This window comes from Phyllopteryx taeniolatus, chromosome 1 (genome assembly GCF_024500385.1).
Source record: "Phyllopteryx taeniolatus isolate TA_2022b chromosome 1, UOR_Ptae_1.2, whole genome shotgun sequence".
NCBI lineage: Eukaryota > Metazoa > Chordata > Actinopteri > Syngnathiformes > Syngnathidae > Phyllopteryx > Phyllopteryx taeniolatus.
This window is the reverse complement of record NC_084502.1, coordinates 3,486,709-3,630,887: the sequence shown is the minus strand read 5'-3', so window position 1 is coordinate 3,630,887 and position 144,179 is coordinate 3,486,709. Positions and strand designations below refer to the sequence as shown.

The 144,179-nt window shown below is 42.3% G+C and overlaps 1 protein-coding gene and 1 long non-coding RNA gene across 3 annotated transcripts; one reads left to right on the top strand and one right to left on the bottom strand.

Moving 5' to 3' along the window:
- The first annotated feature begins 63,861 nt into the window (after positions 1-63,861).
- On the top strand, positions 63,862-119,196 carry opn7b (opsin 7, group member b). Of its 2 annotated transcripts, XM_061753769.1 has the most exons (7): positions 63,862-63,950; positions 64,391-64,463; positions 89,669-89,756; positions 90,143-90,305; positions 90,746-90,873; positions 112,285-112,619; positions 114,220-119,196. In XM_061753769.1, the coding sequence occupies exons 3-7, from the start codon at positions 89,669-89,671 to the stop codon at positions 114,715-114,717; spliced, it is 1,212 nt and encodes a 403-aa protein (XP_061609753.1). In that variant the 5' UTR covers positions 63,862-63,950; positions 64,391-64,463; the 3' UTR covers positions 114,718-119,196. The 2 variants fall into 2 exon arrangements, with proteins under 2 accessions (XP_061609753.1, XP_061609667.1); XM_061753683.1 differs by lacking the exon at positions 63,862-63,950 and having other exon boundaries at positions 64,131-64,463.
- Positions 65,150-68,778, bottom strand: LOC133468225 (uncharacterized). Its single transcript, XR_009785432.1, has 3 exons — positions 68,642-68,778; positions 67,951-68,057; positions 65,150-66,940 (listed from the first exon to the last, which is right to left on the bottom strand). It is a non-coding gene; the product is annotated as an uncharacterized LOC133468225 (long non-coding RNA).
- Positions 119,197-144,179: the final 24,983 nt, after the last annotated feature.

Here is a 144,179-nt window from a genome sequence, read left to right as displayed (position 1 = left end):
TCAAACTAACACGAACGCCGCACTGCTAATGCTCGCCGAACAAGTCAACACCCGGTTTGTGAAGCATCATTGTGTGCTCGTGACACTCGGGTCTCGTGGATCAAAGGCATCGATGGACATTTACTTTTTAATTCAGATAAGTTGGCCCACATTTAAGAGAAAATGGAAATTTGTGGTTCTCACCTGCCTCAATTTCCATTTTTTGTCTTTCTCTAACTTATCTGATTCAGTTTTCATGTTTGTGAATCAAGCTGTCTATATTGCTGCAATGAGATGTTAGAAATATATAAAAAGTTCTGAAAAGGGTCAACATTGTTAACATTGTTTTTGCAGAAATTTTATTCATTTTTAAATATAAGTGAGGATAAAGCGGTACAGAAAATGGATGGATGGATGGCTATCAGACAAACAAACTGAAAATATTTTAATTTAATATAGTCTTTAAAATGCAAACACAGTGATAGATACAGTGGCTCCAGAGAAGTGTAAACAAAATTACAAAAGCATCTACATGGATGAGCTGAGTCTGAGTGATGCAAGGTATAAAATTCAAAATTAGGCATTAAACGATGACTTAACGCTGATTTCAGCATAAGCAAAACACTGTGATGACATTGAGAGATTTGCGGAAACATCGTCTATCAATACCTTACAAACGGAGAGGCGCTTAAAGGCTTCAAAATTATTGGCTCGACAGAGCTGTTGTTACTTTAAAACTGGATCACAGTGATACCAGTGAACAGATGGACGTTTCTGATGCAAAATATGCCTAATCATGTGGTCTTACAAAGGGCAAAGGGCACTGATTACATGGCACCAACATTTATACAAGCTACTTTTCCCGAAAAAAAATCTGCGAGGTGTCTGACAAGCGCTTGAATTGAGGCCATCTCTGCCACTTGTACTGTTCTTTTTTCATTTTTATTTAAATTTAAAAAGCCATTGAAAGACTGTCCACATCAAATAGCTTTTCAACTGCTACTCTGAAGGTTTTCAGAAACAACCTATTCATCCTTCAGGCTATAGAGGGTTCACGTGGACCTTGGAAAAATTCTACTTGAATCAGCCTCATTTGAAGCAGAATTTTTCTTGATAGGCAAGTCTGCATTCTTCTCAAACCTTTATTCTTCACTGATGGTGTTGTCAAGGATTGATGCATACTTTACATACTTTTCCCAAAGTGAAAAGTTGAGCAAAACATTGCATTTTTTTCCTTTTTTTTTTAACACTCTTATTGCCATTTTTTTCAGTCCACCTGAGACACGCTTGGGAGTGTTTGTGTGCGCACGTGTGTGTAAAAAGGATGAACTGACAAACGTGAAGAACATGTCGTGAATGTGATGGGGTTAAATTGACCACTCAGCAGCAGCAGCAGGGATAAAGTCGTTAGTGCCAATGAGTGCAATCAATAGCACCCTGTATACACCTGGAGGTTAATGTTTTTTGGGCTAATTATATATTAGTACTCGGATCCTCGTTTACATAAGTCTTGGATGCTTATTGACATTACCAGGCCATCCGTGCACTTTGTAGCTTCTCCGTGCTTTTCTCGTGGTTGAAACCTCCGCATCTCAAGTACTGCTCAATCTTCGCACCTTGAGTCAATTCAATATCTGCAACATTTTTGATGCCAGATCTTGGAAATGTTACGGACTACCTTTGCATTGGGGTGCACATCGATATTTTACACCAGAGTGGTCTGCTTGTTGCTTTTATGTTCAGTTTTTAAATAGAGGTGAGAGGCTGCTTGTCCAGGAGGATGTTCACGGCAACAAATCAGCCTCCCAGAATTTGTGTTTGATAGAGGAGCCACCCTTCCCAACCTTTATTAAGCCACACAGACAGTCACAGACATATTTATTCAGTGTGAATTCTGGTCCTTTTTAGTTGAACACAAAGGGGATCAGTATCACTATAAATTCCCTCTGGTTTCCTCATCAAAATTACTCCATTATGAAAATGTAGCAGAGAAAAATCAACTCTGAAGTCTTATTGTAAGTGGCTAAACATTGGCACACATATCAGGACAATAATAAGTCTCTTAAAATGTTTTTCCTTCATTTTCTAAATTATTTTTCATTGGATGTACATGATTTTGGCATGACCCAAATACTGCTCTGCCAACTACAGTTTGCATAATGAAGTGTTGAAGTGGTGCATTTTGAATGTGGGCCTTTGTTCAGCTGCCAAATTTTAACCTCGGTTAGGCACACAAGAGCGGCAACAATTTAGATAATATCTCTCAGTAGGATGTACAATAGTCTAGTTCTACTACAGTACAGACTGACAACAACTTTAACAATTTTATCCCATTATAAATGTATTAGTGCTGATAAAAAGTATAAACACTCAGGTACTGACAGTAATTCAAGATAAGCAGCATTTGTCATGTTTCCATTTTGGTATCCAGCACCGGTCTAATCTCCCTCGTCCCCCCTGCTTGTGTTGAGCCCTGTAAGTATAGACTACAGGTGTGTGATGTATGTTAATTAAGCAGCCTTTATTCATGATTGTGATGCATCGGCATCGCTAAAGTCAGTGGCCTCTATCTGTAGTGATCAGCTGCAAAACCCACGTGGTTGCCCATAGATAGAGGAGAACAAGTTACTCAACTTATTGTTTGAGAGATTAGCACAACCTCATTTTCTTGCATACAGAAGCACATTTACCATTTCAAACTTTCATTACCGCTAAAATAGAGTTGGACTGTTCTGGGGATCCCGCGACCCCTTGTGAGGATAAGCGGCTCAGATAATGGATGGATTGATGGATGGATGTTCTGGGTATTGCATGTTGAACTTGACTCCCATTAAAATATTGCGTGTGAATAAATAGCATTACTACAACGTAAATAAATTGAGAGATGTGCACGTTTTATCACTGAATGTTTAAAATGTTCTCTGTCAAGCATTTGTATAAAATAATCTTGGGATTGTCATTCTCAACAAATTGTCCTTGAACAAAATCACCAAGAGTGACACAACAGGCAATGAAGAGAAACACAATGTGACGGTGAGTTAGATTTGTTCCTCACGTGAAGGCCATACTGTCAACGTTCCGTCATGGTCACATTCACGGGTGGTGTTATCAAGATTAAGCACTTCTTTTCGGTAACAATAAATCACTACTAGTTTTATGGGGCATAGTACTGTATATACTTTTACAGTGATATGTTGTAACATTAAGTACGCACCCAGTAGTCATGAAAAATCTAACTCTTAATAACCCAGAATGCTGACATTTGACTTCTGAGGTTTGGCCTGAATCTAATGCAGAATGTCATGTTGCTTTATGTGTGCTTTTTTTTTTTTAATGATATGACAACGCACTTAAAAGTGCACTGGTTTTCCATTTTTGTCTGTCCATTTAGAAGTAAGATGATGTTCATGATACAGTAAATGACATTCCATAGACAGAACAGAATTACAAGTAGATGAAATTGTTCCCAGATCCCGGATACAAGCTACTGCCCCCGCGAGCCGACCTCGGATAGGCGGTAGAAAATGGAAATGAAATTGTTCATAAAAGGTTGAAAAATGGCAAAAAAGAAAAACCCACAGTGGTCTAATAACTAGAAACTGATAGAAGTATAACCCCAATTCCAATGAAGTTGGGACGTTGTGTTAAACATAAGCAAAAACAGAATACAATGATTTGCAAATCATGTTCAACCTATATTGAATTGAATACACTACAAAGACAAGATATTTCACCTTCAAACTGATAAACTTTATTGTTTTTAGCAAACTTAGAATTTTATGGCTTGGTTTTTCAGTTTGAACATTAAATATCTTGCCTTTGTAGTGTATTCAATTCAATATAGGTTGAACATGATTTGCAAATCATTGTATTCTGTTTTTATTTATGTTTAACACAACGTCCCAGCTTCATTGGAATTGGGGTTGTAATAATAGACAAAATACAAAAAATGAACTTGTGAAAAATGGGCATTTTTGCGGTCCAACAGAATTCTTTCAAAACTAATGCAACTGACACAGCGCTCTTGACTTACTGAACATTTTGTTGCACTACCTTTTGTGGCAAATCACTAGTTAACTGCGATTGTCATTGCTAAACTGAAGATGAAAGAAGCTACAAGAAATGGCAAAGCAATTAGACGTTTGCGCACATTTTAGGAAGCAATTTAGAAGAGTTTGCCACATCTGTTGGGGAGAAATAACAGACTGTAAATGAAAACCCTTTGCACATACCTTAAACTGGTAGGAATAACAGCAATACAATCAAAGTTGGTAAATTATCTAATCCTGATTCAACTAAGGGGGGAAAAAAGATGGTACTGTGTTGGATTTATCTTACCCAACATTATAAAAAATAGACACAAAAGGAATGAAGACACTGGTTTCTTTTTCTCATGAGGGCGTATGGGAGATTGTTCAGATCACAGCCTCTCAACACGCTCTAAACAATCCCCCCCCTCGCTCCTGTATTTATTTGAAATAGGAGGGATTTACAAATCATAATGTTCTAAGCAATAAGACACAACACAAAATATTTGATAATAAGAGGGTTTTTCCCAGACATAGTATTCTAAATAATAAGACACAACACATAATATTGAACCAACACCTGTCACGACCCAACCACATCCGATCACGTCCTTGGTCCAGGCGCCCTTCCATCGGATGATGCTGAGTCTTCTTTTTGAAGGCGAGACATCTAAAATTGTCCATTATAATAATGCAAGCTAAGCAAATAAATGATGACTTCTACAATTTATCTAACATTTCCCCCCTGTTTATCATGTATTTGCACAAATTCTCATATCATTTTACAGTCACTTCATTTCGATTTTTAACTGTAGAATCATTTTTATGAAACAAATACATTTACACTCAGAGTAAACTTGTCATATATGAATGTTGTAGTTTAAACATCGTAATCATCTGTATCAGGAAACAAATCAGTTAAAGCAAAATCATCATTATCATCATAATCATCATTATCATCATACAGTAATGGATACATCAGCTCCATACGATTTCTCCATGGGGGTTATGGCTGTGGTGATTAATTTACTGATTATCCCGAATGCATGGGATACAACAACATCCACATAATGTCAGAATGGCTGCAAAAACCGCAATTGATATCAATATTGGTGAAATTAGGGTTTTATATTTACCAAAAACGTCCATCCGAGCTGTCCCACAAGGAGTGTTGATTGAGGGTCCGTAGACCATCGATGGCTCTGGTCAAGCTGCCATCTGAAGCAGTATTGTTTGTTCTCCAAACATACCGCAAACACCTCCCTCTCTTGTGAGGAGCATGACGACAGCTATGCGGCCTTGGAACGTCCTTGAGCTGCTCGTGCACAGCTTACAACCCACTCTGAGTCCAATTTCCTAATCTCTGTACATTGAAGTGGATGTAGTTTATCCCATCAACATTTTTATTAATCGTACACCACCAGCATATGAAAGACTCAAATCCTCCTGCAACTTGGTCAGCCAATTTGTATTGATTCGGCACCCCACGAGGAACACCTATGGCGTCGATGTATGTTGGATTATTTTGCCCCTGCCAGGACAAATCTCTTTTTTGTATATGTTCTAGATTGGACAAAAACATTAGTGCCCTTTCCATTAAATCTTGAACAGGCATAGGGTATACTGACACAGGCAATATCAAAGTGATAATAGCGCATAATCTAGATATATCTTTAGGTAATCTATCAAACAGTCTATCATCTCCGCACCACCACCAGATGTCGCTCCGTGACACTGGCACAAAATTTGGTCCGACTTTTAAGATTACTTTACACTGTGTGTCGTTCAGTGGTCCTAATTTTTTCCCTTTACTAATCATGTTTATACAAGTGAAATTATTTGGTGCTACTAAAGTAGAAAACATCGGTTTGTGTTTATCTGCTTCTGTTACGGGATATATAGGATCCCATGATATACACCTTTTAGTTGGTACAGTAGCGTTCATGAATGGAATAATACAATCTTGTGATAATTGTGCCGGAACTATGCGCAACAAAGGCCTGGGACCCATGCAAACTACACAATCTTTTCTCGTTACATTTGCTGCTTGTTCCATCAATAGTAACCAATTGTTATTTTGTCCTGAAACTCCTGTGACAACAAGGAACCAATCATCAGTAGTTATGTTGTTAACCATTAAAATTTGTCCACCTTTATTTGAAGTTTTTAATGGCATTTTTGGTTTAACATGGTTCCCATAACACAATGCTACTTGGAAGTGGGGATTTTTTCCGCCAGTATATGCCCACAAGCTCACTATCAAACACATTGGGTGACATCTAAAATTGTCCATTATAATAATGCAAGCTAAGCAAATAAATGATAACTTCTACAATTTATCTAACATACTGGAATGGTCCCTTTTCTTCAAATTATCAAGAAGGAATTGATCTTGCATTTGGAAGGATGACTCTCATAACCAGCAAGGTTATCTTGAACTCACTCCAGTATTTCACATTTTAAAGCCAAGGTAAATTATTATACGGTACGAAGATGTTTTGAATTGCGCACAGCTTACTTGGACAAAACTAAATGCATTGTAATGCAAATGTGCATAAAGGAGCGCTGAGGGGAGGGGAGGTTCTTGCATAACAAACAGTGCTTTAAAATTCCATCAGATGCTTTCAAGATTGATTAGTGCACACAAGCAATAATTACATTGCCATTTTTTTCCCACACTTCTTGAGGATTTTATGCTTCTGACGAGTTTTTCATGAAGTGGCAATGGACGTGTCTATCACACATCTAAAAAAATAATAATAATAATCTCTGCAAAATGATTTCTTGGGAAAACAAAGGATGAGAAAAAGAAAATGACCACGGATAGATAAAGGCTTGGATTATTGTAAGCATTATAATCAAGACTATTCACTTTGGGATGTCTGGCGATATTGATAGAAGGTGCCAACGCCCACAGTGACCCCCATATGAGTGTTTACTTTCTCTAGTGTGGATCAATGAAGGGGAAGAGTGGAAAGCAATAAAGCTGAGGGTGGGAGGTTAAGGGGGGTCCTTTCTGCTGAGACATGTCCTTGAACGTAAAGAACCGCTGCATTCCACCCAAACAGCAGCCCATACCGCAGCACATACTAATGACGGATACCACTGAGGGTGACACTACATCTCAGTGACACTACATCTTCCATTGCCATGATGCACCTTGAGGTCCACACCACACTCAGCAGCTAGCGCTTTCACTTTTCTAGAATGATGCAACATCTGTGGGAAATTGGTGCTTACAAGGTTCTGAGCCCATCACCCACACTTTAATAAAAATGTATGGAATACGTGTGATCATCCATCCATCCATTTTCTGAGCCGCTTCTCCTCACTAGGGTCGCGGGCGTGCTGGAGCCTATCCCAGCTGTCATCGGGCAGGAGGCGGGGCACACCCTGAACTGGTTGCCAGCCAATCGCAGGGCACATAGAAACTAACAACCATTCGCACTCACAGTCACACCTACGGGCAATTTAGAGTCTCCAATTAATGCATGTTTTTGGGATGTGGGAGGAAACCGGAGTGCCCGGAGAAAACCCACGCAGGCACGGGGAGAACATGCAAACTCCACACAGGCGGGGACGGGGATTGAACCCCGCACCTCAGAACTGTGAGGCTAACGCTCTAACCAGTCGGCCACCGTGCCTACGTGTGATCATTTTTCAGTTAATTGAGGAGCTTTTCTTGCCAGCAGCTGGGAGCAATCGTTATGTGATGTGATGGATTTCAGGAAGGCGATGTACAGTGGAACCCTATTCACAGTGGGTGGAGAAAGGGACAAGTTTGAATAAAAATATTATTTTGTGTCGTGACCAGCCCTACCACCTGGGCTTATGCGGAGACACACCTGTGCAGTCTGGACAGGTGGCAGGGAATAACGCTACCACAGCGTTTTGTTTTACTTTACTCATGTCTTCTGTGAAAAGGCCCCTATCGGAGTGGGGACAGAGCCCTGTACAATCAGGCTAGAAACCAGCTGACAAAAGAAATCAACATTGCCAAGACAAATTATGCAGAAAAGATGGAAAACCAGTTTGCTGCTAACGACTCCGCATCAGTTTGGCGAGGATTACAATCACTAACCAACGACAAGCAATCATCCCCCCAAGCGGAGAACAATAAAGGACTGGCTGATGACTTGAATACTTTCTACTGCATATTTTAAAAGGACACTTTCACACCTCACACCCACCCAACCGCAGCACTGAAGACCACCATCACACCTCTGAATCCCCTTCTGCATTGACCATTCATGAACAGGACGTGAAAGGTGTCTTGAAACACACAAAAAATTCACCAAAACGGCAAGTCGGGAGAGTATGTCCCCCTCCTGCTTGAAAGTCTGTGCGGACCAGCTCGCTCAAACGTTCCACCATCATCCTAGTCCCAAAGAAACCTGCCATCTCTGAATTGAACTGAATGACTACAGGCCTCTTTGCCCTGATATCTGTGGTCATGAAGTCCTTTGAACGCCTCGTGCTGGACCACCTAAAGAGCGTCACAGGACCCCTGTTGGAACCCCTGTAGTTTGCCTATCGCACAAACAGGCCTGTGGATGACGCAGTCAACATGGTACTGCACATCATCCTGGAACACCTTGACGGTGCGGGGACCCACGCGAGGATTCTGCTTGTGGACTTCAGCTCTGCGTTCAACACCATCATCCCCGAACTCCTCTCCTCCAATCTTCTCCAGCTCAGCATCTCGCCTGCCATCTGCCAGTGGATTTACAGCTTCCTGAAGGGCAGGACACAGCAGGCGAGGCTGGGGGACACCACCTCATCTACACGGACTATCAGCACCGGGCCGCCCCAAGGATGTGTCCTCTCACCGCTACTCTTCTCTCCCTACACGAACAACTGCACCTCAACGCACCCTGCTGTCAAAATCCTGAAGTTTGCAGACGACACCACAGTCATCGGCCTCTTCAGAGACGGTGGCGAGTATTCGTATCGACAGGAAGTGGCGCGGCTGGAGCTTTGGTGCGGCCAACAAAACCTGGAGCGGAACACGCTCAAGACTGTAGAGATGATCGTGGACTTCAAGAAGCACCCTTCGCCACAGCTGCCCCTTATGCTGTCCAACTGCCCTGTGTCACCCGTCGAGACCTTCGAGTTCCTGGGAATTACAGTCTCTCAGGACCTGAAGTGGGAGATCAACATCAACTCCATCCTCAGAAAGGCCCACCAGAGAATGTACTACCTGCAGCTTCTGAGGAAGCACATTCTGCCACAGTAGTCATTGAATCATGGTTTGGTGCTGCCACAAAGAAGGACAAAATGAAACTGCAACTGACAGTCAAAACTGCCGAAAAAAATATTGGTACCCACCTACCCACTCTTGAGAACTTGTACGCTGCCAGGACTAAAACCAAGGGCATGCAATCTGCTCTTGGACCCTCCACATCCTGGTCACCACCTATTCCAGCTCCTTCCCTCAGAGAGGGAACAATGCAAACTAAAACCAGCAGACATTCCAACAGCTTCTTGCCTCTTGCCATCAACGTCTTAAACAGTTGACTTAAAATTTCATTGTACAACGTTGTAACCTGCTGCCAATTTTGTTTTGAGATTGTTGTATAAGCATTACCACATTACCAGCTACATTATTCGTGCACTCACTCTTTTATTATGCTGCACTATTTGCAAACTGTTGTTGATTACCACTGGCCACTTATGCGTTTGAGGACTCTCTGCACTGTTTGCACAAGCGTCACTGTACCAGATCATTGCACTATTAGTCACTTTAAATTGCTCTAAATTGATTGAGGACTGCATCATTTGAACCATGCCATTACTGTATATCAGCATCACACACACTAGTGGCACAATTGTTTTTTATGTCCTAAATGTATTTTTTTTTTCATAGTGGCTGTTTACTTTCCCTGGTAACTGATTATATTTTTGTAAAATTAATCCTGTCACTAATTAAATTACTTTTTGGCGGGGAACATAACCAGTAACTATACCTAATTATTTGTTTAAAGTACAGTAATTTACACAACACTGGTAACAGAGCAATCTTGCAATTCTAATGATATTAGTCAAGTGTTGCTGTACAGTACTGCACTTCCTTCAGTATTAATTAAAATCAGTGTGGAGCAGGTTTACTGGCTGGCCCTGACAGTGCAAAGCCTGTCTGCTCCACATCCTAAGCTAGCCCATCTGTGTAAGCAACTGGGACAAGACGGAACGGCGCATCGGCCCTTCGTTACCCCTGGGACACCATGTAACATTTACTGCCCCCAGCTGCTGGACGCACATTAACACAACAACTAAAGTGCATGTGGCAGCATGAGCAATGTAGCTGATGTGTACATGCAGGTGAATACAGAACCGGCAGCATAGGTTATGTTCAGCATAATGTCCACAGATGGCAGAGTGTGGAGAGATGGGACAGATTCCTTGTTTATATATAATTTTAAGCATATGAAATACAATTATTATTAGCCTGACATATTTTTGATTACCCTATTCTCTATTCGCGCAGCACTGACACACATAATCTATGGGATTTGTACAGCGACTCATGCTGAAAATTACAGCAACATTTTGTTAGATCTGACTTCACTGTTTAAAAAAACTGGTGTGAATTTTAGAGTCACTTTTGGTCAAGGATTCATGGTGATGGTGGCAAAAGCGGCGGCACGGTGACCGACTGGTTAGAGCGTCAGCCTCACAGTTCTGAGGAGCTGTGTGGAGTTTGCATGTTCTCCCCGTGCATGCGTAGGTTTTCTCCGGGCACTCCGGTTTCCTCCCACATCCCAAAAACATGCATTAATTGGGGACTCTAACTTGCCCGTAGGTGTGAATGTGAGTTCGAATGTTGTTTGTTTGTATATGCCCTGCGATTGGCTGGCAACCAGTTTAGGGTGTACCCCGCCTCCTCCCCGATGATAGCTGGGATAGGCTCCAGCATGCCCGCGACCCTAGTGAGGATAAGCGGCTCAGAAAATGGATGAATGGATGGATGGATGGTGGCAAAAGCTGGACTCAAATGCAGGGAGGCAGGAGAAGCGAGGCAGGGGAGCTATGTAAATACAAGCAAAACTGAAAAGACAAGTGGGCACACCTGGAAAAGACATATATGGCTGGAGGGAGCCGATTGGTTGACACAAGGAACAGGGCTGAAGAGAACAGGTGTAGATGAAAACTTAACGAGCAGACAAGACAAACATGGGACACAGGAAAACAAGACATAACATGAAACAAAACCATCTTTTTCTAGATGTGCTGCTTCTGCAGCAATGGAAGAGGATAGTCGAATGCAAAGAACCAGACATAATTGTTAGGAAAATGAATTTGGCAAATCTATGTCACAAATACATTCTCCACTCACTGAGCCTGAATTTTATATCTGGTGATTTTGACCAATAATGCTGGTGGTATATCCACTATTATTTCCCAATATTGACCACTTCAGCTACATTTCCTGCATATTACTAAAGCTAAAATTGCATTCACTCATTGCATTTGCATTTGATATTATCATCTGGATGTATTGGCGGTGATTTGAAATCTACAGCATCACTGAAGCCTTTTCACATAAGTGTGCACACACTGATGATGATCATACTATAACCGCAGCTCATTCACACACTAATGACACAGCATGGGAAGCAATTCGAGGCTTCACTATGTGGCTTCAAGACACTTGAAGTCTCCGGAGGATCAAACCAGCAATCTTTTAATTGCGAGACAGCCGCTCAGCCTCTTAAGTCGCGTTGCCACTGCTACATCAAGGCCTTATCTTCCTCTCATGACTCATTCTATGAGTCGATTTCAAAATGAATTGAATGTTGATGGTTGTTTGGATTACCAGGGCCTACATTCTCATTCCTTCAGACACAAAACCTTTAGTGGTACCAACAAGTAGCCCATCGCTTAAACTGGTCTTTGCACTGCACAAAGTAGGCTACCTTAAACCGAAGTGTCTAATTTGTTCAGGAGAAGGTATCGTGTCGAATAATTCACCCGGAACTTTCTCATTGCAAAACTGTCCTAAAGTTTGGACGAGATAATGGCTCATTCTCTTTGTGTGTGGGTGTGTGAGTGTGCGTGCATGCGTGTGCGTGTTTGTGTGTGTGTCACGAGGGCTGATAAGAGTTGCTTGGACGTGTCCTCTGGATGTCACAATACCCTGTGGGAGAAGGTGTCACAGAGGAGGATATCAGGCAGAACGAGGACAGCTCTGTTCTGTGATTGGTGAGGGGGGGCTTTCCCTTCCCACCCTTCTGTTTATTACAATGTCAGAACTGGCAGTGCACATTACTTGCATTAGTGTGTTTGTGTTTGGTATGTTACGGTCATGTTACTGTACTCTGTAGTTTAAATGAAAATACATTCCTTCAGTCACGTTTTATAATATGACCGATATTAATCATGATTACACATGTTTTGCTGGTAAAAACAAACAACCATTATTTGAACAACATCTCACCAAGTTAAATGTTCATTAGTGTTATACAGTGACAACTATTGGAGCATGTAAACATCATTTACGTCATTAACAACATAATTGTTACATGACAAATTGAATTATGGAAGGCTACCCAATTAATTTACTCTAGCTGACACACTTCAAAGCCTCTTATAGTGTTTAAAATAAGCAGACAAACGTTACAGCAAAAAAAAAAAAAAGTCAATAAAGTAAACACTGACTGCAAAAATGTCAAAATAATTAAGACTGACAGAGCTAAGGAGCTTATACATTGTCAGCATTCACAACAACAACAAAATATCTGCTTTACACTAAACAATAGTCACAAAGAGAAAGACATCATTAACATTTTAGTCATATTTACAATGTTTTGTAACTTGTCCACACTCGTCTATAGTGAGCGATCACCACAGGCCAGCATTAGAGTAGGCTAGCAACCAATGTTAGGAAATGTATCTTTAAAATTGCTAAATAAATAGTGAATTCCAGCAGACAGCAAATGAACTTCAATGTCCTTGACTCAACCAGGTGTTAACGTATTATTTTTACACTTTATTAAACTCACCGAGTGCTGTGTACATAGATGACACATGGAGCGTTGTAATGTTGCACCCCGCCTTTCATTGAAGAGAAGCTACTCCGCATGTCAATCTTTTAACCTGAGTTAATGGGTAAGGATTTGGGCGCCCCAGACCTGAAATTTCTAACAAAAACAGACAACAGTGATGAATGAAACAACATTACTTATCATTAATTAAATACTATTTATACTGCGCACCTAAAGTTTCTTTTTAATTATTATTAATATTGACATGGGGCGAGTGTGACTTAGGACCCAAATGCAGCAGACCAGAAAAGTTGGAAAGGATTTTAATAATCAACTTGAGATCAACGGTCAAATCAAAGTGAGCATATAGTTCACTTAAGGGCAGTCAACTTTACACTTTAGTGTCAAGAGGGTCAGGCTTTGAAGATTGGGCGAAGTGATGCAAGACCTTGTAATACAAAGATACCAGGTCAGGAAAGGCTCTCATTTCACTGTTGTCTTTATCACAGATTCACAGAGAGCATAATGAGGAACTCACACTCCTAGCAAAATGCCTAATAGCCACGTGTCATCAACAAGGCCTTAAATAGGGAAGTGTCACTGACTCTGGCACTGGATTGGCTGACAGATTGTCTGGCTAGTAGAACGTGATTGGCTGACAGATTGGCTGTCCAGTAGAACATAATTGGCTGACATGTGACAAGAAATGGAACACTGTCAAATATTTTTATTGTTTTTGTCGTCAAGGAAAGTAACAGCACCCTCTATTGACAAGCCACCCTGGAATGCAAACACGCGCGCACACACACACACATTTTTTGTATATCAACTCCAATTCCAATGAAGTTGGGACGTTGTGTTTAACATAAATAAAAACAGAATACAATGATTTGCAAATAATGTTCAACCTATATTTAATTGAATACACTACAAAGACAATATATTTAATGTTCAAATTGATAAACCAATTTTTTTTTTTAGCAAATAATCATTAAATTAGCATTTTATGGTTGCAACACATTCCAAAAAAGCTGGTACAGGGTCATGTTTACCACTGTGTTACATCACCTTTTCTTTTAACAACATTCAATCTGAAGAGACAACAGGAAGCAGAGCTGGAGGTGTTTGTAATGAAGATTTTGAGGTTTGCTCTCAGAGTGACCAGGTTGGATAAAATTAGAAATGAGCTCATCAGAGGGACAGCCAAGGTTCGATGTTTTGGAGACAAAGTTAGAGAGAGCAGACTTCGATGGTTTGGACATATCCAGAGGAGAAATAGTGAGTATGTTGGTAGAAGGATGATGAGGATGGAGCTGCCAGGCAAGAGAGGAAGACCAAAGAGAAGGTTGATTGATGTTGTGAGGGAAGACATGAGGGCAGTTGGTGTTCGAGAGGAGGATGCAGGAGATAGGCTTACATGGAAAAGGATGACGCGCTGTGGCGACTCCTAAAGGGACAAGCCGAAAGGAAAAGAAGAAGAAGAAGAAACGTTTGGGAACTGAGGACACTAATTTTTGAATCTTTGTAGGTGGAATTCTTTCCCATTCTTCCTAGATGTACAGCTTCAGCTGTTCAACAGTCCGGGGTCTCCGTTGTCGTATTTTACGCTTCATAATGCGCCACACATTTTCAATGGGAGACAGGTCTGGACTGCAGGCAGGCCAGTCTAGTACCCGCACTCTTTCACTACGAAGCCACACTGTTGTAACACGTGCAGAATGTGGTTTGGCATTGTCTATTCATAAGCAGGGGCAACCATGAAAAAGACGTTAGATGTCAGCATATGTTTCTCCAAAACCTTACCTTGTACCTTTCAGCATTAATCGTGCCTTCACAGATGTGTAAGTTCCCTATGCCATTGGCAATAACACAACCCCATACCATCACAGATGCTGGCTTTTGAACTTTGCGTCCATAACAGTCCGGATGGTTCTTTTCCTCTGGCCCGGAGGACACGACGTCCACAATTTCCAAAAACAATTTGAAATGTGGACTCGTCGGACCACAGAACACTTTTCCACTCTGCATCAGTCCATCTTAGAAGAGCTTGGGCCCAGAGAAGCCGGCGGCATTTCTGGGTGTTGTTGATAAATGGCTTGTGCTTTGCATAGTAGAGTTTCAAGTTGCACTTACGGATGTAGCGCCGAACTGACATTACTGACATTGTTTTTTCTGAAATGTTCCTGAGCCCACGTGATGATATCCTTTACACATTGATGTCGGTTTTTGATGGAGTGCCGCCTGAGGGATCGAAGGTCACGAGCATTCAATGTTGGTTTTCGGCCATGCCGCTTACATGCAGTGATTTCTCCAGATTCTCTCAACCGTTTGATGATATTATGGACCGTAGATGATGAAATCCTAAATTCCTTGCAATTGTACGTTGAGGAACATTGTCCTTAAACTGTTCGACTATTTTCTCACACACTTGTTCACAAAGAGGTGAACCTCGCCCCATCTTTGCTTGTGAATGACCAAGCAATTCAGGGAAGCTCCTTTTATACCCAATCATGGTACCCACCTGTTCCCAATTAGCCTGTTACCTGTGGGATGTTCCAAACAGGTGTTTGATGAGCATTTCTCAACTTTCCCAGTCTTTTTTGTCACCTGTCCCAGTTTTTTTAGAACGTGTTGCAGCCATAACATTCTAAGTTAATTATTATTTGCTCAGTTTGAACATTAAATGTCTTGTTTTATTAAAATATAAGGGTAGTGTTACATTTTATAAAAAGACAACTGTCCAATGTTTTAAAATTTTTAATGACTTATTAGCTCCATGTTTGCGGAACCTCCTGGTTGGTGATGAAGCGTGACAGTCACGCTATGCTACACAAATGAAACACCGAGCAAAGTATGGCAAATCTGTTGGTCCCGGTGGTCGTCTAGGATCGACTGCCACCGCTGACTGCTCCTCCACCAATCGATGCTAAAAGCAAGAGCGCCACCTATTTTCGCTCAGCCAATTACTTATTTTATTTTTTTAATTATTTGCACCAAAGCCTCGAAAAGAAGCACAGAGTGAGAAAAGTGAACGATATTGTAGAGCGTTGTTGTTGAGTCATGAGCGTGTTTGTGTTATTGGATGCTCCTACTTAAACGTGTTAGATGCCGGTCGACTATTTCTCATTTCTCCACAGCAGTCCAGCCAGCGACTCGTAATACAGCACACAGGGACATCCCTAATAAGATTTTAACAATGAGGCCACCACAGTTATTTAAATCTATTTTGAGCTTTAAAGGTTTACAAATGTTTGATATACTGTTATTGGAGCCATCGTAAAAATCTATAGTCAATTTCAAGTTTTCATTTTGTGCTTCATTTAAAAAAGTTTCAATTGAATACTAATAGATGACTCATAACATTTGGTATCTATGCTTAGTTAGTTGTGCTTTCAGATGGTCATATAGCACAGGTAACTGCTGTGACGGCGCTGTGTTGAGATTAAGTTGAGTCAAACAAGTAGCGCATGGAGCAACAGCTTTTTTAGATGTCGTTGTTGTCCTAACGTTTTCATCTTATTTGTGTAACTTTTGTCTGAACAGGAAGAAAGGGGTAATAGACTGTTTTAAATTTTGACATGAAGTCAGAAACTTCATGCCCTGCAGATGAAGTAGCAAAGAAAGGTTCATTGCCACCACAATTGTTATTTGTCAGAATTATGCCAGAATAAACACATTTTGTTGTCTGCTCTTGACCTCTGAGCTTTATGGCACGATAGTTTATACATTTTTATTCCCTACACCTTCCTACAATAATTATCCTTGTGATACATTTCTGAAGCAAACCAAACATGAAAGAAAGCAGCGTGTGAATCTTAGCCCATCACCAAGCTCCCCTACTTTCATCTCCTCCGCCCCTTACCCCTGATAAAGGACGAGTGATTTTCACCTGCCCACTTGCTACTATAAGAAATCCCCTCAATGCTGTGTTCAAAGACTTTAGAGAGGGAGAAAAATATATAGATAATCTACATAGAACAGGAATGGGTATAAAAACGACCAAGCAAAGAACATGTTAAGCAATCTCTGAAATGTTTCTCCGAATGTAGTTTTCCTCTGATGCTATTTTTTTAATTTAATTTTCTAATTGGTCAGTGCGCTCCTTTTGAAGAATATCCAAGGTTGCCCTTTGCAAGTCCAGGGAAAACGATGGATCAAAATGTCTGTTAGTTCTCTCAAGGATAAAAACGGAATTCATCAATACAAGTGTGAATAATTCTCTTCAATTGGCTTCAAGTGGGATTTGAATAAGTCTATTGAAGCAAGTGCTTTCTTTCACCGAGAGAGACTGCAGTAAAGCCAAAACTTCAAAGTTGATCCAGCTTTCAAATGACACGACACAGCACTCTGAAGCGAAATCTCCCAAAGACATGCTGCAAAGTTTATGTTGTCTGAAAAAAAGTTCAATTTCAAGATCTTTTCAATTACAGTACTGTTTGCACGCTTTGTAAGCCACACTGGACACTGTTTCCAATTCAAGGAAGGCAACGCTTTGTGGCCTGAGTCAATATTTCATTTCACACACAAAAAAAAAAAAAAAAAAGTTGAGATTTACCATTGAACATCATAATCTTTGTATTACGTAGATGTAATGCTGTTAGAAATGCGCATTGGTCAAGTTTACGCACTTTTTTATTTGTAAAGTAACACCAAACAGACAATGTACATGCAAAAATATGCGAGCTTGCTGACATGGTGGACAATGACAACATGGAGATTTCTTGGCTAATGTTTGCATTTAATGAGCACACAGGGGTGCTTCACTTAGCGACAGGATTCAATGAGCAAGCTGACTGTGTACTGTTTAACAAATATATTTCGAATATAGGAAAGTTTTTCTTTTTTTTTTTTTTTTTTTTACGAATTGATATTTCACTATGACAAGGTGGACATGTTCGGCTCATCAAACTACATAGAAAATGAGATGAAAATTACAAAACATTGTTTGATATGATCAAAAAATGGCATTTACATGGTCAAAATGACTTGTTTTATCAAATAATGTGTTGTGGCCAATAAACCATGGAAAAACATTTTGATTTGATATCATTTAAACACTTTCTATCCACACTGTAGTTAACAGAGCATTGTGTGGGACATGCCAAAATCATGTACATCCAATGAAAAAACTGAATAAAATGAAGGAAACACATTTTAAGAGACTAATCACTACTGTTATGTGTGCAAATGTTTAGCCACTTATAGCTAGACCTCAATTTCATTATTTTGCTACATGGACACCAAAGGTACATTCGTGACATTGACCCCTCTGTGCCATGTCTTAGTTTTTCTCTTAACTTTTGTTGGGATGCAAATACATTACAATATGAAAATACTTTTCGAGTGTGCCTCCCCGTAAGCTACAGCAGATTGATGGCAATAAAGAAAATACTTTTTTTAAACCTAAAGCTATTTAGTAGGGGTGGGAAGGCCCCTGAGAAGGGAAACTAAATGGCAAATTGATTTATTTGCAGTGACCCCCTATGATGACGACAAACTATGGACTCAGTTTTCCCTTACCCGGACGCGGGTCACCGGGGTCTCCCTCTGGAGCCAGGCCTGGAGTTGGGGCTCGAAGGTGAGCGCCTGGTGGCCGGGCCTGCACCCATAGGGCCTGGCCGGGCACAGCCCGAAAGGGGAACGTGGGTCCCCCTTCCCATGGGCTCACCGCCTGTGGGAGAGGCCATAGGGGTCGGGTGCAGTGCGAGCTGGGCGGTGGCCAAAGGCAGGGACCATGGCGATTCGATCCCCAGCTACAGAAGCTGGCTCTCGGGACATGGAATGTCACCTCTCTGGCAGGGAAGGAGCCCGAGCTGGTGTGTGAGGTTGAGAAGTTCCGACAAGATATCGTCGGACTCGCCTCCACTCACAGCTTGGGCTCTGGTACCAGTCCTCTCGAGAGGGGTTGGACTTTCTTCCACTCTGGAGTTGCCCACGGTGAGAGGCGCCGAGCAGTTGTGGGTAGACTTATGCTTGGCGCCTGTATGTTGGGGTTCACCCCGGTGGACGAGAGGGTAGCCTCCCTCCGCCTTCGGGTGTGGGGACGGGTCCTGACTGTTGTTTGTGTCTATGCACCAAACAGCAGTTCAGAGTACTCACTCTTTTTGGAGTCCTTGGAGGGGGTACTGGAGATCGCTCCCGTAGGGGATGCCAATGTCTGCCGTAGTACTTCAATGCTCACGTGGGCAATGACAGTGAGACCTGGAAGGGCGTGATTGGGAGGAACGGCCCCCCGATCAGAACCCGAGCGGTGTTCTGTTATTGGACTTCTCTGCTCATCATGGATTGTCCATAATGAACACCATTTTCAAGCATAAGGGTGTCCACATGTGCACTTGGCACCAGGACACCCTAGGTCGCAGTTCGATGATCGACTTTGTGGTCGTGTCATCAGACTTGACACTTTGACACTCGTGTGAGGGGCGACGGTGTCAACTGATCACCACCTAGTGGTGAGTTGGCTCTGATGGTGGGGGAAGATGCCGGTCCGACATGGCAGGCCCAAACGTATTGTGAGGGTCTGCCTGGAACGTCTGGCAGAATCCCCTGTTAGAAGGAGTTTCAACTCCCACCTCCTACAGAACTTTGCTCATGTTCTGGGTGAGGCGGGGGACATCGAGTCCGAGTGGACCATGTTCCGCACCTCCATTGCTGTGGCGGCCGACCGGAGGTGGTCGGTGCCTGTCGTGGAGCCAATCCCCAAACCCGTTGGTGGACACCGACGGTGAGGGATGCCGTCAAGCTGAAGGAGTCCTATCGGGCCTTTTTGGCCTGTGGGACTCCTGAGGCAGCTGATGGGTACTGGCTGGCCAAGTGGAATGCAGCATTGAATTGGTGGTTGCTGAAGCAAAAACTCAGTATGGTATGGGAGGAGTTTGGTGAGGCCATGGAGAAAGACTTCCAGACGGCTTCGAGGAAATTCTGGTCCACCATCCGGCGTCTCAGGAGGGGGAAGCAGTGCACCATCAACAATGTGTATAGTGGGGATGGGGTGCTGCTGACCTTGACTCAGGACTTTGTGAGTCGGTGGGGAGAATACTTCGAAAACCTCCTCAATTCCACCGACACGCCTTCCCATGAGGAAGCAGAGTCTGGGTTCTCTGAGGCGGGCTCTCCTATCTCTGGGGTTGAGGTCACCAAGGTGGTTAAAAAGCTCCTCGGTAGCAAGGCCCCAGGGGTGGATGAGATTCACCTGAAGTTCCTAAAGGCTCTGGATGTTGTGGTGCTTTCCTGGTTGACACGCCTCTGCAACATTGCGTGGACATCGGGGACAGTGCCTCTGGATTGGCAGACTTGGTGGTGGTCCCCCTTTTTAAGACGGGGGGCCGTAGGGTGTGTTCCAACTACAGGGGGATCACACTCCTCAGCCTCCCTGGTAAGGTCTATTCAGGGGTGCTGGAGAGGAGGGTCCGTCGGGAAGTCGTATCTCAGATTCAGGAGGAGCAGTGTGGTTTTCGTCCTGGCCGTGAAACAGTGGACCTGCTCTGCACCTTCGGCAGTGTCCTCGAGGGTGCATGGGAGTTCGCCCAACCAGTCTACATGTGTTTTGTGGACTTGGAGAAGGCGTGTACCTCGTGGAGTCCTGTGGGATGTGCTTCAGGAGTATGGGGTACGAACCCCCTGATACGGGCTTTTGGTCCCTGTATGACTGGAGTCAGAGTCCGCATATCTTTCAGCAAATCGGACTCGTTCTGGTGAGGTTTGGACTCCACCATGGCTGCCCTTTGTCACCGATTCTTTTCATAACTTTTATGGGCAGAATTTCTAGGCGCAGGGGTCTGGTTTAATGGCCTCATTATTGCATATCTGCTTTTTGCAGATGATGTTGTTCTGTTGGCTTCATTGAGCCGTGATCTCCAACTCTCACAGGAGCAGTTCGCAGCTGAGTGTGAAGCGGCTGGGATGAGAATCGGCACCTCCAAATCTGCAACCATGGTCCTCAGTTGGAAAAGGGTGGCGTGCCCTATCCGGGTCGGGGATGAGATACTGCCCCAAGTGGAGGAGTTCAAGTATCTTGGGGTCTTTTTCACGAGTGAGGGTAGAATGGAACGGGAGATCGACAGGCGGATCGGTGCAGCGTCTGCAGTGATGCGGACATTGTATTTGTCTGTTGTGGTAAAGAAGGAGCTAAGCCAAAAGGCGAAGGTCTCAATTTACCGGTCGATCTACGTTCCTACCCTCACCTATGGTCACGAGCTGTGGGTCGATCGGAAGAACAAGATCCCGGATACAAGCAGCCGAAATGAGTTTCCTCCGCAGGGTGTCCGGGTTCTCCCTTAGAGATAAGGTGAGAAGCTCGGTCATCCGGGAAGATCTCAGAGTAGAGCCGCTGCTCCTCCACATCCACATTGAGAGGAGTCAGATGAGGTGGCTGGGGAATCTGATTCGGAAACCTCCTGGACACATATATATATATCTATATCTATATATATCTATCTATATATATATATATATATATATATATATATATATATATATATATATATATATATATATATATATATATATATATATATATATATATATATGTATATATATATATATATATATATATATATATATATATATATATATATATATATATATATATATATATATATATATATATATATATATATATATATATATATATATATATATATATATATTTTCCCCCCCTTTATATAAAATGGCGCCACCGTGGCCGACAGGTTAGAGCATCAGCCTCACAGTTCTGAGGACCCGGGTTCAATCCCTGGCCCCGCCTGTGTGGAGTTTGCATGTTCTCCCCGTGCCTGCGTGGGTTTTCTCCGGGCACTCCGGTTTCCTCCCACATCCCAAAAACATGCATTAATTGGAGACTCAAAAATTGCACATAGGTGTGACTGTGAGTGCGAATGGTTGTTTGCTTGTATGTGCCCTGCGATTGGCTGGCAACCAGTTCAGGGTGTACCCCGCCTCCTGCCCGATGACAGCTGGGATAGGCTCCAGCACGCCCGTGACCCTAGTGAGGAGAAGCGGCTCAGAAAATGGATGGATGGATATATATAAAATAAATTGACATCTGACCAAAGGTGTGTAGACTTTTGATATCCATAGCAGGATGAAACAAAGAGTAAAAGAGCTACTAATGTTGCTGGTCTAAACAAAACATATGCCAAATTCATATTTCAGTTGTTCATGCCTGGTCAATTCACCAAGGCTAAAATTTGAGCTCTTACATCCTTACCAGTTCATCATTGTAACTGTAAATCTTGATCGCCATCTCAGCTTCACCTCTACCATGATCTTGTCCTCTTCTATCATCTTACTCGCCTTCCTCTTGTCCTCTTAGCTCTTTTATCGTCAGTGTTTTCATGTTTTTCTTCCTTTCTTTTGTGTTGTTTCTGAAATCGCATCTTGTCTAAATACTTCCATCTCTCTCTCCTCATTTGAATGTCTTCCCTTCAGGGCCGCTGCTCACTTGAAACCAATCGGGGCTGCTTACTGTGCTCAGTTAATTGCTCGCTTGGCTCACTCCCCACAGCCTCGATGTTTCCAGTGGTGTGAGCGGGATGGAGTTGTTCACGGTTCAGCTGAATGGCTTAAACGTTTTGTCACATGTAAAATAAAAGACTTGCTTATGGATTTTCTGCAAACGGGATCAGATCAAGATGAAAGTTGGTGTGAAATTACGGCTCTTTTACCTTTGTACTTTCTCCTCAGCGAGAGCATCCCTGAGACTTGTCATCACATGCTGCATGAGTGGGACAGAAAATGCTGGCTTTTAAAAAATAAATAAATAAATAATCTCTCCTCCTGCAAACAAGCACATCCTGCCTAAAAAACAAATGCTTGGACCAGCACAATCTTTTACAATGTCCCCCAACAATGGAATGGCCATGAAGCAATAAACCCGTGAAAATCCCTGACTTGTACAAGCTGTACCTTTAACGCAAGCGACACTAACTACAGGACTATGACTTTTTCCGGAATCATCTTATAAGTGAACCATTCATCCATCCATTTTCTTGTACCGCTTATCCTAACTAGGGTCGCAGGCTGCTGGAGCCTATCCCAGCCATCTTCGGGCGAGAGGCGGGGTACACCTTGAAATGGTCGCCAGCCAATCGCAGGGCACATCGAAACAAACAACCACTTGCGCTCACATTCACACCTAAGGGCAATTCAGAGTTTCCAATCAACCTACCATGCACCTGTTTTTGGGATGTGGGAGGAAACCGGAGCGCCCTGAGAAAACCCACGCAGGCATGGGGAGAACATAGGAGGGACTGGGATTTGAACCCCCGGTCCCCAGAACTGTGAGGCAGATGTGCTAACGTGTCGCCCACTGTGCCGCCTTAAGTGAACCAAGTTTGTAAAATGCAGAGTGGTTTCACTGCACATAGTGTAAAAATAAACCCAAAACTACGAGTCTTAAGAAAGTTTTAAACGGATGATATCCTGACTTGTATTCCAAGTACAACTTTGCTCCTGTTAGATGAATACAAATGAAGGTGAAAGAAAGGTCCACAGAAGCATTTTCTATCCATGCATTTAACCTATCAAACCTTATAGCTTCGGTTTGAGTCGCTCAGTTGACTGACTATTGCTGTGCATCTCCAGTGGGGTTCACTGCACTGATTCCATTTTGTACTGTGTGTGTGTGTATATGTGATTACCATAAGCCTGTTATAATCACAAGCGCACACAAGAGATGGTAACTGCAAGATGTAACCTGTATTTACTTTTCTTCCATATCACCAAATGTAAATTTGAGCAACAGCAAGAAATTGGGTGTTATCAGATTATATTATTTGCATAAATAATATCATTCCTCCGATACATCCCATTCATGTCACACTACAACAGTTGAGCTGTGAGACCGCCTTGAATCTGATTCTTTGGATGATTTCAAACCTTGTCCAGGGTCCCATAATCCATTTGGGGTTGTTACATCGGCAATCAACGGTCTTAACAGCCTCCGAGTGGTTATGGAATCTTTACTATGTCATAATGGAAGGAAAGGGCCAATTTGTTTTACTGTGCTTGGGTACATTTGTACACCTGTACCTATGCATAGTCTCTTAAATGTACAGCTGATACAAATAATGCAGCAGGACCGTATTGGTAAGAGTACTATATTTAAATGGGGGATCTATGTAAGAAGCATTTGACACAATCCAAGAATGGTTTGTGTACATTTTGGCGCCTGGCAGTGAATAGCCTCCCAGCACAGACTGCCTGACAGGATTCTTCTGGGGTTGCGGCTGATAACCATGCACACAGAATTAGTATGCAGGCTCAGTGTGAAGGAGTAAACAGGATGGACAAATTATAGCAAAGCAAATGTGAGAGTCAAATGCAGATATTCCACAGGTGATGGTGATAGAGAAAAGGTCGACACTTTATATTGAAAAAGTTCAAAAAGATGAAGCTTGTTAACAACAAATGCAATACATTAATACTCTTTTCATATATTAATACATTTTGTAGATTATATTACAGCATTATTGCTCCGTGGTCTAGTTTTACTATTTTGTATACATTTTGTGTTGCATGTTATGATTGATGACGTATACGGCCGCATGCTTCAATTTCAACACTTTGAAAGGCTGCTAAAAATGCTTCATTACTCCCGCACAGGCATTATGCAGCAGCTACTGCTTTCCTTTCACCTGGGAAACTGCATCCCTTTTCCATTGAGTGACCTCCCGTTTGAAGTTAAGGTTCCAAGTAAGACTGATACGTGGTTGAAATACCATGTTTCATTCGAGACTACAGATGCCCTAGGCCTAATTGAATAACGTGCACCTTTAATTAACACCATCCACTTCTGTACTCAAATGTTCACTGAAGTCACATTCATAAAATGGCTCCCTGTTCTTGCATAGGCATCTCTTTAAAGGTTGGGAAATCATTTTCATCTTTGTTGAATAAGTTGTATAGGTTTCTCCCATATAAAGGTTTATATATTGTACAAAGAATCGATGCTACGGTACGTTAAGCACAGAGCAAACATTCTGGTTTACCGATATAAATTGTGCCCACTGAATACGTACACGGGTATGCACTATATATACAGAAGATACATTATGGTACTGTATATTATATCGTGGATAGAATTTGAAGTGATGTTGTGTCTAATACATCCTTGAGTATTAAAAATATTTCTCAGAATGATACAGTAACAAACTACAATCCCAATAATAGACATTGAATAAAATCACACTAAAAAGAAAAATTTTCATCAAAGGGGAAATATCAAGCCTACTGCACACTGAGTCTATGTCCTATGTCGCGCAGTGTGCACGGTTCAGTAAGTGGTTTGCATGAGTAGCCGACGGTCGGTCGCTAGTTTCCGCAATTCGCCGCTATTGCACGGCGTAGCAATGTCGCAGATGTAACAGCCAATCAGAATCATCCTTATTTGCCAAGTATGTCAAAAACACACAAGAAATTTGTCTCCGGTAGTTGGAACTGCTCTAGTATGACAAGAGACAGCCATTTTGACAAGAAATATAGTATGGAGAGTCACTCAGCAATAAAAGGTTACCGATAATGTGGTAATGCTGATAAAACAATCTCAGGACAAAATTGGCAGCATGTTACAATGGAATTGTAAGTTAACTGTTTAGGAAGTTACTGGCAAGAGGGAAGAAGCTGTTGGAATGTCTGCTAGTTTTAGTTTGCATTGCTCGATAGCGCCTACCTGAGTAAAGGAGCTGGAAGGGGTGGTGACCAGGATCTGGATGGTCCAAGAGGATTTTGCATGCTCTTGTCTTAGTTCTCAAGGGTCGGTAGGGGGGTACCGACAATCTGTTGAGCATCTTTGATTGTCCGTTGCAGTCGGAGTTTGTGCCTTTTTGTGGCAGCACTAAATCAGACTGCGATGGATGAACATAGGACTGATTCGATGACTGCTGTGTAGAACTGCCTCAACAGCTCCTGTGGCAGGCCGTACTTCCTCAGAAGCCGCAGGAAGTACATCCTCAGCTGGGCCATTTTAAGGATGGAGTTGATGTTGGTCTCACACTTCAGGTCCTGAGAGTCTTTAATTCCCAGGAACTTTAAGGTATCAACATTTGACACAAGGCAGTTGGACAGCGTGAGGGGCAGCTGGGGCAAAGGATGCTTCCTTAAGTCCGCGATCATCTCTACGGTCTTGAGCGTGTTCAGCTCCACGTTGTGTCATCCGCACCACAGCTCCAGCTGCTCCACTTCCTGTCTATATACAGACTCATCACCACCGTCCGTCTCTGATGAGGCCAATGACTCTGATTCTGGTGTTTTCTGCAAACCTCAAGAGTTTGAAAGCCGGATGCGTTGAGGTGCAGTCATTCGTGTAGAGAGTGAAGAGCAGCGGAGAGAGGACATATTCTTGGGGCGCCCCGGTGCTGATGGTGCGTGCGGATGACGTGGTGTCCACGAGCCTCCCCTGCTGCGTCCTGCTCGTCAGGAAGCTTTAAATCCACCGGCTGATGGCAGGCGAAACACTGAGCTAGAGAAGCTTGGAGGAGAGGAGTTCAGGGATGATGGTGTTGAACGGAAAGCTGAAGTCCACGAACAGGATCCTCGTGTAGGTCCCCCTGCTTTTGAAGTGTTCTAGGATGAAGTCCAGTCCCATGTTGACTGCATCATCCACAGACCTATTTGCTCGGTGGATAAACTGCAGGGGGTCACCAGGGCTTCAGTGACGCTATTGAGGTGGTATAGCACGAGGCGTCCAAAGGACTTCATGACCACAGATGTCAGGACGACAGGCCTGTAGTCATCCAGATTGCAGGTTTCTTGGGGAATGGGATGATGGTAGAGCATTTGAACAGGGATGGTACTTCATACAGTTCCAAATATCTATTGAAGATCAGTGTGAAGACTGGAGCGAGCTGGTACACGCAGATTTTGAGGCAAGATGGAGACTCAAGGTCTGGGCCAGCCGCTTTGTTGATCTTTTGTTGTTTGAAGATACGTCTCACATCCTGTTCATGGATGGTCAACGCAGAAGTCAGAGGTGCGATGGTGGATGGTGGTGCTGCTGGGGTGGGTATGTAGTGTGAAAGTGTCCTTTTCAAATCTGCAATAGAAGGTTTTCTAGTCGTCAGCCAGTCCTTCATTGTTTTCTGCTTGGGGGGATGCACGCTTGTGGTTTAGCAACTGTAATCCTCGCCAGAATTAGAGTCGTTGGAAGTAAACTGTTGTTCCATCTTTTCTGCATAATTTCTGCAGCCGTGGTCCAATGGTTAAGATCATCGCCTGCCACTGTGGGGGACCTAGTCAACACCCTGACTGGACCATTCTCCAACATCCCCCCGACTCACAGCTGTGGTGTCCTTGAGCAAGACACTGATACCCCAAAATGCTCCCTGGGCGCTTCAGCTCCCCCTGCTCCAGTGTGTTCCACTAACATGTGTGTGTGTTCACTGTGATGGGTAAAATGCGGAAAACAAATTTCGTGTGCATGCATGCATGTTTGTGACAATAAAGGTGATTCTTCTTCTTCTTAATTTCTCTTTGCGATGTTAATTTCTTTTGTCATATCCATGAAGCGCAGGGGGCCGGAATGTCCGAAGTCTTTACTTGTCTTTGTGAGAAGATAAACCTCGTCTATTTTGTTGGGTAGAGAACGTAGATTTACGAGGTGAATTGACGGGAGCGGCATTCGGAATCCTCTCTTCAGGAGCTTGACCTGCACTCCGTCTCGCTTCCCTCTGTGGCGTCGCCTTCGCCCCCTCCATGCGCCATAAACCGCGGCCGCTCCACCAGTGAGTAACACAGAGAAAATGCAAAAATGCACGAGCTTTCACAATCACAAAAAATACATTTACGGGTTTTAAGATTCAGTGAGACTTAGCTAGCTGCCGGCATACAGTATACAGTGGGATAGGATCTGGGCCTGAGCACGAATAATAAAAGTTTCTGGATAATTCACGGCCATTATAATTGCACTGATAAAAATACATATATATATATATATATATATATATATATATATATATATATATATATATATATATATATAAATATATATATATATATATTGTTTTTTTTGTTTTTTTTAAGCCGAAAAGATTATTGAATAAGCGGTGAAAAAACATCAATAAGCGTTTAAGGGGTTGGTGTGTGTCCCCCACACAAAAAAATAATGAACAAAAACAATTTTTTTTTTAATTAGAAAAAAACATAGAATTTTTTTTTAAAAAACATCAATAGGTGAATCCGAGGATGCCGGACCGTGGATTCACTATGGCAAGAAATATGCCATAAAAATATGTCTATAATGTCTCTAGCATTCATTTGGCAGCAGTCTGTGCTCTCTGTGTTCTTTAATCAGGTCTGTGTTATCCCCCTTGACTGAAGTGTTTCTTTAAGACTGATGAATACTAGATCATCTAATACGATACCTAATCCAGGAACATTGTAACTTGAAAATGTGTAAGAGTTGAGGTCAAGATGAAGCACTTGATCTATCACAGTGACCATATCATAATGATGCTTTTAATCTCGGTGCAGGATAAAACATGTCGATCAATATTTATCATGTGCTGGCTCATATCTTGTGATTCTATTCACCGTCGGTGACTGCCACATAAATTCATTACTGGTGGCAATGAATGCGAGATGAGGAATAATGATGCACGTCTCTTGTGCAACACCATGACAAATAACATCATCAACGCAACAGCAAATAATTCAGTTAATGATGAAATAATGTTCCATTCTCTCATTTCTTGTTTTGTTTCACACTTTCGTGGCATTATAGAGTGAAAAGCAGTGAATGACATGATTATGGATGAAGGCACTCTTTTCAAATTGAATGTAGTGTTGATTAAACATCTGAAATATTAACAAATGAGCAAGAAAAATTACAATAGCACTTTGCCAACATGTAAAACACCTTTCCCCAAAATGTAAAGCAGAACATTTTTAGGTGTGTGATAATATATCTATGTACCTGATGGGATTTTTTAAAATGTAATTTAATTAATTTTTTTTTTTGGGGGGGTGAGTTTGGCCTGTAGTGCAGAGGAATAAATGTACATTAACAAGGGCCCGATGAGGGATTTGTTCTGAAACCTGCCTCGACTGCTGTGTTCTATGGACCATGATATTGAAAATCTTCATTATTTCAGTTTCTTCTCTTGACCTTAAAGGATATGACCTAATTGTTAATTTTCTGTAGGTTTTTTAATAATGTTGCTATGACAATGAAGGAACATTATGAAATGAGATGTTCAAATCCTGGAATCAATGCTGGATTTTAACAAAGCCCCCAAAAGCCCCTTGAGCTAGATGTGCTGTTCTATAATAGTCAATTTGAAAGGGATTGACTAGATTTTAACATGTATACAACTGTAATTATCCCCATTCAAAGTAAGGTTGGTGATGTATTAAATGGCTCAATTCTTTACTTTGTTGCAGATAGTTCAGTCTATGAGTGGCGCCCACCCCACCTCGTGAGGTCACGCTGGTCCTGTGACCTCTCCACTGAGCAAGAAGGCCATAGTGTGTGAGGAACACATTCATCAAATCTTTCACCCTGACCTGCAGTCAGCTGGCTCACCGTTGCATTTTTCCTTTCTTCAATTCATTTATATCACTGACACCCACACACGCTTGAACTCCCAAGCATGAACCCACGTGCCACCTCTAAGCATGGCTAGACAATCTGCGTGAGGCCATCTGAGAGAGAATGAAGGGCAGGCACGTGGAGTTGAGGATGCCTAAAAATACGATGAACAAATGGTAAAACTTGACATTAAGGACAAGGCTAATGCTTTAGCACAACAAGCACCTCGCCATTTTCTGTCTGGCTGTGATATGACAGACAGGAGCACTGCATCAAAAGACACAGCCTCCTCAAGTCGTATCGCTGTCTGAAGTGACAGATGCTGCCATACTCAGGCCACAAATCCAAGGTAAACAAAGAAAAAAGTTGAAACTAGACAAACAATTTCTGTCCTGATAGCACTTCTTTGGCTAATCAATGCAAACAAGCTGCTTTCTATGGAGGGCTGCAGGGGCAATGGAGACATTAAAAATCATATTTAAAGTGTGCAACACCAGCATGTTGTTGTAAATTACAGATGTCTTCCATCCATCCATCCATTTTCTTTCTACTTTTCAGTCCCGTTCGGCTGTTAGGTTAAGCAGAATGGAAAATCTGTATCCCTTTTATGCCGAAACAGTTTTACTGTGTCACAGTGGAGTTTTTAAGCTTCCGCTGTGGTATTATAATTGAGGTTTATTGAGAATCAGACTTGATCAGTCGAACAGAACAAAGTTTCGAGAAGGGAGAAAGAAAGAAAGACAAAAGACAAAGCAGTAATTGTGTAAACTGGATGAGTGAAGTAAATCATTACATTATCAAGAACAATGAAACGTTAAATATGAGTGTTGTGTGGGGCTGTAATGCTACACCCTGTGAGGGAAGGACAGAACAAGATAGAACAGGACAAGGAGAGGAGAAGAAGCATGCAGGACCAGGATCGTGAACCCGGCTGTACAACTGAAGTGTGGTGGCATTAATTATGTAAATTATAAAAGTGTACAGGACGAGAGTATAAGTGAGGGGATACGGAAGCGATTTGCATATTCATGAGTTATTTGTTGCACTAAGAGGTGTGTGCCTGCGGATGGATACATGCAAGTGAATTGATACCATTTTACATGCACAAAGACTGACAGAAGTGTCCTATAATTGCTGTGGCCGCAACGCAGCGGCTGAGGACCCCACCCAATCAATCGAGGGGCAGGATCAGGCCCAGGGGTCCACCCGAGAGCAGCCCGGCGGACGGGACACGTCCCACACCGAGGGACCCAGGGCAGTTCGCCGGCCCCACCGAGGCGCCGCGACAACCGGCCACCCAGCGGGGGCCGCAGGGACCCAATGCCACCCCACCAGCCAACCACCCCACCCCACTCACCGCCCCACATGCATCCCCCGCAGCCCCTCCCCCTCCACCCCCAGGAGAGCCAGACGCCCCCCCCCCCCCCCCCACCCCCCCCAACCCACAGGGCCCGCGATGCAGCCAGTCCCCTCCCACCCCGAGGGCGGGAGAGTATCCCTTGTTTGTTGGAAAGGAGGGCGGATAGGGGCACATGACAAGGGAACGATAAGGGGGTGGGGTAACCCAAGGAGCAGGTCTGGGCCATGAGAGGTCAGCCCCAACACCAAGCAGTCATCTCATTCTATGATGAGATTTAGCTACTGATTGATGTTAATAGCTTGTTTGTTTTTCCAGTTTAATAGAATTGTTTTATTAGCGGTAGCTAATGCGACAAGTAATGATTGTGAATATTTATTAGGGAGGTCTATTATGCTTAAGTCGCCAAGTATGCACAATCTTGGGGAAAGTGGAATCCTGCAGTTTAAAATACACGAGAGTTTTTGTATAACCGAAGACCAAAACCATTGAATTGGTGTACATTTCCATATAGCATGAAAATAGGTGTCTGGGGTATTTTTGGTGCATTGCACGCATATATTAGATGGAGAGAAGCCCATTTTATGCATAGTGTACTGAGTAAAGTGTGTTCTATGAAGCACTTTATATTGTATATGTCATGAACGGAACAGAGGATAGGACCCAAAAATGCACAACTCCACTACAAATCAGAATCAGAATCAGAATCATCTTTATTTGCCAGTACTTTATATTGTATAAGCTGTAGATTTTTGTTTTTTGTCATTCTAAACGTATTGTTGCAAATCTGTATCCAGTAGCTACGGTACGCAGACATGGAGAGGTCATCTTCCCAGTTGGGGATTGGTAAGTGCATTGATTTAGTACATGCAATTAAGTTATAAACTTTTGAGAGATTTCTTTTACTTTGCGGGAGAAGCTTCATTATTTGCTTGACAAACTCCGGCAGTTTGAGGGTGCTCTGGAATGTTGGTATTCCTTTTTTTCAGAATCAGAACCAGAATCATCTTTATTTGCCAAGTATGTCCAAAAAACACACAAGGAATTTGTTTTCGGTAGTTGGAGCCGCTCTAGTACGACAACAGACAAACAGACTTTTGAGACATAAAAACATTGACAAAAAACAGTCACTGAGCAATAAAGGGTTAATAGTTATCTGGTAATGCAGCATTTTATTGCTGCTTTTAATTTATTGTATTGGAGAAAGTTTCCGGCTGTTATTTGCAATTCTTGGAACAATTCATCACGTGTCCTAAAAACATTATTATTAAATAGTTGTTGTAGGTGGTTAATTGAATGTTGTTCCCATGTACTAAAATGAAGGGGTATATTATTAATTTCCAAATCTTGATTATGCCAGATTGGGGAGCGCATACTGGGAGCTAATTGAGATCCTGTCGATTCTAAACTTTGCCACCAAGCCGTTAAGGTGGATGCGATTATTGAAATATTTATGGCATTTAAGACTAGTAGAAATAAATGGGAGTTTTGGTAGTTTGATGTTGTTGCAGTCTGTTTGTTCCAATTCTAGCCAAGAGTCACACTCCTCACTGTGGTGCAACCATTTGATGAGGTATTGTAATTGGTTAGCTAAATGCAGCCCTATGGGGGGCACAAGTCAGTGCAAACTGTAGGCCGGTCCCAAGCCCGGATAAATGCAGAGGGTTGCGTCAGGAAGGGCATCCGGCTTAAAACCTTGCCAAACAAATATGAGCGTTCATCCAAAGAATTCCATACCGGATCGGTCGTGGCCCGGGTTAACAACGTCCGCCACCGGCGCCGTCAACCTGCAGGGCGCTGTTGGAAATTCAGCTACTGTGGGTCGAAGTCAAAGAAGAAGAAGAAGAGGTGGAAAGCGGGTTCTTTGGCAGAAAGAGAAGAGGAAAACACAGAGCCTAGAACTGAATGTGGGGACTTTGAATGTTGGGACTATGACAGGAAAATCTCGGGAGTTGGTTGACATGATGATTAGGAGAAAGGTTGATATATTGTGTGTCCAGGAGACCAGGTGGAAAGGCAGTAAGGCTAGAAGTTTAGGGGCAGGGTTTAAATTATTTTACCATGGTGTAGATGGGAAGAGAAATGGAGTCGGGGTTATTTTAAAAGAAGAGTTGGCTAAGAATGTCTTGGAGGTGAAAAGAGTATCAGATCGAGTGATGAGGCTGAAATTTGAAATTGAGGGTGTTATGTGTAATGTGATTAGTGGCTATGCCCCACAGGTAGGATGTGACCTAGAGGTGAAAGAGAAATTCTGGAAGGAGCTAGATGATGTAGTTCTGAGCATCCCAGACAGAGAGAGAGTCGTAATTGGTGCAGATTGTAATGGACATGTTGGTGAAGGTAATAGGGGTGATGAAGAAGTGATGGGTAAGTACGGCATCCAGGAAAGGAACTTGGAGGGACAGATGGTGGTAGACTTTGCAACAAGGATGCAAATGGCTGTAGTGAACACTTTTTTCCAGAAGAGGCACGAACATAGGGTGACCTACAAGAGCGGAGGTAGAAGCACACAGGTGGATTACATCTTGTGCAGACGATGTAATCTGAAGGAGGTTACCAACTGTAAGGTAGTGGTAGGGGAGAGTGTGGCTAGACAGCATAGGATGGTGGTGTGTAAAATGACTCTGGTGGTGGGGAGGAAAATTAGGAAGACAAAGGCAGAGAAGAGAACCATGTGGTGGAAGCTGAGACAGGACGAGTGTTGTGCAGCTTTTCGGGAAGAGGTGATACAGGCTCTCGGTGGACGGGAAGAGCTTCCAGAAGACTGGACCACTGCAGCCAAGGTGATCAGAGAAGCAGGCAGGAGAGTACTTGGTGTATCTTCTGGCAGGAAAGGAGAGAAGGAGACTTGGTGGTGGAACCTCACAGTACAGGAAATCATACAAGGAAAACGGTTAGCTAAGAAGAAGTGGGACACTGAGAGGACCGAGGAGAGGCGAAAGGAATACATTGAGATGCGACACAGGGCAAAGGTAGAGGTGGCAAAGGCAAAACAAGAGGCATATGATGACATGTATGGCAGGTTGGACACTAAAGAAGGAGAAAAGGATTTATACAGGCTGGCCAGACAGAGGGATAGAGATGGGAAGGATGTGCAGCAGGTTAGGGTGATTAAGGATAGAGATGGAAATATGTTGACTGGTGCCAGCAGTGTGCTAGGTAGATGGAAAGAATACTTCGAGGAGTTGATGAATGAGGAAAATGATAGAGAAGGGAGAGTAGAAGAGGCAAGTGTGGTGGACCAGGAAGTGGCAATGATTAGTAAGGGGGAAGTTAGAAAGGCATTAAAGAGAATGAAAAATGGAAAGGCAGTTGGTCCTGATGACATTCCTGTGGAGGTATGGAAGCATCTAGGAGAGGTGGCTGTGGAGTTTTTGACCAGCTTGTTCAATAGAATTCTAGTGCGTGAGAAGATGCCTGAGGAATGGAGGAAAAGTGTACTGGTGCCCATTTTTAAGAACAAAGGTGATGTGCAGAGCTGTGGCAACTATAGAGGAATAAAGTTGATGAGCCACACAATGAAGTTATGGGAAAGAGTAGTGGAGGCTAGACTCAGGACAGAAGTGAGTATTTGCGAGCAACAGTATGGTTTCATGCCTAGAAAGAGTACCACAGATGCATTATTTGCCTTGAGGATGTTGATGGAAAAGTACAGAGAAGGTCAGAAGGAGCTACATTGTGTCTTTGTAGATCTAGAGAAAGCCTATGACAGAGTACCCAGAGAGGAACTGTGGTACTGCATGCGGAAGTCTGGAGTGGCAGAGAAGTATGTTAGAATAATACAGGACATGTACGAGGGCAGCAGAACAGCGGTGAGGTGTGCTGTCGGTGTGACAGAAGAATTTAAGGTGGACGTGGGACTGCATTAGGGATCAGCCCTGAGCCCCTTCCTTTTTGCAGTGGTGATGGATAGGCTGACAGATGAGGTTAGACTGGAATCCCCGTGGACCATGATGTTTGCAGATGACATTGTGATCTGCAGTGAAAGCAGGGAGCAGCTGGAGGAACAGTTAGAAAGATGGAGGCATGCACTGGAAAGAAGAGGAATGAAGATTAGCCGAAGTAAAACAGAATATATGTGCATGAATGAGAGGGGTGGTGGGGGAAGAATGAGGCTACAGGGAGAAGAGATGGCAAGGGTAGAGGACTTTAAATACTTGGGGTCAACCGTCCAGAGCAATGGTGAGTGTGGTCAGGAAGTGAAGAAACGGGTCCAAGCAGGTTGGAACGGGTGGAGGAAGGTGTCAGGTGTGTTATGTGACAGAAGAGTCTCTGCTAGGATGAAGGGCAAAGTTTATAAAACAGTGGTGAGGCCAGCCATGATGTATGGATTAGAGACACTGGGACTGAAGAGAAAACAGGAAGCAGAGCTGGAGGTGGCGGAAATGAAGATGTTGAGGTTCGCTCTCGGAGTGACCAGGTTGGATAAAATTAGAAATGAGCTCATCAGAGGGACAGCCAAGGTTCGATGTTTTGGAGACAAAGTTAGAGAGAGCAGACTTCAATGGTTTGGACACGTCCAGAGGAGAGAGAGTAAGTATATTGGTAGAAGGATGATGAGGATGGAGCTGCCAGGCAAGAGAGCTAGAGGAAGACCAAAGAGAAGGTTGATGGATGTCGTGAGGGAAGACATGATGGCAGTTGGTGTTCGAGAGGAGGATGCAGGAGATAGGCTCTCATGGAAAAGGATGACACGCTGTGGCGACCCCTAACGGGACAAGCCGAAAGGAAAAGAAGATTGTAATTGGTTAGCTAAATAATAATTTAAAGTTGGGAGCATTTAGCCCTCCCTCCTGTTTACTTTTCTGAAGAGTGGATAGACTGATTCTATTTTTCTTATTTTTTGAATAAAAATGTATTACAGCAGAATCTAAGGTTTGAAACCATTTAAATGTGGTCTTAAATGGAATCATTGAAAATAAATAATTTATTTGAGGTAAGGTTTTCATTTTTATTGTAGCCAGTAATGAGTAGGCAAGTTATTCCAGCGTCTTAAATCAGATGAGATTTTTTACAGAAGTGGTGTGTAATTTAGATTGGTTAGCTCTGTGAGTTTTGACAAAATATTGACACCTAAGTACTTAATGTTTCCTACAGGCATAGGGTACTCTGGGATTTGATCTGCAGGAGTCCATGAGCTTGCTGTTATTGGGAGTATTTTTGATGGTGTCCAGTTAATAGAGTAGTCTGATAGTTGTGAAAATGTTTTAATGAGATTGAATAGTGCCTGAAGAGAATACTTGGGTTCCTGTAAGTAAAGAAGAATATCATCAGGATATAGATTGATTTTGTGTTCTGTCATGAGTGAGCAGATACCTTTAATATTAGCATTCTGATGTATAGCGGCAGCAAGAGGTTCGATAAATATTGCAAATAGAATTGGAGAGAGTGGACATCCATGTCTGGTTCCTCTTTGTAATGTAAAACTTTGTGAAGCGATCGTATTTGTGGTGACTGTCGCTTTCGGCGAATTGTATAATGTTGCTATCCAATGTATAAATGAATCTCCAAAGCCAAATTTGCGAAGTACTGCAAACAGGAAAGCCCAGTTAACTTTATCGAAAGCTTTGTCTGCGTCAAGTGACATGATGATTGCGTTTAGATTTTTACGCTGTGACATGCTTATTAAATTCAACAGATGTCTGATATTATTTGTGTAACTTCTACCTTTAATGATGCCTGTCTGGTCATAGTGGATTATCGACGGAAGTACCTTTTCAAGTCTCGTTGCGTGGGCTTTCGAGATAATCTTGACAGCTACATTAATCAGTGATAAGGGCCGATAATTCGCCGAGAGAGTGGGGTCTTAACCTGGCTTTAGTAATAACTTAATTGAAGCTGTGTTCATATGCCTACTAATTCTACCTTTATCCTTTATCTTATTGACTGTTCTGAAAAATAGAGGCGCAAGTATTGGCCAAAAATGTTTAATGAATTCAACAGGGATTCCATCCGGACCAGGCGCCCGTCTCGGTTGCATATTTCTTTATGCGTTATGTAATTCTGTGATGGTTAAAGGAACCTGAAGACTGTCTTTAATTTGTATATTTAATTGAGGGATGTTTAGATCCTTAATAAAAGTTTCAATTTCTTTTTGATCTGGGTTGTTCGAAGATGCGAATAAGATGCAATAAAAATTGTAAAAAATTTCATTTATTTCTAACGGTGACTGTGTACAATTGCCGTTTGAATCTTGAATGGCTGTAATTAATGACTTTCTTTATTGCGCTGAAGTTGGTTCGCAAGGAATTTTCCCGATTTATTATTGTAAACAAAGTTAGTGTATCTTAACTGTTCTTTTTGATAAGATAACGTCTAACTGATGTTATGCCTTTTGAAGTTGGTTTCTAAGTCTATCTATTGCATATTCTTCTGTGAGGTGTTTAATTTTTTCCTCAATTCCAATTCCAATTTTCCAATTTTTGTTCTTGTTTTTTCTTATACGAAGAAGATGATATGATTTGACCTCTCAAAACAGCTTTACTGGTTTCCCACAACAGAGATGGGGATATGGTTGGTGAGTCGTTGAATTTCAGAAACTCATTCCATTCCTTCCTCACGAAAGAATCAAAATCTGGGTCCTTCAATAGGGACTTGTTGAAGCGCCATGTTGATGGGGGTCCCAAATTTGTTTATATTTTTAGATTGAGAGAAATCGGTGCGTGGTCGCTGATGATGATTGGATGTATTTTGGGAGTAATTCTTTGAGCCGCCGAATTGTTTGAAAGAAAGAAATCTATTCTTGAGAAAGAGCGGTGTACTAATGAGAAAAATGTGTATTCTCTTTTTGTACGGTTTTTCAGCCTCCATATGTCAACGAGACCAAAGTCATGCATATACTGCTCTAGTTTATTGGAGCATTGTGGCTGATTACTATTTTTGAGATTTGAGCACTCTATTATGGGATTTAGTGTACGGTTAAAATCACCTTCCATAATAATTGTAGAAGTGGCTGACAAGTTTAACAAGTGTGAAAAGAGCATGTGAAAAACGGCGGGATAATCTTTATTTGGAGCGTATACATTGACAATTGTATAAAGCTTGTTAAATATTGTAGCTTGTATAATTAGATATCGGCCTTCTGGCTCATCCATCCATTTTCTACCACTTATCCGAGGTTGGGTCGTGGGGCAGTAGCTTTAGCAGGGACGCCCAGACTTCCCTTTCCCCAGCCACTTCATCCAGCTCTTCTGTGGATCCTGAGGCATTCACAGGCCAGCCGAGAGACGTAGTCTCGCCAGCGAGTCCTGGGTCGTCTCCGGGGTCTCCTCCGGGTGGGACATGCCCGGAACACCTCAACAGGGATGCGTCCGGCAGGCATCCGAATCAGATGCTCCAGCCACCTCATCTGGCTCCTTTCAATGTGGAGGAGCAGCGGCTCTACTCGGAGATCCTCCCTGCTGACTGAGCTTCTCACCCTATTTCTAAGGGAGAGTCCGTACACCCTGTGGAGGAAACTCATTTCGGCCGCTTGTATCCGGGATCTTGTTCTTTCGGTCATGACCCACAGCTCGTGACCATAGGTGAGGGTAGGAACGTAGATTGACCATTAATCGGGAGCTTCGCCTTTCGGCTTGGCTCCTTTTTAACCACAACAGACCGATACAAAGTCCGCATCACTGCAGACGCTGCACCGATCCGCCTGTCTATCTCCGGTTCCATTCTTCCCTCTCTCGTGAACAAGATACTTGAACTCCTCCACTTGGGGCAGGATCTCATCCCCGACCTGGAGAGGGCACGCCACCCTTTTCCGACTGAGGACCATGGTCTCAGATTTGGAGGTGCTTATTCTCACCCTAGCCACTTCACACTCGTCTGCGAACCGCTCTAGTGAGAGTTGGAGATCACAGCTTGATGAGGCCAACAGAACCACATCATCTGCCAAAAGCAAAGATGCAATACTGGGGCCACCAAACCGGACCACCTCTACACCTCGGCTACGCCTAGAAATTCTGTCCATAAAAGTTATGAACAGAATCGGTGACAAAGGGCAGCCTTGGTGGAGTCCAACCCTCACTAGAAACGAGTCCAACTTAATGCCGGCAATGCGGACAAAACTCTGACACCCGTCGTACAGGGACCGAACAGCCCGTATCAGGGAATTCGGTACCCCATACTCCCGAAGCATCCCCTGCAGGACTCCACGAGGGACACGGTCGAATGACTTCTCCAAGTCCACAAAACACATGTAGAATGGTTGGGCGAACTCCCATGCACCCTCGAGGACCCTGCCGTGGGTGTGGAGCTGGTCCACTGTTCCACGACCAGGACAAAAACCACACTGCTCCTCCTGAATCTGAGATTTGACTTCCTGATGGACCCTCCTCTCCAGCACCCCTGAATAGACCTTACCAGGGAGGATGAGGAGTGTGATCCCCCTGTACTTGGAACACACCCTCCGGTCCCCTTTCTTAAAAAGGGGAACCACCACCCCAGACTGCCAATCCAGAGGCCCTGTCCTTGATGTCCATGCGATACTGCAGAGGCGTGTCAACCAGGAGAGCCCCACAACATCCAGAGCCTTTAGGAACTCCGGGCGAATCTCATCCACCCCCGGGGCCTTGCCACCGAGGAGCATTTTAACCACCTCGGTGACCTCAACCCCAGAGATAGGAGAGCCCGGCTCAGAGACCCCAGACTCTGCTTCCTTGTTGGGAGGTGTGTTGGTGGCATTGAGGAGGTCTTCAATGTATTCTCCCCACCGACTCACAACGTCCCGTGTCGAGGTCACCAGCGCCCCATCCGCACTATACACAGTGTTGATGGTGCACTGCTTCCCCCTCCTGAGACGCCGGATGGTTGACCAGAATTTCCTCGAAGCCTTCCGGAAGTCTTTTTCCATGGCCTCACCGAACTCCTCCCTTGCCCGAGTTTTTGCTTCAGCGACCACCAAAGCTGCATACCGCTTGGCCAGCCGGAACCCATCAGCTGCCTCAGGAGTCCCACAGGCCAAAAAAGCCCGATAGGACTCCTTCTTCAGTTTGACAGCATCCCTCACCGTTGGTGTCCACCAACGAGTTCGGGGATTGCCGCCACGACAGGCACCGACCACCTTACGGCCAAAGCTCTGGTCGGCCGACTCAGCAATGGAGGCGCGGAACATGGTCCACTTGGACTCGATATGCACCGCCTCCCCCGGAACGTGAGCAAAGTTCTGTTGGAGGTGGGAGTTGAAACTCCGTCTGACAGGGGATTCTGCCAGATGTTCCCAGCAGACCCTCACAATATGTTTTGACCTGCCAGGTCGGACTGGCATCTTTCCCCACCATCGAAGCCAACTTACCACCAGGTGATGATCGGTTGACAGCTCCGACCCTCTCTTCACCCGAGTGTCCAAGACATGCGGCCGCAAGTCCGATGACACGACCAAAAAGTTGATCAATGAACTGCGACATAGGGTGTCCTGGAGCCAAGTGCACCTGTGGACACCCTTATGCTTGTATATGGTGTTCGTTATGGACAATCTGTGATGAGCACAGAAGTCCAATAACAGAACACCGCTCGGGTTCTGATCAGGGGGGCCGTTCCTCCCAATTACGCCCTTCCAGGTCTCACTGTCATTGTCCACGTGAGCCCCCCAGCAGAATGATGGAGTCCCCAGTGGGAGCGCTCTCCAGCACCCCCTCCAAGGACTCCAAAAAGGGTGGTTACTCTGAACTGCTGTTTGGTGCATAGGCACTAACAACAGTCAGGACCTGTGCCCCCACCCGAAGGCGGAGGGAGGCTACCCTCTTGTCTACTGGGGAGAACCCCAATGTACAGGCTGGGGGGCAATAAGTATACCCACACCTGCTCGGCGCCTCTCACCGTGGGCAACTCCACAGTGGAAGAGAGTCCAACCCCTCTCAAGAGGACTGGTACCAGAGCCCAAGCTGTGTGTGGAGGCCCGACTGTATCTAGTCGGAACTTCTCGACCTCGCACACCAGCTCGGGCTCCTTCCCTGCCAGAGAGGTGACATTCCACATCCCTAGAGCCCATTTCTGTAGCCGGGATTGGCTCGCCAAAGTCCCTGCCATCGGCCACCGCCCAGCTCACACTGCACCCGACCCCTATGGCCCTCCCCTCCCACAGGTGGTGAGCCCGTGGGAAGGGGGACTCACGTGACCCTTTCGGGCTGTGCCCGGCCACCAGGCGCTCGCCTTCGAGCCCCACCTCTAGGCCTGGCTCCAGAGGGGGGCCCCGGTGACCCGCGTCCGGGTAAGGGAAAACGTCTTCCTGAATTTTTCATCTTCATAAAGGATTTTGGAGCTGTGCTTTGTCTGATGCCTCACCTAGGACCTGTTTCCCATGGGTGACCCTACCACAACTTAGCTCCCAGGATCATTGCAACACACAAACACCTCCACCTCGATAAGGTGACAGCTCAAGGAGGGGTCACAGATGTCTTGCTATGACTAAAAGCAGAGCTGTTATAGTGATTCTTCTTTTCCTTTCGGCTTGTCTCGTTAGGGATCGCCACAGCGCGTCATCCTTTTCCATGTAAGCCTGTTTCCTGCATCCTCCTCTCGAAGACCAACTGCCATCATGTCTTCCCTCACGACATCCATCAACCTTCTCTTTGGTCTTCCTCTAGCTCTCTTGCCTGGCAGCTCCATCCTCATCATCCTTCTACCAATATACTCACTATTTCTCCTCTGGATGTGTTCAAACCATCGAAGTCTGCTCTCTCTAACTTTGTCTCCAAAACATCGAACCTTGGCTGTCCCTCTGATGAGCTCATTTCTAATTTTATCCAACCTGGTCACTCCGAGAGCGAACCTCAACATCTTCATTTCCGCCACCTCCAACTCTGCTTCCTGTTGTCTCTTCAGTGCCACTGTCTCTAATCCGTACATCATGGCTGGCCTCACCACTGTTTAATAAACTTTGCCCTTCATCCTAGCAGAGACTCTTCTGTCACATAACACACCTGACACCTTCCTCCACCCGTTCCAACCTGCTTGGATCCGTTTCTTCACTTCCTGACCACACTCACCATTGCTCTGGACGGTTGACCCCAAGTATTTAAAGTCCTCCACCCTCGCTATTTCTTCTCCCTGTCGCCTCACTCTTCCCCCACCACCCCTCTCATTCATGCACATATACTCTGTTTTACTTCGGCTAATCTTCATTCCTCTTCTTTACAGTGCATGTCTCCATCTTCCTAACTGTTCCTTCAGCTGCTCCCTGCTTTCACTGCAGATCACAATGTCATCTGCAAACATCATGGTCCACGGGGATTGCAGTCTAACCTCATCTGTTAGCCTATCCATCACCACTGCAAAAATGAAGGGGCTAAGGGCTGATCCCTGATGCAGTCCCATGTCCACCTTACATTCGTCTGTCACACCTACAGCAAACCTCACCGCTGTTCTGCTGCCCTCGTACATGTCCTGTATTATTCTAACATACTTCTCTCCCACTCCAGACTTCCGCATGCAGTACCACAGTTCCTCTCTGGGTACTCTCTCATAGGCTTTCTCTAGATCTACAAATACACAATGTTGCTCCTTCTGACCTTCTCTGTACTTTTCCATCAACATCCTCAAGGCAAATAATGCATCTGTGGTACTCTTTCTAGGCATGAAACCATACTGTTGCTTGCAAATACTCACTTCTGTCCTGAGTCTAGCCTCCACTACTCTTTCCCATAACTTCATTGTGTGGCTCATCAACTTTATTCCTCTATAGTTGCCACAGCTCTGCACATCACCTTTGTTCTTAAAAATGGGTACTAGTACACTTTTCCTCCATTCCTCAGGCATCTTCTCACGCACTAGAATTCTATTGAACAACCTGGTCAAAAACTCCACAGCCACTTTTCCTAGATGCTTCCATACCTCCACAGGAATGTCATCAGGACCAACTGCCTTTCCATTTTTCATCCTCTTTAATGCCTTTCTAACTTCCCCCTTACTAATCATTGCCACTTCCTGGTCCACCACACTTGCCTCTTCTACTTTCCCTTCTCTCTCATTTTCCTCATTCATCAACTCCTCGAAGTATTCTTTCCATCTAGCTAGCACACTGCTGGCACCAGTCAACATATTTCCATCTCTATCCTTAATCACCCTAACCTGCTGCACATCCTTCCCATCTCTATCCCTCTGTCTGGCTAGCCTGTATAGATCCTTTTCTCCTTCTTTAGTGTCCAACCTGCCATACATGTCATCATATGCCTCTTGTTTGGCCTTTGCCACCTCTACCTTTGCCCTGTGTCGCATCTCAATGTATTCCTTTCGCCTCTCTTCGGTCCTCTCAGTGTCCCAGTTCTTCTTAGCTAACCTTTTTCCTTGTATGCTTTCCTGTACTGTGAGGTTCCACCACCAAGTCTCCTTCTCTCCTTTCCTACCAGAAGATACACCAAGTACTCTCCTGCCTGCCTCTCTGATCACCTTGGCTACAGTGGTCCAGTCTTCTGGAAGCTCCTCCCGTCCACCGAGAGCCTGTCTCACCTCTTCCCGAAAAGCTGCACAACACTCGTCCTGTCTCAGCTTCCACCACATGGTTCTCTTTTCTGCCTTTGTCTTCCTAATCTTCCTCCACACCACCAGAGTCATCTTACACACCACCATCCTATTCTGTCTAGCCACACTCTCCCCTACCACTAGCTTACAGTTGGTAACCTCCTTCAGAGTACATCATCTGCACAAGATGTAATCCACCTGCGTGCTTCTATCTCCGCTCATGTAGGTCACCCTATGTTCGTGCCTCTTCTGGAAAAAAGTGTTCAATACAGCCATTTGCATCCTTGTTGCAAAGTCTACCACCATCTGTCCCTCCAAGTTCCTTTCCTGGATGCCATACTTACCCATCACTTCTTCATCACCCCTATTACCTTCACCAACATGTCCATTACAATCTGCACCAATTACGACTCTCTCTCTGTCTGGGATGCTCAGAACTACTTCGTCTAGCTCCTTCCAGAATTTCTCTTTCACTCTAGGTCGCATCCTACATGTGGGGCATAGCCACTAATCACATTACACATAACACCCTCAATTTAAAATTTCAGCTTCATCACTCGATCTGATACTCTTTTCACCTCCAAGACATTCTTAGCCAACTCTTCTTTTAAAATAACCCCAACTCCATTTCTATTCCCATCTACACCATGGTAAAATAATTTAAAACCTGCCCCTAAACTTATAGCCTTACTGCCTTTCCACCTGGTCTTCTGGACACACAATATATGAACCTTTCTCCTGATCATCATGTCAACCAACTCCCGAGATTTTCCTGTCATAGTCCCAACATTCTAAGTCCCCACATTCAGTTCTAGGCTCTGTGCTTTCCTCTTCTCTTTCTGCCGAATAACCCGCTTTCCACCTCTTCTTCTTCCTTTGACTTCGACCCACAGTAGCTGAATTTCCAACGGCGCCCCGCAGGTTGACGGCGCCGGTGGCGGACGTTGTTAACCCGGGCCACGACTGATCCGGTATGGAATTCTTTGAATGAACGCTCATATTTGTTTGGCAAGGTTTTAAGCCGGATGCCCTTCCTGACGCAACCCTCTGCATTTATCCGGGCTTGGGACCGGCCTACAGTTTGCACCGACTTGTGCCCCCCATAGGGCTGCATTAAAGCTTTTATAGTGATTACTGTTTGGAAATTACCTCAAGTGAAACATCATGATAAAAATTTTATGTCTGTAAATAAATCTTATATTCTGCAAGAGGAGCCATTCCCAAACTGACTTTAGGTGCAGGATCCAAAACTGATCTTTGGTCAATTTTTATTGGGTCAGAGTAAAAGATTTTATTCCATATCAGACAAGGATTTTTTTTTCTTGAAAACGGCTTTGTAATTTACAATGTTTGTTGTCAGTTCTAGTCCCTGTCATTATGGGAATGTTTTGGCAATATGTGATATATCTTATCCGGATGGTAAATTGTGCCTGGTGGATACACAATTGTGCTGATTCAGATGATTTTCATGTGTCATGCCACGTACTATAATTTTCACTAGTGTCCTTTGCGGCCTTGACGTGATTGAAAGTGTGATACAAATTAGACAGGGAGCAACAAAACGTATACATCAAAGTAGTAAATTGTTTTGGAGAAAGGACAAAGGAGTCTTTAGTCTCCCTACAGGTGCATCTGAAGGCATTCAGTCATTACAGACATCAACACTTACAGTATATACCAAATGTTTTCCTTCATGCTCCGAGTAATTCATAATTTTAAAGCCAAATGACACCACAGCTTTGTCCGATTTGAATGCTGCTTCTTGCTGCTGTCACTGTTCCTGAAACAAATTACGTTGCTCTTTTCAGGAATAGGGTTGAAGTAAAGGTCTACTTTCAGTGAGTGTAAGAAAGAAGCAATTACTTTTGGCCAATCTGACAAATTGCTGGTTTAAAAAATCTGTCAGCGAAGTCTTTTTTTGTCTTGTTTGGACTTTTGCGGCATGTTTTATTTATTTGTATTATTTATTTTTGACAAGGATGGGGCGGCACGGCGGTCGACTGGTTAGCACATCTGCCTTCCAAGAAGCGCGTCCACACGTCAACACTTTGAGCTCCCAGTGCTGCAAATGTTTCTTTTTTTTCTTTCCTGTTTGGCATAAAGGATTTCATGCTTCCTGGCCCCATCCACGTCTGCTTACTGCTTGCCGGTCCTACAATCATTGCCCAAATGTACTGACCATTTACCTGATGTTGTAAATCTCTTGCACACAAATCATTCTCTCTTTTCTGAGAGCAGTTTGCACCAGTGTTCTACTTGAGTTGCCAATTTCTGATGCCCGAATGTTTTTCCTTATGTCTAGTGCTCTACTTGACGTCCAGTGTTCGAACAGCTGTCCCAGTGTGTTCTGCCTGATTCCCCAATTTTCTACCTGATCTCCTTGTGTTCTTTCTCATGCCCGAGTGTTCTATCTGATGTATTTCCGCTGATGTGCAGTGTTCTACCTGATGTGCAGCATTTTCCTTGGAGTCCAGTGTTCTACCTGATTCCCCAATTTTCTACCTGATGTTCTTGTGTTCTACTCCATGCCTGAGTGTTCTACTGGACATGATATGCGACGATTTGCTCTGATGCCGAATGTTCTATCTGATGTTGACTATTCTACCCAATGTCCCAGTAATCTACCTCATGCCCGAGTGTTCTACCTGATGCCAAGTGTTCTCCTCGATGCCCAGAATTATCCTTGATGACTAGTGTTCTAGCCGATGTCCAGTTTTCTACCTAATGCCCGATGTTCTACCTAAAGCCTGAGTGTTCTAACTGATGTACTCGTGTTGGTCAGCCGTGGGAAAGACGCCTCGGGTGTTCACAGCAGGGCAGTACAGCGGCATGAGACGCTCAGCCCTCTCTTGTTCCTCGCATTGTATTTCCCTCCATCTATGTGCCTTTTAAAGGCGGATTCTTGGAACAAGGAACATTTGCTGTCTTGTAGAATTAGACGAGCAAAAAATGGTTTATCTGATGAACACTAATCTTGATTGCCTGATCTCATAAAGTAAGCATTGTCTTGTGAAAGATATTATGGGTACATTTCTTCTGAAGGTCATTCTTCCAATTCCCACTTGGATAATTTGAATGCATTGTCAGTTGTTATACTGATCATTTTGTTCATGTCTTTTTATATTCCCTGATGGTTAAATTTGAAATGTAACTACAGGGGCACAATAGGTGCCCACTTTTTTCATTAAAGGTATTATCTACCTTTTTCAACCCAACTGGGCAAATTATTGTGCTACAAGTTAACTGTTGTTACATGTACAGCCACAAATTAACAAATATGTCCCCAGGTTGTAAAAATCGAGTTTCAAGATTGCAAAGGCAGACAGTACCTCCCAACTGAAAATACATTGTCGGCCATGTGTTAGCAGCTATATTATGTATTTAATCATCTTTTTAAATTGTAACTACTTTTAAGCATGGGTGTTGGTTAAACAAAGACCTGATTGATCAATGGATTGAAAGTACGATGGAGGAGATACGAGTAAGTTGTGGAGGACACGATATTTTATGCTGGAGAATTTTACCTACAAGGATGACGCCATAAAGTAATATTTTCAAAATGGGTTGCTTTTAAGCGGTGGATGACTGGTTAGCACATCTGTCTCACAGTTATGAGGACCAGGGTACAAATGCCGGACTCGCCTGTGTGGAGTTTGCATGTTCTCCCCATGCCTGTGTGGGTTTTCTCCCGGTACTCCGGAATTCCTCCCACATTCCAAAAACATGCAATGGTAGGTTGATTGAATACTCTAAATTTCCCGTAGGTGTTAATGTGAGTGCGAATGGTTGTTGTTTTCTATGTGCCCTGCGATTGGCTGGTGACCGGTTCAGGGTCTACCCCGCCTCCTGCCCGAAGATAGCTGGGATAGGCTCCAGCACGCCCGCAACCCTAGTGAAGATAAGCATTGCGGAAAATTGGATGGCTAGATTGCTTTTTATGACCCAAATATATTTTCTTGTCTTTCACTTGATCTTCAGCGATATGCGTTTATATTGTAGTCATGGACCGAATTAACACCAACAAATCTAATTAATTATATTTCAAATACGGATCTAGGTCTGGGGTTCTTGCTTAATAAATAATGAGAAGACATAAGAACAAAACATACAGAAGGTTGGCAGGGTGGACAGTTAAAGGGAGGTCATATATATTACAGTTCACGTACAGTAATATACAACCCCAATTCCAATGAAGTTGGGATGTTGTGTTAAACATAAATAAAAACAGAATTCAATGATTTGCAAATCATGTTCAACCTATATTTAATTGAATACACTACAAAGACATCCATCCATCCATCCATTTTCTGAGCCGCTTCTCCTCACTAGGGTCGCGGGCGTGCTGGAGCCTATCCCAGCTGTCATCGGGCAGGAGGCGGGGTACACCCTGAACTGGTTGCCAGCCAATCGCAGGGCACATAGAAACAAACAACCATTCGCACTCACAGTCATGCCTATGGGCAATTTAGAGTCTCCAATTAATGCATGTTTTTGGGATGTGGGAGGAAACCGGAGTGCCCGGAGAAAACCCACGCAGGCACGGGGAGAACATGCAAACTCCACACAGGCGGGGACGGGGATTGAACCCCGCACCTCAGAACTGTGAGGCTGACGCTCTAACCAGTCGGCCACCGTGCCGCCCACTACAAAGACAAGATATTTAATGTTCAAACTGATAAACTTTATTGTTTTCAGCAAATAATCATTAACTTTGAATTTTATGGCTGCAACACGTTCCAAAAAAGATTGGACCGGGTCTTGTTTACCACTGTGTTACATCACCTTTTCTTTTAACAACATTCAATAAACATTTGGGAACTGAGGACACTAATTTGTTGAAGCTTTGTAGGTGGAATTCTTTCCCATTCTTGCTTGATGTACAGCTTCAGCTGTTCAACAGTCCGGGGTCTCCGTTGTCATATTTTACGCTTCATAATGCGCCACACATTTTCAATGGGAGACAGGTCTGGACTACAGGCAGGCCAGTCTAGTACCCGCACTCTTTTACTACGAAGCCACGCTGTTGTAACACGTGCAGAATGTGATTTGGCATTGTCTTGCTGAAATAAGCAGGGGTGTCCATGAAAAAGACGTTGCTTGGATGGCAGCATATGTTTCTCCAAAACCTGTATGTACCTTTCAGCATTAATGGTGCCTTCACAGATGTGTAAATTACCCATGCCGTTGGTACTAACACAGCCCCATACCATCACACATGCTGGCTTTTGAACTTTGCGTCCATAACAGTCCGGATGGTTCTTTTCCTCTCACCCGGAGGACACGACGTCCACAATTTCCCAAAACAATTTCAAATGTGGACTCGTCGGACCACAAAATACTATTCCACATTGCATCAATCCATCTTAGATGATCTCGGGCCCAGAGATGGCGGCGGGGTTTCTGGGTGTTGTTGATAAATGGCTTTGCATAGTAGAGTTTCAAGTTTTACTTGTTTTACTGACATTGGTTTTCGGAAGTGTTCCTGAGCTCATGTGGTGATATCCTTAACACATTGATGTCGGTTTTTGATACAGTACCGCCTGAGGGATTCAATGTTGGTTTTCGGTCTTGTCGCTTTGCATGCAGTGATTTCTCCAGATTCTCTGAACCTTTTGAAGATGATATGGACCGTAGATGATGAAATCCCTAAATTCCTTGCAATTGTACGTTGAGGAACATTGTCCTTAAACTGTTCGACTATTTTGTCACGCACTTGTTCACAAAGAGGTGAACCTCGCCCCATCTTTGCTTGTGAATGACCGAGTAATTCAGGGAAGCTCCTTTTATACCCAATCATGGCACCCACCTGTTCCCAATTAGCCTGTTCACCCATGGGATGGTCCAAACAAGTGTTTGATGAGCATTCCTCAACTTTCTCAGTCTTTATTGCCACCTGTCCCAGCTTTTTTGGAACGTGTTGCAGCCATCCACCCATCCATTTTCTGAGCTGCTTATCCTTACTAGGGTCGCGGGCGTGCTGGAGCCTATCCCAGCTGTCATCGGGCAGGAGGCGGGGTACACCCTGAACTGGTTGCCAGCCAATCGCAGGGCAGTGTTGCAGCCATAAAATCCTAAATTAATTATTATTTGCTAAAAAGAATAAAGTTGATCAGTTTGAAAATTAAATCTTGTCTTTGTAGTGTATTCAATTAAATATAGGTTGAAGATGATGCAAATGCGGCACGGTGAGCGACTGGTTAGACCGTCTGCCTCACAGTTCTGAGGACCCGGGTTCAATCCCCGGCCCCGCCTGTGTGGAGTTTGCATGTTCTCCCCGTGCCTGCGTGGTTTTTCTCCGGGCACTCCGGTTTCCTCCCACATCCCAAAAACATGCATGGTAGGTTAATTGACAACTCTAAATTGCCCGTAGGTGTGAATGTGAGTACAAATGGTTGTTTGTTTATATGTGCCCTGCGATTGGCTGGCAACCAGTTCAGGGTGTACCCCGCCTCTTGCCCGATGATAGCTGGGATAGGCTCCAGCATGCCCACGACCCTTGTGAGGATGGAGGGATGGATGATTTGCAAATCATTGTATTCTGGTTTTATTTATGTTTAACACAAAATCCCAACTTCATTGGAATTGGGGTTGTATATATTGCATAGGTTGGCTGCTGCTAAAAGCAAGTGGTCCTTTTGATGGCGTATTAGTCATATAAATGGTTGAATAAAAGTTAAAGTCTAAATTGAACCAGGACATCACTGTAAAAAAGTGGAACAGTTGTTTTTTTTTTTACATTTGTAAAATGTGCCACCCCATCCTTGTCAAAAATAAATAAATAAAAAACAAGACAAAAAAAGACTTGGCTGACAGATTTTTGTAACCAGCAATTTGTCAGATTGGCCAAAAGTAATTGCTTATTTCTTACATTCACTGAAAGTAGACCTTCACTTCAACCCTATTTCATAAGAGCAACGTCATTTGTTTCAGGAGCAGTGACAGCCAGCAGGCAGCAGCATACAAATCGGACAAAGCTGTGGTGTCATTTGGCTTTAAAATTATGAATTACCCGGAGCATGAAGGAAAATATTTGGTATATACTGTAAGTGTTGTAAGTTGTAAGTGTCTGTAATGACTGAATACCTTCAAATGCACCTGTAGGGAGACTAAAAAAAAACAATGCTGCATTTCATTATGGGAGGCATGGAGTGACCATATAGTAATATTATAAATCGAATATTCCATGAGCACCTCACTTAAAAAATATATTTAGAATTGGGTTAATAGACGACTATATGCTTATATAACCATTGATAATTACCAACTGTGTAAATTGTGTGTTGTGTTGTGTCTGTTTGCTTTCTTTTTCTAAACGACGCACCCCAAGGTCACTTTGTCAAGCTGTAAAACTTCATTAGTCATTAATCGTTTAGTGTCAGTGGGCTGAGCAGATAAGCTTCTTCTGTGTGACTTGTTGCAAACGTAACAGCACCGTGTCTTCAAAGGGGCCTTGCAAGAGTTTGGATTTCCAGGCGATGTGAGAGCTCGTCTTACATGAAAGGAGTGTTGAACAGTCGATGGATGAGACGCATTTAAAAAAAGAAAAAAAAAGAAATTAAGAATAAAAGTAAGGACAGAGTCAAGCAAGCCTCTTTGTCACCTATTCTGTATGTCTCAAAATGTAATATATATATTTTGATGGATTTTGTAGTTTTCAAAAATGTTGCTAATTCCGAGATTATAAAGACATAATTAGCATATCCAAATAGGAACATGAAAGCTACTCCAAGATGTTACCGTACCGTCTTTTTCATTTTGTGTAACCAAGGACTGAATTGCATAAAGTGAGGACAAAACAGAATCAGTCATTTTACAAAACACATGCCGACAAGCTTCAAATTGATACAACTGTGAAACTAAGCGGACATTTCAGCGGGAGCTAGAGACCTACGGCCTCGTTTATCAAAGAGTGTGTAGAGCAGGGTCTAAGTTTGTTTATGGGAAAATTGTATTTATGAAACATGCAGACACCATTAAGTCACGTGTGTTTCTGTTGCTACATCCCACCTGTTCTAAACTGTCATGACGTTGAGGTACTTGTCTGAAAAGTGGGAACAAACCAAATAACAGTCTTTGGAACAATTAATGCAGGTGTTACCAACAAAAGGAAAAAATAGACGTAGAACAATTTAACTGTTGCTGTTAATTCTGTTCGATCCGAGAGAAGAGAGCAGTCTCAGAAATAATAATAAAGGGTTTGACATCAAAACTCAATGCCAAAAAAATGGCCAAGGCCCACGAATGAGAATTATTATTTTTTGACTAACTGGGGGAAGACAAACAATTATTGATACCCGAATTGAGGACATGTCATTATTAGCACAGCCAGCCATTCTTAGTGACAGATCCCATGGAGCTTTTCAGTAAAATGAATGAATAAATTCATGAATTAATCATGCGACGTGGATCACAGTTTATGTGTGCGTTGATTGAATGAAATCTTTTCCTGTTCACGTAGCTGTATTCGTTGTGTGATGGTGCTTTAATTGAAATGTGGGTGCAATCTATGGCTCCAACTATATGTTTGGAAAACCCTTGTTTAATGTTGCCTTGTTGATCATGTGTGTATGGGAAATGGATGTAAACTGGGAGGCCAGGGAAATAATTTCATCCAACACTGCCCGCATGCATGATTCGGTTGAGTGCTGGTTTGCGAAATGCCGCATATGTCTCCAATCTTCTGCTGAAATGTCCCAGTGGCCACAAATCCCAGCGAGGATCGGAGCTGGATGAGTACTCAGATGGGTTTGGTGACCCTCTTAGTGTGTTTGTAGTTCCACTGTTCTAGGTTTTGTGTGAACGCATGGTCTGAGCGTTGTGTAAATTTACACGCCCCCAAATAAATGAAATCCCATACTTTGCGTGGGAATGTTTGTATACACGCTTTACGCATACTTCTGGGTCTATGCATGCATGATTAAATGAAGCCCCTGATTATGATCAAATGTTGTCCCTGAAGAAATTAGTGTGGATGGTGATCAAAGTATTTGCTGTTGCTGTTTAAACGAACATTGTATAGTATCATATCATGTAATTAATGAGGCTGACTTGGCATCCATGCCCAAATGCGCTTTCTCTGAGTTTATCCTTGTCAGGATGGGTGATGTCGTTGATTTTTGTGAATGGTGGGCCTGTGAAGCACTTGGATACACCAAATGCGCTTTCTCTGAGTTTATCCTTGTCAGGATGGGTGATGTCGTTGATTTTTGTGAACGGTGGGCCTGTGAAGCACTTGGATACATTTGTGTGATTAAGGGAAACTAATATTGTGTTTCACACTGAATAATCTGTAAAAAAATGTACTGTGCCATAGTTGACCTGAACAATATATATGGGATAAAAAAAGGTTAGTTAAAGAGTTAAAGTTAGAAAGTTAAACTCTTTCTTACAACCCCAATTCCAATGAAGTTTGGACGTTGTATTAAACGTGAATAAAAACAGAATACAATAATTTGAAAATCATGTTCATCCTATATTTAATTGAATACACTACAAGGACAAGACATTTAATGTTCAAACTGATAAACTTTATTGTTTTTAGCAAAGAATCATTAACATAGAATTCTATGGTTGCAACACGTTCCAAAAAAGCTGGGACAGGTGGCGAAAAAGACTGAGAAAGTTGAGGAATGTTCATCAAACCCCTGTTTGGAACATCCCACAGGTTAACAAGCTAATTGGGAACAGGTGGGTGCCATGATTGAGTATAAAAGGAGCTTCCCTTAATTGCTCAGTCATTCACAGGCAAAGTTGACGCGAGGTTCACTTCTTTGTGACCAACTGTGTGAGAAAATAGTCGAACAATTTAAGGACAATGTTCCTCAACGTACAATTGCAAGGAATTTAGGGATTTAATCATCTACGGTGCATAATATCATCCAAAGGTTGAGAGAATCTGGAGAAATCACTGCATGTAAGCGCCAAGGCCGAAAACAAACATTGAATGCCCATGACCTTCGATCCCTCAGGCGGCACTGCATCAAAAACTGACATCAATGTGTAAAGGATCACCACGAGGGCTCAGGAACACTTCAGAAAACCAATGTCAGTAAATACAGTTCGGCGCTACATCCGTAAGTGCAACTTGAAACTCTACTATGCAAAGCAAAAAACATTTATCAACAACACCCAGAAACGCCGCCGGCTTCTCTGGGCCCGAGCTCATCCAAGATGGACTGATGCAAAGTGGAAAAGTGTTCTGTGCTCCGACAAGTCCACATTTGAAATTGTTTTGGGAAATTGTGGACGTCCTGTCCTCCGAGCCAAAGAGGCATTGCGTTTGTTATGGACGCAAAGTTCAAAAGCCAGCATCTGTGATGGTATGGGGCTGTGTTAGTGCCAATGGCATGGGCAACTTACACATCTGTCAAGGCACCATTAATGCTGAAAGGTACATACAGGTTTTGGAGAATCATATGCTGCCATCCAAGCAATGTCTTTTTTAATGGACGCCCCTGCTTATTTCAGCAAGACAATGGCAAACCACATTCTGCACGTGTTACAACAGCGTGGCTTCGTAGTAAAAGCGTGCGGGTACTAGACTGGCCTGCCTACTAGAATAAAGAGTAAGCAGGACTGTTTGAGGCCATCCATCCATCCATCCATTTTCTGAGCCGCTTCTCCTCACTAAGGTCGCGGGCATGCTGGAGCCTATCCCAGCTGTCATCGGGCAGGAGGCGGGGTACACCCTGAACTGGTTGCCAGCCAATCGCAGCGCACATAGAAACCAACAACCATTCGCACTCACAGTCATGCCTACGGGCAATTTAGATTCTCCAATTAATGCATGTTTTTGGGATGTGGGAGGGAACCGGAGTGCCCGGAGAAAACCCACGCAGGCACAGGGAGAACATGCAAACTCCACACAGGCGGGGCCGGGGATTGAACGCGGGTCCTCAGAACTGTGAGGCTGAAGCTCTAACCAGTCGCTCACCGTGCCGCCCTGTTTGAGGCCATTAAAAAAAAAAAACTGTTTGGTATGAGCAAAATCATAACAGCCTTCCATACTGAAGATGAAATTATGTTCACAGAGACAATGTGCATCTTTTAGATTTAACTATCACATATGATATTATTTCATAGAATGCAAGTGCATGCGTGTGTGAAGTAAATTTTTTGAGGGCTTTCTAATTACAAGCAGCTACTTGCAGTCCAAGGTGACTGTTTTCTCAAGCCCATAAATTCAATTAAGAATTTATGATGATGTTAACAATCTGGAGGGAATTTAATCACCACAGGCCAACAAACCGTCCTGTCAATGAGACACAACCATCCTTGCAGATTAAATTTTGCAATGTGGCCCTTTACCTCAGGTATCAATATACTTGTTTCGAGGCACTACTACTTTATATTCTACCTTAAATAATACATGGAGGAATAATTCTTGCAAAAAAATGGACATGAGGAGATTATCATATCATAGTTATATTTAAGGAGGTATTTAGTTATTTTTTTTGATGGTCCATCAGTAGAATGAAATATATATGATATATAAGACAAGCACACAATACAATTACATGTACTGCAACAAGTTAAATTCTACTTTTAACAAGCGGTCAGTAACAGTCTTTGTCCACTTTCTTGTGTCAATTTTAGCCAAAACATACCCTATTCAACAATTAAATTTCACTCAAAATGCGGTCACACTTTGCACCTACTGTTTCACATTCTCTGGTTTTGTACCGTGGATATTAGCATTCTGCATTAGTGAGCTGAGAGCAAAATGGCTTTATTTTAAATTGATCGCCCTTGTCAAGTGGTGTGTGCTGTATTTTTTTTTTTTTTATGTTCTACATGACACTTCACCACGTGACTTTAATAAAATGAAGGAAGAAACAGGGCCATTTTAAGAATGACAGATGCTAGGCTATAAAATTGGCATAAAGCATGTACCTTCAGGTGTGGTGATATAATTAGACTTTAAATATATACATACATATCTGTTTTACAGGAACCATGAACCTATTGACTCTTTAGGAAAGTTTCTGTGTTCATTTGGAACACTGGGTTTTGAGTATTTTTGAGAGATAAAGAAACCCTGAATAGTGGTTTTGTTCAATAAAATCCATATTATTTTAAAGGCTAGAATAATTGTTGATGATCAAATATCTTCTTCACTGTAAATTGCACAGATTATTTACCAAGAAAATGAACAAAACAGCATATGCTAAATGATTTGGAACATGGTATAATCATGCATTTTTCATGTTTGGGTAGCTAAGAAAACAGAGCTATTAACTGGTGTAAGGGTCACTGGGCCCAAGCTGAATTTTATGGTTGCTAATGCATAACAAAGTGAATAAAACAGAAATTCAGGTTATACTGATACAATCAATAATTTTGAATCGTTCTCTTTAAAACTGTTTCAAAATCATTTGGATGTTACAGATGCATTGAGAGCCCAAATCATCTAGCATTGCTTATACAGTGTAACTGTTGAAACTTCTATGAGATGATTATGATTGCACAATGTGATAAACAATGTCATGCTAGCAAATTCAAATTGTCCAAACATCCACACACACATAGCACACATTCCGTCGATCGCAGTCGTCATGTCTTGACAATATGAAAGGAAGTGGACCTGCTTGTGTTTCATTGAATCCCTGCTGGTCCCGTCGCGCAGGTTATGGTATTGATTGATTAGTCCAACATGAGCTGACATGTGACTCCTCTTTTCTTTTTCCAACAAAACAAGTCATTTTCCCACATCCCCCCCCCCCCCCCCCCCCCCTGGCCTATAAAGGAAAAGAAGCACAGGCAAAGAGCAAAAATGGTTGACAACAGCCAAATGTGGCACAGGCATATTTAGGAGAGCGTCGATGTTGTTGTCTGTGTGCATGTCCCGTTTTGACAGATGTGTTCAATGAAGCATGGTTTCACAGTTTCCGCAGCAGTACTTTTTTTGGACAAGCAAAGCAATGCAGCCACGAGTTGTCCTGCCACAATTCTTGTCTCGTCTCATGTATGGAATGAAGAAAACATGCAGGATCTCTTTGTAAACGTGTTGGTTGATTGTCAGGACATCATTGGAAGGAAAAGCTTATAGTTTGTGTTGAAATAAATCATTTTTGACACCAGTCCTAGAACTTTCTCAACACACCTTGTAAACTTAGCCATCCCATGATGACCAACCACAACCACAAAGCAAAAAAATATTGCGACAATGTTCGTTTATCTTGGTAGGATTCCACTTCCCATTTCGTTGGCTTCCTGTTGGCTCGAAAGGACGTAGCCTCGGCCCAGCTGGTACTGAGCAGCTCTCTTGTGCTGTATTTGAGTCCAACTGGGCTGTTTGACAAGGAGCACTGAGTGAAAATATAATATGTCGTTGTCAGCTTGGTGATTAAGTCATCCATAAGTGTACATATTGTGTTTGTTAAAAAAAATTGTTTCAATTGTAAGTTATTGATATGAATAGCAAGGGATATTCAGTAATATTTTAGATTAAAATGATTGTTGGCCATACGTATATGAAATATGTACTTTCTGGGAACCCTGAATGTGTGTCTACCTATTATACTATATCTATAATATCTTCTTCTTTTCCTTTCGGCTTGTCCCTTCAGGGGTCGCCATAGCGTGTCATTCTTTTCCATGTAAACCTATCTCCTGCATCCTCCTCTCGAACACCAACTGCCCTCATGTCTTCCCTCACGACATCCATCACCCTTCTCTTTGGTCTTCCTCTAGCTCTTTTGCCTGGCAGCTCCATCCTCATCATCCTTCTACCAATATACTCACTATTTCTCCTCTGGATGTGTTCAAACCATTGAAGTCTGCTTTCTCTAACTTTGTCTCCAAAACATCGAACCTTGGCTGTCCCTCTGATGAGCTCATTTCTAATTTTATCCAACCTGGACACTCCGAGAGCGAACCACAACATCTTCACCACCTCCAGCTCTGCTTCCTGTTGTCTCTTCAGTGCCACTGTCTCTAATCCGTACATCATGGCTGGCCTCACCACTGTTTTATCAACTTTGGCCTTCATCCTAGCAGAGATTCTTCTGTCACATAACACACCTGACACCTTCCTCCACCCGTTCCAACCTGCTTGGACCCTTTCTTGATTTCCTGACCACACTCACCATTGCTCTGGACGGTTGACCCCAAGTATTTAAAGTCCTCCACCCTTGCTATCTCTTCTCCCTGTAGCCTCACTCTTCCCCCACCACCCCTCTCATTCATGCACATATATTCTGTTTTACTTCGGCTAATCTTCATTACTCTGCTTTCCAGTGCATGCCTCCATCTTTCTAACTGTTCTTCCACCTGCTCCCCGCTTTCACTGCAGATCACAATGTCATCTACAAACATCATGATCCACGGGGATTCCAGTCTAACCTCATCTATCAGCATATCCATCACCACTGCAAACAGGAAGGGGGTCAGGGCTGATCCCTGATGCAGTCCCACCTCCACCTTGAATTTGTCTGTCACACCTACAGCACACCTCACTGCTGTTCTGCTGCCCTCGTACATGTCCTGTATTATTCTAACATACTTCTCTGCCACTCCAGACTTCCGCATGCAGTACCACAGTTCCTCTCTGGGTACTCTGTCATAGGCTTTCTCTAGATCTTCAAAGACACAATGTAGCTCCTTCTGACCTTCTCTGTACCTTTCCATCAACCTCCTCAAGGCAAATAATGCATCTGTGGTACTCTTTCTAGGCATCAAACCATACTGTTGCTTGCAAATACTCACTTCTGTCCTGAGTCTAGCCTCCACTACTCTTTCCCATAACTTCATTGTGTGGGTCATCTTCCTCTATAGTTCCCACAACTCTGCACATCACCCTTGTTCTTAAAAATGGGCACCAGCACACTTTTCCTCCATTCCTCAGGAATCTTCTCACGCACTAGAATTCTATTGAACAAGCTGGTCAAAAACTCCAGAGCCACCTCTCTTAGATGCTTCCATACCTCCACAGGAATGTCATCAGGACCAACTGCCTTTCCATTTTTCATCCTCTTTAATGCCTTTCTAACTTCCCCCTTACTAATCATTGCCACTTCCTGGTCCACCACACTTGCCTCTTCTACTTTCCCTTCTCTCTCATTTTCCTCATTCATCAACTCCTCGAAGTATTCTTTCCATCTAGCTAGCACACTGCTGGCACCAGTCAACATATTTCCATCTCTATCCTTAATCACCCTAACCTGCTGCACATCCTTCCCATCTCTATCCCTCTGTCTGGCTAGCCTGTATAGATCCTTTTCTCCTTCTTTAGTGTCCAACCTGCCATACATGTCATCATATGCCTCTTGTTTGGCCTTTGCCACCTCTACCTTTGCCCTGTGTCGCATCTCAATGTATTCCTTTCGCCTCTCCTCGGTCCTCTCAGTATCCCACTTCTTCTTAGCTAACATTTTTCCTTGTATGATTTCCTGTACTGTGAGGTTCCACCACAAAGTCTCCTTCTCTCCTTCCCTGCCAGAAGATAAAACAAGTACTCTCCTGCCTGTCTCTCTGATCACCTTGGCTGCAGTGGTCCAGTCTTCTGGAAGGTCCTCCTGTCCACCGAGAGCCTGTCTCACCTCTTCCCGAAAAGTTGCACAACACTCGTCCTGTCTCAGCTTCCACCACATGGTTCTCTGCTCTGCCTTTGTCTTCCTAATCTTCCTCCCGACCACCAGAGTCATCTTACACACCACCATCCTATGCTGTCTAGCCACACTCTACCCTACCACTACCTTACAGTCGGTACCCTCCTTCAGATCACATCGTCTGCACAAGATGCAATCCACCTGCCTGCTTCTACCTCCGCTCTTGTAGTTCACCCTATGTTCGTGCCTCTTCTGGAAAAAAGTGTTTACTACAGCCATTTGCATCCTTTTTGCAAAATCTACCACCATCTGTCCCTCCAAGTTCCTTTCCTGAATGCCGTACTTACCCATCACTTCTTCATCACCCCTATTTCCTTCACCAACATGTCCATTACAATCTGCACCAATCACGACTCTCTCGCTGTCTGGGATGCTCAGAACTACTTCGTCTAGCTCCTTCCAGAATTTCTCTTTCACCTCTCGGTCATATCCTACCTGTGGGGCATAGCCACTAATCACATTATACATAACACCCTCAATTTCAAGTTTCAGCCTCATCACTTGATCTGATACTCTTTTCACCTCCAAGACATTCTTAGCCAACTCTTCTTTTAAAATAACCCCGACTCCATTTCTCTTCCAATCTACACCATGGTAAAATAATTTAAACCCTGCCCCTAAACGTCTAGCCTTACTGCCTTTCCATCTGGTCTCCTGGACACACAATATATCAACCTTTCTCCTAATCATCATGTCAACCAACTCCTGAGATTTTCCTCTCATAGTCCCAATATTCAAATTACCCACATTCTAGGCTCTGTGCTTTTCCTCTTCTTTTTCTGCCAAAGAACCCGCTTTCCACCTCTTCTTCGACTTCGACCCACAGTAGCTGAATTTCCAACAGCACCCAACAGGTTGACGGTGCCGGTGTTGGACGTTGTTAACCCGGGCCACGACCGATCTGGTATGGAATTCTTTGGATGAACGCTCATATTTGTTTGGCAAAGTTTTAAGCCGGATGCCCTTCCTGACGCAACCCTCTGCATTTATCCGGGCTGGGGACCGGCCTACAGTTTGCACTGGCTTGTGCCCCCCATAGGGTTGCATTATACTCTATCTATAATATAATAGAGCCTAAAGCTTCAACCAGACCTTGTCTCTGAAGTCCTGGATGTAATTGGAAAAACAGTGCATAATTATTAAAAAACGTATCATCTAAGGGTGTGATAAGTTCAATGAGTTCTCCTTAATGCATATGTTTAAAGGCAATGATGAAGAAGTGACCTTCACAGTACATGGCAATCCTTATGAAGCCGTAATTATGTATTAAGGAAAGCTAGAAGAATGTTTTCACATATACAGTGTGCTAAAGATGATAGCTGGCCAAGGTTGCTTATTAGTGCTCATGAGTATTTATTTGCATTTCTTCTTGCCAGGATATGAAAATACGCTCACCTTTTTCAGTATTCAGCCATCACATTTGCACCCAAAAAGGGGGAAGTCATCAAAAAATGTGAGTTCTAAGAACACCACCAAAAGAACAGCAAAACAAATAACCTTATCGGGTAATAGTCCAAAAGGAATTGCTAGCTGCATTTCTTACATCAGCCTCAGGCTAGCTTTTGATTTTCATGCTACTTGTGACTTATCCCTCTGAAGGCGTGTAGATCTGATGATTAATCTAATAAGTTGGGCCCTGCAGGCATGCTGAGGTAATGGTTCTGCGGTTCATGGCACTTACTCCATATGGCAAATGGCCGATAATAATGACGAGCTTCATTCCCAAAAACATGACAATGGAGAGCGCTGCGTGGCCTGGTTGCACTGTGCAACACAATTTCCATGTGTACATACAGCACATAATGACTTCGCTATATGTGTCATCATGCACTTGTGAATCTATTTTTTTGTGTGCCAAATGTAGGGCCAGAAACTGGCATTTATTTATGTGTGTGTGTGTTTGTGTGTGGTCACACTGTCTTGCAAAACACAGCGGAGATGGCCAGAGGGGCGTGGGAGCAGCATGGTGTATCTCAGTTGGATTCCTCTTTACAGTGCTCAAGGGCACAACAAAGCCACAAACCCTGGGAAGGCAAACAAGTAAATATTACCAATGGAACATTTGGACCTTTCATCATTATATCACAATACACTGACAAGACAATTTAATTCAAGGTACCCTTCACGGGATAATTCAACTAAAACAAAGAAACAAAAACAACTTGAATTTACAAAGGTACTAATTCAATAGTTAACTGATGCAGTCAGGGTTTGAATAATTTAACAATTGTTTTATTTCTGTGGTTGTTGACAGTTTGGAGAGCTACAAGAGTGCGAGATTGGCACAATCAATTCTCTATTAAATACACTCTATGTCAGGCATTATAATGTATTATCGTATTGGATCACATTGACTATACTGTTTAGGAGAGAAAAATAAAAATAATGTACATGAACCTTTCTAGCTATATTTTATTTCATGGAGAAATAATTAAAAATGTCTCCGGTTTAAATGATAGGTATGACCTCCTGATGAACTTGCATTTCCTCCGCTCACAGTAAATGGTCAGCCTCTTAGTGCACTTGACAAAGTAGCCATGAATAAATCAATTGACCGAGCAAAAAAGCTATCCTGAGATACCAAATACATTTTAAATCCATTTCAAAGACGTGATGTTAGATTGATTATAAAATACATACCAATTGCTTCCAAAGCAGAAGACAGCTTCAGGAGAAGAATGAAATTGTGGCTTGATGAATGTGCCGTATCAGTATGCTATATAGTGTTCAATAAAGCTATATATTGTAGTATTTTTGCAATAGCTTGAGCCTCTCACAAAGTGGGCTTCATCTGGGCACTGAGGTACCCGAGCAAACAGGACGCTATCCATCCAAGACATGAGCAGATGGTGCAGACTAGTGAACGCAAAGGATGCCACACAATGGCGGCGCAGTGTGAAAACAAAGAAGAAGATTCTGATTTTGTCGTATGCTGCTCACGTACATGTATAGAAGCCCCGAAAGGAAGAAAAGAGAAAGAAGGCCTCCTCAGACATAATTGGATTTGAGTTAAAAAAAATTTGCTGGATGGTATTAAAACACTCAGGAATCTTTCACTTGCCACGAGCGACACCAACATCAGTTATAATTACTGTACTTGATTACATGTGGACTATTGCGGATATTAAAACAAAAACATTGTAATTGTTTACTGTAGGTGTGCCTGTGAAAGTTTGTTTGTCTATTTTTGTCTCGATTTGTCCTGCAATTGGCTAGCAACCAGTCCAAGGGTGTATCCTGCCAGAAGTCAGCTGAGAAAAGGCTCTCGCTACCCTAATGAGGATGGAGAAAATAGATGGATGGATAAACCTTGTCCGCCTATTGCAAAAGATGAAAAAAAAAAGCACAGACAACGTTAATCAAAATGTTTGCCTTGACGTATTGTTCTATCTTCTAAACCCACGCTGAGTCAACACAAAAGACTTTAAAACTGAATTGAATGAGAAAAAAGGGTGAACGTAATACGTGGAATACAATAACAAACAACAAAAAGGAGCATCGATAAGAAGTCAAATAACTAAACTAAAACGAGGTACAAAAATGCACGTGTGCTTGTGTTTGCAGAAAGACGAACACAATGGAATGCAGGCGACCAATACACAAGGGCTAGTTATAAACACAAGAACTAGAACGGCAAAGGGAGAACGCAATATAAAAATCCAGCGCCTTCCTGCACCTAAACACAACTGATTCGTAGACTGCAGGTAAAAAAATAAAAAAAATTAAAATATCATAGACCGCAGGTGCGATGCAGGATGCACCGCCCTTCAACCATCACCAAGGATGCATGACAAATTAGGGCTGAAAATAAAACGTTCTGCCCGGAATAATGTTTGGGCCACCGGCACCCATGATTCACACGGACATTTATTGCAGAAGGACGCAATGTTGGACTAAACTTTGCCAAAAATGTCAAAGTAGCGTCTGTAAGTGATTTTTTTAAGACACCATTAGATGTATAATGTATATATAACATGATAAATTAGATTAGATTAGCGTTTTCTGACCCAAAATGAAATTCGCTAGCGTGCTAATGCTAATTGCAATTGCTAACCATTTAGCATTTTGCTGTCTCAAATTCTGGACACCAAATTTATAGCATACACCCAGTACCAACATATGCAGTTCAAGAATTGAAGTCCATCCCTCATAAATCAGAACAAAATGCTTGTTAGTAGTAAAAATTAAAAAAAATAAAGATTAATGTGTAATTGGGAGTTGGGCGGTGGGGATTATTATTCAATTATTCGATCAATAATCAACTGGAGAATCGATTCTAAAAAGATTCAATAGTGACAGTCCTAATGAAAATCTCATTCATAAATATGTCACATTGCAATAATTTGGACTTTACATACAACAATAACAAATATTTTACATCCATGATAGTGTATTGTGTAGCTTTGAAATATGATCCGAACTATCCTAATTCTGATCACTTTACCCTTTCTTTTTCTACACAGCTCTTTTGATTCAATCCATGAATTCCCTTTGATGCACTATATGTTGTAACAACTCTTTAATATATGAAGTCCTTCTGGGAAAGACAGAATTGTTGTGCATTCAAAACCATAAATTGGTGTTTGCATTCTGCAACTGTGCACCGCAAACCAATTGTACTTTTAAAGGTCACACACTCACTCACTTCCCTCCTTGGAGCCCGGGAACGACCAAAGATGGTAGCTATTCTGTTTTCTGTTTTCTTTCATGAATTGTGCTCGCAGTCAGTTCCTCTGGAGTTTTCAAAAATAAAATTTGAATAGAACATGGCACATGTGAATATAGCCACACACACACACACACACACAGACACACACACACACACACACGTGTGCATTCGCCACTGGCAACTATCTGGGCTCACTAGCTCACATTCAGCATGACATTTCACTTGCACTTCAAAGCAAAGCCGTGTCACCCGTGTCACCCTCACCCACCCTGCAGGAACCCTGATGCGAGCAGGTTGAGAATTTGGTCATCGTCCTTCAGCCCCGCCGGCTTGTCCCTTTGTCCCATCCTTGGGTGAGAATACGATAATGAAATGATTTTGTTTTAAAATATGAAAAATGGCTGGATATTGAAATTCATTGAAATCCCATCTGCATTGGGGGAATCCACCCCCTTAGTGAGTAGTGTGTGTGCGTGTGTGTGCCAGAAAGAGAGACAAGAGTGGAGCGAGTGATGCAGTGTGGAGAATCCATGTGTGTGTACAAGAAAGAGCTTTAAGTAGAGAGGGAGTGAGCACAGTAAGCAAAAGAAATCACTGCGAGCTGCACAGTCGAGGAGAGAGAGAGAGCAGCAGCAGCCCCGTCTCTGTCGTTTTCCCGCCTCTCGGATCTCCTCGAGCTGAGCGCAGCTGTCGGGTTGCTGCTGCTTGCTGGCTGCGGGTGGATTCTGTGGCTCTGTACACAGTCCACAGATTGCACCAGGTCTTCTCATCTGCCTCCTTTACTGCCACACAGGGTTGAAGGTTTGATGTGTTCAATCTGGATTTGAAACACCAATGATCCCAAGCCAGCACACCCTCTCATTAAGGTAGGCACACAGTTCTTTGTACCCTTAATTAACTTTGTGTGTTGCAAGTCCAAGAGTACGGTTATATTGTGTATTTACTTCAATCTTTGTTGTATACACGAACCCCACTCTCTTAATTAATGGAGGTTGTGCTTAGAACCAAGTACTTAATGTGCTTAGAATTTCTGTACTTAATGTTATTTTTTTCCCTCATTTTTTTTGGCTCACAGTGCCACAGCAACTTTGTGGCTTGTTCGCAAAGATTAACATGATAGGTTATCACGAGTCCTCCAGTGCTCTATCTGTTAAATAAACGTGTCATGAAATTGGAAGGAGTGCACAGCGCAGTTGACGAAGCAACAGCTATTTGGAATTTGTCATGTAGATTACTTAGCCATGACCTCTTGTGTCTCATAATGTTCTGTTAGTAGGAAGATGATTTGTGCTCTCCGGTGAAAAGTTCAGATGGAAATCAATGGCAACAAAGTGCTCCTCGTCTCCATGTGGCTGTCATTCTGCTTGTAATTGAGGCTTGCTCACAAAAATAAGGACAATCCTAAATTGGCACGCTTGCTTTTGTAACATGAACTGTAACTGTCACATGGCTTGACAGCACATGCAAACACATTGGTCTTGTACATGTGCGTCCAAACCGGGTCTTCACTGACCATCTAAGTTGAAATGAACTTCTAAAGCATGAATGACTTCTCATGCTGCCTTTTATTCGTGTGTGTTGACGTGAGTTTTTTTTATTGACAGTCTTTGACAGTTTTTCAGTCTCAGTGATGGCCATCATTTCAACAGAATGTGCCGGATGCTAACATAAACCCAACAGAAAAGCAAAATTCTTCACATACCTCTGGTTCAATTTTGATCTGACTGACATTAAAAGCTGTATAAAGTCCCCAAAACGCAGGTATACAAACATTGTGTTAAGAAACATTTAGATTTAAACATGGATGGATGGATGCAATGACAGCACCGGAGTTGGCTGAGTCACAAACAGCATCAAGTCTCTCATGCTTGAGGAACAGACACATCTAAAGTGTTTTACCAGCTACAATATAATGATGAAAGCCCACATCCTATATTCTTCACAAAAGACGAAAGATTTGTCAGCCATGCTGCCAGTATAAAAATATACGTGGTACCACATTTTGTTTTGCCAAATATATTTTCTATACCCATAATGGGGGGACCACAAAAGCCCCTCACAATGTTAGCTGGGTTTCATACCATATTTTACAGGAGAGAAAGCAGGCATCAGAATTCCCTTGGTTGGATAGGAACTGCAAACTACACACAAGATGCTCCACAACACAAGTAAATTCTCTTTGAGTAAATTCTAAGAGAGGGTATTGGCTCTTGACGGATTAAATGAAAAAGAAAAACCCATCTCCAAGTTTTGAAGATAGACTATTTGGAAAGATTAACTACTACTTCTTAAAACCACTGCTATATGAAATAACATTTCAGTCATGGATAGGAGGAGAATCAGCACCTCCAAATCTGACTCCATGGTCTTTTTCACGAGTGAAGGAAGAATGGAGCGGGAGATCGACAAGCAGATCGGCGCAACGTCTGCAGTTACAGTATGCAGACTCTGCATCTGTCTGTTGTGGTTAAGAAGTAGCTGAGCTTAAAGGCGAAGTTTTCGATTTACACTACGTTCCCACCTTCACCGATGGCCACAAGCTGTGGGTCATGACCCAGAGAGCAAGATCAGCGGCCGAAAGGAAGTTCCTCCGCAGGGTATCCGGGCTCTCCCATATAGACGAGAAGCTCTGTCGTACGGGAGGGACTCAAAGTAAAGTGGAGGAGCCAGAGGAGGTGGCTCAGGCATCGCATTAGGATGCCCCCTGAGTGCCTCCCTGGTGATTGGTTCTGGGCACGTCCCACTGGAGCAACTGTGTCTCTTGGCTGGCCTGGGAATGCCTTGCGATCTCCCAGAAGAACTGGACGAAGTGGCTGGGGGAGATGTAAGTCTGGGCTTCCATGCTTAGGGTGCCGCCTGCATGATGGCTGGCTGGATGGATGGCTCATGAATAGTAGTTAGAGAAAAACAACAATCAGTGTGATGACCGCTTGCCACTCAATTACACAATGTTCTGACAATTTGTGGAAAAATCAATTAAGTGATAATGGAGTCATAATTGCTGGTGGCACAATTCATTTAGCAAGACCACATCAGTGCGCTCCTGTTGTGTTTGAACTGCATATATCCTTATGTATGGCATTCACGCAACCCAGTTATTACAACTGTGCGACAGTGCAACAGTTTCCACACGTGTGGGAGAGAAAGTGTTTTACTGTGGCATGTCAGGCCAGATTGTAAACAAACAGGTTAATGGATGAGTTCAAGGAGGACTACCTTTTGTAGCTTCAAATAAGCAAGGTCAGGCTTGATCAGAGCACAGTGCATTTGCTGTTTTCCGGCTTTCAGGTGGTCACACTGCTCCAGATAAAACACCTTTTCTTGCTCCCCTTTAAGGTGCTCGCTGTGTTTGTTGCCATGTTGTTGCAAGGAGAGGTTGAAGATCAAGTGCAGGAGATATTAATCTTCATGTGCAGTTAGAGAATTCAACAACCTCATAAGGCGTTTCCATCCATTTTCTTCCCCTAACCTCCCCATCCATTTTGTTCACCTCTTAGCTTGCTCAGTATCATGGGGAGGCCAGAGTCAATCCCATCTGATGTGAGTGAGAGGCAGCATAAACTACAGTATATCACACATCATTCAATCGCAGGACTGAATTCATCTTTCCACAAAACGGCGTACTTTGTTTCGCCAATGTATGGTTTGGATCTAGAAATCCTGATCAGGCTTGCATTTCCATTGCGGTATGTGTCGGTACGATGTCGATAGGTGATAGTAACTAGGCTTTACACGATCAGGATTGATCACCGATCAGCAAGTTTAAAAAAAACGATAACTGATCACCGATCCGATCACAAGATGGAGCAATGCGACCATTTACATGACTTGTTCATTTATTGTATATACCTTATTTTCACGACCATAAGGCACACTTAAAGGTCTTAAATTTTCTCCAAAATTATATTATAATGCGGCGCGCCTTATGTGTGCACCAAGTTCCAAAATCTGTAAATGTTGTTGTGTGACTTTAATGAGCGCTCCCCTTGACTGACTGGGAGCATTTCCTGCTGACACGCTGCTTATATAGAGGAAGGCAGACGTGACTGAGGAGGCTAAAGACACGCCCCCAGTAGGTATATAATTCCGGTAAGTGCATCGGTTTGGCTAAGGACCCCCGAAAATGGCACTTACAAAGCGACACAAGTGTCCCATTATTGGTGTGTGTTGTATCACGCAACTTCTGTGATGACTAAAGTTCTAGTTAGCACATGTTCCCAGTAGCTCAAACATTTTTGCCAAATTTCTTTAGCAACTGATGCATTTAACTCAAAGTATAACATAATATGAAAGGTCAGCCGGATAAATGTTGGACTGGTCTGCATTGCAAAAATTGCACTGTTAAAGACGTACCTGTACTGTATGATTGTTAGCATGAGCCACGGCGTCATGGAAACTGTATCCATTCAACTTTGACTGTTGAACAGTAATCACGTTCATTTAGGAATGGCCTGTTTTTCCTGAGAAAAGCATGAACAGGGATGTAGTGTTGACTTAACAACGCTAGTTGATTGTACATCAAACTTGTTGTACGTTTAGTGGCACAAACAAGATATTTGCTTCAGTGTCTGAATAATATATATTTTTTAGATAATAGTCTTTTATGGAGCTTTGGACTACACTGGCCAGGTCAAATATGACAAAGTTCTAAACAACTTAACTGATTATATGACAAACGCATCTTAGACATATTCACCTCAAAATTGTTGTGCTGCACATTAATTTCAAGTGTCAACCTTTCAAAAGGTCATCAAAACAGAGTGTGTACTAATTGGTGTAAAAAATTGCACTAATATATTGCATTATTTAGTCACCAACATGTGGAATCAAAAGCTCAATGACAAGGTGTCATTTTTCTCTTGGTTAGAAAACAAGAAATAAAACCAGAATATAGTTGAAATTCCTTATGAGAGCTTAACAACATTTACAGTAGCTCCCCAGGGAATACCAGTACGGAGCATTATATCTATTACACATTCAGTGCTTCCCTTAATTTCATCCTTTCAGCTGGCAGCTCTGCAATATGTATCTTGGATCAAGTTACCGTATGTCAGACGGGGATCCTGGGGATGTCACAGGCAGGTTTCACCGTGGCTAATCAGCTCTACCTTACTTTGATTGCGGCGAGCACTAAGTCCTCAGGCTTCACCAGCTCAGGTTTCTTTCACATCTAACCCCTAGACTTAGTGTATCTCAAAGTACACACTCCAATATGGGCATGCAAATTAAGTGATGACATCAGTGGTATGTCGAGCAATAATGGCACTGACCTCACTGGCAAGGGATTTATGTGCCCAGCCAAATGTAGACCAATTGGAGGTTAAAAATAGACGATTTAACAAGTTAGCACCTGTATGGGTATACAGTATAACATTTTAAGATGCAAACTATTGGAGGTGGTGAAGGATGATGAATCTTCATCAGGTTTATTGATCCCTATCAGTTTGTTTACTACGATTTTACACAAAACAGAAAAATGACACTTGAAGAGATGGCATGGGGCATGGACAAAATTATCATCATCATCATAGTGTAAATGTCACTGTCCACTCATTACACATGTTGCGGAGAAAGTTAAGACCTTAGTGCTCTTGTCTGTGTTGTTCCAGCTCCAGGACCACCTCGGTTTACTGAAGCAATGCCACATAAAAGTAACAAAAAAGAACACACATTCAGATAAATGCAGAACAATAAAATAAGAGGGGAGAACATTGTGGAAGGGCACTTAACACGGCTGTTGTGACAGTCATATCAGCCAAACCCCCCTCCCGCCAACCCATGTGCAGTCCAGTTTTCTTTTTGTCGGGTTTAAAAATATCAATGTGATTCCAGCAGTGAGGAACGCGAGCAGCTGCTCTCTTCTTGCATCTGTGAAGTTCTCGTACTGTTTTGTACTGCGTGTTGTCTTGTGCACCATGAATTGAATGTATCCTCATTTGTTTTTATAGATGTTTTTTTTTTTCAAGTTTTAAATGTTATGGAAAAAACCTTGTGACAAAACATGTTGATCACATAAATGGTGAGGTGTTTAACACATTCACTGCCATTGACGGCTTTAGAAGTCAAATATCCATGTTAACTGGGAAGGCTGGCAGTGAATGAGTTAAGAAGGATTTAACACAAAAAAAAGACTAGTTTTCGCTGAAAAATGTGTGAAGAACAATTTGGAGTTACAACTGCCAAGAGCAGTTTTGCAACACCAGAAACGTGATTTAGACCCCTCAGTCCAGCTTCCCCGTATGGTTGAAAAAGATATTATAACGGCTACATTAAACGCCATATTTTCTGTAGTGCCTTAAAGGCATGTCAAACACCTGTGATACATCGCTGCACCCACACTGTGTGCAAAGTGAATTCTTTACGATACTCGATAATACAGGTTAACCTAAGTGACTGAGCATAGTCAGGCCCGCAGGCAAGACATATTCCGAAAGACTAGCATCTTTGTGTTCAAATGTCAGCTATCCTCATGTACAAAATGCATTATGTATGACATTTTCAGGCCCAGTTCACAGCATAGCCACACACGCACACAGACACAAACATTGCCAAACACATGCATGTAATTAGCAAATCCGACTGGAAGGCTATGGACATTAAATTACCGTAATTTCTCGTTTATAATGCGGACTCATGTATAATACGCACCCCCAAAGTTGACCTCAAAATTCTGGAAAACACTTCTGCCTATGTATAATGCATTTTTACAATGCCTGATTTGCTTCTACCCATATTATCAAACATTAATTATTATCTGTATTTTGTTATTTTTTATTTGTTATTCTGAAGTTGACCACTTTATTTGAACACGTAATCCTTATTTTAATTTACTTGCCATTATTTTGAAATTCACAGCCCTATATATTATTTAGTAAATGAGAAAACACACAGTTGTGCTCATATGTTTGATTACCCAGGGAGAATTTGTAAGATGGGAACAATTCTTTAAAGAAAACATTGAAGGACCAGGCAAAACATATTTTATTTTATTTTAATGGGTTCAAATTAAACAAGCATTTCAGAAAAGTATTATCATTAAACTATCATTATCATTTTGGAATAAAAGTGTACAGCTTTTTCATAACCATAGATGGCGGCATGCATTTATAAACTGTGGAGATTTTTTCCCATTTGCCCTTATACCTATGTATAATGCGCACTATTGACAATTTGACAATTTTGGGGGGGGGGGGAATGCGCATTATACACGAGAAATTACGATAATTGGTTGTGTTCATTGCTGTTGGCCATGAACAAACAGGCTTCACACAATGCATTTAGATTAAACTTCAGATGGATTTGATTTTTCAAAACCAACTTGAAGAAAAAAATTTAAGAAATATTTTAAGCCGTGTGGATGTACGTGAAAGTGTGTGTCTGTGAGAAGGGTAAGAAGCTGGATTTAAATCTTAATGACATTGGTTGTCAATCATGAAATACTCATCAGTCTGTCCCACAGTCAACTGGAAAACAGACTCAGGCAACATGCGTGTAGGCTTCGTGGTGAAAAATATTGCAAAATCAAGACCGTTACACCTTTGACTGACATAATGTGAAAGTTAGCCATCTGTCGTCTTCAAGATTTCACAATACAAACTAAAAATGCGAGCTATTCTACCTCATCTACATCACAAACTGATGGATTTTCATCAAGTTTGGCGTGATTAAATGCAGAACATTTGTAGAAATGTTAGTTAATGTTTGTTGAATGTTTGTGGAATCCTGCACACAAAAAGATCAGGAGGTTGCACATGTCCATCTACAGTATGGGGAATAAAACGATTAGAGATGTTTTGTAGTAGACGCTAATGTGTTGAGTAAAAGATAATTAATTGATAACATCATTGACATTTTTTCAGCACACAATGGCGTTCCCCAAACTTTTTTTTTTGCGCTACTGATCAGTTTCAGGTAAAGACATATTTTGATGGACTAGCATAGAAAAAAAAATAAAAAATCCAACTGTCCATTACACTGAATGTAGTTGTAATCAGTGGGAGCCTTGCGCATGTTTTTCTCTTCAATGAACCATCAGGGCTCCTATTGAGTTTAATATATTGGCTTAGGCAATTCTCGTAAAGCGACACAAGTGTCCCATTATTGGTGTGTGTTGTATCACTCAACTTCTGTTATGACTAAAGTTCTTGTTAGCACATGGTCCCAGTAGCTCAAAAACGTTCTCTCTACTGGGATGAAAATGACTCAACTGGTGCTATAATATCCCTTTTTCACATTATGGTATCATAAATGTGCTGGTATTCAATTCATTTTAAGTGACTGCAGTGAGGTCAGTGAGAATGCTTTAATTCAAACGTCTTCCATGGCACAAAAGCCTGAAATTCCCCTTAGTTCTTAATCGTCCTCCTGTTAACAAGATCAGTAGGGATACATCACGGCGAATATTGAGAAGATAACGTATACGCGGTCAAGAATACCTCATCAGATGCATTCACATTTAAATAACATCCGTACAGCAAATTCCCCACACATGTATTATCCAGAGGAGCCCTCAGAAGTCATTAACTTTGAAATTACTTCTTAAAGAATCTCCTTGGTTGCTTCTCTGGTCCCTCTCATTCTTTGTTTTGTCCGAAGGATTACGTCAAAGACCACCCTAATAGTTGATAATTATCCTCAGATACAGTAGCCTCACATCTTCAATTTCATACAATTGTATCTGGCCATGAGTGCAGATCCTGTATGTGTAGCTGGAGTAGTACAAAGTTAGTGAGGATGGGAAAAGTGACTTTAAACAGCAGCAGATAAAAATTCCATATTCTTAAAAGCTGATGCTACATGTTTTTGTAATAGTGGACAACAAAAATTTTTGTTATTGTTGTATTGTCCTTGCAACGTGTTTGATTGAAAGGTCGCTAGATACATTTAAGGGAACTGAGGTAATTGTGGGTGATCAAAAAATAAATCCCTCTGCTGTACTTTGTTAATGGCTTTGGCACATGCTGCAAGTGTGAAATGTGCTTTTCTGCACAACGAGTACATTTATTACATGGTGCTTCAAACTGACCCAAGTTGACCCCATCTGTTATCAAAAGTCTTGTTGGTCTTGTTGTTGTGTGGAGGGGTTGAACTCACCACTGCAAAAGCAAACATCACTAGTTTCTCTCTTTTAATGTAAAAATAGACACAGTAATAATCTGAGACGAGAAAGGAAACACGTCATTAAGCCTGGAAGCTGAACAAGGTGAACTTTGGCATTTCTTCGTGATTGTGCCGTACTTATAAATCAATTAGCGTAACTGTGCTCGAATTAGAGCAGAGTGCTTTGCATGGAGCGATGGTGTCTCTTCACATCTGGACCACGCAACCCGGTCTGGCTTGGAAAAAAACCTTGCGAGTCAAGATCAACGTTTAGGGAGTTTGGCATCATTTTAAAGTGTGTTTTTCTGTTTACACTCGCTGTAATTAGAATGTCTCAACTCATTTTCTACTTTCCTTCTTGCACTTTTACGACATTTCAGCTCCGGTTAGTTTCTAGGAGAGATTAAGATTTTCAGCCCATTCTTAGCCTGCGTGAGCACAAAAAATTCAATTTAGGTCCTCAAATTCCCTGTCAAAAGTCTTTACTTTTTTAATTAAATGAAGACAAACACAAGATGGAAATCTGTGGAATCTTCCAATATGTGTTTTTCTTGTCACGATCCAGCATTTACAGTAAAAACAAGTGTGGCCCCTCGTGAATAATCCGGAATATTGTGTTTTGACATGTTTTTGGCTCTGCACATAATATTAATCAATGTTAGTTTGAGATTTCTTTTTTTTTTTTTTTTTTTTATTTCCCCTGTCACACCTTGGATAGATGATTTAAATACACAGCTCTTGTTACATTGTTGTTTCCCACTGAATTTTACCCTACAGTTGCCTCTACTGAAATTGCGTCAGTATGCGACACTTACTGTTGTATAATTAGTAAATTTGATCTTGTCAACTGGAAACCGTTATGGTTGTACAGCATACTCAGGAGGGATGTGGGATTTGTTCTTAGCTTTGTTCTTAGGTGCCTGGTTCTCCAAACACTTTTGCCATCCAAGAATTATCAAGGGTCTTGTGATCTTGGCAAGAATGAGTGAGTGCAGCTGATTTATTTTTGTTTTGTTTTATTATTTATTTTTGTTTTAAATTTTTACTAGCTCTGCCGTGCCACAATCTTGTCTCACGAGTCTCCTCTTCACTCGCAGCTATTTGTTCATCTATGGAGACTACCATCAGGTCATTAAAAAGATTTCAGTGTTTCCGGGACACATTTATTTATGCTTTCATTATTTTTTGTTTTACTTGAGAATTAAACATTTGTTTCTTTTTTTTATTTTACAGTACACTGCAATGAAATACTAGAGGCCAGTCTGTATTGCATTATTTATAGAGGGGGGAAGCACCATTATTAAAAAAGTAATTAAATAAATCTCCCACATCCCAAAAACATGAGTGGTTGGTTGATTGAGGACTCTAAATTGCCCGTATGTGTGAATATGAGTGCGAATGGTTGTTTGTTTTTATGTGCCCTGCGATTGGCTGGCGACCGGTTCAGGGTGTACCCCACCTCCCGCCCGAAGATAGCTGGGATAGGCTCCAGCAACCCGTGACCCTAGTGGGGATATGCGGTAAAGAAATGGATGGATGGATGTATTGTCTTTGTTAAGAAATACAGTAGATGTTTTAAAGTTAATGGGATCCTTTTAATTTACCTGAGTTGTTTTGTCATATTGATTCGCTAACAAGACAAAACCAAGGATGATTTTTTTTCCCCCCCATCCAAAATAAGTCATCGGTTTCTGTTTTGGTTTTGTCTTTCTTTGCTGGCTGACTGTCAATCATGATAGTGATCATGATGTCACTCAATGTGCGTACATGTTATTCTTTACATACAGCAGCATGGATTGCCCTATGTTTTTATGCAGTAGCACATCACGCCCGGAAGTAATTATTATTTTGGAGACTCAAAAGATGTAAGATATGTAATAGTTTTGGTAAATTTCTGCACTGTTTTGGTGTTTTATTGAATCTATTGTTTTTAACATTCTTATTAAGCTATTGTGTTAATTTGTCCAACTGTGTTTTTTAATGTTTTGTTTTTATATAATGTCAGGACTTTGTGTGCAGTTGTGTGTGTGTTTTTTTTTTTTTTTTTTAAAGCATTCTATGAATAAAGTTGAGTTGAGTTGAGGTACATGTAGTGTGTATCATTTAGCACTTTGATAAGAGCTGATTCTATAATGTGATGAGGTCGGAAACCTGACTGAAATTTGTCCAAAACTCTATTTAAGTTCATTCATTCATTCATTCATCTTCCATTCCGCTTATCGTCACTAGGGTCGCGGGCGCGCTGGAGCCTATCCCAGCTATCTTTGGGCGAGAGGCCTGGTACACCCTGAACTGGTCGCCAGCCAATTGCAGATTCTAATAACAAACAAACAGGCATTCACACTCACATTCACACGTACGGGCAGTTTAAAGTCTTCAATTAACCTACCACGCGTGTTTTGGGGATGTGGGAGGAAACCGGAGTACCCGGAGAAAACCCACGCAGGCACAGGGAGAACATGCAAACTCCACACAGGCGGAGCTGCCTATTTAAGTTAAATAACTTTCAATTTCTAGAATTGATTAAAAACAACTTTCCCGACTAATACATTATAGGATTAGCCAAAATGCCACATGTGCACGTACTGTGTATTATGAGGATTTACTATAATTTGCATGACCTTGAAGCATATTTTACAATGTCACTCTAATCACATATCCAGTTATAGTGTGCAAACAACCATTAAATTAGCAGTCAAGAGCAAGTGGTGTTTTGATTTTTATTAGCCGAAAGAGGTTGAACACGGCTGCACTGTACAAATCAATAACAATGGCTGTTATTTTCCCTTTCAACAAACTGCGTGTAGAGCATACTAACATGCCTAATGTGGGCCTTAGCACTTCAAAAACTTGAGAAATTTAGCTTAAACAGTCCATATTGAGGTGTTCAATATTTTTTTGCTTTCTGGCTCTGCGACAAGCAGATGGAACCGTTTTAACTGCCTGCATTTACACAATCTCTATGCTTTTACATAGAAGAAGAATCACATGTATTGTCATGAACATGCATGCATGCATGCACATGAAATTTGTTTTCTGCATTTTACCCATCACAGTGAACACATACACATGTTAGTGGAACACACTGGAGCAGGGGGCAGCTGAAACGCCCGGGGAGCATTTCGGGGTATCAGTGTTTTGCTCAAAGACCCCACAACCGTGAGTCCGGGGGATGTTGGCGAATGGTCCAGTCGGGGTCTTGAACCTAGGTCCCCCATGGTGTCAGGCGATGATCTTAACCATTGGTCCACGGCTGCCCATTACATAAAGCCGAAGGGGACTTAGAGCACTAAGTCTTGTCTTTCACATTTTGGTGTCAAATTTATTTCCTCATAAAAGAGCTATTTGGATGAAGTGATATTTGCTGATGTGAATCTTGTGCTGAGGAAGGCATCTCACAAATTGGAGGGTCCTGAATGACATGGAAAGGTTCCTGAACAATCCATGAATAAGTGCCTTGGATGGTCGCTGCCACTGAAGATCAATTGATTGCGTGTGTCGATGAAATATTGTGCTTGAAATTAGGGTAGAAAACATTCTTGTGATTCAGTCATTTCCATGCCTGGTGGTATAAGGGTGAGTTCCTTCTTAAAAGGCACTTTGAACAAATCACAATTGCTATTGTACACTTGCCTGTGATTAGGAGAATGGGATCTCTGTCAAAAGCGGTCTGTAATACTGAAAGACACCTCTTCTGATTGTGAAAGCATTTGATGTTCTCCATGTCAAGAAATGGTCCACTGTGTATTGTTTTATACCAGGACTCATAAGTATACATGGCTGTGCTTCTCTCATGTGGGTTTATTCAAATAGTTTTGACTCTCGCACTTAAAAGTGGCCCCAGAGGCAGTGACCTTAATACACACTCTTGTGCAAGCTGTGGCAAGGCGGCGCAGTGTTTATCTTGTTGCTGCTTCCATGTCTTGTATTTGTTCACCATTGTTCCTTAAGTAAAAAATAATCCATCATCAACTATTCATTCTGAAGTGAACCATGTAAATGACATCCTTATCGCCTCTTTTTCAACATGACTATCATTCCTTCATCTGCTTGGCCTCCTGATTCTTTTTGCTCCTGAGTACTTTACAAATGATCACCTGAAACGCACTCATATATCCGCTCCGAATTTTTAAGCTCATTGCCCTCCTTGTAGCCTTATGCTGCAAGTCTGAAAAGCTTAAACTCTAACATGACATACGACTTCTTTGAAGCTGGCGTCGAATGAATTCCCAATTCAAGGCTGTTCCAGTGACTGAATTGAATTCAATCTCTCCCGCGTAAAGCACGGCCTTGGTCAGTTAGGATACTCCAATCCCAGCTGTGGCCCCGAACGGCCTTTTAGCCTTATACATATCAGCATACTGGTAATAAAGTGCCATCAGTGTTGCCATCCACAAGTGAAAATGTAATTTTCTTACATATCCCAATAACACAAATACATTTTACATGAGGGAATTCAATAGTTTCAATGAAGTAATGCATTTTGACCATGAATAAAAGCCTGCACAGATTGTTAAATTTACTGTCCTTTAGGGAGTCCAGGAGTGCTTCATGGGGGCACAAAATGTACTGCAAAACATAATGAAATATAATTACTAGTAAATATGTGCACACAGTCAGACACGAAGCAAAAATCCAGAGAATAAGGGAAATGCAGAGAGAGAGAAATATAGACTGAAATAAGGTTTTTATAATACAAACTTGACAGAAGAAACTAATAATAAGGACCGTGAATCAAAAGCAATACTCAAGATACATTTTCAGTTTCACTTTCAAATACTTACGTGTCCTTTTTGCTGGAACCATACAATGAATGTGTTTGAGTACAGAGACACACCATTGTGTCAGTAAAGAGAGAGAAGATCCAAATAGAGAATGACAGATATATGTTGAGTAATGTTTGCAACTGTCCATTAACTAAAGCTGAAGGGCTTCATGCAGAGTTGAAGCACGGAGCTGTGGGGCATCATCTCAGTGACCGTGCACAGTGAGACCCATGCGAGGAACAGAGGAACAGGGGAAGGTGACAGCGGACGCGGCTTGCAACGTCGTTCCAAATGACATTTACGCTGCATGACCGAGTGCCACTGCTCTCAGCAGCATGACATGTCACCAGCGGAACAACATTGCAAGATCAGCTGATATCAGGTCAACAGAAAGGAGACATTCTCGCAAGTAGGATTGTTCTTTTTTTTTTTTTTTAAGGTATGATACTATATAAAAGTGGCACCAACTGTCATGTAATTTAACGCCTATACTACTAAATTCGCAAACATGTCAGCGAGCCTTGCGCTCGTACGAAACTCAAGATGCGCCACCCATTTGAGCTCCGGCGCATGTTGAACAGTCTATGAAAATAGAGCACTAAATGTCTTTTGTCTGTGGGGCAAGAAACTCCCCAACCATGGTCACCTGAGCTTTCTATCCCGGTTGGGGATTATCACTGCTCTGGCAGCTGCTGTGTGCTTGCTTTGTGGATGCAAATGTGTGCCAGGAATGCCCAATTTCTTAACTAATTTGATTGTGAGGGTTGGATTGAAAGGGATAAAATAATGACAAGCCAAACATGGGTTTGAATGGCACTACAGACTGCTGTGTGGCACGAGGACAGCACCGGTGATTTGACTGTCACATTTGGGCAGCAGAGATGACAGAATTGTCGTGGAGCCAAAAAGTAAATGGAGGGACACAGTCATGCAAAATGAGACACAGGCGGCCACTTTCTTCTTTCGGTTTGACCTTAACGACAGTTACGCTACATGGAAGTTGATTTTTGACAGCAGAATCTGGTGCACTTTAATAAAGGTCTACACTAGTGTCAGCATTGACAAAGATTTAAACCAAATATCTTGAAGAAAAAGAGCTGTGAGAGGCCCTTAAAATTATTATTTTTAAATTATTTTCTATTTTTCACCCCTTTTGTTTTTTTGTTTTTTTAATTAAGCTGATAACCCTCTTTCTGCCATCCTTGAGGAGTATGTTTTATTACTTGTATATCCTGTGCACACAGGATGCAGTGTATTCTGCAGATAGTGTAGTTCTGGAATAGCTCACGTAGCCTCTCTTAACATCTTGGCAGCTGCTCACAAAGCTCCTTCACCTTCTCATTAATTTCTCAAAGACCCTGTCAGGTGAATTCAGATTTTTGTTCCTAAATACATTAAACATGTTTGAAGATAATTGCTACAAATGTGAACTGAATAGTGGACAAGTAGTGTTAAACTATTTTTGACCATTTCAGTTTTCCAGATTTTTTTGGGCCTGGCTAAAACGGCGCCATGTGATGCATTTTAGAGTCCGGCATGAGTCGCCCATCACTCACTATATAATAAATTGCAAGTCTCTTGGTTATAATTACTCGGCCTGTTTCCACCACTACAGCTTGAGTTAGCTAGCTATGCTACCTCCCAAAAAGACATCTTCCCTGGATGCCACAATTTTTCTTAAGACTGATTCTGAAAGTGGTGTGCCATGCAGGAATCTTTGTGGCTTTACCCTCCTGTTGTTTAGTAACCTTGTGTGCAAATTTCTGGGACCTTGATTTTATTATAGGATGAGTATCTATTACAGATAAGATTGCTTTCCTTATGTTTTGCACTCTAAAGCTTGGTGAGCCTATGAAAAAAAACTTAATTTCTTGCACTGTGAATGCGGTGTTCAAAGCTATGATGGCAAACCAAGTTACATCGACAAGATCTAATCAAGAGCTGCACAACTGAAAGCAATTTAAGACTTGACGGAAAATGGAAAAAAGAAAAGCTCAAATGTATTACCTGTACTGTATGTGCTGTATTCTATATATAACACGATTCATATTGGATATTATTTAATCTCAATTTTCCTGTTTCTGAAACACCTGCATGATCGTGAAATATGCTCCAGCTATTGAAGTTACATGGCCATCCCACTGCAAAACACTATAGCAATCGATCAAATTACTAGATAAATATGTACACACCAATTAAAACTTTCTACAGTAGATACAGTACTGTATACATAAAAGATCCCTTCAAAGTGAGGCTGAATGAATGTGTGAAAATAATAAGTAGAGAGCACTGACATACAGTACGTAAGTGATGACTTTCGTAATAGATAGTGGAGGAAGAACGCTGACTGTCCAGTCTTCCAAATGCTCCAAACATAGAGTGAAATAAATGAATGTTGATTATGTTGCCCTAAAAGCTTTTCAAAGCAAACCGTAATAGACGTTGCTTATTTATTCAGATAAGATTTCCAGACCCAGCCTGCTTGGTGTTACATCAGTCACAGAGAAACATCTTTCTGTCTGAACATGTCTCAAGTCTGTGTTTGAAACGGGCAGTAGGCTGACAGGAAGTAAGGCAGATGGAGGCTTGGAATGAAGCATAATTGCTTGAGATATTAATGGAAAGCACACCCAAAAAAAAAAAAAAAAAACTCCAGAGAATCGAATTTTCTTTAGCAATGTGCCGTTTGAAGTGCGTCCGTCAGAGGCAAGCAGAGAGGTGAGCAGATGGATGTATAAATGATTTGGTGGGGCCTCACTCAGAAGTCAAACACAATCTGTTGTTCGACCATGGATTCGCTCAGAAATTGCTTTAATTTTGCCCATAACAAATATCCATCCATCCATTTTCTGTAACACTTGTCCTCGGTAGAGCGGGCAGCTGACTTTAGGTGAGAGGCCCGTACACACCGGACTGGTCATCAGCCAATTGCAAAACCCATAAGGACAAAAAGAAAACCTATACACTCAGTTTAGAGTCTTCGATCAACTTAGAAACCGTATTTTCGAAAGATCCAGTAGACCGCAATAAAGCCAGAAGAAAAAGGTTTTGCTGCAAGATGCACTTCAGACATCTAAGTAAACTCTGGATCAGTCTGTTTCTGACTGAAAACAGGATGTAAACCTGTCAGTGCAAATACTGACTGCACCCAGACACCCGTGCAGTTTTTCATCACTGATCCATTTCCTTACCCGGAGTGAGCGTGAAAGAGTTTTCTGACTGGGAGTGCATGTGCAAGTGTTGTAGTGATACAGCTGTTGTAGTGATACAACCTAAATATTTGTACTCATTTTTATGTGTTGAAAAAACTGGCCTCATACAGGAAAGCAGGTTCATGTTTTTTTTTTTATGTCATGAATCAAGATTGCAGATGTTATATCTGGAATTTATAAAGAGAGCTGTTCTGTATAACGCAATTACAATAATGATAATCCGATATTACAAACGTCTTGCTGTGAAGTGCAGGTTGGGTCTGACAACTGATAGTGTAGTGGTACACACAGCTGACTTCCGTGACTTCTCATTCAGCATTTGACCGCGTGATTGTGAGTATGAATGGTTATCTGTCTGTTATACAGTGGCTACAACAAGTAAATCCCAAAAAGTCAGGAAAAGCCTACTAGAACATCTGGAATTCATTTAGGGTTAGAGGCACTTAAATGGTGGCAGGTGTGTTCTGAATCCCAATTAATGAGTTTAATTGATATTGCTTAATTCCGAACACACCCACATGCCAGTTATAAAAGGCTGTACATGCTTGACATTATCTGAGGTGTTTAATTTTACTTCCCCCTCTTGGCAAGAATCCATGATGCAGTATGCCTTTTTCCCAGAGTTATCTAGGATAGGCTTTAGTTTCCCCGTAACTATGAACAGGTATAAAATGGAGGGATGGTGGAATTTCGATGCAGAAAATAGGTTGACTTGTGTATGGAAGCCCAGTAGAGCAAGACCCAGTAATAACGTAGAGTAAAGGCCTCTTTATACTCTTGCGGTCGCGCAGCCGACAACGGCCGAAGTGCATCACGTGACCGATGAATTGGCCCGCGCAGGCCCCTGTGCGTAGCTTGACGCGTACACGGCAAAAACTGCTGCTTGCGCGTACAATGCCGCGTAGATCATCTCTCGTGATTGGTTGGTTTTAGTCACATGCTGTGATGATGTAATCAGCGTTCCTCCCGGTTCCACATAGCAGCTACGCCGCCGCCTTCTCGATCGATTTTGCAGCATAATTAAACGTATCATCATCATCGTGTCATCTCGGTCCATTTGTTCTAGCAGATTCTGTTCCACGGTCACCATTGTTGTTGCTTTGTTCCTTGTTACGGAAAGGAAAGCAAAAACGGCTACCAGAAATGGCCACAAAATGCAGAGGAAACTCCACCCTGTGGCGTCCTAGCCAATACCAGCCGTAGCGACACCCCCGACTTGGAGGAGAACTTTCAAAACAGCGCGCGTGGGTTGCGTTCAAGTATAAAGACAAACTACGCGCGGGATAGCCGCAGTGACGTCAGCGCGGTTCTCCGCCCGCGCGAGTATAAAGAAGCCTTAAGTGTACATGAGGTAAACATACTGTGTTTTCATTGCAGTATAGAATGAAGCCTAAAATGAAAACATTTATAATCAAACATTAGAAAAGCCATACACAGATATACCGGTGTTTTATGGGAATGTTCTGCTTTCTTGTCGACCGGCAGAACTCATCTAACACCATGGTCGCATTTTCATATCTTCAGTAATATAAGGCTTTCTGTCATTTTGTACCTTTTCTGCCCATTGACCATTTGAGACGAGACTTGCTGTTTTAGTATTCAGTACATTGACAGGAAGAGTAATGTCCCTTCTTGGCTTCAGTTGTATTACAAAAGGTCTGTCAATCAAAATCAGAAAAGAGAAAGAAAGAAGAACATCTTTCGTTAACTCTGAAGCAATGCCATGGAAACTACGGTTTTGCTACTGACATGTTAATGCAAAGGATGTATCCTGTGCTTCTGCTTCCTTAAGGTGTAAGCAAATAAATCCCTTTTCGATGAAGCACTTATTCAGTTTCATTAAAAAGTCAGAAATGCTGATTAACAACCACATTCTGTATTATAGAAAATATGGAATATATGGAATGATTGTACAGTGGCCAAAAGTTTTTTTTCTCATACACGATGTAAAATTGTTACATAAATGAATAGTCCATGATATAAAAAAATATCTAAATGGTTGTATCTGGCAGTGAAGCTGAATAAGTCTTTTGCAGAAAGAGCTCCCCTACTCATCAAAAAATTGACATGTGAACTGTCAGATTTGATTCACACCAAGCTTGACATTTGTCACACAAGAAACACATTTTCTGGAGTGAAAATGAGTATAAGACTCACAATGGCTATATTATAACAACTCCCCTCACCTGAGTCATTCACATCGTGACAGGTTTTTGGTGGCATCGGAGGGGATTACCCTTCAAATCGGAACGTTTGCTCCATCTTCTACTTACCGTGCAAATCTGAACATGTTTACTGCATCAACTGCAAAGAAATCATCAGAATGGGCCGCTGGTGTTTGTAAAACTGTGACGGTGTGGGAACATGCAATTATTGATGGGTCACAGAGTAAAGAATCAGTGGATTTGTCAGGCTAAGTGAACGTTCTTGAAAAATGGAAAATGGCGAGCAGGGGACGGTTTGTGTTGGGTAAAAGGCTGAAGGCTATATCTTATAATAAAATAATCAGTCACGTCCTATTTACATAATCTTACTGTTGTAAACAGCTCCAAGTGTATCTTTCTCCTCTCTTGGAGATACAGCTTTTGCCAATTACTTTTGTTCTTGCATTTTGCTCGCTTGTATTTCTAGCTCTGAGAATAACACAACCCCATTTCTGCTCTTTTATCTTTCGCATCAGGCCTGTGAAACTGAGAGGAAATGTGAAACAACAGCACTTTTAAAACAACTTTGCGCTGACTGATTGGGAGAATAATGCTTGATCATGCTCACAGAGGGATGGACCTTGTTTCGTGTTCATTCTAGGACAAATTGTTGATGAGTCTAACAAGACAATATAGGAAGCCCACAAATTACATAACTGTAAAAACACAAGTGTATTGCGGTGTGTGTGTGCGTGTGTTTCGTGTCTGTGGTGCACACTTCTTATGCAATCATCTTACAGTATATTGCACACAGACAGGGAAAATCTCTTCCATTATTTCTCATCCCTAGAAATGCATAAAATTCATTTCACATCTCTAGCTACAACTAAATGCAGATGCTTTGTGCAAACAAAATTTTACAGTCGTGACAATATCGCCCAAGGCCAATTGGAGCTTAGAACTAATGCCATGCCATGTCATCATAATTTTAATGAGCTGTAGTTTAGGGCTTTTAATGTTTTTCTATTGTTGTAAAAAAATAAAAAAAAATAAAAAAACACACAATATTGATGTTACAAGTCCACATACTCCCGATAAATGACGGTTGTTGTTTTCATATATTTTCCTTCATTTGGAAGGGTTTAACCAAACTGTGTGAAGATTGTGTGAGGATTTTCTTTTTTTTTTTGTAATCCCCCTCAGTTTGTTTAAACATTTGAATGAATGAAATATGAATGATAATGAAAACAGTCACAGTTATAATAGGAGCAAGGACAGTCAGTATTTTAATATATTTTTCTGACTTCATGATTTGTGCAGTAAAAGGTTTGCTACATAGATCTATCTCGCAAAAAGCCCCCCCCCCACTGTCCAGTAAACCATCTACTGTAACACTGTTATTAGCTGCACTGTGTATCTTGTGCAGGTTGTACGACATTGGAGTCTATCACAACTGCCTTTTATGGCCAGAGACATACTACACCTTGGTTACCAGTCAATCACAGGGTGTCAGTGCTGGCGAAAGTACCGAAACATGGACCCCAAAGCAGATGTAGTCTGGGGTCCATGTTTCTGTAGAAAGGTAGTGCAAATAAACAGGATTTATTGAACCAACGGTGCACATAAATATAAGAAACAAACAAATACTAAATACAAAATGAAAAACAATGATGACAAAATGGCAGAAATAAATAACACAGGAAGTACTAAATAACTATAAAAAAGGAGTAAAAGCAGAAGGAATGCACAAAACAGAAACCACACTCAGAATATAACCTACAAAAGGAAAGATCAAGAGAAGTTCTTTATGAAAACGGTCGGGATAAAAAACAAAAACGGAATATGCTCGAGAACCTTAGATGAGGATCAAATGTGTCAACGTCTTAGAGCATATAGTGGAAGGAAATCCAATAATCCGTCATTCTGCTTCACAAGGAGAGAAGGAGAGAAACACGAACATAGCATAGGGCATTTGTGAATGGGATAATGATCAGAGGCCTCATTTATCAAAGAGAGTGAAGAAAAGGTTTTAAAATAGTTCGTAGGACTGAAATTTAGAATGTGTGTACAAAAAAAAAAAAAAAGAAATCTGTATTTATCAAATAGGGACACATCTTACGCACACCGGTAAGTAATGTGTATTGATAAATCCCACCTATTCAAAACTGTCAAGCCCGCACACGTTTAGCCTCATTTTCATTTTCCAATTGTCCATAAGTAGCAGCAATCCCTTTAAAAATGCATAGATGTACTTCTCCCTCTACGAAATCATGGCAAAGAGGGCGGAGAAAAGGAATATCTCCGAGACTGACATTGATATATACTTGTCTGAGAAATGGAAACAAAATAAGAAATACCGTTTGGAACAATCAATGCATGTGTTGCCAACAAAAGTAAAAAAATCACATGGGCGAATGTAACCGCGCTGCTGTTAATTCTGTTGGATCGGAGAAAAGAGCAGTCTTGGCAATAAAAAAGAAACAGTTTGACATCAAACTAACTGCCAAAAAACATGTACCGGGCCAAAGATAAGAATTTTCTTTAATTAACTGGAGGAGGACAAGCAAATGTTTTGAATACCCATATTTCAAGCATTATTGGGGACACGTCACTACATCGTCAACATGCAGGAGGCGCACTCCCACAGAGCTATTCTGAAGAATGAATGTATCGTGCGTTCCTCCAGGCAATGTAGATCGCAGATTTTTTTTGTGCACTGATTTAATGAAATCTTCTCCTTTCCATGTAGCTGAATTTATTACGTGATGTTGCTTTAATTGAAATTTGGGTGCAATCTATAGCTCCGACTATATGTTGGCGAAACCCTTGTTTAATTTCGGCTCGTTGGTGATGTCTGTGTGGGAACTGGATGTAAATTGAGGCCAGGGAAATAACTGCATCCAAAACTGATGAAACATGATTCGTTGTAGTGTTGGTTGCAAAATGTTTCATATGTCTCCAGTCTCCAATCTCCTGTTGAAATGTCCCAGTGGCCCAAAAATTCCAGGGATGACAGGAGCTGAATGAGGCCTCAGATGGTTTTGGTGACCCTCTTAGTGTCTTCTATTTGTAGTTTGCAGGTTTTGTGTGTACACATGTTCCCGCACATTAGTCCAACATGATAACATGATTCCTCCTGGCTCAGTACTCAGCACCTTGTACTGAAGGCGGTTCATCGGAAGAAGAACAGTCATTTATGAATAGAGAATGTATGCAGTTTTTATCAGTTTTGTGTTTGGAGGAGAAATATGTGTTCCAACTGGGTGAGTTGTGGCATCGCACAATGAGGGTGGATTTAAGTAGCAATGTTTGAATTTCGTTGTGTCAGTAAATTAAAGTCTTGGATCAGTCACAAAAAAGCAGAAGGCGGAATATATTAGAGTCACTTTTCATCACTCCATCATCATAATTACCAGAAATGTTTTACTAAACCCACTGAAACTGTAAAACCCATGCAAATCTACCATCCGATTTTACAGTTATCACAACATTCAATTATTTATCTATGCGTCAAACCACCAAACCATTTTTAATTTTTTTTAATGCTTATCCTGGAGCTGAAGCCTATCCCAGCTGACTGGGACACTGATGAACTACCTGTACAGCCCGGACTGGACACAGGACGCAAAACGAGACAGGGACCCCCCCACCCCCCGCCGCTGGCATTCCCGGGCAGGATGAGCTACATAATCCTCCCATGCATACTGTGAACATGATGGATCAGTAATCTCGGCCATTCTCCTCTCAATCATGCACCGCTGACAGGTTCGGTTATAGGATATTGCTCATCCGTCATATGTCCTCCCACATTCGACCCAGCCTGCCATTCTTTTATAGTATTAGTCTCCATCCGCTCACTGGCCTTGCCAGTATTGCCCTCCCCTGCTGTGTTTATACTGTTGGTAATTTTGTGTCACAGTGATATGTATTTGTGTGTGTGTTTGTGGAGTTGTGCTTGGTTTACTATTGGCTACAGGGTAGAGAGAGGTGTGGGCAGGGCTCATGTGAGTACTGTGAGTTGGCTCTGACACGTTTGACTACTTTAGTTGATTGTTCTACGTTTTCACCGATGTAGTCGAGCGAGACAAAGAAAACGATTTCGGCCAGCAGTTTGTGTTAACTCACCAGAGACTGGAGAGCATGCGGTGCCGCCCACACCGTTTGTGGGAACTTTTTTTGTTATATTTATTGTGGACATTTTGCCTTTTTGGTGTCAAGAAGATATTTGAATACAAGGGCTGCCTGCTGAAAATCTCTGCCGTCTGTGTGTCTGCGCTGAGCAAACTCGCGGCGGTAGTGAGACGGCGACAGTTTGTATTGTCTTAGCCAATGTAATTGCTATAGAGAGCTACAAGCTTACGTTTGCTGGGCTAAAAGATTAAAAAAAACACAATTTTAACTTCGACTTCATCACACATCCTGCAATTTCATGAGCTGTATATTATTTCAAGTTCGCAGGTGTCGTAATAAAAGGTCTGTGACATTCTTCGGTCAAAATACACAATGGATAAACCAAATTACAGAACAATGAAATCCACTCGTTGTAATGACTCACGCCACCTCCCCTCCCCCCATGACGTGTGTGTAGGTTTCACTTACAAACACATTTTCGAAAATAGGCAGTCGACAAAAGATTTACTTGGTTGTGTAATTTCTGACTCAAAAGACTCAACTGACTATCTGTATGGGAAAAGCAATTCAAAAGTCTGTTTTCTATATTCATTAATTCACTCATCTCCCATTCCGCTTATCCAATGTCTCCATTAAATGTCAACCATTTCCACAGAAGCAAATAACATTTAGATGACACACTTCTGTTTTCATTCAAACTTATTTACAGTAAAGAGGCAGTCTCGTAAATGTTTGCGCCTTCCAATTATCGACAATTTCATCGCCGATGATGTCTTTTAACGAGCATATTCATAACCCATGTGTCTAACTTATCAGTTCACACATCTTCTGACGTGACTTCGATCTATCTTCTCAGGGTTTAATAAAGTAGCATCACATCCAATTCGTCCTCCCAGGAGCCCAACACACCACAAAGCTACAAGATCTGTGGGAAACTTTTGACAAAGAAAAGCTTTTGTTGCCTTACCATTTCCGTTTCGTATATACAGAGTGTGTTAATACAAGGCACGACTTGAATGTGTTCTAACCTGTTTTGGATTGTATCTACTTACAAGCCATTTTATGTACATGGATTGAATAATTCTCATAAAAAACATGGTTCTCTTTGAAGAGAACTGCCGAGTGTATGGTCATAGAAAAGCTGTCCAAAAGCAGCTTCACATCACACCCCCCGGTGATGCCACGGCTCTTGCCGGTGTTCGCTCCCTTTAAGTAGAAGTGAAGTCATGGAATAAATAAAAATAAATAAATAAATGCGATGAATACATTTTCGTGCCAACACCGGACATAAATACATCTAAAAGGATTGCCTCAGCAACTTGTCTGGGTCTCAAAGAACAATGATTTTTTCAGGTCATATTGTGTCTGCAAAGAACTCCTTGGTTTGTACGACAAAAATGATTTTTCGACGGGATTTAATTTGCACGACTAAACAACCTGGACTCATCGGATCGCTGTTGATGAGAATCTGCACGAGCCCCAGATTATGAAGGGATGCGGAGTCCTTCATGGGTGTCGTATAGTCTGTCATAGCCAGTTAGCCAGTCACAGTCAGTCATTCACGCACCCCAATTTAAGGCTCTACTGATGATTAAGTCATTGTGAGATTTTTTTTTTTTTCACAAATATATTCAAATCTCCCAACACTTCTCCGTGGATTGATCTTCTGTTGCCGACCCGGTCAGTCCCTGACCTTCCTGCCTCGTCGTTCTACCGGAAGTCCCCTTCTGCTTTCTGGCCCCATCCAAGAATTCTGCCATAGCACTTTGTTTTCCCATCTGTTTTTGGGATTTTGCTAAAATGACAACAAAGTGTGAGATTCCACGTCCCTTTACTTGTGAAATATGGATTAAAATGACAACCAAGCGTGGGTTTCCCTTTCCTGCTTTCTCTGGATTACGATTTTTTAGTAGTAGTATTTTGTCCCCAAAACCTTTTCCCAATTTACAAAGGCTTTTTTTTTTAAATCTGGTCTTCGAAGTGAACTGCTCTGGAAAATGGAAAAATGTTGCCAACAGAAGTGACGTCAGCCCCAAGTGTGCATGTTTTTAAGTCCAGGTTAAAAACTCTTCCTTTTTTCCCATGCTTTTTAGTGCATTTCCACTTTTAAATGCTATTTCTTGCACTGTATGCTGTTTTAATTGTATTTGTATTTTATTTATTTATTTTATTTTATTGTTTTTTTCCCCCCTTTGTTTTAAATGTTGATAAGATGTTTTTTTTCTCTGTTATATGCGCTATATAAATAAATTTACTTTGCTTTGCTCTGTACCTGGACTGTGACGCTATCTGCGTGGCTATTCATCGGTTTGTTACTGCACTGGTCACAGTTGATACTAAAATTCATTGTTCAACTATTCCAGTGCTTTGGTGTAATGTACTGTATTTGGCTTCTACACCACTCGTGCCTGTGACAATGGGTACCAGAGTGCTAATTAAGGTTTTTCCATATATAATTTAAAAAGTTATTGAAACTGAAACCATGCAGTCGTACACATGATAGTTTTTTAGTGTGCTTTCAGATACTATAAAAGGTATGTTGCTCATAGTTTCATAAGGAAAATTGGATCTGTCATAAGGGTTATATTTAGAGCTCTGAATGACTCAGGTGTCAGTGCGTAAAGTCCTAAAGGAAGTTGTTTGTTTTTATAAATTGCCAGGGGGGAAACTTAAAATTATTTCATCCATCTTTGTGTTTGTTCTCCCATTTGTCTTTCAGATGGGAAATGCCTCCGAAACGTATCTGTTTGTGTCCAGAATCTCAAAAGACAATGACTTCCTCATGGGGACGCTGTATACCATTTTTGGTGAGGGTTTAACTTTTTTTCTTTTTCCTTCATTGAATGCTCTGAAGTGAGTGTCAAGGCCACAATGGAAAACACAGGGTTCAAGGTAGGACCGCCAATGACAACATGGACTTCAACTAGCAACCAGAAGAGTGATATAATCTGATAGCTATATAGTATGGGCAGGTCTCAGACTGTTGTGTTTATGTTTCTGTGGGAATTTTCACATTCATTCATTTAAATGATGCCTTTTTCACTTACGAAATGATTTTTTTCATTTAAAAATAAAAAAATGCTTGCATTTGTCCACAAAATTGTAATTTGTTTTCACGGCGACTCTAATCATCCACAATAGAATACCGCAGCAGGAGAATTAAGATCAAATCGTGTGCAACTCTGCCTGGCAGGTGTGCTCTCTGTGCTGGGAAACGGGATCCTGCTGTTCGTGGCCTATCGAAAAAAGTCCTCCTTGAAGCCAGCAGAGTACTTTGTAGTCAACTTGGCCATCAGTGACCTGATGATGACCATCTCCCTCTTCCCTATTGCTGTGCCATCAGCCTACGCTCATAAGTAAGTCCCCTTTCATCTACTGTTTTTCATCATTAGGCTACAGTATCTTCATGTCAGGTCCGTACTTTGTGAACTTGAAGTTAACTGTATAGGAAAGATCACAATGGTTAGACATTGATGGATATTACACTCGCTAACGTGATGAAACTATTGGGAAAGCGATATGTCAATATGTCAATCACATCCAAACAATATTAACTAACATATGCAGGGCAACACGAGTGTGGCTAAAAACGTTTGAAGCAGGAGAACTCTCAATTAGGTTGCCGTGACCTTATTTCTGAAATCATGACTAGCGCTTCGTACATAGTAATACACCGTTACACATTAAATGATGACAAAAATACCTGTCCCAAAATATTCATTATGGAAATGTTGTAATGTTAATTTTTTTTGTTCCACTAACATTCCTTTTATCTTTTTTTCTTCTCCACATCCAGGTGGTTGTATAATAAGACCACCTGCACCGTTTACGCCTTCTGTGGCGTTTTGTTTGGCCTGTGCAGTCTGACTAACCTAACGGTGCTGTCCTCTGTCTGCTGGCTCAAGGTCTGCTACCCATACTACGGTAGGGTAACACTTTACACGCTTTTACTTTGAAACATCAGTCACTTTTATAAATTACGTCTTGTTCAGCTGGCACATTGGCAAGATATTGTGACGTCCAAACAGATCAATAGACATCAGCTATTCATTATACTGACAGAGCCATAAGGTATGTGTCGTATGTTCATCCCTCAGGTGGACTGTCAAGGTTCACATATCTTTACGGCATAGTGTGAAAGTTGACGAAAGTGTCTCTGGATTGGTAGAAAGAGGTGGTTCCTCCTTTTTTAAGAAGTGGGAACTGCATGAGTCCAACTACAGGAAAATTAGACTACTCAGCCTTCCTGACAAAATCTATTATAAAAGCACTGGAGAGCAGAGCACAGTCATTAGTCCAACCTTGAACTCAAGAGGAAAAATGTAGGTTTTGCCCTGGCTGTGGAACACTAGACCAGCTCTATAAACTCAGCTTTTTTGTTTTGGAAGGCGCGTGGGAGTTGGACCATGCGCCTTTTTGTCATGCCAGGGATGCTCCAGTAGTAAAATAAGTACTATGGGGTATTTTCTTCCTGCATAATCGGAGCAAGAGCATGGTTTTGCTATGCCCGCAACAAATTAAATGTGTCGACAGTGGGCCGATATCATGGTTTGGTTAATATTATGCAATTTTTATGCATTATGCATGCATTTTGTCATTACCTTTCCTATCAATTTACTGTCACCTAAAATTCCCCAAATAAGGAGGAGGAGGAAATGTAACTACATGTGGGTAACCAGCCATCTTTTGATCCTCACTGGGGTTGTAGTTATGCTGACACTGGGCGAGATGGTCAGATGGCTGACACTCTCGAATGGTTGGCAGCCAGTCACATGGCACATACAGTGGGTACGGAAAGTATTCAGACTCCCTTAAATTTGTCACTCTTTTTTATATTGCAACCATTTGCTAAAATCATTTAAGTTCATTTTTTCCCACATTAATGTACTCACAGCACTACACATTGACAGAAAAATAACGGATTGTTGACATTTTTGCAGATTTATTAAAAAAGAAAAACTGAACTATCACACAGCCATAAGTATTCAGACCCTTTGCTCAGTATTTAGTCGAAGCACCCTTATGAGCTAATACAGCCATGAGTCTTTTTGGGAATGATCCATGTGTGAAGTTTTTCACACATGGATTTGGGGATCGTCTACCATTCACCCTTGCAGATCCTCTCCAGTTCTGTCAGGTTGGATGGTGAATGTTGGTGGGCAGCCATTTTCAGGTCTTTCCAGAGATGCTCAATTTAGTTTAAGTCTGGCTGGGCCATTCAAGAAGAGTCACGGAGTTGTTCTGAAGCCACTCCTTCTGTATTTTATCTGTGTGCTTTGGGTCATTTTCTTGGTTGAAGGTGAACCTTTGGCCCAGAAGGTTTTCGTCCAGGATATCCCTGTACTTGGGCACATTCATCTTTCCTTCGATTGCAACAAGTCGTCCTGTCCCTGCAGCTGAAAAACACACCCTCAGCATGATGCTACCACGACCATGCTTCACTATTGGGACTGTATTGGACAGGTGATGAGCAGTGCCTGGTTTTCTCCACACAAGCCACTTAGAATTAAGGCCAACAATTTCTATCTTGGTCTCATCAGACCAGAGAATCTTATTTTTCACCCTCTTGAGGTGTTCAGGTGTTTTTTTTTTTTTTTTTTATATATATATAGCAAACTCCATGCGGGCTTTCATGTGTTTTGCACTGAGGAGAGGCTTCCGTCGGGCCACTCTGCCATAAACCCCCGACTGGTGGAGGGCTGCAGTGATGGTTGACTTTCTAGAACTTTTGCCCCTCTCCCGACTGCATCTCTGGAGCTCAGCCACAGTGGTCTTTGGGTTCTTCTTTACCTCTCTCAACAAAGCTCTTCTCCCCCAATTGCTCAGTTTGGCCGTACGGCCAGCTCTAGGAAGGGTTCGGATCGTCCCAAACGTCTTCCATTTCAGGATTATGGAGGCCACTGTGCTCTGAGGAAGCTTAAGTGCAGCGGAAATTTCTTTTGTAACCTTGGCCAGATCTGTGCCTTGGCACAATTCTGTCTCTGAGCTCTTCAGGCAGTTCCTTTGACCTCATGATTCTCATTTGCTCTGACATGCACTGTGAGCTGTAAGGTCTTATATAGACCGGGGTGTGGCTTTCCTAATCAAGTCCAACCAGTATAATCAAATACAGCTAGACTCCAATGAAGGTGTAGAACCATCTTAAGGATGATCAGAAGAAATGGACAGCATCCGAGTTAAATATATGTGTCCACAGCAAAGGGTCTGAATAATTATGGCTGTGTGATATTTCAGTTTTTCTTTTTTAATAAATGAGCAAAAATGTCAACAATTAAGGTTTTTTCTGTCAATATGGGATGATTTGTGTACATTAATGAGGGGGAAAAATAACTTTGATGATTTTAACAAATGGCTGCAATATGACAAAGAGTGAAAAATTTAAGGGGTCTGAAAACTTTCCGTACCCACTGTACATATAGAAGAAATAATTTACACCTAAGGAGTCTTCAGTGAACCTCCCATGCATATTTTTGATAAGGAAGGGCAGGAGGAAGCCAGAGTACAAAGAGAAAACCCACACAAGCTCAGGGGAAAAGCTAAAATCCACACATTAAGGCCACAGCCCGTATTCAAACCTTCAACCTCAGAACTGTGAGACAAATGTGCTGAACACTAGCACACCATGCTGCCCACTTGAGTAAACTTTACGAGATAATCCATCACTGCATTGTACAGTATGTTAGAAAATAATCAGGAAAGAGTACGAAGGTCTTCGTGATGTCAAGGTGAATGGTTTTCATTATAATCCTCTGAAGTTTACTGAGAACTTTTCTGAAGACAGACTCCCATGAAGACAGGGAGATGCAAGAAGGCAAGGAAAGCCAAGACAACACCGAAAATCTATCAATAATCAACGGTGGATGACTCCTCACAACTCCTTTGTCTGAGCATAGAAAAGAATTAGTACAAAGTCCCATGCATCTCAAAACAACTCCTGAATTGGAATGCTCTGCCAAATTTAAAACGACAAAGACAATTCGTTCCTGGCCTTAATTTGGATTAAAACAAACTAGTTCACACCTGGTGGTGGTGAGTCTGGGCCAATTTCTCCTGTTAACACTTTAGTGTTGTTGCATGTTTATAATAGTATTGAAGACTAAAAATTTTAACTTACCAAAATCTTAAGTGCGTTGTAGAACAGCCAATGATTGAATTAATGCCTACATGTAAATCTTTTAACTTGGTGTTATTCCCATTGAATTTTCTTCATGTACACAAACACGGTCCTCCTCCTGCACTCGCTTTTTTCTTTTCTTTTCTTAAATCTACTTTTCTGTTCAATTTATCTGATAATCTTACTTCCCTTTGCTCAATTTTCTCTTAATTTTCTTACTTTCACTTCAATTCTTTATTTTCCTGTTTTGTTTCATTCCTCTAATTTACACACTAGAGCTCTAAAAATAACACTTGCTCTCTCTCTACTTTTATATCATCAAGTCTCTATAGATACTTGACATGTATTACCGCCAGTTGATTTGTTGTTATTGTTTCTATTTGTAGCCTGATTCACTAATTCTCTGACGATGGCCTATGGCCCAGGTTGCTACGGGGGAGGGTTGGCGCACCCCTCCCCTTTCTGTGATTTTTCACACGTGTCCGAAAAAGGGTTTGTGGGCTTTTGTTCCGAGGGGCGGGGGAGGGCCCTTCCTCCGCCACTCCCCGAACAGGACATGTATAATAAACAAATATGTTTCAACATTACTTTCTATGGAAATATTAGTTTCCAAGTTTCATTTTTTTTTTTTTTTTTAATTATTAAGTTTTAATTTTTCATGTTTTGCTTTGCCAACTAAAGTAGTTAATTTTGTTGCTTCCAATTGTTGTTTTTGTCTTTATAAAATGATTAAAAGTTGTTGTTTGGTGGGAGCCGGGCCCAAATATAGACCAAGACCTCCATCAAACATGTTTGTATTTGCCCATTTGTTCAAATCTAATATTTCGGTTACACTTTGTTTGACGGGCATTCTTCAATTATTTTTGTAGCAAGCTTGCATATAGCGTGACCCCCAAGTCCCTTCTCCCTCATTAGCTGCGGCAGCCATTTTGCGTTTCACCTCTTCATTGCATTCGGCCAGTTTGTCATAATACAAACACACAAACACAGACAATCTGATCAGTTTTCTATAGTGCTATTTCAAACGGACCCCGATACCACAATCTAAGTTGCTCACTAACTTACAGGCCATGGGCCTCATGTATAAAAGGTGCGTACGCACAAAAAAGTGGCGTCCGTTCTTTTTCACGGCAAAGTTCAGATGTATCAAGAGTGACATGATCGTGGAAATGTGCGGTGCCTCACGCTAAAACTGCATGGCTGGCGCACGCACGTTTCTGCAGCTTTTGGTGCTTTGGCGACACTTAGAGGTGATGCTGGGAAACTGTTCTCATAAATCTGCACACCAGAGACATGTGAATAATTAGCACTGATGAACAATTAATGCCCGGCAACATTTGATTTCAACAATGCAATTGAGGCAAGGACTGAGAATTCATTTGTTAACCAGTGTATTTAATGAACCACTGATATTTGTGAGGACACCTATTAATTGATCAAGGCGATCACTTATGCCGCCTATTTCCCTCACAATCGCTTCGTGACTCCAGCACATCCATCCATCCATTTTCTGAGCCGCTTCTCCTCACTCAGGTCGCCTATCCCAGCTGTCATCGGTACATGAGGCCCCTGGACTTCAAACCTTCGTATGTGTTCCTTTCGGTTGCTGTAAGAACCTAATTAGTTATTTTTTTAATTATTGTCTGTCAACTTCAAACGCTTTTCGGCTGCTTTTAAGACAATTATTTAATTATATTCTACGAGCCTTCGAATTAAAAAACGTTTTTTTCTGCTTTTAAGACCCCTTGCAATTTGTGACTGTTGTCACGAAGAAAACAGTGAGTAATTCACTCCGCTGCTATGGCCTGTATGCACACTCACCACGCAAGACCCCATTGCTGAAAAAAAGCAGGTCAAAGCTCGTTTAACGTTTGCTGAACAACATTTGGACAAGCCAGTTAAATAATGGGAGAATATAGTCTGCTCGGATGAGAGCATTTTGAACTGTTTGGATGCTATAATGCACACCACATTTGGAGGAGAACTGGCACTGCACATCACCCTAAAAACACCATACTAACAGTAAAGTTCGGAGGTGAGGACATGGTGTGGGGCTGCTTTTTCAGCAAATGGTACTGGTAAACTTCACATTATTGAAGGAAGGATGAATGGGCAAATGTACCAAGACATTCTTGACAAAAATCCGCTGCCATCAACAAGGATGATGAAAATGAAACGACATTTCAATAGGATAATGATACAAAACATACTGCAGAGGAAACTCTCAATTGGTTTCAAAGAAAAAAATAATAAAGCTGCTGGAATGGCCCAGCCAATCACCTGACATTGAAAATCTATGGAAAGAACTTAAACTCAAGGTCCATAAAAGAAGTCCACGGAACCTTCAAGATTTGAAAACTGCTTGTTTGGAGGAATGGGCCCAAATCACACCTGAGCAATGCATGCGATTAGTTTCTACATACAGCAGGCGTCTTGAAGCTGTCATTGCAAACAGAGGCTTTTGTACAAAGTATTAAATAAATAACAGTTGGCGTGTTCAATACTTTTTCCCTGTGTCATTTCACATTATTACACACAACCTCATTTCTGAGCTTATTTGTTCTACTTTCTTTGTATGTATGGATTACTTGGGTTGTTCTCAACATCTGGTAAAATCTTCATGTCAATAGCACCTTTGCAAATATATTTAATAAGAAAAATTGTGAAGTGTTTAACACTTATTTCAGCCGCTCTATTTACAGTTGATCTGTCTAACTGAATCCAGGCAAGCAATGTTGATATCATTCCACATTAGTGATATGATGCCTTGGAACAAGATTGCGTGATGTCATAGTTTTTCAACAACAAAAAAAAGTTTCTTATTAACTGTTTTCTTTTTGTGTGATCTATGTGACAATAACATTGTTGTTGTTTGGTACAAGTTCAAAAAAGGCTGTAAGAGGAAGAACATTCAAGACTAACTATTTTAATGAGGCTATTTAATATATTTTGGTAGAAGAAACACATCACACAAATGTTCCAAGCTGAGAGTTGATGTTTGTGTTGCCTTGCAAGTCCGGGTGGGCTTTTATATATTCAGTCCTCTTTTGGCTTTGCTTTTAAATAATCTGCACGTTTGGCGGCTTAGCTTGTAATTCTGTAAACACAATGGGGAAACTCAGTCACTTTTCAAAAGAATTTAGTTTTTTGTTGTTAGTGGAATGTTCATTTGTTGCATTTCGTACAATGAACATAAGCAATATTCCGACATCCAAGTAGAACAATGGACACCTTCAATCAATAGCAAGTTAAAATAAGACAACCTGTTGTGCCTTTCCAAAGGACCGCCAAACTCGGAGCATTATGCCATCAAACTATTATCTTGAAGTCAGTTCACAAAGCCTTTAGTCATGCTTCACCACTACAAACCATTTGTATGTTTGCAAACATGAAAGTGATAAAACGCTTTAACAGTGCTGATAAGTGTGAGCTTTATGCAACCGAGCCCTGAACCTGATCCAAGCCTGCCTCTGGAATCGGATTGTTTTAGACTCATTTAACATTCAATTAAATGTTGATTCAAAATAAAACTCTTAACACACTAAAGCAGGTATAAAAGTCAGCATGTTGCTGAAGAAAAACACGCATTCAACAAAAATACAAATAGAGGATTTAAATCTGTAAACAGTCTGTACAGGATGGGCTGGATTGGAAAGTATTACATGCAGGAACCTACCTATAATAAACCTAAATGGACTGGAAGCTTAGCTCAAGAGTGGTTTTCTTAGATTGGGCAGGGCTGAACCAGAGCCCTCTGATATACTGTATATGTGTGTGTGTGCGTGTGTATATATATATATATATATATATATATATATATATATATATATATATATATTTATTTTTTTATTTTATTTTTTTGTGGATTTTTGTATAGTTTCCCCACTTTAATGTTTAAGCTCATCAAACATAAATATCAGACAAATATAACACAAGTGAACTTAAAATGCTGTTTTTAAATGGTGATTTCATTTATGGAGGAAAGAAAACTTCAGTTACCTGCCCCTGTGAGAAAATGTAATTACTGTAATTTCTTAGGTATAATGCGCAACCATGTATAATACACACCCCCAAAGTTGACCTCAAAATTCTGGAATACCCTTCTACCTATGTATAATGCATTTCTACAATGCATGGTTTTGCTTCTACCCATATGATCAAAACATGAAGTATTATCTGAATTTTGTTAGTTTCTTCAAAGAATTATTCTGACGTTAAGCACTTTGTTTGAACTCTAAAACTTTCTTTTTATTTACTTGCTCTTATTTTGAAATTCACAGCCATACTTTTATTTAGTAAATGAGAAAACACAGCTGTGCTCATATGTTTGATTACCCCGGCAGAATTTGTAAGATGGGTACAATTCTTTAAAGAAAACATGAAGGGCCAGGCAAAACACATTTAATTTTATTTTAATGAGATTTAAATTAAACTGTCAAGGATTTCAGAAAAGCATTATAAAACAAAACATAACCATAAAGAAATTAATGATGGTTGTTGTTCAGTCATCAGTCATATTTATAAAAACAATATTTCACTAATTCTGTCAGGGAATGTAAACTTATGAGCACAACTGTACATATATGCAGTTATACGTACCCCTGTCATTAATAAAAGTATAGGCTACACTTTTTTCATAACCTCTAGTTGGCGGTGGAATATTATATACTGGAGCCTATCCCAGCTATCATCGGGCAGGAGGCGGGGTACACCCTGAACTGGTTGCCAGCCAATCGCAGGGCACATACAAACAAACAACCAATCGCACTCACATGCGGCATACATTTATAAAATGTAAAAGTTTTTTTCATTTTCCCCTATACTTACTGTATGTATAATGCGCACTATTGACTTTTGACAATTTTTTGGGGGGGAAAATGCGCATTATACACGAGAATCTATGGTACAAAGCCATTTCTAAAGCTTTAGGATTCCAGCAAGCCATAGGGAGCCATTATCCTCACATGGAGAAAACATGGAACAGTGGTGAACCTTCCCAGGAGTGGCCAGCCTACAAAGATTAGTCCAAGAGAACAGCAATGACTCACCCAGGAGGCCACAAGGGAACTCAGGAAAACTTCTAAAGAACTGCAGGCCTCCCTTGCCTCAGTTAAGGTCAGTGTTCGTGACACAACAATAAGGAACAGACTGGGCAAAAAAGTTCCAAGGTGACAAACACTGCTAACCAAAAGGAACATAAAGGAGGAACATAAAGGCCCGTCGTAAACACATCTGAATGATTCCCTAGACTTTTGGGAGAATATTATATGGACTGATGAAATGAAAGTTGAGCTTTTTGGAAGGTGTATGTCTCGTAATATCTGGCGTAAATGTAGCACAGCAGTTCAGAAAAAAGAACATCGTAACAACAGTCAAACATGGTGGTGATAGTGTGAATCTTGGGTTACTTTTCTTCTTCAGGACCTGGACAACTTGCTGTGATTGAACCGTTAAATCTGCTCTTTAACAAAAAATCCTGATGGAGAATGTTGAGCCATCAGTTTGTGACCTCAAGCTGAAGCGCACTTGGGTTCTGCAGCAGGATAACGATCCAAAACACACCAGCAAGTCAACTTCTGCATGGCTTAAAAAAACACTAAATTAAGGATTTGGAGTGGCCCAGTCAAAGGCCAGACTTGAATCAATTTGAAATGCAGTGGCATGACCTTAAAAAGGCAGTTCATGCTGGAAAACTCTTCATTTTTGCTGAATTCAAAAAATTCTACAAGAAAGAGTGGGCCAAAATTTCTGGCAGAGATGTGAAAGAGTCATTGCCAGTAATAGAAAACGCTTGATTTCAGTTGTTGCTGCTGAGGATGGCCCAACCAGTTATTAGGTTGAGGGGGCCATCACACAGGGCCAGGTAACTTTTTTTTTTTCCTAATGGATGAAATTACCTGCCCTGCGATTGGCTGGCGACCAGTTCAGGGTGTACCCAGCCTCTCGCCCAAAGATTGCTGGGATAGGCTCCAGCACGCCCGCGACCCTAGTGAGGATAAGCGGAATGGAAGAATGAATGAATGAAATCACCGTTTAAAAACAGCATTTTAAGTTCTCTGGGGTTATATTTGTCTGATAGTTACAATTGTTTGATGATCTTAAACATTAAAGTGAGGAAACTATGCAAAAATATAGGAATTTGAGAAGGGAGTCCGTACTGCATTGTATATCTCTAGTTCTCAACAATATTTGCTTTGTATAAATGTGGTATTGTAAAACTGACACCAGACAAGTGATTGTCTGAACTATAGCAGTATGTCGGATTACTATTTGGAGATGATAATTTCTTATTGATGCCACAACAATGTAAATGATGTCTGCCATAGTATATTAGAGAAACACTTTTTTGGTCAAACAAGTGCATTTTGGGACAACAGCAATAATTTGCTAATTTTGTTTTGGTAGGTTTGTGAACCACAGCAGGAGAATGTGAATAACTTTTTAACAGAGGATTAACACTCAAAGTAATTTAGGCTTGCTGTATGTGTTCATATTCAGCTGCATTGTGTTTGGGAAATGTGGTACATCTACCTTCAACTAGGTCCTTTTCAGCTACAGTTGTGTCATTGAAGTCAAGGCCACATTTTAAGAGGGCTCTTTTTGAACCTTTTCTTTTTTCTGAAACACATCTATAATACAGAACACATTACTCCAGAGACAAGACTCACAGTCTGAAATGCAAATGAGCACAAGTAATTATGCCCCTATGACTAACCCGCAAAGAACCATGTACAAAAAGCAAGTTGCTTGCTAACATCCGCTTTGCAAAGCTGCCCTTTTGTTCCGACATTACTTCATGAGCTTAACAAGTAGTTTCACTAACACCCACAAAACACCGAGTTGCAAAACAGGGTCAGGCCAATAGACACTTCTGACTGATTCTCATGTACTGTGAAGCATTTTGTGTTCACTCTGTGTCCGTGGATATGTTGACATACAAACCAGTAGTATGGCAGTATTGAAGACAGAAGGTAATAATTGGAATAAGGGGCATTGTACCTGTAGCAATTGAGTCTATCCCATCTAACTTAGAGTGAGAGATGGTTTACATCCTTGACTGGTCACCAGTCACACGAGTGAAACATAAAACAGACAACCATTCACACTCACATTCACACCTACATACAATTTACACATATTTGGACTATGGCTGTGGGACGAAGCCAGAATATCTTGGTAGAGCCCACGTACAGTAAGTACACTCCACATATGGATGAAAGGTTCCAGTCAAGGATGAAACCTGCAGACCTTCTTTCACTTTGTTGCACTGGTCCAGTTCTTTAAGCAGTCTGGACTGTTTTGGGCAATCCGCAACAGGGACAAAGAAGTGTAACCGAATAAACAAAACATGTTTCCTTTGGAGGTGAATGCTCGGGCATGATGATTAAGAGGTCTGACAAATTAATGTTTTTTTTGTGTCTGTGTTGTGGGGGTAGACATGCTGTTTTCATGTAGTGCTTAGCAAAATACATGAGAAAGGAAAGAAAATGCGAAGGAACTCTTTAAACTTTCATGACACAATAAAGTGAAGGTTTATGTTCATTGGGACTGAAGGGCAAAAACCATGATAACATCTGCGGACTGTTGACAAAAGCTTCATTTTACACATGGAATTTTTACAAAGAGATTATCATCATATATACATGTACTATACAGTTTCAATGAAAACAGACTAAGGTTAATTTTAATAGGAATAGTTTTTTCAGGTGGATTTTCTTCTGAAAGGTTTTTTGGGATGTTCTCAATTTTCATCTTATTTATTTAGTTACTGAAATTGATATTTTGTCAATTTCATGAATTCCAAATTTTCTAAAACAGTTTTCACGTTCTCAGTATTCTATAGATGAAGCTGGGTATCCGAACATCAAGACAACACCAAGAATAAACATTTTTATTATTCTAAGTCTGGTCTGTCTTGCCATGGCTATCACTAGCGCGCATTCGCTACAGTTCAAATGCTATGTTTCAGGTGACTGTTGGGAGAATCCTAAATAATGACAAAATGAGTTAGGTTTTTTTTAGCTTTAGTTGAGCTGCAGTAAAGGTGCTGCACGCTAATCCCATCGGTGAACAGTCCACATCAATGTCCATCCTCAAAGTGTTTGTAGCGACGTATTGACCGATCAATCCATGGATAAAGGTAGATAAATGAGGTTTTCACTGGCTTTACATTGCCCCACATTTCAGATCATCAGATAAATTAATACTATAAAGTGCAGCTGAAAAATCAACAAAACATGCAGAGGCTTTAATGGGAACATTTGTCGTTTAAAACCATTTAAGTTTGCCTTGCACGATGCTATCACCAATACTGTCTGAATACCACAGCTACGTAAGTGCCCATTTTATGACTATTTTATGTTGCAGTGCAATGACTTTAATTGTCGCATATCTTCTAATCTTAAAGAATACCTACTCAGTGTGTGACCAGCGGCAAATGACTATTACATTTATCATACTGGTAAGATGTAATGAAGATTTAGGTGAAGCGTTAGACTTCTCCCGCTCCACTTTAACTACGTCTTTGATCAGTTCCAGAAAAGCTGCCTTACGCGAGTTTTGTGACACTTAATAGACCCCTGACGACAAACACAATAGTTCAATGTTTCAAAGACATTTTGTGCCTTCCACTGGGCCTAATCTACAAACGCCCAGGACTGCTGATTGATTGACTTGTGAGCGCTGGATCAAAGTCCAAAAAACAAGATTCGAGAGGGATGAGTCAGAGACGTCCCTGCTTGGTGGACCATGTGTTTCATTTAGAGGCTCTAATGAAAATGGGGAGATGGAAATAGACAGGACTAATAAGGGGGCTTGCAGCTTACTAACAACATAATCGATATGGAATATATCTTGTGACGTGCAGCTGGCTGGGAGAGGAAAGGTCAGGCTACTTTTCATTTAAAGAGCTCAACTCAATTTTATTTATCGAGCTGGGGGTGTATAAAAATCAAACATAAGGCAATTGAACATGACATAATTGAAAAACAAAACCGTTAACAAAGTTAAAAATTAGTGTTATAAGTCTCATGCAGTGTTGAAAGACTTCCACAGCACTGATCGAGAACAGTGCTAATTTGACAATTTATCAAATTTGCACGATATTTCCATGTTGTGTGATTTTTTTTAATTTATTTATTTATTTTTTAATATATGCAGATAGGCTCAAGTTAAACAAAACCCACTGAGGACAAGCGGTCCAGATGATGGTTGGATGATTTTTTTGTTTGTTTGCTTTTAGCATTCCTAATTCACACTCAAGTGTGTGAAAAGATCATTTTCAAAATGTCATCATTTTACCTAACCTTTTTGTTGTTATCATTGGGTCTGTGGCATTTTATGCGTAAGTTTGTAACCACTGCTGGTTGATACTGGTCTTTCTGTGGGAACCTATCACAAAAAAGTCATAAAAAGCTCCAGAAAAAAGTGAGATTTTGAATGACTTTAGCGGCATATTTTTCCTGAAGATGTTTGTCAAATCGGAATTGTTCGACGATAGAGGAACTGATCTTTAGATTGTCCATTGTCGTGATTTAATGTTTTTTTTTTGCAGTATCATGTAGGGCAGTGATTCCCAACCTCTTGTGTGATGCGAGAGCTCATCAATTTGACTGAAATGTATTATTTAACAATTATAAATATAGAGTATCTTTGTTCACCTATATAATGCCAGTGAAAGGCAGAGCAATTAAATGCTCTTCCATTAGAAAGGTACAATAAACAAGTGTATCCACCTGTTGCCATTCATACAACTAAATAAATCTTGGCTTGCCGCGAGTATCAGCTTTGTGTTCCATTAAACAGGCCCACGTTTCACACTGAGTAATTCAAATTGTGAGTAAATTGAGACGAGATCATCATTATTTCAGTATTCATACTTTTGTGACATTTGTGTTTGGTGGGGTGCTGTGAGATTATTCTAAAGTAAAATGGGTGCCAACGGTAGGGAAACAATGGTAAAGGGTGGAGGTACTTGAAATGACTACAAGTTGTGTTAGCATAAGGAGTGGCAGGGAGAAAAGACATTGGTACATTCTTGCATAAAATGTGTGCACCCCTTTGAGGATTTCCTTGTCGTAGTTGAGTTCAGCTCTCTGTCTAAAACAAGCTCAGGTTGAATCTTTTATGTGCTGCTGAGACGGTTTAATCAGCAAAAGGATGCTTCACATCACATAAAGGATATGTATTAGGACGAGAGCGCCACACACACACACACACACACACACACACATAGCACGACAGAGTTGGCTGCGGGGCTTAATCAGTCGCCCCCACCCTCAGTTTGGACTGTAAGAGGGGCTGACATGCAGCTGGAGACGCTTGGTGGTGTTGCAGATAAGGCTCGCAGTGTTCCCCTCCGCAATGACTCTGCGGTGGTGATGCAATGGTCAAAATCAATTAGTCAGTGGCTCTGGGTTAGGGCCGCTCCGGTGTTTCTCATGGATCACTTCACACCCATGACTGCGACGTCACAAATACGAACAGAGGGGCATCAAAACTACAGAATAGGGTTTAGTTGAATGAAAAAAATAAACTGAATGTCATGCTTTTTATTAATGCATTCGCCTGGGTAGTGCAAAATAGTTTGATTCTGAGCATGATGACAGTCAGTTGTTTTCATAACACGGCAGTTGTAGTTATTTATTAATTATTAATTATTTATTATTAATATTTTGTTATTATTATTTATTACACAATTTACTGTGTTATACAATCGGTTTCTATGTGCGGAGTAAAAAAAAAAACACCGGGCAACTGTGAAAAATTGTCTCCTTAAATGTAGATGAATATGTTTAAATTCGGGGAATTAAGAATATGGCTAACGCCACATGTGATCATTCACGTGGCTGAAGTCACAATAAGTTCTGCAATGTATCCTCCAAGGTGAAGAAACACAAATGTGAGAATAATGTGATAGAAGTATTGACCCTGATGTTACAAGCAGCTTTAAGGCTACTTTTTCTCACAACAATTTACAAGGCAATTGTATGAAAAGACTACACTGACTTGATTCAATTCAATTACGCTCTTCTCGACCGTCAAAATACTCAAAGCTCTTTTATAGGAATACCTCATTTATTTACCCAGTCACATGTACTGGAATGCGTAAGGCAATATAGAGTCCATCCATCCATCCATCCGTTTTCTGAGCCGCTTCTCCTCACTAGGGTCGCGGGCGTGCTGGAGCCTATCCCAGCTATCATCGGACAGGAGGCAGGGTACACCCTGAACTGGTTGCCAGCCAATCGCAGGGCACATACAAACAAACAACCATTCGCACTCAAATTCACACCTACGGGCAATTTAGAGTTTTCAATTAACGTGCATGTTTTTGGGATGTGGGAGGAAACCGGAGTGCCCAGAGAAAACCCACGCAGGCACGGGGAGAACATGCAAACTCCACACAAGCGGGGCCGGGGATTGAACCCCACTCCTCAGAACTGTGAGGCTGACGCTCTAACCAGTCGGCCACCGTGCCGCCGGAATATAGAGTCATGATAGAAAAATAACAGCTCGTTCATACACTGAGCACAACAAGAGCAACTGGTGGTTCAGTTGAGTTCAAGGATACACAAAGAATACACATACAGTATATCAACCCCCTTCTCTCATTTGTATATTTTTGCATAGTTTCCGCAGTTTAATGTTTAAGATCTTCAAACAAATGTAAATATCACACAAATATAACCAAAGCAAACTTAAAATGCTGTTTTTAAATAGTCTTCTTCGTCTTTTCCTTTCGGCTTGTCCCTTTAGGGGTCGCCACAGTGCGTCATCCTTTTCCATGTAAGGCTATCTCCTGCATCCTCTTCTCGAACGCCAACTGCCCTCATGTCTTCCCTCAAGACATCCATCAACCTTCTCTTTGGTCTTCCTCTAGCTCTCATGCCTGGCAGTTCCATCCTCATCATCCTTCTACCAATATACTCACTATTTCTCCTCTGGACATGACCAAACCATCGAAGTCTGCTCTCTCTAACTTTGTCTCCAAAACATCGAACCTTGGCTGTCCCTCTGATGAGCTCATTTCTAATTTTATCCAACCTGGTCACTACGAGAGCGAACCTCAATATCTTCATTTCTGCCACCTCCAGCTCTGCTTCCTGTTGTCTCTTCAGTGCCACTGTCTCTAATCCGTACATCATGGCTGGCCTCACCACTGTTTTATAAACTTTGCCCTTAATCCTAGCACAGACTCATCTGTCACATAACACACCTGACACCTTCCTCCACCCGTTCCAACCTGCTTGGACCCGTTTCTTCACTTCCTGACCACACTCATCATTGCTCTGGACGGTTGACCTCAAGTATTTGAAGTCCTCCACCCTTGCTATCTCTTCTCTCTGTAGCCTCACTCTTCCCCCACCGCCCCTCTCATTCATGCACATATATTCTGTTTTACTTCGGCTAATCTTCATTCCTCTGCTTTCCAGTGCATGCCTCCATCTTTCTAACTGTTCCTCCACCTGCTCCCTGCTTTTACTGCAGATCATAATGTCATCTGCAAACATCATGGTCCATGGGATTCCAGTCTAACCTCCTCTGTCAGCATATCCATCAACACTGCAAACAGGAAGGGGCTCAGGGCTGATCCCTGATGCTGTCCAACCTCCACCTTAAATTCGTCTGTCACACCCACACCTCACCACTGTTCTGTTGCCCTCGTACATGTCCTTTATTATTCGAACATACTTCACTGCCACTCCAGACCTCCGCATGCAGTACCACAGTTCCTCTCTGGGTACTCTGTCATATGCTTTCTCTAGATCTACAAAGACACAATGTAAGTCCTTCTGACCTTCTCTGTACTTTTCCATCAACATCCTCAAGGCAAATAATGCATCTGTGGTATTCTTTCTAGGCATGAAACCATACTGTTGCTCTTAAATACTCACTTCTGTCCTGAGTCTAGCCTCCACTTCTCTTTCCCATAACTTCATTGTGTGGCTCATCAACTTTATTCCTCTATAGTTGCCACAGCTCTGCACATCACCCTTGTTCTTAAAAATGAGCACCAGCACACTTTTCCTCCATTCCTCAGGCATCTTCTCACGCACTAGAATTCTATTGAACAAGCTGGTCAAAAACTCCACAGCCACCTCTCCTAGATGCTTCCATACCTCCACAGGAATGTCATCAGGACCAACTGCCTTTCCATTTTTCATCCTCTTTAATGCCGTTCTAACTTCCCCCATACTAATCATTGCCACTTCCTGGTCCACCACACTTGCCTCTTCTACTTTCCCTTCTCTCTCATTTTCCTCATTCATCAACTCCTCGAAGTATTTTTTCCATCTAGTCATATGTTGACTGCTGGCACCAGTCAACATATGTCTCTATCCTTAATCACCCTAACCTGCTGCAAATCCTTCCCATCTCTATCCCTCTGTCTGGCCAGCCTGTATAGATCCTTTTCTCCCAAGGGTCCAACCTGCCATACATGTCATACCGAAGGGTAGCTGGTTCAAATCACTGCTCCGACTGTCCGCATGTCGAAGTGTCCTTGAGCAAAACACTGAACCCTAATTTGCTCCCAGTAGGCCTGGCAGCGCCTTGCATGGCAGCAGTCGCCCGTTGGTGTATGAATGTGTGGCTTTGTAAAGCACTTTGGGCACTGTGATAGTGTACTTAAAGTGCTATGTAAGTGCAGTCCATTTACCATTTTTGCTCAGTCTCTTCCTTATTGTTGTGTCACGAACACTGAACTTAACTGAGGCAAGGGAGGCCAGCATTTCTTTATAAGTTGTCCATGGTTCCTTTGTGGCCTCCTGGATGAGTCATTGCTGTTCTCTTCTGTTCCCTTGTTCTTTTCTCATTTTGTTGCAGCTTTTTTAGATCTTTTGTCCGAATTAATTTTGTTGGGACAGATTCTGTTTAAGTGATTTCTTGATTGAACAGGTGTGGTGGTAATCAGGCTTTGGTTTGATCAGTGAAAATTAACCTAAAATTGTGACTACCCACAATTAATTCATGATTTAACAAGGGGGTTATTACTTTTTCTCACAGGGCCAGGTAACTTTGAATAGTTTTTGTTTTCCTTAATAAATGAAATCACCATTGTAAAACAGCATTTTAAGTTCACTTGGGTTATATTGCAAAAATATTATATTATTATTAACCAAAACATAAATAAATAAAAATATCAAAGTCCAGTGCCTTTGCATGCTTCCTCTCAATGCTGAGCACAGCCATCATTTTTGTGTCCCGTCAATTGTCTCATACATGTTATTCTTGTTTATTAAACTTAGTTATCTAATACCGTTTACTAAAAGTGATTCCTTTACCCTTGTGCAAACATTTAAGTCAAGCCAGGAACACAGGAACACTCTTAAAGGCAACGCAGGTGTAGAAAGAACCAAGTAAGTAACAATAAATAAAATAATCAGAGCTGGTGAGTTTCTTTTTCTCCACTTAGTGATAGAGTATCCGGACAAAACCCACTCACACTTTACACAGAAACATTTGAACCCATGACCTCTGAACTGTGAACCGTATGTGCTAGCCAGTCTGGCACAGTGCTGCTACGTAGCCAACCAGTCAAATATCAAAATGGCACATTTCCTTTTTCTTTTCACAACTAGTGGTTTTGCAAATACGACGTTTTGTTTTCCATGAAAAAAATTATATCTGCCTCTACCATAAATGAAACAATTTTGATCCTACTAAAGTTGCATGAATGTGAATAAATGTCTCCCCCAAAACACAGAAATACAAAGACATCTGAACTCTTAAAACAGTTCACATTTAAATGCAAACAACACCAATAACTTAAACATCTAGTAAACAGGCACAAACATGTCAGGTCCACGTCAGTCCAAATGATATTTTCATCCCTGCAACTCAAAAACGTTTGGCAAACAATTTGAAAGCAGCACGGGCACTCCAGCTCCTAAATGGAATGGAGTTGGATGCACATTTTAAGTAAAAAAGAAGTGGTGTTGTTTATAGTCAAGTAACATCACGGCAGGTAGAATGACACGTTCCTTTACGACCAAAATGTTGTTAAATGCTTGTTTACGTTTTCCCAAAATCCGGAAGAACATTCATTTGCTCTTTGTTGGATTGTCATTCGTGTAGTTCTGGTGTACTGGGCTCTCCGTTCCGTTATCTTGCGAGTTTTGCCCTCTGAGTTCCTGCTTTCTATTAATTAAAACCACAGTCTTGAAACATATGAGGTTTTGATCCGGCTTCTGGGGGAATAGACACGTACTGGTCAGTCCATTCATTCTTAAAAAGTCTCTTTTCTAAGTCAACTTACAAACTTGGAAACAAACCATGTGCTGCGTGTTGTCTTCTCCCGCAATTTCTTTTGTGGGAAACAAAAGGTTTGATTGGCTCATCATGGTCATGTAACCATGATGAGCCAATCAAACCATTTGTTTCCACTCACTCTTTTCACTCGTCACACAGTCTGTGACGCATATGGGAGGGGGAAAAAAATGCTGCGTGATGCCATACATTATCTCTCCGTATGAGACCCTGACAAATTAAATTTTGAATTGACTAATTTATTATTGATATATTTATTGCCCACAGTTGGGGTGGCAACTGGGGTGGCAAGGCATTTGGTGGGGGTGGCAGCTGCCACCACGCAGATCCACCAGTGCATACAGTAATGACATGATAAAATAGAATGGAAAGAAATAAAACATTTTTTGCTGCACTGTTTGTGTTCAAATGCATTGCTTAAAGGGTTATGACACTTGGGCACCGATGCTATCAGTTAGCCAGTCTATGAATTGTTCCGTTCCCATGATAGCATTAAGCTAGCTGACATCTATCTGTAGCGTATATGGGTTAGATCAAAATTTTATTAATTTAGGAGAAAAGAATGAGCTGGAAGCGACACCTGCGCTACTTTCGGTTTAGCGTAATTTTAAATTACAGCGTTATTTAAATCAAGCTATTTTAGCTATTAAGAGGGGCACCGCGTCGCTTTTTATGTGGATAAAATTTAGGAGAAGTGACGAGAAAACTTTTTATCACTCTCATAATCTGAAGGTTGCTACACTTTAGGAAACTTTGTTAAGAGTTTGAGATGTCCAGAGGTTTCATTCCTCGAACCCAAACACACACAACAATGCAGTTAGTGAATTTTATGGAAAATGTAATGATCTAACATGTGGAATCTACAGTGAAAGAACACGGAAAAACACAAAACAAACAAAGTGCAGACGAACGTTGGCAAAGGAAACTGACTTATGATGTGAGATTGGTAGAATGAGCATGTAGGGAATGCATATAGCTGGGCATTCCTGTTCTCGTTAATTTAAACCCAAATATACACTAATCTGTACTTTTAGTAGACCGCAATGTTGGACTAGCGTGTCTTGAACGCGCTTGAGGCAGGCGGGTCAAACTTCCGAGTGTTCGGCCGGCCCGGTCCGCACCGGGAACATGTGGATTTGGCGGAAAGGAAGAAGAAAATGGAAAAAAGGGAGCCCAAAAAGTTCCCAGGCAGGGCGGCAGGAGCCCGGTGTTGTGCCCGCTTCAGGCCCCCAAACCGGGTAGCTCGGAGCGCTTGCAGGATGCTCTGCAGTCGGGGATGTTCCGATGTGTCCTCGTCACCTCGTGGTGAGGTCGGCATCCTGCCTAAGTCAGTCGTCGGCAAGTTGGTCGGGTGAGACAAGAGCTGCTTCAGAGAGCATACTTCCGGCCTTTTTTTGCTCCGAAGCGAGCCAGAAGGGGGTGGTTTACCCCCTCCCGCCTTCCTTTACCACCTTTGGGACCAAAAAGGAAGGTGGACCGCCTCTGAGTGTTAATTTCCCATTTTGGTATTATTTCGTGGTTTAAAAACAGTGGAATAAAATATTAATGATTGGATTTAAGATAACGAGACCATTTCCCCGCTTTGCATTGTCCCATGCTCATCCTCTTTAATACCTGTAACGAATGTTTCAAATGTTATGTGATTGTTGAGAACACTACTATTTTCAATGTGGCATTTGTGTGGTGTGGAGTGGAACATCTCATCTGGTTCAGTTGACAACAGATTCAACATCAGACATTCAAGTTTGCAGCAATACAGTCACTCGTGGCGTTCATGTAAAGTTCTTAAAATATTAACTCCCAGCCAAGTCCGGTACAGACTGTGTTTCATGAATGCGCGTCTGTAGTGGCGTTCCGTCGCCTGTGGGTGTCGCCGTTGCCTGTTCAAACTCCCAGCTTTACTGGCCAAGTGGCGCGGTACCCAACAGGGCGGAGGCACCTTTGTTGGTGAAATCTTCCAGGCTGGCTGGCGGTGGAAGTTAATTAACCTAGGGCAAACTCGGTATCTTTGGTCTCCGCTTCGAAGCTCCGGGTGCTGGTATTTCACTTAGCATCGGCATGCCAAAGCAAATGTCTGTATCTTGCTTCTGTTGATTATGGCTGTTGCTTCATTTAGCGTCTGTATGTGAAGTTACGTCTCGCCACTCCGTGGTCGTCTATCTCGGTGGGAAGAGCGAGTCTCGCCGGAGACTGGGGTGCTGGGTGTCATGTTTTCACGGCTTGCCCGCTACATATCATTATAGCAAAGTTATCCATCCATCCATCCATTTTCTACCGCTCATCCGAGGTCGGGTGCCGGGGGCAGTAGCTTTAGCAGGGACGCCCAGACTTCCCTCTCCCCAGCCACTTCATCCAGCTCTTCCGGGGGGATCCCGAGGCCTTCCCAGGCCAGCGTGTCCTATTATTGTTTTAAATATGAGAGTTTTACATTTAGTTTGACAGTAAGCCTCTTTTTTTCTCTTCTTTTTCTTTCTGCTAAACTACTGTGACCCGAGTTTAGTTTTGTCAGGACAATCGTATATGAAGGCACCACTGCAATTGCTGATGCATACATTGAGGGGTTGAATCATCTGATTTACAAAGATTCATTTTTCAGTTATTGTTTATTTAATCTGATTGTTTTTCTTCTTAAAACATTATGTTAGTAGATCCAGTGTGGTTTGGATGAGTATTGTTTTTATTCATTTTCTTCTTTCCCTTACCACTCCCACTGTAGCGTTTGATATGTTTTAAGAAGGAATTCTTTGAGCTTTGCTGAACTTTTCCTGATGAATTCGTGATGATGTCCTCTCCACATCCTGTCATACATGTTCTGTCATACATGTCCCCATAAGCACATACTGTTCCCCCCATCTGTGAAAACACAGCTGACAAGACAGGGTGCTCTGCTGTGTTCGCCTGACCGTGAGACTTGTTTTTCAATTAAACTCTCCGTTATGCTTTTCCCTCAGGCAACAAGTTCTCCTATTGCCACGCCTGCCTGCTGGTCGCTGGGGTCTGGTGCTACGCGGCGGTGTTTGCTGCGGGGCCCCTGTCCGGCTGGGGAAAGTACGGGCCCGAGCCGTACGGTACGGCATGCTGCATAGACTGGCACGCGCCCAGCCACAACTCTTCAGCTATGAGCTACATCGTCTGCCTTTTCTTCTTCTGCTACATTGTTCCCTGTACTGTCATCTTTCTGTCGTACGCGTTCATCTTGTTGACGGTCCGCAGTTCCCGCCAGGCAGTGCAACAGCACATGTCCCCTCAGAACAAGATCACCAATGCGCATGCGCTTATTGTTAAGGTACTGTACATTTCCAACATTCATTACGATATAATGTATGTTTTTACACTACTCACAAAAAGTTTGGTATATCGCGCTTTTGGGTGACATTTCAGGACGTCAAATTGTTTAATCAGTACTTTTTGCACAACTTGTTGTCCTGCAGCAAGTAGCTGAAAATTAACAAGAGGAATTTTTTTCCTGTCTGTGACTTTTCCAGTCTCTCTGGACCTCTGTTGCAACTTACTTATGATAGTCTGACACTCAAAACATAGTGGTCACTTCCTGTTTGAAGCCTGGCAATGGCAAAGTACTGTTGATCAATTCTCAGATGTCATTTAAGTCTCCAAATGTGAGCAGCATGATGACGATGACTGTTTAAATACCAATTCTAATTGAGCCAGGAAATGTATCGGTCGATAAATGGAGCCAACATCTGTGGTGAATTTTCAGCTCCTTGTAATAGAATAGCAAGTTGTGTAAAAAGTACTGAAACATTTGATTCAAGGCAAAAATAAATATATCTTATGAATTTGACACACTACAGAGAACAGTGCTGTTAACAAACCTGCTAAATTAGTAAGATTTAAAAAAAAAATCACAAAGTATGAAAAAAAGACATGAGAAATCAAATAGCTGTCTTCGCTCTTAAAAGCTGTCGAGAAGCCCAGCTCAACTGTCAATCAAATACCACTGAAAAATGGATGTTACTTAGTTGAGAAACATTCTTATGCCTCCACATCCCTCCATGTTTGACCCACCAGAGCCAGAATCCAATCCTACCTGAGAATAAACCTCTCAGTCTGTTGTAGAGTGGTATTTTTCTTCCTTCCATTTATAAGTTAGCAATATGTAGTAGTCGAGCTAGCATAACCTAATGTTAGCCACTTAAAACTATATAGCAAACATTTTTAGTCACTGCTTTAGATAGTTTTCTCAAGTTGTTGTTTAGTGGGGAGGTCTCATGCTCGACTACATGTATTCTTTTTGTATCACAACAACAATTCAGTATTTTCACATTATCCTCAAAAATGTCTAATGTATTGAAAAAAAAATCTGTTAATTAACATTATATGGTCTTTAACAGCGGGACATGTGTTTTTGAGTTTATCCATCCATCCATCCATTTTCTGAGCCGCTTCTCCTCACTAGGATCGCGGGCGTGCTGGAGCCTATCCCAGCTAACATCGGGCAGGAGGCGGGGTACACCCTGAACTGGTTGCCAGCCAATCGCAGGGCACATACAAACAAACAACCAATCGCACTCACATTCACACCTACGGGCAATTTAGAGTCTTCAATTCATGCATGTTTTTGGGATGCGGGAGGAAACCGGAGTGCCCGGAGAAAACCCACGCAGGCACGGGGAGAACATGCAAACTCCACACAGCCGGGGCCGGGGATTGAACCCCGCTCCTCAGAACTGTGAGGCTGGCGGTCTAACCAGTCGTCCGCCGTGCCGCCGTTTTCGAGTTTAGAGACAGTCAAATTAAGTTTACATGTAGAGATGAGCTCATCCCGAAAATTCACCCAAAAGCGGAACATCCCGAACTTTTTGTGAATATGAATTTGTGAATGTTTAGAAGTCTTTATATTGGCACGATTTTTGTTTTGTTTTTAGCTGTCCGTGGCAGTTTGCATCGGTTTCCTGACAGCATGGAGTCCATATGCGATCGTGTCCATGTGGGCGGCATTTGGTAACCCCTCGAACGTGCCACCCATGGCTTTCGCAGTGGCTGCTATCTTCGCCAAGTCCTCTACACTTTACAACCCTATCGTCTATCTGGTTTTTAAGCCCAACTTCCGCAAGTTCCTCTGTCGCGATGTAGCCCTGTGCAGAAGGTCGCTCTGCGGGTGTTTGTGTCAGCACAACTCCACCCAGAAGGGAACGTGCAGGCGACCTCACCACAAAGAAGAATGTAACTCTACGCGCTTTTCCAACGGGCTACTGGAAAACCATGGCACATGCAGACACTGCCCTTGCCCTGAGATTACTGCTACAAGGGAAAACTGTATCGACTACAGCCCTCAGCAGACTGCCACAATGCTCCGAGGGTCGCAGCATAGTGAAGTGGCTGTCAGTCAACTCTCCAATGAGCAGCAGAGTGACTTCCTCTAGATCAAACTGGCAATTAGCAAGCAAGTGGGAAGAAAAGACAGTGGATGAGAAGAGCAAGTCAGGACTTCAAAGGCCAAAGTTTAAAGAACTTATTTCACGCCTCAAATATAATAAATAATACACAGTTCCAGTCATGCAACGACCACCATGCAAGCAGATAAAAGTCAAATCAGGTACTGTGAACATGCAACGATCCGATCGGATGACAGATCAACTTTAAGAGGACTTGTGAAATGATGATGAGATTTAGAGAGAAGAGTTCTCGATAAACCACCTTTAATATATTTATTATGAATAATGTATTTGATGCTGTATTTCGTTTCTATATTTATTGATGCATGCCTCAAATTGGAAGACATCATGGTTTGTTTTGATGTGAAAAGAGGATTTTTCTTTCAAGGTATCAACTCATTTGAAGGAGGGAACCAAGCACCCATAATTGTTTATTTGTCAGCAGGTCTCCAGGAAAAGATACTGTATGTTGTATTCCTTATGTACTTGGTAGGAAAAACTCAGGACATAAAAACGCCACAATCAGATTCAGTAGTTAAATTTTACATTTTCTTGAAGATCATCTCTTTAATAATAATAATAATAATAAGCTACAAATCTTGAATTGTACAAAAGATGTATTGCACTTTGACAAAAAGTAGTTAATAGTAACATTCTGACATAATTAATGTTTTGTTTTTCTTGGAAGAATCACAAAAATGAATACAAAGAAAAAGAATACGTAATCATCACTAATATTTCTTCCAGTCGCAATGTAGCCATCGTGACTTGCATTTATTTATTATTATTATTCTTTTAAATGTTATGTTGAGCTTTGATTAGAGAGTGCTGGCTCTTAGCATGCTGGACATGTCTGATGAGCTTAAGGGGGGGTATGCCAACATACTTTGGCATGAAAGAAATAAAATCAAGAACAAAATCAAAAACAGCAACTCTGCAGCTGTGTGGAGTTTTAAGGATGATTTTTTTTGTCTTTTTTTCATAGCTTTGTTTTGTTTTTATTTTTTTATTTAATATATTATTTTAATACATCAACTTTCAGGCCTTTGAACAAGAAGAATTTTAAAATAATGTATTCTGCCAACTATTGAAAAGTAACATGATTTGCTGGCCGTCTATCCGTTCTCCCAGAGCTCCAAAATTAACTTTGTTTACCTTGAAATTGTGTTTTACTTTGTGTAAGAGATAAAAAATAATAAGATCATAAACTGTTCCAAAGAACTTTGAAATATACTGTATCGCTTTCATTATCATTGCTTTTGTGATCTGATGCACAAACAAGAACAATAAATATACCATCCCTTGATTTTCTGTAGCGCTTATCCACATCAGGGCCACAGTTAAGCTGACTTTAGGCCACATGCAGTACGAGAAGTATTTTTTCAAGATAATATAGAAAGAGATATTCCCTTTGCTTCTATGCATGCATACAGGTTGCTTCCTTTAATTATCTCCCATGGCTCAAAGGAAAGAGTGGGACTGTTGCTAAGTGATAGGATTAGTTTAAGAAGTCATGAGAAACATGAGAATTACAACTCTTAACAGAATTCCATTTAAGACTATATAATGCCCAGAGAAGGTAATTCAACATCAGGAGCTCAAAAAAAAAATCAGCTATGGAGGAGAAGACTTGCCAACACAAATCCTGTTTCTTGTTTTCAGGACAGATTGCACTTTCGTGATGTTTCCGCTGCGTATTGACTTGAACTTCAGAACCACTTGACATTTTCCTCTCTCTGCTTGTAATTGAATCGTTTGCTTTTATTGACTGTTCTCTGGCTTTTCATGTACTGTACTTCCCTCCTTGGGTGTGTACCCAGTGCACATTTATTATAAAGCACTTTTTTTTCCACCTGAACATATGAATTTTTGATTCTCCTTTGCCATAACAACTACACAAACTGTGACATAGATTTTCTAATTTCAACTGGCCGCCCTTCATTGTGTTTACTTGAAAGACACGTCTTGTACTTTCTGTGTTTTGTGTTGTAAATTAGTTTGACTGAGCGGGGGGGGGGGCACTGTGGCTGTATCAAATGAAACAAATCAGAGGAAAGAATCCGTTATCACAAGGCTCTGTTGTGTGCGGTGAGATCACGGTACGCCATTGGCTGACACCTATGCATGTGAATGACTTCACACTTGCAAATATAAACAAACAAAAAAAGCTATGTTTGATATGCTATGACGTTAAGGCTTACCAGAATGATACAAAATGTATATGTCCATATTTGTTCTACTGTGCACCTTACAAGAGCCTGCTCTCTGTAGAATATAGTAGGATTTCATATAGAAATTAATGCAGTTTTTGTCCCGACTCTGTTCATCTTAGGAAAAAGTGCCTCGCTTTTTTTGTATGAATTCCTACTAAATTCTCACGAGATCGAGCGGCTTGTGACAGCATGTGATGCAAGGTCACACACTGCTGCATGTTGAATCTTTGAAAACACTATTTGGTTGTACTTTGCGTGAAAGAAATGAGGATTCTTGATGTTAAGGAGGGAATTTTCACAAATGATGAGAGGAATTCAAGATCCATTTTCTACTCATCACTCAACCAAAGCTCACGGTCACCTTCGCTTTTCAATCATGTGATCATTATTTGGTTGGAGGAGGAGCTAAAGTCTTGAAATGGAAAGACTAGTAGACTGACTCGTGTTCATTTGAGTTCCTTTGGTTTTTTTTCTGTACAGCCTTAAACATTTAATATCAGCTATGTTCAAATCTCCTTAGATGTTGATTCAAATTGGCGGCAGTAAACGGTGAAATGAGACTTAATCCCCCCCCTCCCCCCACCCCCAACCCACATCTGTAGCAGCCACACGCCACACAGTAATTCACCATTTTTTCATCAAATGTATCTATTCAAACACTCAGTAAGCACATATGGACATATACACCCCCAACCCACCCCCAACCCACATCTGTAGCAGCCACACGCCACACAGTAATTCACCATTTTTTCATCAAATGTATCTATTCAAACACTCAGTAAGCACTGGAACAAAACTGGGCTCTTTTGTTAAAAATACGTCGGCTGCGTGCGTCTGCGAGAGTACGACCATCCAGTGTAACCTGCCCCCTCTTGCAGAGTTACGCCATGGAAATACACAGCCCTAATTTGTCGACCTCCAACATGGCAGCGGCGGGCGTGTCCAGAGATGCCTGATGTCATGGGAAAACTGTAAACTTTAACAACATTCATAGCAGGACTTGGGTTGTATGGATATAAAAACCACAAAACATAAGCATGAACTTTTTTTTTTTTTTTTTTTTTTAACTTGAAGCTGGAGTTCAGCAGACTTCAGCTTCATTGACAGCTATTTGAGTCCAATGATGGATTTTGCTAAACTACAAATCACCTAAATTAACCAGTTATAATGCGAAGAGAATTTCACCATGGGAGATTTTGTCTAAAACATAATTGCCGCATCTGTTAGTCTGATTAATTTTTTTCTACCTCCAACATTTATCATTGAATGTATCGGTTGTCAAGACTGACTGCTACTTTATCAACCGAGCTTTTTGTAATGTCAATATTGTGCTGAAATGTCAAGGGTGCAAAAAAAAAAAAAAAAAAGCATGATACGGTGATCATGTGGCGCAGCATCAAAATGTCGTCTGCTGTTGCACAAACAAGCAGGGTATTAACAAAAATATTCGATGCTACAATACATTACCTTCGAAATTCTTCTGTCAAAAAAGTAGTCTAAAGTGCTTGTTGAGCCAATTTGAGACAGAAAACGAAAATATTTTACAGATTACTCAACTTTATGTAAGTATTGTCCTGTGAATAGGCCAAAAAATTTAAAAGTACTCCACTGTATCATATGTGTATATGTAAATACAAATATACGGATATTTGGAAGCTCCATTTTTATGGCAGAAACAAGACAGAATGTGATGTGTTGTAAGAACATTGTTTGTATATGGAAAACAAATGTACATTGAAAGAAAATGTTCATGTCATTATGATTATTGAAATTATTGTTGTTAAGTTTCAGTTGCACTGTAAAAAAAAAATACATCTTTTTGGTTCTTGTTTTCTTTTTTAATAAAAAGAACACTTTCAGATGGATATACTGCTGTGCTCATAAGTTTACATGCCCTACATTTATATTATTTGTCATGGGATTCAAATGAAATTGTCCGGCAATTTGGAATAGCGCAACCATTATATGAAACTTAGTAATAAGGAAAACAATGAGATGGGCACCGTTCAGGGTGATATTTGTGTCATATTTCCCAATTCTTCCCAGGTATGTAAACTTATGAGCACAACTGTCTCGAAGGCCAAGACAAATTCGCAGTTGTCTAGGGTGCAGCTGAATGATAAATAAATTTCATAAAGAATACCATGAATCTCACGACTTCTATCATTTGTCCTGACACAAGCAAAGTGGTAAGTTGTAACGCCGTCTTTTTAAGTAACAGTGCCAACATTATGAGACTGCAGTGGAATCAGGAGGTTGCCCAACGTCGTACAAGGGACGCCATCATACCTTTACGCGACTGCATATTATTAACATTGATTTTCCTGTTAGTCGTACAGGCCAAAAGGATCATAAATACATTTCAAGCAAAACAAACGTATGCAAGAAGTTAGCAACAAGTAGCCATATTTTCTGTCTTATCTGATGACATAAAATCCTGACCCAGTAAATCTGCCAATAGTGATCAAGGACACAGTATATAGCTGTGATTGAATGGCGCCCAAAGTCAGCTGGGATAGGCTCCAGGCATTATACAAAATGGATGGATGGACACGGTAAATAAATGTCTTTGTCACCGCAGCGATGTACGGCTTGTGGTGCATATTAAGTTCAGCCAAGTTTGAGAAAATACTCTTAGTCTTTCCATACATTGGACTAACGCTACTTTTTTGGTTTGGGTTTCTGAATTATATTTCTCCTTACATTGCCTTTTTCTAGATTCAGTGTAGCTGCTCTGACGTGACCTATAATATCCAAATTACCATTCCAATTTGCCTCTGTGCCAGAATAATGGCACTCAATTATTCTTTTCTTTTCTTTTTTTTTTTTAGCACAGTTTTACATCTGTAAATGCATTATGAAATAGGTTCATCTGTTCATTTTCTTTAATCTATTATCCATAATCCTGCTAGGAATGATGGGGTTCTGTCCTGGCAGATTTACAGTGAGGACCCTGTTAGATGGCCTGTCAATTATGTCCGTACTGTGCCGACACATCCGGACAAACAACATTTGACAATCCCATTTACACATATACTGGAGATAATTTAAGAACCTGAGCAAGTACAGGGAGATCATGCAAATTCTACACACAAACACAAACAATTATCTGCCTTCTTCCTTCAAGCAACAGTACCAATCACTTTCCACTGTGCTACGTAGTGTAAAAGTTGCTGACACCCCCCGAGTGTGCATCGAGAGCAGTAGATACAAGTGCTCAGTTTTGATTGACACTGCAGAAAAGTATGAAAATAACCATATGCTTTTGATTATTATGCTGTTTGTAGTTCACATTGGTGTACAAATGCATGCTGAGAGGTATTGTATTTCTAATATTCTGCTTACGTGACGATTTGGGGGAAAATATTGCAAAATATTTGAGTCAGTTATTATATTTGATCACAAACTTACACTTTAAAATGGCTCGGTTTGGGTTCATGTGTACAATGACTCCAAGCAATTGGCTCAGAAAACTGAAAAATCAAAGAAAACAAACCATCCTGTCATCTTCCATTGTAGATGGAAGATGACATGAATACAAAAAAAATTGCATTTGCTCACTCTAACAACAAGTGTAAAAGTGGTGGAGACCGCTGTATTAAAAAAAATAATAATAAAAAATGGTTTTGTACGGACTTTGTATCGGTCCGTTGTGGTAAAGAAAGAGCTAAGCCGAAAGGCGAAGCTCTCAATTTACCGGTCGATCTTCGTTCCTACCCTCACCTATGGTCATGAGCTGTGGGTCGTGACCGAAAGAACAAGATCCCGGATACAAGCGGCCGAAATGAGTTTCCTCCGCAGGGTGTCCGGGCTCTCCCTTAGAGATAGGGTGAGAAGCTCGGTCATCCGGGAGGATCTCAGAGTAGAGCCGCTACTCCTCCTCATTGAGAGGAGCCAGATGAGGTGGCTGGGGCATCTGATTCGGATGCCTCCCGGACGCCTCCCTGGTGAGGTGTTCCGGGCATGTCCCACCGGGAGGAGACCCCGGGGACGACCCAGGACGTGCTGGAGAGACTACATCCTTCGGCTGGCCTGGGAACGCCTCGGGATCCCCCTGGAAGAGCTGGATGAAGTGGCTGGGGAGAGGGTAGTCTGGGCGTCCCTGCTGAAGCTACTGCCCCCGCGACCCGACCCGGATAAGCGGTAGAGAATGGATGGATGGATGGGTTTTGTACTTCAGGTAGTTCTGATGCTTTTCACTATAGAAAATTCGGGAATGCAACACAAGCCCAAAATGAAGTTTGAAGTGATGGAATTGGAAGTGTTAGTGGAAAAGGCAAACAAACATTTTACTGGGTTATAGAAAATGAATCCATCGTGCCGATAATTTTGATTTTCAGCTACCTCTTCCCGTGTGCATGCCAATTGGGTGTGCAGTTATGTGCCCGTGCTACGTAACACTGCATTTAAAACTTGAGCCAAATCGCTCAGGATAATGTTTAATTCGAATGCAATTACATCTGTAAGAACCATTTGATAAAATCACATGGAACTGGCCCGCACGGTAACCGAATAGATGCTGCAAACATAAGGGGTCTTTGCTATTCTCAGGCGCTTACAGTGGGAGGAAAAAGTATGTAAACCCTTTGTAATTTCTTAAATTTATGCATAAATTGGTCATAAAATGTGGTCTGATCTTCATCTAAATGACAAGAATAAACAGAGTCTGCTTAAACTAAAACCACTCAAACAATTATATGTTGAAGCTTTTTATACTCATGTATGTACGTATGTACTTCTAAACTAAACATTCTGAGCGTAGTTTGATGTCACCCTGAAGAGAGGTCACAATTCTGTCTGTGATTTTCCCACTAAAATTGAATATCTGATACAGCTCTTCACGGCCCTAATGTATAACTTTTCCTTCCTAAACGAGTCTAACGTATTAACTTGGCAGCTTTGAGAGGATTTACTTGACAGTTGGACGTGATCCGGCTGCCTCACCTTAACAGGACCCTGCGGAACACCATCTGCCACAATACGTTGCCAGATCCACAATGAGTGAAAAGGTACACAATTATGTATTGAACGACATTAATTAGCCTTGATTATGTCACTTATGAATTTGATTTGACTATAATAAAGTGTGCCCTCTGTTTGTAATTAGTTCGTAGTTCCCGTATGTGTGAGCTATTTTCCCCTTCAGATTATCATAAGGATTTTAAATGACCCTAATAGTGCTTGGCAAATACTTGGATTAGTGAGGAGATGAGATATAATATCCAACAACAAAAAACTCCTTTCATTAAAGACAAAATTATTTTTTGCCATATTCTTTCTATGTACGTGACTCATCATTGATATCACCAAAGCTGGTCTGTCGTCTAGTCTAATAAAGTCCCATATGTTCTTTTCCCCCTGATCTTAATTATTCCCTCGTAATGTGAAAATGTTTCTGGTGGGGCCTAGACCAGGCATTTGTCGCCCATGGGCAGACTAACTGAAAAAGAAACAGTTCATTCAGCCCGACAGTCCTTGTCTTTGCTCCCACAGTCTGCACGGAAAATTGAGCCAAGTTACGATGCTTTGCCAGTATAAATAACTTAATTTTTCAACATTTGTATCCTGTCTCCCCAGAAGTGAACATGCCATCCACTCACACAGGATATTAGTCCAATTTTATTTTTGGTCTGACAGTATGGTTAATTTGATTAGACAATTCTAATAAAATTACTTTTACGGTGAAAACTATTAAATGCTGTTAAAGCTCACTTGACGATCCATTTTCTTTTTTTTTCTTTCTTTTTATTTGTCAGCTACAATTAACTTAATGAAATTGAAGGCATACAGAGAGCACCGTGCAAAAATGCTGCAGTGCTCTGAAATGCCAGAAGGAAAAAGCTCCCCTTCTCATATGACTCAGAATATTTTACTTTCTTCAAAATATGATCATCTTTGCTGAGACAGTTAACCCGAAACTAAGAACTGAGATGACAACACAAATATTTGCCTCTTTACTGTCATAAACACATGCACACAATTTTTTTCCTCTGCATTTAGGTCATCAACAGTAGAGGACAACGCAAACACACTTTTAATGGCGCATTATTTGTAACATAATAAGGCTGATGTTGACGCCAGAGGTGGTCTGTCTTTGAGCATATACACAAAAATCCAGGGAAAGAAAATTGAAAAAAAAACAACTGTTTAGCACTTCTGCGCATGCTTGGTTAGGGTATTTTTCTGCATTCTGTTTTTGTAACTGCTGCTGTCGGGTTGAAATCAGGTGGCTGACTTGATCATTCACAAAAGTCTTGTGTTGCTCTCATAGTATGCTTTGGGTCACTATCCATCTAAATCTTGATACACTATACTAGAATTTTTTTCCAACTATGTTTATGACATCTCTGTTGGGATATTATTACATAAATACCATACTCGTTGTAGCTTCGTCACTCTGTGTTATTTGCATAACTGTTGTTGTTCACTCCTGGCCACTTAGGTGCTTGAGGACTCTGCACCATTTGCACAATTATTGTTGTTTGACAATTATCGCACTACTAATCACTTTAAATTGCTTGACGACTGCATCATTTGCACATTTGTCATTGTATCACCACATTTGCTACACTTTCATTGCTCAATGACTTGACCTTGGGAGTGAATCAGCTTTTGTCTAGGATGGTTGTCTGATCACTAACCACACCGGGCAACAACAACAACACCCTATTGTTGGCCACCATTAGGGGACACACCGAACGAGGCCTAAAGTGGGAGGCTCCACAAGCTAAAATGTAGAACTGAAGAAGCCTTTTGGATTGAAGGTGTAACTTCTTCAACAAACGAGAACTGTCCAGTTGCCTTGATTCAACCTTTGCAGCCTCATTTTGCTAGGCGTAATGAGTGAACCACAACCAATACATCTACTACAATATGCAGTTGTTTTTGTGGTGTTGTACAGATACAGTACTAGATTCAAAATAATTGTATCATTGTGAAATATTTACAACCATTACTGCATGTTTACTGTACTTTTTACTTACATTAATCTTCTACACTGCTTATTCTCATAAGTGTCACGGGTGCGCGGGAACCTATCCCAGCTGACTCCGGGCGAGAGTTGCCAACCAAATGCATATATCAACAAACAACTATTCACACTCTCATTCACCTATGGACAATATAGACAACCTGACATGCATGTTTGTGGAATATTGGCCAGTGTTTGGATACAATTTTGATCTTTATAAGAAGTATTCCTTCTTTGTTTTGCATCTTAATTACCATCTGTCATTGAATGAAGAAAAAAAATATGACCTTTAGCAACACAAAGTTAAAGCAATTTTTATAAAACACATTAGTAAACTAGTACGGTCATAAAGATGGTGTACTAGGGATAAAATAATCTTTCAGTGGCTACAGCTAATGATCAGTGCTTAACTCATTCACTGCCAGCCTTCCCAGTTAACATGGATATTTGACATCTAAAGCAGTGAATGTGTTAAGGCAGTGCAGTAAAATAAAAAGCTAGTAAATACACAAATGGTCACCATTCATTCTTGGAGACATAAAAAAAAACTCTGGTTTGTTTGTTTCAATAATTTAGATGTTTATTTTTATCAGTCTGTCTGTCTGATCCTATTGACCGAAACTTTGTGTGTTTGTTTTTCTATAATTGAGAGTTTTCTTGGCTTGGTTTTGTGCTCATGTTCATGTTTTCTATATCCTGAGTAAAGTATTTTGTGGAGCAACTCTCAAATCTCCAATGGCTCGGTCGGGCCCGCTCAAGTCAACAGTGGTGCCACACTGCCAAGGTTTCAGCATCTCCAGCGTTTCCTTGACAGCAGTCAGAGGTTCTGTATGAACTTCTTGCTCCTCACATCTGACAATGTCCTGAGGTCAACGCAAAAAAGGAATGGCTGCGCCCATGCTCCTTTCCTCATTTGGTCATTTTCAAAATCCAAAATTGACCATTGATGATTATATTCATCCAAGTCTACCCTTGACCGCGGGTCAGCATATCCCAGCTAACTCATACAAGAGGCAGTGTACACCATGGACAGATGACAAGTGAATCACTGGACTGACCCGTAGCCGGCAGCCATGAATGAAGGGTGTGTGCAGGCCATGGCAGATGACTAGGATGTTTTGTAAGGACAAAAGCTTTGGTCTTTTCTCGCAAAACAATCTTTTGATTTGGACTGTAGAAAATCACGTGAATGATACTTTAGATACATATACAGCATCCCAGACAGAGAGAGAGTCGTGATTGCTGCAGATTGTAATGGACATGTTGGTGAAGGAAACAGGGGTGATGAAGAAGTGATGGGTAAGTTTGGCATGTTGGAAAGGAACTTCGAGAGACAGATGGTGGTAGAGGTTGCAAAAAGGATGGAATGGTTGTAGTGAACACTTTCTTCCAGAAGAGGCAGGAACAAAGGGTGACCTACAAGGGCGGCGGTAGAAGCACGCAGGTGGATTACAATTTGTGCAGATGATGTAATCTGAAGGAGGTTATTGACTGTAAGGTAGTGGTAGGGGAGAGTGTGGCTAGACAGCATAAAATGGTGGTGTGTAAGATGACACTGTGGTGGGGAGGAAGATTAAGAAGACAAAGGCAGAGCAGAGAACCATGTGGTGGAAGCTGAGAAAGGAAGAGTGTTGTGCGACTTTTTGAGAAGAGAGGTGTGACAGGCTCTCGGTCGACAGGAGGAGCTTCTAGAAGACCGGACCACTACAGCCAAGGTGATCAGCGAGACACTGACACAGGAAAGGGGAGAAGGAGACTTGGTGCTGGAAACTCAAAGTACAGGAAATCATACAAGGAAAGAGGCTAGCTAAGAAGAAGTGGGACACTGAGAGGACCGAGGAGAGGGGAAAGGAATACATGGAGATGCGACGTAGTGCAAAGGTAAATGTGGCAAAGGCAAAACAAGAGGCATATGATGACATGTATGCCAGGTTTGACACTAAATAAGGAGAAATAGATCTATACAGGTTGGCCAGACAGAGGGCTAGAGATGGGAAGGATGTGCAGCAGGTTAGGGTGATTAAGGATAGAGATTGAAATGCGTTGACTGGTGCCAGTCGTGTGCTGGATAGATGTAAAGAATACTTTGAGGAGTTGATGAATGAGGAAAATGAGAGAGAAGGAAGAGTAGAAGAGGCAAGTGTGGTAGACCAAGAAGTGGCAATGATTAGAGGATGAAAAATGGAAAAGCAGTTTGTCCTGATGACATACCTATGGAGATATGGAAACATTAGGAGAGGTGGCTGTGGAGCTTTTGACTAGCTTGTTTAACAGAATTAGAGCAGGTGAGAAGATGCCTGAGGAATTGAGGAAAAGTGTGCTGGTGCCCATTTTTAAGAACAAGGGTGATGTGCAGAGCTATGGGAACTACAGAGGAATGAAGTTGAGGAGCCACACAATGAAATTGCGAGCAACGGTACGGTTTAATGGCTACAAAGAGTACCACAGATGCATTATTTGCCTTGAGGGTGTTGATGGAAAAATACAGAGAAAGTCAGAAGGAGCTACATTGTGTCTTTGTCGATATAGAGAAAGCCTATGACAGAGTATCCAGAGAGGAACAGTTGTACTCCATGCGCAAGTCTGGAGTGGCAGAGAAGTATGTTAGAATAATACAGGACATGTATGAGGGCGACTCTAAATTGTCCGTAGGTGTGACTGTGAGTGCGAATGGTTGGTTGTTTACATGTGCCTTGCGATTGGCTGGCAACCAGTTCAGGGTTTACCCCGCTTCCTGCCCGATGATAGCTGGGATAGGCTCCAGCACGCCCACGACCCTAGTGAGGAGAAGCAGCTCAGAAAATGGATGGCTGGATGGATGGACAAACTGAAAATAGGACATCTGAACTGAGAGAGATTTTTATTTTTATTTTTTTCAATGTGTCTGTGACAGTTAAATATCCTTATGTCCTTATGTAAAACTCATTGCAGGAAATGAGGCAGAATTGCATTACTGTGGTAACTTACAAAGAGCACCTTGTGTCATATCATATACAACACTGAGCTGTTATAAAGTTTCAAGAGGAAAACTTGAACTTTGTGACAATTTTGTTTGCATTTTAAAGAAAATGATGAAATGAGATAACACAACCACAAGAGTTACTACATCGGAGGTTGTCTAAGCTCAAGGGAAATTGGCAGTAATAGTGGTTCAGTACTTTGCCTTAAAGACTTGGCTGCTCTGGCCCCCAAAAGCCCCGAAAATGAGCATTGTTTTCTGGTTGGTCGTTGAGATGCTGTTGTACTTTCATGGAGAACTGAGGGACCCTTTAAACAATGGACGTCCCTGTGTACAGCACTGTTGTGTGTGTGTGTGTTCCGGGTTTTGTCTTCCCCCCTGTTTCACACACACCTGCTCCTGTGAGCATCTTCACCACCTGTGCCTCGTTCACCCTAATTACCCCTTGTATTTAACCTCGTGTCTCATTCCCTCTCGTTGCCAGTTCGTTGTACCTTGTCGTCGCGTTCCAGCATTCCTTGTTTCCACGTCACAGTCTCACAGTCAGACTTGACCCTGTTCCGATTATCGACCTTGCCTCTTTGCCTCATGTTTTTGGATACTGTTGCCTTTCTTGGATTGCCTGCCTGTGCACCGACCTATGCCCGTCTATTAAACCTCTCTTTTTGGAAACTGTCCATTTGCTTTGGAGTCGTGCTTTGTTGGGTCCTATCCTCTGTTCCGTTCATGACAGAACGAACTGGCCATAACATGGACCCAGCAGACACAGACCCGGTGCGCAAAGCCCTTCAAGCACAGGGTCAACGCCTCTCGAAGCAGGATGAGCAGATTGCTGCCCTCCACCTTCAGAGGGACTGTCAAGGCATCAGGACAATATGATGAGACAGGTAGCCTCGCAGTTTGAACTTCTTTTGAAAATTATTCAAGAGAAGGAACCAGTTGGCACCACACCCAATACCGCCACGGTATTTCCATGTGAAGTAGTCACCATGCAGCCACCTGCCACCTCCGCTGCTGTCTGCCCACAGCTCTCTCGACCGGAGAGGTTCTCTGGAAATTCTGGGAACATTAAGCCATTCATCACGCAGTGCGAACTCCACTTTGAGCTGCAGGCAGCTGCCTTCCCCACCGAGCGAGCAAAAATCGCTTTCGTCATTTCCCACCTGACTGGTCGTGCGGAGGCGTGGGCTACTGCTGAATGGAGCCGCAATTCCGCCGCGTGTCATTCATGGGCTTTTTTCGTAAAGACTATGGAGCAAATTTTTCAATTTTCCACTCCAGATCGTGAGGCAGCTCGCTCCCTTGTCACCTTACAACAAGGCAAGCGCAGGGTGTCAGATTACGCGATTGAGTTTCGCATTCTAGCAGCTGAGAGTCATTGGAATAATCGGGCGCTACTCGATGCCTTTTTTCAAGGACTATCCCCCGCCGTCAAGGATCATTTAGTCCCCCTAGACCTGCCGACCGACTTGGACACTCTCATCGCTCTCGCCGTAAAAATCGACAAGAGGCTTTTGGATCGCGAGCTAGATGGAGATCGGCGGAGGGCTGCGTCACCGCGCACTTGGAGGATGAGCCTCGGTGACCAGCCAAACCAAGGCAGATCCCCTGGTTCCGGTCTCAACCCACTGGCTAGCGTCCCCACGGATGAACCCATGGAACTGGGCAGGTTCCGTCTCTCCCCTGAGGAACGTCAACGCCGGCTGAGAGAAGGGCGGTGCTTCTACTGCGGTCAGTTGGGTCATTCCGTGAGCAACTGTCACGTCAAAGTTGCCGGTGCCGGTAGCAAGGGCACGGGAGAGGTGAGTCTGAATTTCATTAAGGAAGACCCTACACGGGTTCTTCCTAAAGTGACACTATGCTCTCTTGATCAAGAAATTCATACACCTGTATTAATTGACTCTGGTTCTGACGCAAACTTACTCAACTCCATCCTCGTTAGACGTATGCACCTTAGAACCTTTGAAATAAAACGCCACCGCAACACCTATGCTGCAGACGGCAGTTTTGTGGGCAAGATCACTCACCGCACCCAAACACTCACATTGACATTTCCTGATTCTCACTCGGAACGCATTAGTTTTCATGTTTTTGACGCCATGAATCATGACCTTATCTTAGGGAACCCATGGTTGAAATTACATAAACCCCACATTGACTGGTCCTCTGGGCAGGTTATGTCATGGGGCAGCAATTGCGCCCGGAACTGTTTCAAGCCGCCATGTGATGTTCAGGGCTATGTTTCTAAGGACAATCCACAGACCCCATCTGGGGATCCTGATTTATCTCAAGTGCCCACCTGTTACCAGGATATTAAAGACGTTTTTTCCAAGTCCAAGGCCAAATACCTTCCACCCCACAGACCTTATGACTGTGCTGTTGACTTGCTGCCTGGAACCACACCCCCACGAGGGGGTGTGGTTCCGGAACACAAGGCCATGAAGGCCATGAAGGAGTACGTGGAAGAATCACTGGCAGCCCGGATCATTCGCCCATCTTCATCCCCTGCGGGAGCAGGATTTTTCTTTGTGGACAAGAAAGACAAGACCCTGCGACCCTGTATCGATTACTGGGGTCTCAACGAGATCACGGTAAAAAACAGGTACCCTCTTCCTCTCATCTCCGCCACCTTTGAGTTCCTGGAGGGAGCCTAGATTTTCACCAAACTGGAATTAAGAAATGCATATCATCTCGTCAGGATAAGGGAGGGGGATGAATGGAAAACAGCATTCAACACACCAACGGGACATTATGAATATTTGGTAATGCCTTTTGGGCTTACTAACGCTCCAGCTGTTTTCCAGAACCTTGTCAATGATGTCCTGCATGACATGTTGAATGTTTTTGTTTATTTGGATGACATTTTGATATTCTCCCCGGATGAGGAGACTCACATTATTCATGTCCGCTCTGTTTTGCAGCAGTTACTGCAGAATCAACTATATGTCAAGGGTGAGAAATGTGAGTTCCACAAGGCGTCCGTTTCTTTTCTGGGTTTCGTCCAGGCTCAAGCTGAAGTCAAAATGGACCCTTGCAAAGTCGATGCAGTTATTAATTGGCCTACTCCCATGTCACGCAAAGATGTACAAAGGTTCGTAAACTTCTACAGAAAATTCATCAGAAATTTCAGTTCTATAGCCTCTCCTTTGCATGATCTTACCTCGCCACACAAACCTTTTGTATGGAACCCGCTTTGTCAGGCAGCTTTTCAAAAACTTAAGTCGAGCTTTACCTCCGCTCCCATCCTTACTTTGCCAGATCTCAAACAGCAGTTTGTGGTAGAAGTCGATGCGTCTGATGCCGGAATAGGAGCAGTGCTCTCCCAGAAATCTCTCAAGGATGATAAATTACATCCTTGTGCTTTTCTCTCCAAAAACACTGACCCCAGCTGAGAAAAATTATGACATTGGTGACCGTGAACTGCTGGCAGTCAAGGTGGCTTTGATGGAGTGGAGCCACTGGCTAGAGGGGGCGCAGACTCCGTTTTTAGTATGGACAGATCACAAGAACCTTGAGTATATTAAAACTGCTAAAAGATTAAATGCGAGGCAGGCTAGATGGGCTATGTTCTTCACTAGATTTAATTTCACGTTATCCTACCGACCTGGTTCTAAAAATGGTAAGCCAGATGGTTTGTCACGTATTTTCTCCGAAGAGAATTCTTTGTCCGACCCTAAGACTATTTTGCCCAAGTCATGTTCACTTCATTGCACTTTCAAAACTCCCCTCAGCTAAAGACACTGCCGAGCTAATGATTAATCAGGTTTTCAAGTTCCATGGTTTCCCCAAGAATGTGGTGTCTGATAGGGGTCGCCAATTCATTTCGCAATTTTGGAAGGAGTTTTGCAATCTCATAGGTGCTACCGTCAGTCTGTCATCTGGGTTTCATCCTGAAACCAACGGCCAAACCGAGAGGCTGAACCAGGACCTGGAGACTGGGCTCCGATGTCTCGCTTCACAGGAGCTGCGATCCTGGTCTCAGAAACTGGTTTGGGTCGAATTCTCCCACAATTCCCTCCCCTCTGCATCCACTGGCCTATCGCCTTTTCACGTTGTGCATGGTTACCAACCATCTCTGTTTCCTGCCATAGCCCCAGAGTCCACAGTTCCAGCGGCATTAACCTTGGTGAGACGCTGCAGGAGGACCTGGGAGCGAGCCCGCCAGATGCTGCTGCGCCAGGGACGGTCCTACAAAGCCGCTGCTGACCGTCGGAGGACACCGGCCCCGAACTACAAAGTGGGTCAGCGAGTTTGGCTCTCGACCAAACATATTCCACTGCGGGTGGAGTCCAAGAAGCTCGCTCCCAAGTTTGTTGGGCCCTTCCCCATCACAAAGATCATCAACCCTGTCACCATGAAGCTGAGGCTCCCAAGGTCGATGCGGGTCCACCCTGCTTTTCACGTCAGCCTACTCAAGCCACCCCGGGAGTCCCCTTTGGTCCCGCCTTCCAGGCCCCCTCCTCCCCCCCAGTTTGTGGATGGGGGCCCTGTCTTCTCTGTGAAGCGTCTCGTCAGAGGGGGAGGGGGTTTCAATATCTGGTGGACTGGGAGGGCTATGGGCCTGAGGAACGTTCATGGGTACCGTCTGCGTTTATCATGGATGATTTGCTCATTCGGGACTTCCACGTTGCGCATCCAGGGGCCCCAAGGCCGTCTGGGGCCGGCCGTTAAGGGGGGGGGGGGGGGGGGGGGGGGGGGTACTGTCATGTGTGTGTGTTCCGGGTTTTGTCTTCCCCCCTGTTTCACACACACCTGCTCCTGTGAGCATCTTCACCACCTGTGCCTCGTTCACCCTAATTACACCTTGTATTTAACTTCGTGTCTCATTCCCTCTCGTTGCCAGTTCGTTGTACCTTGTCGTCGCGTTCCAGCATTCCTTGTTTCCACATCACAGACTCACAGTAAGACTTGACCCTGTTCCGATTATTGACCTTGCCTCTTTGCCTCATGTTTTTGGATACTGTTGCCTTTCTTGGATTGCCTGCCTGTGTACCGACCTATGCCCGTCTATTAAACCTCTCTTTTGGGAAACTGTCCATTTGTTTTGGAGTCGTGCATTTTTGGGTCCTATCCTCTGTTCCGTTCATGACACAGCACCCTCACTATGAATTCTATTTTCACAGATATCAAATTCTTGAATGTAGGATGTCATACAGGTGGAATATTGTGCATGTTTTATTTCATTTTAATATTACTGTCAGTGTGTGACAATTTCAATGAGATTGTCTAGGAAAGACTATGGTCCTCTTCGGAAAGTCAAAATTTCTTAACCTTTATACCAGCGTTGTAGAAAAATGACAAAATTTCAAGGCAGGATGAAAAGAAAGAAACCACTGTTTAAAATTAATTTGACTTCACATTTCCCTACCGATGTTTAGTCTCTCGTGGCTTTTTATATCTTTTCTGTCCTTTTTCTTTCTCACTCAAAGCTTTTTTTCCCCTCAGATTTATATCATGTTTGCAGCTCGGTGGTTTTGTGTATGGGCAGTAATGGGCAGTCTTACAATTATTGAAGCTATTGTTTTATGTGCATATTGCTACTGTTCTGTAATAATAATAATAATAATAATAATAATAATAATAAAAATAACAACAATGCATTTATACATGCCTTTTTTTAGCACTCAGGGTCACCTTACAAAGCAGATAAATAAGGAAGCAACAACAACAGAAGAAATGCAGTGGATAAATACGCAAAGATTAAAATATAATTGTGAAAATTGCGGAGAATCAAATTAAATGATCAGGGGATTAGATCATGTAGGACAGTTTAAACAGATGGGTTTTTTCTGTGAGATTTGAAGGTGAGGAGATAGTCCATCATGCGAATGCCGGGGGGAGAGGGGGTTCCAGAGGCGAGAGGCTGAGTGGGTAAAGGCTCAAAACCCCAAGGTGGTCAGGCGGGCAGGTTGCACCGTGATGAGGATGGATGAGGGGTAAGGTTATGGATGGTCGTAAAAGTCAGAAACTGTGGAGTTGTCAATGGTGATGGTAAAGCTGTCAGGTTTTGTTAGGGCGGCTTTGGTGCCAATGAAATTAAACTGTTTTATTATTGTTTCGCTTGAGAAAATTGGATGGGAACCAGGATTTAATTTCCTGTAGGCCATCACAGAGGGAGGTGGGCGGAAGGACTGCGGTGGGTTTAGGGAGAGGTAGAGGTGTGTGTCATCTGTATAAAAGTGGAAATTCATGTTATATTTACAGAATATATTGATACAAGAATGATAAACAGAAGGGTGCCAAGAACAGAACCCTGTGGAACAGCAGAAGTGACTGGAGATGAGCGGGAAATGAAAGATTTGAACTGGATGAACTGAGTGTGGTTAGAGTGTGGTTCAATTCCCGGCCCCGCCAGTGTGGAGATTGCATGTTCTCCCCGTGCCTGCGTGGGTTTTCTCCGGGCACTCCGGTTTCCTCCCACATCCCAAAAAACATGCATGCGAGGTTAATTGACTATAAATTCCCCGTAGGTGTGACTGTGAGTGCAAATGGTTGTTTGTTTGTATGTGCCCTGCGATTGGCTGGCTACCAGTTCAGGGTGTACCCAGCCTCCTGCCCGATGATAGCTGGGATAGGCTCCAGCACGCCCGCGACCCTAGTGAGGAGAAGCGGCTCAGAAAATGGATGGATGGATGGAACAGTTACTCAGTACTTGAGTAATTTTTTTCACTTAGTGCTTCATTACGCTAACTCAAGTGATTATTTTGAGGATTACTTTTTACTTTTAATTTAGTCATATTATTCTAAAGTAACAGTGAGGACAATATTTGTCTGCACTTCATCAGCAGTAACGCGTCCAGCATAGAAGGTGTAAGATTGGATATTTGTTTTTATATAATGTTCTGTACTACTTTTCTAAAGAAAAATTAACATTTTTAAATAGTCTCCAGCATGAAACTTTCGAGCGTCTTCACATAGATTCGGTAAACTTTGTCCGTTGGCTGTTGCTTTAAATATTGCTCATGTACAGGATTATGGGTAACATCCTTTTGTAAAGGTTGGTCAGGAGTAAACTCTGCTAAAGGAGGATTAAAGGTCTTATCAAGGTACCTTTCCGAAGCAATTTTAGAATCAAACAACCTTTCCTCCAAGTACCTCCACGTCATGTCGCTCAGATAGGAAACTTCCAAAGCTAAAGTGAGAATCCGAAGAGGCAAAACGTGATGACGTTGACCAGCTGCAAATGTATCAAAGCCATTGTAATTGCTACCATGAGCTCATCCTGACCATTTCAGCAGGACTTTATATTTGGACTCCATTGGATTTGTGACTCCAATGCAACAGAGTCCGCTTCCCGTATTCTCTGATGTTCAAAATTCTGGTAGCACACCACCCTTCCAGATGATTCAGAAGAGATCAAATGCACTAATATGTATTGTAGCTGTCCCCAGCACAGACAAAGACGCATTGTTGGCAAATGGTCCTTTTTAGTCTACATTCTACTCCAGAAAGACAAAACCCGAAAACCATAATCACCTCTCTCTCTTGGAGCTCTCACCAAATTACGCCCCTCTCCACATGTAGTATGAAACTGGTTGGTTCATGAGAATAATTGCACCACCCTTGAGCAAAAGATATCCACGAGCATGAGAGGCATTAGCACAGTATCCAAAAGATGAATTGAATGAAGACAAGGGCAAAATGTTTAAATCCCCTACTGTTCGACAAAACGTGCTGTAATGAGTCAACATCCCCTCACAAAGAAATGAAAAATAATGAGCTGACTGTAACGTCAAAATCGTTAAAGTATCATTTCAGATCTCTGGCAAATAAAATGGGACCTAGTGAGCATTACTAAGTTTGATTTGAAAGATATCAGAGAGATTCTGTATATTTTGTGGAAATACCAACTACTGCTGTGCAGTTACTACAGTGTGTATTAGACAATAAGATCATGGCAGGTGTATTATTAGGGGCTGCAAACCTTTTACGGTCTCTTCTGAATGTTAAAATGTCATATGACCAAGTCTAGAAGTTTGAGGTTTATTCTCAGTTAATGATATTTATCAGGGTAATATGTTAAAAACCACATACTGACCTTCCAATTCTAGAGGTTTTGAAATTTATTCTCAGTTAATATTTATCAGGGTAATATGTTAAAAACCACATACCGACCTTCCAATTTGAGAGGTTTTGAAGTTTATTTTCAGTTAAGGATATTTATAATGGTACTATGTTAAAAAACGCATATTGACCTTTGATAAACCCCCGAGATATAAAGTGTTAATGCACCAAATGGTGTGCGAGCAGATGGCCTGCTCCATCACCGTATTAATAAATACTCCTACAAGACTAAATGTTGTATGTTGTAAATGTAAATTTTCTGCTCATTAAATGAGGAACAAATTAAATTTAGCTTGCAGGCCCGCCTGTTTACAGTTATACTAAGATTTGTGACATAAGCACTCCCGAACACAGTTAGTGAGTCTCAATCCTAAAGGCTTATGCCACTTGGTTCACTTGACAGAGAAAAACATAATTTGACCTCAAAGAACAGTTTCATTAAAACTCCATATCAAAAAATGCAAAGTTAAGTCAGTGTCAGGCCCTTTAGTACATCAGTGGGATTTGGCAGTGCACACTTACTAAAGCTACATTTGAACCTCTGGATCTGGTTCCACTTAAGATTCTGTCAGTCAAACAACTTTGGAAGAAATGATTGTATGTAGGGAATATTTGTCCACCGCTTCACTCTGTCGTGTCTCAGGAGTCAACATGTTGACAGCTCAGCTGTTCAGTACCTTGCTTTACTTGATATTGGACTTGCCCTTGACTCTGTGGATCATGATGTCCTATTGAGCCTAATCAAAGCTCTGATATGATTGTGATGATTCTTATGTAGACGAGGTGAGGCATGGAGGCCCAAACTCTGGGCCAAACCTTTACAACATGCAGATAAATCACTCCTTTTACAACGTATAAATGACCACCATGTCTTTAGCGATGTTCAACGCAATTGATTCATTCGAGCTCCTTTCTTTTAAAAAAAAAATAATAATAATAATAATTTGAAAATGATTTTGCTAATGTTGTCTTTTTCTCAGCGGGAATTTAAGTCATTAGTAACTTTTTGGAAAAATACCCACTAAATATAATGACCAGCTCGCTAAGTTAGCAACACTGACTCTGCTTTTGTAAACAAGCTCCTTTCTGTTCACAACCATGGTTTTAGCGTAAGAAGTGCACGTCAGCTAGCTACGATGGATTAAGATTACATTTACTTCAATTGAATTCGGTATATCGTTTCTAACAAACAGGTCGCGAATATTTAGATTGAAATATTCATCCATCCATCCATTTTCTACCACTTATCCGGGTCGGGTCGCGGGGGCAGTAGCTTTAGCAGGGACGCCCAGACTTCCCTCTCCCCAGCCACTTCATCCAGCTCTTCCGGGGGTCCTGGGTCGTCCCCGGGGTCTCCTCCAGGTGGAACACCTCACCAGGGAGGCGTCCGGGAGGCATCCGAATCAGATGCCCCAGCCACCTCATCTGGCTCCTCTCAATGCGGAGGAGCAGCGGCTCTACTCTGAGATCCTCCCGGATGACCGAGCTTTTCACCCTGTCTCTAAGGGAGAGCCCGGACACCCTGCGGAGGAAACTCATTTCGGCCGCTTGTATCCGGGATCTCGTTCTTTCGGTCACGACCCACAGCTCATGACCATAGGTGAGGGTAGGAACGAAGATCGACCGGTAAATTGAGAGCTTCGCCTTTCGGCTTAGCTCCTTCTTTACCACAACGGACCGATACAAAGTCCGCATCACTGCAGACGCTGCACCGATCCGCCTGTCGATCTCCCGTTCCATTCTTCCCTCACTCGTGAACAAGACCCCAAGATACTTGAACTTCTCCACTTGTGGCAGGATCTCATCCCCGACCTGGAGAGGGCATGCCACCCTTTTCCGACTGAGGATCATGGTCTCAGATTTGGAGGTGCTGATTCTCATCCCAGCCGCTTCACACTCGGCTGTGAACTGCTCCAGTGAGAGTTGGAGCTCACTGCTTGATGAAGCCAACAGAACCACATCATCAGCAAAAAGCAGAGATGCAATACTGAGGCCACCAAACCGGACCCCCTCTACGCCTCGGCTGCGCCTAGAAATTCTGTCCATAAAAGTTATGAACAGAATCGGCGACAAAGGGCAGCCTTGGCAGAGTCCAACCCTCACCAGGAACGAGTCCGACTTACTGCCGGATATGCGGACCAAACTCTGACTCCGGTCGTACAGGAACCGAACAGCCCGTATCAGGGGGTTCTGTACCCCATACTCCCGAAGCACCCTCCACAGGACTCCCCGAGGGACACGGTCGAACGCCTTCTCCAAGTTCACAAAACACATGTAGACTGGTTGGGCGAACTCCGATGCACCCTCGAGGACCCTGCCAAGGGTGTAGAGCTGGTCCACTGTTCCACGGCGAGGACGAAAACCCCACTGCTCCTCCTGAATCTGAGATTCGACTTCCCGACGGACCCTCCTCTCCAGCACCCCTGAATAGACCTTACCAGGGAGGCTGAGCAGTGTGATCCCCCTGTAGTTGGAACACACCCTCAGGTCCCCCTTCTTAAAAAGGGGGACCACCGCCCCAGTCTGCCAATCCAGAGGCACTGACCCCGATGTCCACGCGATGTTGCAGAGGCGTGTCAACCAGGACAGCCCCACAACATCCAGAGCCTTTAGGAACTCCGGGCGAATCTCATCCACCCCCGGGGCCCTGCCACAAAGGAGTTTTTTAACTACCTCGGTGACCTCAAACCCAGAGATAGGAGAGCCCGCCTCAGAGAACCCACACTCTGCTTCCTCATGGGAAGGCGTGTCAGTGGAATTGAGGAGGTCTTCAAAGTATTCTCCCCACCGACTCACAACGTCCCGAGTCGAGGTCAGCAGCGCCCCATCCCCACTATACACAGTGTTGGTGGTGCACTGCTTTCCTCTCCTGAGACGTCGGATGGTGGACCAGAATTTCCTCGAAGCCGTCCGGAAGTCTTTCTCCATGGCCTCACCGAACTCCTCCCATGCCTGAGTTTTTGCTTCAGCGACCACCAGAGCTGCATTCCGCTTGGCTAGCCGGTACCCATCAGCTGCCTCAGGAGTCCCACAGGCCAAAATGGCCCGATAGGACTCTTTCTTCAGCTTGACGGCATACCTCACCGTTGGTGTCCACCAACGGGTTCAGGGATTGCCGCCACGACAGGCACCGACCATCTTACGGCCACAGCTGCGGCCGGCCGCCTCAGCAATGGAGCAATGGTCCACTCGGACTCGATGTCCCCCACCTCCCCCGGAACATGAGCAAAGTTCTGTCGGAGGTGGGAGTTGAAACTCCTTCTGACAGGGGATTCTGCCAGACGTTCCCAGCAGACCCTCACAATACGTTTGGGCCTGCCACGTCGGACCGGCATCTTCCCCCACCATCGGAGCCAACTCACCACCAGGTGCTGATCAGTTGACAGCTCTGCCCCTCTCTTCACCCGAGTGTCCAAGACATGCAGCCGCAAGTCCGATGACACGACCACAAAGTCGATCGGGTTGTTGCAGTTTTTTGTCACACTGGCTTTGCAAGGCTGCTTCACAGTCCAGTTGTGTTTAGGTGTGTCCTGTGTGGCAAAGGCTCATAGGAATAACACTGCCTTTTCTTACATTTTTTAAAATTTACTTTCACTTGCTATTATAACCCCAATTCCAATGAAACATAAATAAAAACAGAATACAATGATTTGCAAATCATGTACAACCCATATTTAATTGAATACACTACAAAGACAAGATGTTTAATGTTCAAACTGACTAACTTAACCTAATAATTATTAACTTGGAATTTTATGGCTGCAACATGTTGCAAAAAAGCTGGGACAGGTGGCAAAAAAGACTGAGATAGTTGAGGAATGCTCATCAAACACCTGTTTGGAACATCCCACAGGTGAACAGGCTCATTGGGAACAGGTGGGTGCCATGATTGGGTATAAAAGGAGCGTCCCTGAATTGCTCAGTCATTCACAAGCAAAGATGGGGCGAGGTTCACCTCTTTGTGAATAGTCGAACCGTGTAAGGACAATGTTCCTCAATGTACAATTGCAAGGAATTTAGGGATTTCATCATCTACGGTCCATAATATCATCAAAAGGTTCAGAGAATCTGGAGAAATCACTGCATGTAAGCGGCAAGGCCTAAAACCAACATTGAATGCCCGTGACCTTCGATCCCTCAGGCGGCACTTCATCAAAAAACGACATCAATGTGTAAAGGATATCACCGCATGGGCTCAGGAACACTTCAGAAAACCAATTTCAGTAAATACAGTTCGGCGCTACATCCGTAAATGCAACTTGAAACTCTACTATGCAAAGCAAAAGCCATTTATCAACAACACCCAGAAACACCGCCAGCTTCTCTGGGCCCGAGCTCATCCAATATGGACTGATGCAAAGTGGAAAAGTGTTCTGTGGTCCGACGAGTCCACATTTCAAATTGTTTTTGGAAATTGTGGACGTCGTGTCCTCCGGGCCAAAGAAGAAAAGAACCACCCGGACTGTTACGGACGCAAAGTTCAAAAACCAGCATCTGTGATGGTATGGGGGTGTGTTAGTGCCAATGGCATGGGTAACTTTCACATCTGTGAAGGCACCTTTAATCCTGAAAGGTACATACAGGTTTTGGTCTTGTCAAAATAATGTATACACAGTAATGGGGACATGCATTAGGAAAACCTGTTTATTGTTACGTATTTATTTTATTGTGACTTTTTCTGTGATGCACCATACCACTATATAACATGTGCCTTGTTTATGGACAGGACATTACCCACTTCTCGTTTTACCCTTAATCTGACAAGCAAAAACCTTCAAAAGCAAGAGTAACACTCTGACATTTTGATTGAAGGGACAGCACCGGAAAAACGAGTTCCACAGTTCTCTCCAATACAGAGATTATACGAGTGATGCATCACTTCCATAATCTTCTGTGAAGAATGGCCATTTAAGAGCTATAACTCTCCTCTTCATATTCCTCTCTTAGCACAGTATTTTGACTCATGTCTAATTTTTATTTGTCAGCATCACTTTCTCAGACTTAATTCAGCAAAACTACGCATTTATTTTCAATCATGAGCTCACATTGTGCTCATTATCCAAAGTTGGAAACATCCAGTCTTTGTGATCTAAGAGCGTGATAACAACATCTGGCAGCTGTTAAGTGTGGGATTCATTCCTCCGGTGTGTTCTAAAATAAACTTCATGATCCAGTTGATTGTTGTTTTAAGAATTGAAATTAGACTAGAGTTTTCTCAGGTCTCTTGGTAGATAGATGCCAACGTGTGATTGCCAGGTGCGTAAACCCTTTCGAGCAGTGATTCCCAACCTTTGTGCCACAGCACTTTCGTGTGCCAAGAGTTGTGCCGTAAGAAATGATCCAATTTCACTTAATTGGTGCAAATGTCCTTATTTATTCATTTAAAATGATATATTTTACTTCATTTATCTATTCCAGCGACATAAAGTGACAGGCAGAACAACAGGCAGAAGGTACCACCTGTTGGAATTCATACAACAGAAGAATAGCTCTGCATTCTACTAAACAAGCCACAGATTCACACCGTAAGAAACTTGTGACAAGATAATTTTTTCAGCATATATACTTTTCATGACATGTTTGGTGGTGTGCCATTAGATTTTTTAAATGTAAACTCTATGCCTTGGCTCAAGAATGTTGGGTACCAGACCATGAGTGACTACACTCCTGAAAGCAAACACGGTTAATATTTATTTTACAAGGGAGTGAATGCTAAATGAGGACCCCAAAAAAAATGAATGGTTAAATGCCAATAGCTCTTATGCCCCAGGAAGGTAATAATGACTCGTCCCTGTTGTGTGCAGGATTTATTTTTTTTGGGGCTACATATGAAGGTCAGACAAACAGATTCGGATCTAACTGGAATAATGCTGCTGGTAAAATTCTTTCTTTCTCCTGGTTACTTTTTGCTGAGTGACAGAACAGTGCAGGCAAGGGCATCTTTCAAGGTGTCATTTCATCGTGCCTGAAGTCGGGTGGCAATTCTGACTGGGATGCACAGGAGGCATCTAAAGCCTGGTAAATACTGAACATTTAACATTTTACATTAACAATTATGACACACAAACACACACACACACACACACGCACACACACACACACACACACACACGGGTAATTGGTCAGAATAACCTTTCGAGACATAATACTGTATAATATACAGTAATTAAGCATTTTCTGAAAAGGGTGGAATCAGGCTAAAAATCGGTCCAGTTGTTGGTATGTGTGTTATGGGCTTGCCTTGCAGTTTAAGGTGATGATCTAAAGGTAGCGAGTGGTTGGGTCTCGGGTGACCTAAGAAGATATTTTCTTAATGTGGAACCTCCTTTCAAATTCTAGATGGGAGGTCTAGTGTAATGCATTAAATTTTATCATCAAGTGAGGAAAATGTAAAAGCTAATTACAGTGCATGGTGTAACACGTTATTATCTATAGCTACAAGTATAAGTGTGTATAAGTGCTGAGATCAGGTGAGGGCAGTGTGACATGGCTGCTGAACCATCATTATGATGTGGAATTATTTCAGCTGTTAGGCTGCATCCGCCTCTCCTTGAGCCGTCACCTTATCGTGGTTTGTGTGTCCCAATGATCGAAAGGGTAACGTGGGTGACCCTTCCCCTTCGCTCACCACTAGTGGGGTCGGGTGCAGTGTGAGCGAAGGTAGGGACCTTGGCAATCCGATCCCCGATCTACCGATCTATGGAAGCTGGCTCTAGGGACGTGGAATGTCACCTCTCTGGCAGAGAAGGATGTGTGCTAATGTGTGAGGTCGAGAAGTTTCAACTAGATATAGTTGGGCTCGCCTCCACACACGGGTTGGGCTGTGGTGCCAGTCCTCTTGAGAGGGGTTGGACTTTCTTCCACTCTGGAGTTGCCCACGGTGAGAGGCGCAGAGCAGCTGTGGGTATACTTATTGCCCCCCAGCTCGGCGCATGTAAATTGGGGTTCACACCGGTGGACGAGAGGCGTCCCCCTCCGCCTTCGAGTGGGGGGGACGTGTCCTGACTGTTGTTTGTGCCTATGCACCAAACAGCAGTTCAGAGTACCCACCCTTTTAGGAGTCGTTGGAGGGGTTGCTGGAGAGCGCTCCCGCTGGGGACTTGCCCAGAGTTCCTAAAGGCTCTGGATGTTGTGGGGCTGTCCTGGTTGACATGCCTCTGCAACATCGCGTGGTCATTGGGGACAGTTCCTCTGGATTGGCACTATGGGGTGGTGGTCCCCCTTTTTAAAAAGGAGGACCGGAGGGTGTGTTCCAACTACAGGGGGATCACACTCCTCAGCCTCCCTGGTAAGGTCTATTCAGGGGTGCTGGAGAGGAGGGTCCGTCGGGAAGTCGAATCTCAGATTCAGGAGGAGCAGTGTGGTTTTCGTCCTGGCCGTGGAACAGTGGACCAGCTCTACACCCTCGGCAGGGTCCTCGAGGGTGCATCGGAGTTCGCCCAACCAGTCTACATGTGTTTTGTGGACTTTGAGAAGGCGTTCGACCGTGTCCCTCGGGGAGTCCTGTGGGGGGTGCTTCACGAGTATGGGGTGCAGAACCCCCTGATACGGGCTGTTCGGTCCCTGTACGATCAGTGTCAGAGTTTGGTCCGCATTGCCGGCAGTAAGTCGGACTTGTTTCCGGTGAAGGTTGGACTCCGCCAAGGCTGCCCTTTGTCATCGATTCTGTTCATAATTTTTATGGACAGAATTTCTAGGCGCAGCCGAGGCTTAGAGGGTGCCCGGTTCGGTGGCCTCAGTATTGATGTGGTTCTGTTGGCTTCATCAAGCAGTGATCTCCAACTCTCACTGGAGCAGGTCGCAGCCGAGTGTGAAGCGGCTGGGATGAGAATCGGCACCTCCAAATCTGAGACCATGGTCCTCAGTCGGAAAAGGGTGGAGTGCCCTCTCCAGGTCGGGGATGAAATCCTGCCCCAAGTGGAGGAGTTCAAATATCTTGGGTTCTTGTTCACGAGTGAGGGAAGAATGGAATGGGAGATCAACAGGCCGATCGGTGCAGCGTCTGTAGTGATGCAGACTTTGTATCGGTCCGTTGTGGTGAAGAAGGAGATAAGGCGAAAGGCAAAGCTCTCGATTTATCGGTCGATCTACGTTCCTACCCTCACCTATGGTCATGAGCTGTGGGCCGAAATGAGTTTACTCCGCAGGGTGTCCGGGCTCTCCCTTAGAGATAGGGTGAGAAGCTCGGTTAAGTAGCTCAGAGTAGAGCCACTGCCCCTCCGCATTGAGAGGAGCCAGATGAGGTGGCTTGGGCATCTGTTTCGGATGCCTCCTGGATGCCTCCCTGGTGCAGTGTTCCGGGCCTGTCCCACCAGGAGGAGGCCCCGGGGACGACCAGGACAAGCTGGAGAGACTACGTCTCTCGGCTGGCCTCGGAACACCTCGGGATGTGTGAGGACTGTGAGGTAGAGTGCCAAGACCGCAAGCTCATTAAGCATGTGGCATTTGCAAAATTCAACACGATGGCAAAAAAACAACAACAACAATTGCTGTCTGTGCTGCTGGATCTCATGATAACATCTCATTAAACACCGAAAACGTTGTGGAAGTGGAATGATACGAAAAGCACAAACTTTAGACGTGTAATAAAACACCTTGTTCTTATCATGCTACCATCAGTTGTCATGTTCAATAAATTGGGAGGTCCTTAATATCTCCGACGTGAAGGGCAGATTGCAATTATAAAAATAAGTCAGTAAGACCCACTCGTACTTTCCAAAAATGAAAGCTTCAAACTGATAACTGATAAAATGAAAGCTTCAAACTGATAACGTGCATGTGTTCAGGAGGGTGTGTTTACTTTACTGACTATATGCATATCATGTGAGGCCAAATGCTGAACCTGCGTGTTTCTTCACATCCGCGCTACAAAACCTCCGTTCCCCGTCTGTTACAATTATGATACCATATGTCATTTACTCCCAACATGCATCTACCCCCCATAATGCCAGACCCCTGCCAAAACACGCACACAAACACACCCACGTACACACACCGAAGCTGATGAGGTGTCTGTGTGTCCCAAAACTGTAGATTTGAGTCACATCCTGTATTTATTGTGATGCCAACATTGCATAGAGCATTGAACAAACTCGTTATCCGAATCAGAATCTGAATCGGAATCATCTTTATTTGCCAAATATGTTAAAAAAACACAATTAATTTGTCTCTGATAGTTGGAGCCGATAGTACGACAAAAGACAGCCACTGCATCATGATGACAACCAGGCTTACTAATATTTGA

What these genes read in the sequence shown, in the direction of transcription:
- opn7b (XM_061753769.1), top strand. Translation starts at nt 89,669, where the DNA reads ATGGGAAATGCCTCCGAAACGTATCTGTTTGTGTCCAGAATCTCAAAA. An exon ending in CCATCAGCCTACGCTCATAA is followed by an intron (nt 90,306 to 90,745) that starts GTAAGTCCCCTT and finishes CTCCACATCCAG; the next exon opens with GTGGTTGTATAATAAGACCA. An exon ending in GGTCTGCTACCCATACTACG is followed by an intron (nt 90,874 to 112,284) that starts GTAGGGTAACAC and finishes CTTTTCCCTCAG; the next exon opens with GCAACAAGTTCTCCTATTGC.